General features: G+C 40.1%; 4 protein-coding genes across 6 annotated transcripts; 3 read left to right on the top strand and 1 right to left on the bottom strand.

Annotated features, from left to right (window-relative positions):
• The first annotated feature begins 3,640 nt into the window (after positions 1-3,640).
• DHTKD1 (dehydrogenase E1 and transketolase domain containing 1) lies at positions 3,641-25,313 on the top strand. Its single transcript, XM_074901627.1, has 17 exons — positions 3,641-3,801; positions 5,614-5,769; positions 6,520-6,731; positions 8,523-8,717; positions 9,041-9,310; positions 12,375-12,546; positions 14,983-15,181; positions 16,075-16,387; positions 17,448-17,532; positions 18,188-18,327; positions 18,727-18,877; positions 20,716-20,822; positions 21,886-22,050; positions 22,396-22,478; positions 23,577-23,746; positions 24,269-24,354; positions 24,817-25,313. Exons 1-17 carry the CDS (start codon positions 3,648-3,650, stop codon positions 24,916-24,918), a joined length of 2,760 nt encoding a protein of 919 aa, XP_074757728.1. The 5' UTR covers positions 3,641-3,647; the 3' UTR covers positions 24,919-25,313.
• A 5,170-nt stretch (positions 25,314-30,483) lies between these two features.
• SEC61A2 (SEC61 translocon subunit alpha 2) lies at positions 30,484-46,969 on the top strand. Of its 2 annotated transcripts, XM_074903493.1 has the most exons (12): positions 30,484-30,586; positions 31,820-31,887; positions 35,748-35,813; positions 37,641-37,719; positions 41,760-41,891; positions 42,035-42,144; positions 42,746-42,899; positions 43,880-44,040; positions 45,069-45,266; positions 45,490-45,681; positions 45,832-45,908; positions 46,581-46,969. In XM_074903493.1, exons 1-12 carry the CDS (start codon positions 30,580-30,582, stop codon positions 46,765-46,767), a joined length of 1,431 nt encoding a protein of 476 aa, XP_074759594.1. In that variant the 5' UTR covers positions 30,484-30,579; the 3' UTR covers positions 46,768-46,969. The 2 variants fall into 2 exon arrangements, with proteins under 2 accessions (XP_074759594.1, XP_074759595.1); XM_074903494.1 differs by lacking the exon at positions 35,748-35,813.
• A 134-nt stretch (positions 46,970-47,103) lies between these two features.
• NUDT5 (nudix hydrolase 5) lies at positions 47,104-57,960 on the bottom strand. The gene is made up of 9 exons (XM_074903495.1): positions 57,849-57,960; positions 54,230-54,297; positions 53,109-53,161; positions 52,321-52,428; positions 51,687-51,782; positions 50,600-50,701; positions 50,159-50,167; positions 49,366-49,419; positions 47,104-49,073 (listed from the first exon to the last, which is right to left on the bottom strand). The coding sequence occupies exons 1-9, from the start codon at positions 57,909-57,911 to the stop codon at positions 48,964-48,966; spliced, it is 663 nt and encodes a 220-aa protein (XP_074759596.1). The 5' UTR covers positions 57,912-57,960; the 3' UTR covers positions 47,104-48,963.
• A 4,337-nt stretch (positions 57,961-62,297) lies between these two features.
• On the top strand, positions 62,298-102,065 carry CDC123 (cell division cycle 123). Of its 2 annotated transcripts, XM_074903491.1 has the most exons (13): positions 62,298-62,440; positions 63,495-63,566; positions 66,463-66,517; positions 67,351-67,383; positions 71,007-71,102; positions 71,808-71,914; positions 79,241-79,289; positions 81,660-81,735; positions 84,697-84,819; positions 88,552-88,580; positions 94,649-94,777; positions 96,618-96,755; positions 97,570-102,065. In XM_074903491.1, the coding sequence occupies exons 1-13, from the start codon at positions 62,367-62,369 to the stop codon at positions 97,594-97,596; spliced, it is 1,008 nt and encodes a 335-aa protein (XP_074759592.1). In that variant the 5' UTR covers positions 62,298-62,366; the 3' UTR covers positions 97,597-102,065. The 2 variants fall into 2 exon arrangements, with proteins under 2 accessions (XP_074759592.1, XP_074759593.1); XM_074903492.1 differs by lacking the exon at positions 84,697-84,819.
• The last annotated feature ends 706 nt before the right edge of the window (positions 102,066-102,771 follow it).

Here is a 102,771-nt window from a genome sequence, read left to right as displayed (position 1 = left end):
GAACTGTCTTTTGTAAAGACCGTGCAAGTAAATCTCGTTTTACCTTTGATAGCTCAGAAAGCTTTATCAAGTACATGCTTCGTTTATGTATCTACATACTGATCAAGTTTTCCTACTAACTTACCAAAAAGAAAATCAAGTAGATCTCATTTCCTGAGTCTCCAATATAAAGCATGTGTTTCATTTTTTTTAATTCCCGAGGCTGTTCTTCCCAACTTTTTCAATATGTTTCCTCAATTACTGGCATCAAACATGCACACAGTATTCAGAGAGGAATTACAGTTGTGCCAAATACTAGCCTAATGTAGAAATTGTAGGTGTTCTCAGGATTTCCTTGTAGCCAAACCCAGAAAATTCTCTTTTTTGCCAAGTGAGCTGATATTCACATAACTTTTTTAGACCCATCTGTTTTATTCCCATGATTTTTGGAGATTATATATAGTCACTGTTTCCTAGAAAGGAGCTACATTTTAGTGCCTACACTCTTTCAAGGTGTACAAGCTTGCATCTCATCCTGGTGACATAAATCACATTTGCTTATGTCCAATCCATCTTGGCACTCAGATCCAAGATAACCTCTCTTTACCACATACCTCCAGCTGACAGACTTTGTCAGGACTTAGTCTGTGGGCAGTTTTCTCAGGTTGATATAACTACTGAAGTGGCAAGGACTATATTCCCTTTAGAAATACTCCCAGCTGATAATGATTTTCTATTTAAAATATGGCAAGTTTAGATCTGCTAGGTAGTCAGCCACATACTATTTAGTATATACAACCTCGATTTTGAAGCATATCTAGTTTTATTAGCCAGAACCTCAGGTCGTACTGAATCAGCCTCACACAGGACTCTGACTCTTCCCTAAGGTAGGATCTCTGTGCCAGAAGAGTCAGATCAGAAGAGTCCCCTTGCAGAGCCAGAGCATATGCCCGTAGCAGCAGTGTTTCTGCTGGCACAGGTACCACTTTCTCACATTCAGACATGAACCAAAGTCAACAAAACCTTTTATTGACCTAGATATAGTTACAGCAAGGCTTTTGCCACATGTAATCATGTCCTACACAAGACACTGGCAAAAGTCTGCAAAGGACTTAAAATCATTATTAACTGAATTTCGAATCAGAAAAAAACCCAACAAGTTGAGTTGAGGAGATGTATCTTCCATAAACCCACGCTTATGCTTGATTAAGCCAGTAAGTGAACCTGTATATATAAATATTCCATTACTTCTCCAAGATCCACCTTGTGTGACTGAACCATCTCATTTAGACCTTTTTAAACTTTGGAATATTTTTAATGTTCAAACCTATTCCTCCTATCAGTGTTAACTGGGAAATATTCAACTAGCTCTCTATCTGCTTCAAAGCAAAACCACAGTCATAGCTGCTGTTGGACTGGTATTTGCTTAAGAAGTGTGGAAAAGTATTTCATCATCATGCAATCTGCCTGCAACATTTGTCTTTTTCCCCAAGCACAGAATAGAAATAATTAACTATATCAACCTTTTCTTCCTGTTCACTGTCAACTCCACAAAATCCTGTGATGTTGCAACATTATTTTCAAGGTTCTTTTGTTCTAATATACATTGAAAAAATCGATACTCAAAGCCACATTTCTACTATGCTTTACTCTGTTGGCCACCTGTCAACAGTCCTTCTGTAGCTGTATCCTTTTGCCTTCTTTGCAGCTTTAAATATAATTCGCTTTTATTTTTCTCCCAAATTGGCTGTTATAAATCTGCAGAAAACCAACGATACAGTCCTCAAGGAACACAAATGGCCCATCTCCAAGAACTGTGAATATCATAAAATCCCTGGCCAACTGTGGTGTCATAACTGATTCAGTTGCAAAATCCAGCTCCACCTGTTCCAAAAGCATATAACCACAGTTTGATTTGAAGGAAAATAATACTCTGATTTCCATGTTGTGAAGACAATCTACAAAGTAGATTCATAGGCACAGCCAAGCCTGTGGAAATGTAACTTACCAGTACCCCTCCTGCCTCCCAGGCCTGCATTCACACAAAGTTTACAGAATTACAGAATGGTTGAGGTTGGAAGGGACCTCTGGAGGTCATCTGGTCCACCTCTCCCTGCTCAGCAAGGGCTACCTAGAGTCAGTTGTCCAGACAGTTTTCGAGTATCTCCAAGGATGGAGACTCCACAACCTCCCCGGGTGTCCTGTTCAAGCACTTGTTTACCCTCACAGTAGAAAGATGTTTCCTGATATTCAGACAGAGTTTTCAGTGTTTCTGTTTGTGTTCATTGTCTCTGGTACTACTGTCACTAGGCACCATGGAAAAGAGCCTGGCTCTGTCCTTTTTGCACCCCCTTTCCGTTATTTACACACATTGACAAGATTCCCCTGAGCCTTCTCCAGCTGAACAGCCCCAGCTCTCTCAGACCTTTCTTGTATGTGAGGTGCTCCAGTCCCTTCATCATCTTCATGGCCCTTCGTTGGAGTGTCTCCAGGTATGTCCATGTCTCTCCGGTACTCAGGAGCCCAGAACTGGACACAATACTCCAGATGTGGTCTCACCAGCGCTGAGTAGAGGGGACCTGCTGGCAATACTTTATCTAGTGCAGCGCGGGATACCAATCACCTTCTTTGCTTCAAGTGTACATTGATGGCTCATGTTCAACTTGGTGTCCACCAAGGTCCTTTTCTGCCAAGCTGCTTTCCAGCTGGGCAGCCCCCAGCATATACTGGTATGTGGGGTTGTTCCTTCCCATGCGCGGGACTTTGCACTTCCCCGTGTTGAACTCCATGATATTCCTGTTGGCCCATTTCTCCAGCCTCTTGAGGTCCCTCTGGATGATGGTACAACCCTCTCATGAATCAGGCACTCCTCCCAGTTTCATGTCATCTGCAAACTTGCTGAGAGTACCTCTGCCTCATCATCCAAATCATTAATGAAGATGTTAAACAGGACCAGACCCAGTGTTGACCCCTGGGGCACACTGCTAGTTACTGGCTTCCAACTAGACTTTGCACTGCTGATCACCACCCCTGGACCCGTCCATTCAGGCAGTTTTCAACCCACCTCAGTGTCTGCTCAGCCAGCAGCTTGTCCATGAAGATCTTATGGGAGACAGTGTCAAAGGCCTTAGAAGTCCAAGTAGACAATATCCACTGCTCTCCCCTCATCTACCAGGCCAGTCATGTCATTGTAGAAGTTTAGCAATGTGGTCAAGCATGATTTGATGGTTTGCCCTTGGTGAGTCCATGTTGACTCCTCCTGATGACTTTTTGGGCCTTGATGTGCCAAGTACATAAAACTTCAGGTGAAGCTTTTAGATTTTGTTAAAACTCTGTTTCTCTGTAACTCAACGTCTTTTTATTTGGTAGGTTTTCCAGAGGTGATGAGGTTACTGTGGGTTTTTTGCAGTCTAACCCAGCATAGCGTCTATACAAGATTAAGCTTTGAGACGTTTCAGGGCGGACCGTTTAACTGGCAATTTAGGCACTACCAGGAGCGCACCGCTGAAGTGGCGGAAAGGATCAGAGAACCCGTCCGGCCGTTCCCACGGAGAGGACACCGGCCCCGCCGCCGCCTCAGCCCTGCGGGAGCGGCCCGGCAGCGGCGGCCCCGCCCGCGCGGGGGCGGTGGCGGCGGCGGGGCCGGCGGTTGGCGGTTGGCGGCGGCCATGGCGGCGGCGGGCGCCGTGCGCTGCGCTCTGTGGCGGGGCGGCCTGCGGCGCTGGTACCGCACCGACCGGGGCGTCTACGGCTACAAGCCGCGGAAGGAGGCGAGCGGGCGAGCGGCGGAGCCGCGCGGCGCCGGGGCGAGCGGCAGAGCAGGTCGGCCACCCCACACAGCCCACCTCCCCCCCCCCCCCGGCCCGGGCTCCGCTGGGCTGAGGGGAGGGCGCCGGGGTCTCCCCGGGATGGGGGGGAGCTGGGTCCCCGCCGCGGCGGCGCGGGCTCTGCTCGGTAGCCCCACGCTCGCCTCCGGGAGGCGGCCAGCGCTGAGGGGCCCAGAGTCCGGGGGAACTGAAGCGTCGGTCGGAGGCGGTTTGTGTTCTGGCCTCGCTGCCTTCGCGAGTGCCGCCGCCTCTCCTCGGGCGCCTCGGCGGGCTTTCGCTCGCCGTAGGGCAGGGCTCGGCCTCGCCGCTCGGCGGAGGGCTGGGAGCGGCGCGGAGCCGCCCGCAGAGCCCTTGGCTTTGGTTCCCCGCTCGGGCTGCTGCTGGCTCCCCCGCTCCAGAGGCCGAAGTCCCTTCAGTGATGCGCCCTGGTGGAGTTGCCCTGCGCCCCAAAGTACCTGTGCCAGGCGCCTGTGATCCTCCTTTTTCATACTGTGGTGCTTGAACTAGCTACGTACAGATAACTCTCCTGTAGCGATAATTGTGATGCTTTTAGCTCAGTTTTATAGTGCAGAAAAATAATTTCGAGCAGAAAACTCTCAGGGGTAAGGTAAGAGTGTCATCCCCGCCATAACACCTCGGGAGACAACAGTAGGAATTAAGCCTGTTGCACAGAAGCAGGAGTGAAACCCGTTTGTTTAGCTCCTGGACACCGAGTGCCATCGCTAAGTAGCCCCCTTGTTAAGCAAGGAAAGGGTTGATAGATTTTTACATTACATTTTAAAAATTGCTTTTAAATGGCTTTTATGCTGAGAGAGTTGTGGGAGGTGTTAGGGTTATGTTCATCTGCTGTAGAACCCGTTAGAGGAAAGGACCTGTTTTGAACAGGCTGATTGTGAATGTAATAGCTGGAGCAGAGTGTCAGCAATGGAAGTATGAATGTCAGGGGAATATCTTTGTGAAATGGTCTCAGAAACTGGAAAATTAAAGTTCTCAGACCTGAATACCATCAGTGCTGCATCTTTATCAGGGTGAGACCCCCCCCCACACACACTAGAAATGCATTATAAACTTGTTCACGCCATTCCTTCGTGGCAGATTCTGCTTGCAATATGTTTTATTGGTTTGCAGTTTATCAGCCTGGTCTGTGACACGTGATCGATGACAGTAATGTGGTGTGCCTGACCTTTCAGCTGGTCAAGTCTGGCTTATGTCGATAATTTTTTGATCTAGATGCAAAATGCCTGCAACGGGGTGTTGCTGGTGTCTGTTGTAAAACATGTTCACACGTTTGAATTTCTCGTAAGTCTGGCTCAGCGCATGCACATGCTGTTGGCTAGTGGCTTCTGCAGACACAGACGTTTTTTGAAGTCATAGGACCCGAATTATTGTTAAGACCCTATCTTCCTGTCATTTCAGCAAGGAACAGGGAAGCACAAGTGGTATGATTTTAGTTGGCTGAGAAAATAAGACTTTGCACACTGGTACCATGCTGTTCTTGAGTTGGACATACCTGTAAAGAGATTAAAAGGAAAATAAAACAGCTTTGCTTATGTCAACAGGAGCTTAACTGTGAGGGGAGCGATGGGAGAAATGTAGAGTGTACTTGCTTGAAAATTTGACAGATGAGAAGATTTAGGAGTTTGATGGGAGCTGTTGTGGGGTGATATGGTGAAAATAACTGCTCAGAAAAATTGTCTTTCCAGCCAGAACCTTGATGATTATCGATGGACGGAATACACCTGAGTTGGTGCTATAAATGGATTAAATGCATGTGAGTGATACTGTTCTGCTTTCCTTTTGTTTGTAGTTGACCATGCTCTTGCTCGTTTAAAAACTGCATACGCTGAACATGGCCACAAAGCAGCCAAAATAAACCCCCTGTTTGCTGGCCAAGCTGTTATGAACATGGTACCTGAAATCCAAGAGTTGGCAGAAGTTCTGCAAGGGCCTCTCATTACTACAGGTAAGTCTGCAGCCTTATGACAGCAAACTGTCTTCACGGGTCATGTATTAAGAGGCTGTGTCTGTTGCAGAAGAGCCAAATATTGAGTGACGGTTCAATCAGTAATGAACTGTTGGATGGAAAATTGTTAACTTTAGCCTGCTTTTGTATATGTTTGTGGCAGAAATCATTGTGTAATGAGTGGCTACCTCCTAGCATCTTTGGAAACCATGAACATTTTTACTTGTTCTTACAACTACTGAGGTTATACATTAATTTCTTGTGTTGCTGTAACATTCTGTGATTTAGTGTAATACTTAACACTGTAGCGAAGCAGCCAGAGTGCTGGGCCTGAAGTCAAGACTTGTCTTCTTGGATCTTGTAGATTCTCGCTGTGGCTTTGAGCAAAGGAGGGTTTATATGTTTTATTTTCTTCATCCGCCAAACAGGTGCTTATGCAGCTAGGATTGGAGCCCATCTCTCTGAGCCACGAGATACCTAATACTATACTGTACGAGTCACAGAAACAGTGACTTTGTTTCACTCATGGCGAACTCTTTCACAAAGGCATTTTGAACACCTTACATACAAGCATGAGACTCCTGTATTAATAACACTGAAGTGTGCTTATAAAAAATGGTTTTGAGTTTTGTCTTTAAATGAAGAAAAGAAGACAAGATGTGATTTTGTACTCTCAAAATGTTAATGTAATTGCAAGACAACAGTCCTGTTCCTCCTCCACAGTGGCTAACAACATTTGTTTCCCACCAGGGCTTCTAAATATGGGAAAAGAAGAGGCTTCCCTAGAGGATGTGTTGGCTTACCTTGACCATATATACTGCGGGCATATTTCCATAGAAACAAGCCAGCTTCCAACTTTGGAGGAGAGAGAGTGGTTTGCTAAAAGGTTTGAAGAGCTAAAACAAGAAGCATTTACGCCTGAAGAGAAAAAGCACTTGTGCAAACTGATGTTAGAGTCCCAGGTACCTTGTTCACTATTGTCATAGAGTTGTGGAGTCTGTCATGAACCCTTTACTGCTACAGATGTTATTCATGCAGAAAAAGACCAGTCACTATCTTGAAAGGTCTTGACAGTGTTCAAGAGGAAGAAGTGCAAGGTTTTGCCTCAAAAAGTGCAGTACACAAATGCAGTAGGTTGTTGCTGCATTTACTTAGCAGCCATTATTGAAACAAATAGTGATACCTCTTGGTTTGTATTGATTACTTTGGAAATTTTTTCTAGGACAATATTTCCAGCCAGTTCCAAACTCAAAAGGCTTTTAGAACTAATTAGAACATAGATTGTGTGTAATATATATTCTCGTAGCATACATTCTTTATCATCTGGAGACACAAATAATGACACTACAAATCCATGAGTAATTACTCTTCAAAAGGTAGATTCTCTTAGGCTAATGATCTGACAGCTTATATTAAATTTTACTGATGGAAATGTAAGGTTGGACAGAGCTCTGTGAAACTTTGTGCTCAGGTGGAGCTGTTCTGTGTTTCCCCTTCAACCTCATGCTGATCTGTTTTACTAGCTTTAAGGTATGATATCTCTCAAAGTTTTGGGAGAACAAAACAGAGTTGGACTTAGCCATATAGCACTGGCAAATTTGCTGCTTTTCAGTAAAGGAACCTTTGTTCAATGCATTCTGAAAGGAAGTGAAAGATTTATGTAGCTGCAAAATATGTAGAGAATATTTATTCCGATACTTCTGTACTGTGAAAAAAATTATATTTTTTCCCTTTTTCTCCCCATGTTATCCAGAAGGATAGAAAGGTAGAAGAGCAGGATCTGTGAAGGTGTCCCTGTTTCTAGCTTTCCAAGTGGAAGGAGTGTTAAACGTAATATTTACCAATGACTAAACAGAAGTATATGGCACATTTTGTATTTTTCTTGCCTCTTTGGCAGTTAGAGGAATTCGACAGTGTCACAGGAGGTTGAAATCAGGACCCTGATGTACCCTATTTTGATTTCAGTATGACCAGAACTGTACTTAGAGTGTGGAATTTAACCCTGACAGGAAAAACTGCTTCTATGTGTGATTAGTTTTGTATACATTATTCCTTAGAACTAAATGTTGCTTAACTAGGATGTGTACAGCAGTTGGCTCAGATCTTTGGCTGTGGCTCAGTCTTCCCTTCTCAGTTACAGACCTCATTTATTTTCAGTCTTCTGTTGCAAAACACTACAGACACTTCCAGTGCTTCCAAAACTTTGTCACTTATGAGAGCTGTCTAGGAGTAGATGAAGAGAGTGAAGTGGGAGGAGTGAGAGGGAAATGAAGTAAACAACAATAGTTTGTTTTCCTTCTCTCAAGCATTCTTCTACCTGTGTACTAAGGACTATGTCTAACAGTAGTCAAAATGGAACACTGTGCTTCTCTAGCACTTTGCGTCTTAGGATAGTTGAGGTTTATAGTGTAAAAGAACAGCATTCCTTAATTTTCACCTAAAATATGTAAACTGTCAAGGAATTTGTAAATTGCTCTGATGTTATATTTCTTCATGCATCTCCTTCCATGTTAAATAGAGAGAGTTTGGTCCTCAATCCAACATTTTTCTGCTTAAGAGGAGATAAGAGCTCATTTCTTGCAGTCATTATAGCTTCTGGTCTTGGACTGTGTGGGTGGAGAAGGAGCTGAGACTTTCAAGGGGGTATGCTTAGGTTTGTATGACTTAAAGGTACAAACACAAATTATATTTCAATTTTATGAATAGAAGACAGCTGCTTAAAATAGCTTAATACTGACGTTCTCTTTTAATAGGAATTTGATCACTTCTTAGCCACAAAATTTGCCACAGTGAAGCGGTATGGTGGTGAAGGAGCAGAGAGTATGATGGGTTTCTTCCATGAGTTGTTCAAGATGTGTGCATACAGTGGTGTGACAGATATCATTCTTGGAATGCCTCATCGTGGAAGACTTAATCTTCTCACGGGTTTACTTCAGCTTCCACCTGAGGTAAGAGAGATACATAATCTCATCAGCAGTTGCTCTGTGCCTGGTTTATTTGCAATAAAATAAAACACCAGAAGTTTGTTATATTGCAAATGCTAGAGCAGTAAAAAAGTTACCTGTGTGAGAGTGTTTTCCTCTCATGTCAGCACTTCAGTCAAATGTCCGCAGGAGACTGTTAGAAGAACCCTAATGAAGGGTTTTATGTGCTGTTATCAGAAGCATCCTTGCAGTTTCAGGAGTAGGAGAGCATACAGTTCTGTAAATGTTTGTCTTGCAGTGTGTCAATGGATTGGAAAGGGATTTTAATCAAATTTGTTTCCGTGCAGCTCATGTTCCGTAAGATGCGTGGTTTGAGTGAGTTTCCAGAGAATTCAGCAGCCATTGGGGACGTTCTCTCCCACCTGACATCTTCTGTAGATCTTGACTTCGGTTCCCACAGGCCTGTGCATGTCACCTTGCTACCTAACCCCTCACACTTAGAAGCAATCAATCCAGTGGCAGTGGGCAAGACACGAGGAAGGCAACAGACTCTGCTCGATGGAGATTACTCCCCAGAGACCTCTGCACAGCCTGGAGACAAAGTTATTTGCCTGCAGGTATTTTGCTCACGATTTGTAACTTATCTCTGTAAGACTTCCTGGACTAGCATGGAAATAGAAATGGTGTATATAGAAATATCAGACAAAACTGAATTAATGTAGAATATCAAGAATGGATCCTTCTTATGAAGATAGAAGAGAGCAGGGAATTTTTCCAGGAGACATACATGATGATATTGGCATTTAAACAATTCCACTTCTAAGATTTGTGAATAACTGATTCTGATACCCTCTTTTATTTTAATAATACTCTGCGTGAAGAGCCATGTGTGCCTTCTCTCACAGACCACTTCTGCATTTAAGACACTGTTAGCCTTCTTTAAATTAAATAGGTTTGGAGAAGAGCTATCAAGATTGCAAAACTTACAGGAGAATTTAGAATTTTGTCATTTTACCATGGTACTAGTGAAGAGGCTTGCTGGAATTAGTACTCCTTGAACTGTTTTTATAGCTGTGGAGGAAGTTCTAAATAGTTCCTTGATAAATTTTCTTTTCTTGCATTGTATTTGACTTGGAAATACAAGTGAGCCAATCAAACATTTTTAAAGCTGGAGTAAAAATGAGTTGGGGCAGAACTGTTCTCCTGTGGAGTATAGTAAACATGGGGAAAGTTACAGGTAGAAGTGAAAATGTATTTCAGTTAAATAAATGTTTTACTTCCTTCTGGAAGGATATGGATACTAAGAAAAGGCAGAAAGGAGAATATAAAAAGTGGAGGCAAGTTGGGGGTTTTATTTTTTTTATTTTAAAAAAAGGCTTGATGGCATGCAAGTGCAAGAAGAAAAGTTTGTTGCCCGATGCATCTTCTCATCTTTCGGTGCAGTTATGTCAGTTAGTCTGATATTATGGCTTCTTAGATTTTGTCTGTCTCAAAGTAATTGGTCTTCACTGTGTAGTAATGAAACTGCTATGACTCTTTAAAGAAAGATTCTTCAGGATAAATGGACCCTCCTTGTGCAAGAAAAATGTAACTTTTTGGGTTTGGAAGGGGTAAATGGTAGGGAGGGTTACATAGTAGAGAATAACATTTAACTGCAATCTAGCCACCTTCATGTTAGTAAACTGGTGCAAAGTATTCCCAAACGAAAGAAAATGTTTCATGTAACTTTAATATCAGTATTCATGTTGTGTCTAAGAGATCCAAGAGTTAAAGAGAAAATTTTTTTACAGCTGTGATTGTGAACTTATTCAGCTGATTGAGAAGAAAGAGCAGAAAGCAGACACCTCCTCTTTCAGAATCTTTGTTTGGAAGTTTCTCTCTGGGCTTTCTGTTTTCATAGTGCTTTCTCTCTAGAAATGTAAGTGTAGAAACTCTGAATTGAGGTTTACTCTGGCATTTGTTCTATTTTTCCACTAGCCTGAGTGCCAGACCTTGAGGGTAAAAAGATTAAAGATCAGCTAAGGTGCCAGTGTCAGTAGTGAAGCTAGTTGTCCAAGGTCTGAAGATCTTTTCTGGAACTTCAGTGTGCCTGGAATGTATGAAGACTGTAAAACTCCTCTTGGTTAACTACCATGAAAACTTCTGCAATGTTTAATTGTCCATTTCTGCTGAAGAGTAGCTTACTTTTCACCTCATCACGCACACCACTTCCTGGGCATCAGACAACTATTAGTGTTTATGATTTCAACTGAAATCTGAGAATAAGATTTCCCTGAAATAAATTTCACATTTGACATACCACTCGCAAGGTCACTGATGAATTAAACTTTATGGTGACCTTGCTTTTATGTTCCTTAATAATGCTGCCCAGAAAAAAACCCACATACTAGCTTTCTGCTAGAATGAGTGAAATCCTATTGCACCATAAGAATTGAATCCTCTGGGGTTTGAGATATGTATGAAGAGTCTTGTATAGTTGGGTAGTCATACTGTCTATCGGCTTTAATGCTGTGGGATATGCTGAAGGCCATAACGTTCTTCCAGGTGTTCTAGGGTCTTCACTCAAATAGTATCACCAAGATACATAACCTTCTTAGGCAGCAGAAGAATCCAAAAAGGAAAACTGAAACCCCAACACTTCAGGAACAAGTGTGGCATGATAAGGAATAGAGTGGGGATGCTGTGTTGTCTCTCTTGCAGTAGTTAACTTTTCTGTGATAACCTTTTAAAAAAAGTCTCTATAACTGTACAAAACGCAGTGCTGTCATTTCACTGGCTGATTGCACTTATACTCTCTTCTGGGTGTACTTGCACCTCCAAAAGTCTCTTACGGCTTGAAACCATTATCCTGTAACTAGAAAGTAGAACTGTCATCTGGTTTCAGTAAGAAACTATGTCAATGTGTGTAGCACCTTTGGTCTGCAAAGGATCAAATCTATATTCTGAGGAAGCTGTAATCAATATTCATCAATGCAGAACTATCTCTAGTTTCAAAACACGGACATGCTAGATGATACTCATTCTAGTATCTCTAGCCTTTTTGGGAAACATGGATTGGATATCACAGTAGTCTCCCTTCCCCTTACAAACTTGCTTTTGAACTTGAGGTTTTGATATGTAACTAAGAACTTAGGTTTTATTTCCTTCTGAAAGCTTTTGTTTGCTTTTAAGTGCTTCCATTCAGTTCCTTTTCCACTTTTTTTTCCTGTTGTGTCTGGTTTTGTCTGTGTTTGGGAATGTGGGAGTAGGCATAAGTCCCAGCTCACCAGCATTTAATTTTCAGCAAAGCCTGTAGCGAATGCAGTGGTGACTGGCTGCCTTTTGTTCAGTGGTCAGTGACTTGCTACTGGCTGCTGCAGGTTTGCTATAGCCACAATGCTTGTGGTCACCTATACACTGGTGGGTCAATTTTAAGAGATTACAGGTCAGTTCCAGGTGGGGATTGATCAGGCAATCACGTACAGATGTTGCCTGCTATGACCTTGTGTTAGTGATAAGACTATATAAACTCTTAAATCATGAAAACAGCAGGCTGAAAGGGGTTAAGAAGTGGATCTGGCTGAAACTGTATCTGTTCTACCTAATCAGTGTAAAAGGTCTTGCTTAATGAGTTATGGTTTTGAATTTGCTGTTCCTCCAGTGTTTTCTAATGAGACTTTTCCTTCTTCTTCCCTAATTTAGGTTCATGGCGATGCTGCTTTCTCTGGGCAAGGGATTGTTCCTGAAACACTGACCCTCTCTAATCTACCACATTTCAGAGTTGGTGGGAGCATCCATTTGATAGTTAATAACCAGCTGGGCTATACCACTCCTCCAGAGCGAGGGAGATCATCTCTGTACTGTAGTGATATTGGTATGTATAGTTACATCAGGAGGAAGATTGCCTGTTGGGTCAGAAAGGATTTTTAATTCCAGTGTGAATATATGCTATGCTATGGGCTTTTTATAGCAAGTGCCTGTCAGCTCTAGGGAGTTAGATTAATATATCTCCTGTTGCATTTAAGATAATGAATTAATTTGGTAAGAGATGAATCCCCTTGCGTTCTAGGCGGTCCTCAGAGATTAGAAGGGCTAGGGGCAGCTGGACTTATCTCTTATGGCCGTAACTGTAGCCCTGACACCAGATACACGAACAGCCCATGTGCTGTAGGTCTGGTTGCATTCAAGAGAAGCAGTCTGGTTCACAAATAGTACGGTTTATTCTTATGCAACATCTACAGATTCTTTGAGATTGCCTACAATAAATGCACAAAACTGCAGGTTGGCTCTATAGCACTGCACACAAAAACCAATTGCAGTCACACACATAATTCCCAAGGAATCACTCAGCGTGGCTGAGAGCCCAAATCTCACCAAAAGGTGTTCCTTCTTGGGGTGGGGAGGGGAGGAGCATAGACCCATTGATCTGTCCCTCTGATTTGGTACCGGATATTGTCCCTCTGAGTTCGTATCTAACTCGGGGTAATATTTATCTAAGTATGGATGTGTGAGTGGGTGGGACTGTGGTCAAGCCATTGTTTCCTGAGTAACAATGCAGCACATTCCTTGGTGCAAGGTGTGTGCTGTTTTTTGTGGGGAAAGGATGAATGAAAGATAAGGTCTGCAGAGTATTGCAAAACAGTCCTTGAGAGAAGAGGAAGAGCAAGAGATAACTCTGCATTAGTCATGTCAAATATTCCGTGAGAAAAGTGGGAGAACAGGACCTTGTAGCCTCCACCTCACTTTACGTTCCTCCTTGGTGCCATGGCAACACAAATCACTGGATCTCCATCCTGCCCTGTGTTTGTTCTGGGCACTGTGTGTTAAGGAAATGTGTGTTCTGCATTTTTTTCACTGTTTTGCTTTTCCCACACTTCCAACAATCTCCATTTTCAAGATAGAGTAGAAATCAAAATTATTATTGATTATTACCTCCTACGAGCAAAAATTCAGATGCTAAAAATATGCCCTCCCCCATCTGCTTTGTGGCAAAGACTAAATATCAAGGGGAAATCTTGTCACGTTTTTTTACAGGATGTTATAAAATATTTGCAAGATTAGTGTGAAGTCTTTATAACTCATTTAATTTCTGCCATGTCATTGACAGCTTTTAAAAGTCTAGTGTGATGGAGTCTATAATAGATGTATTTTAAATATATCTTGTTAAATTTAATCAAAATAATTCCAGTGTATTTTCTGAGCAAGTCAGATACTCCTTGATTTTTCTGATTTGTTTGTTGTTGGGTGAGCTTGTTGAGCTTTTAATTGAAAAATGAAGCTCATTTCCAAGCTTAAACTAGAAGTCTTTTGTTTTGGACTGGTCTTTTTCAGCGATAAACGTGTTATAATCATCAAGATTAGAGACACAATAGTTAGTTCCCAAGCATATGTGTCCTATAATTAAAAATATACTGATGTATGTTTTTAAGACTTAACATCAAGTGTTTGTGTTTGTCATATGGTTTCATTAAACTGAACAGGTAGATTCATTAAATCTGATAAAGCAGATAGCATGTTATTATTATATTTTCCCTGGGCTAGTTTTGTGTTGTGGGCTTTTTTTTGTTGTTCTTTTGGGTTTTTTTTCCCCTCCATCCTTAGTTTTCCTTACTTCTTGCCTGGTCAGTGAGGAGCCAGGGGTGTTACCCATTTGAACTGCAGGATTTTGCTAGGGAGTGAAACTTGACGTGGGTCAGGAATGGCTGAAGTATCTTAATTTTCCAGAGTTAGGGCAAATAAAGTACAAGAGGAGCATGCTGTTGCTGGGAAGATTTGCAGCCAGATTGTCATACAGGAGAGTGTATTAAGACATTTGAATTTTACAGTGTCCTCTTTAATGAAGAGATCTTTCTGCCTGGAGGAGCAGTGGATAGAATGACTGCTAACGAGGGAGAAGATAGTGTCTGGCCTGTATGAATGCGTAGTAGTGATAGCTTAGGATAAGAAAGAAACAAAACTCAGTTTTTGTTTGAAAGAGAAGTGATCAAGTAGTTCTCTCCCATTCCCTGCAGACTTCCATCTAGATCAGTAAGATGCAGGAACATAGGAATTCCTCTGGGAATTTAGCGCTGGTAACAAAGTCGTGCGCAAACTGTGACAAATACAACAGGTTGGGCTAATTACACTTTTTCTCAGGAAAGACTCCTACTTCTTACCCCAGCTCTCATCACAAAGTTCATCTTTTGTAGATGTGTTTTGTTAAATACACTTCACATGAGGTATCTAGTTTTCAGCAGAGTAGGTGTGTGTCGGCTGCCTTTGGAAGGGGTTGGGTGTGATTACTGTTGTTGTGTTTTGAATCCCCGGGCAGGTAAAATTGTTGGATGTGCAGTTATCCATGTGAATGGGGATGATCCTGAAGAAGTTGTCCGTGCTACACGACTGGCTGTCGAGTACCAACGCCAGTTCCGCAGGGACGTGATAGTAGACTTGCTGTGCTACAGGCAGTGGGGCCACAATGAACTTGATGAGCCGTTCTTCACCAACCCCTGCATGTACAAAATCATCAGGTAAGGGTAACACCACCTGATGGGAGAACCCAAAATGTACTTGTGTACACCAACTCAGTATTGTCTGCTACTGTAATGGAAGTCTCTGTATAATGAAGATCCTTTGCCATATTGACAAGTCTTTATGTAGGTGTAGCTACGCTGTCAGTAGCCCTTGAGTAAGGTGCGAGTCTGATAACGAGATGAAGGTAATGCAGGTAACCACTAGTGTTGGTTCTTGAATACACAGCTTGATGCCTCTTGGAGGAAAATCTTGTACGTAGCCCTTGGATTTCAAGTTCATGATCGCTAGTAATCAGAAGGCAAAGTTGTTTTCTATGTGCCAGAGGGAAGCGTAGATGATGTGGGAGAATGGGCAGGAAGCCAGGATGACGTTTGTCTCCTCTTTGTCTGGTCCTGCTGGTTCCAATGGGGACTTATCTTTGTGAGCATTTAAATGTATTCAGATTCCATCCTTATCCCCAAAGAAAAATATGCATAAAAATTTACTAGCCAATGAATTCTGGTGTTTTAGGTGAAGCATTTATGGAATGGATGGCTTGGTTATCACTAATACTGAAAACCTACTGCCAATTTGTCTGAAGAAAATATGCATGATAGCACAGAGGCAGTTGTAACTGGAAAGTTTTTTTGACTTGCTTTTACCTGTAACTGCCAACTATATGCAGTTTAAAAAAAAAAAAAAAAGGACTGTAGAGGACATAGCAAAGAGAATTATTATCTTTCTGGAAATGCCAGGAAACCAATCTTGATGGAAAGGAGTATAATGTGCCAGGACATCATTTATTTTAGTTTTCCATGGTGCCTGACAGTAGTAAGGTGGTATTTCCTTGTTCTGCAGTGACACTGTTTTCAGGGTTAATGTCTATGGGGTTTGATTCCCTCCCTGACAGATCTCGTAAGAGTATCCCAGACACGTACGCAGAACACCTAATAGCTGCTGGGCTCATGACTGAGGTGGAAGTATCTGAGATAAAGACAACATACTATTCTAAACTGAATGATCATCTTGCCAACATGACTTTGTATAGTCCACCTCCTACCAACCTGCAGGCTCACTGGAAAGGCTTTGTTGAGCCTTCTGCTAAAATCACCACTTGGGACACAGGGATGCCTATACCGCTTCTGCAGTTCATTGGAGTCAAGTCTGTGGAGGTGCCTGAAGAACTCCAGATGCACAGCCATCTTCTGAAGACCTACGCACAGGTCAGTAGAGCATAATGACACTTCTAGTCCCAGTGCTCAAGGATATGACCTGTTACAGGAAAAACTCTTAAAAACAGCAAGGCTGCCAGTTAGAGAACAGGAAAAATGGCTTGCTCTTCTTTTCAAGGCTGAGATAATGCCATTTTTCCTCCAGTTTTGAAGAAAGACATGTCCTTTCCCCTGAATCTGACCATATAAAATTGCTATTTCAACAATATTTTGTTGCAATGGAGATAAGAGCTTAGAGAAAATACAGTTTATGAATCCTACAAATGATAGAAACTATTATGATTAATTACTATCACATATACTTTATGATTATAATGAGTACTTTGCAGGAGAATTAATCAGGAACTTGGTAATAGTGTACACAGTTTCTAAAGCCAGTACTGAGTGTTTATGTTTTATATGTATAAACATAGACATACACATATGGCCAAATTTGATAGTTTAGTTTTTGATAGCTCATAAGTTTGCATGCAGTAATTGGAATGGTTTGTGTTTGTGAACGTTTCCCTTTGATGAATGATGACCACGTGCAGGTATCTGGTTGTCAGCTATGAGTTGAATATTTCAGAAGACTGGTGTTCTTGTCTTCCCAGCCCGAGGCAGGAACACCACAGCTAGGTCTGATCATTTGTCTGCAGTTCTGCAGGCCAGAAGAGGGGAGAATTCTAGAGACTGAAATACTTACACCTGGTATCTTTCATCCCTGCTAACCAGACAAACCAAAAGTCCGTCAAGCATGTGCTCTGTGCTGTGCTAAGATTTTTAATATTTTTAGGCTAAGATCTAATTTGTCAGTTCATAGGTTGTTGGCTGGTAAGTGAACATGTGGGTCATTCTTGGTTCTGTGGCCCTCAGGGCAACCTTCTTCAGTATGTGCTGAAATAAGACTGTGTGTATTCCAAACCAATCTAAGCTGGCTGCAGGAATACAGAATTTCTCTCTATAGTGTTTTATTTTTTGCCTAGCTTCTAATAATGATCTGTCCCACCAAAAGAGCTACAGGTGGAAAAAAGGCAAAATAGTAACTTTTCCATGTTGTTTTCTTGTTTAGTCAAGAGTTCAGAAAATGGAGGAGGGAAAAAAGCTGGACTGGGCAACAGCTGAAACCTTAGCATTTGGTTCCCTGCTGAGCCAAGGTAAGAGACAAATAGACAGCAGACAATAAAATATTTTTGCTTTGATGTCAATAAAGTATAACATTAGACTTCTTAGGTGTTCCTAAGTTTAAAGATTGATATGATGTATAAATTTGACAATTTGCATTTGCATGGCACTAAGAGAAGGTGAATCTTGTATGTCACTAATATTTGTAGATGGAGTACTAAATGTCTTGAAAGAATTGTTGCTCCTTCCCACTTCCCAAAACCATTTGTGCATAGAGGTAAGCACATGAGCAAAGCAGCTGACATCAGTGTGGCCTTCCCAAATACTTTTGAAGAGTGTTTCATGCTACTATTTCTTTTCCTTCCTCTCTAGCCTGAATTCATATCTCCATTTACAGATGATAGAGAATCCACATTTTCTGCAGTTCGGTTCCATAAATTGAACCATTTACTGCAAAATAATTCTTGGCTGCAGAGAGGAGAAAAGAGAAATGTGTGAGCACCTCTGTGCTTGTGAGATGGAGCTGCTGCTGGTTAAGCATTCCATCTCCGATTTGATGTTGCTGTTGATGAGAAATCCAAGAGACGTAACAAGAGAAGCAGTGTTTTAGAAGTGGGGAGTTGTTGTCCTGCATGTTTTCTTTTTACATGACTTGCTAATCCAGTGTTTTGTTTATTGTTTGGCAAGGGTTCAATATCAGACTAAGTGGACAAGATGTTGGCAGAGGAACCTTTAGCCAACGACACGCGATGTTGGTTTGCCAGGAGACAGATGATACCTACATTCCTCTGAATCATATGTCTCCAGACCAAAAAGGTTTCCTAGAGGTAGGTTCTGTGGTCCACAAGGCAACCTTCAAGTTGTGCTGCAACAGAATTCATATTTTAAAGCTGCTGAGACATATGTAGGTAGCCTGTGTACTCTGGCAACCACTAGATAGAGACGTAAAAACTGTCAGGGCACCCCCATTCTTTGTAGTTACCCTCTTTAGAAACTTTAACAAGGGGTTTTGCTTTTCCTTGAGAGATCAGCTATTATTCTTTTCCCCTCAGTATCTTCATTCAAAAGCAAAAAAAAAAAAAAAAAAAAAAAAGCGGTGACCATCAATTGACTTTAGGAGTGCATGTCCTCAGTGTGCCTAGCACGGATGTGCCTGGTTCCAAAGGTTCTTAACCCTGGGTTGTCTTCTTCCTCACCCACCCCTCCCAACAATTTCCTTTTGTTAGGTGAGTAACAGTCCCTTGTCTGAAGAAGCTGTACTTGGTTTTGAATATGGAATGAGTATTGAGAGCCCTAAGTTACTGCCAATTTGGGAAGCTCAATTTGGAGACTTCTTTAATGGAGCCCAGATAATATTTGACACTTTCATCTCTGGAGGTGAGTGTGCAAGGAGCTAATATATTTAAAAATGAATCATTTCTACTAAGCACATTTTCAGAAAATCCTTCATCTTTAAAGTAAAAGGACAACGTGTTGAGAAAAAACCCCAACTTTTTCCCTTGAGAAGTCTTGTGAGCTTGCCTGTGTCGTTCTGACTTCTATGCAGCTTTTCTCTGAAGACAATCCACCTAAAATGAAAGACACCCTACCCTTGGCAGAAGACAGTCATTCCAGAAGAACAGTTGATTATATTAATGGCCCTTCTTCCCCACCCCATTTATTTTACTGTGTATGTGTATAGTTGATAGCTTTTTAGGCTGTACTTTTCCTGCATGAGGCATCTAAAAAATTCTTGAAGCAATACAGATGGAAAATAGTGATTATATGAAACAAACAAAGAAAAAACCCAACAAAAATGTCTTATAACTAACCTCTAAGTTTGACTCTAGTATGTTTTTGGAGTGCTCAGATAAAAGACCTATCTGAGCTGGAATGTGCTAAGAAGATGCTAAAATGGATTTCTAGAGTGGGCTTCCTTTTATGTAAGTGTCCAGAGTTTTGGCATCTAGCCTCAGTTAGGCCTCTGCACTCCTTTTGTAATGGTAGTTGGAAGTTAAGAGTCCCTCTTAACTCACCTGTCCTCAACATGCATTTGAGGCTGGGATGAATTACCTTCTGGATCTGACTGTAATCCCTTAAATAGCACAGGAGGTTTGACAGAGCTCAGAGAACCAGCCTGTGGCTAGCACTGCTGTGTTAGGGCTGGCTCACAGGATGCTGCCTGGATCATGCCTGCAGAGTACCAAAGGACAAGATATGCAGAAAATATATATTGAATTATGCTTAGGGGTTTTCTTGCTAGAGAGTTAACTTTGAGGACCCCGTTAGTCAGGAGGACAATTCCGTTAAGAGGATTCTCGCGTACTGTGGTGATATCTTAGACTAAGTTTTAAAACCTTCTTCTTAAGTCTTCTGGAAGCCCAAAGTTACATGATAATTTCAGAAACTTAAGGTCATGTTATGGGTCCTGGCTCACTGTTGTGAATCTGAAATGCTGGGGTTTCAACCCCAAGCCCCAAATTAAGGTTGACATCTGGGTGATTCCCACAGCCCTTCCCAAAGGGGGGGTGAGTTTACCTTTAAGCTTCCCTCCAGGGTGCTCCAGCCTTGCAGACAGCCATGAGGTAAAGGAGCCCCAGGTGTCCTGCAGTGAGTAACCCAAGGTCAGGTGTCCACTGAGGGATAAAAGCTGGGACCCCTTGCAGAAGGGGCAGTGTCTGTGTGTGAGGGGGATGCCCTGTGCAGAGTTCCCTGTTGGGGAAGGACCTCCTGCCTCCCTGGGACTGGGCTCCAGTCAGGTCTGGCTTTTGTAACGCGGGCTGTGTAGAGATTCAGTATGTGGCTTCCTTGGTCTGATGTGTTTGGTTTGTTGACCTGGTTGTCTCCTGTCCCTTCTATGGGAGACTGCATTTCACCATTTATCCCACCCATTGTTGGTTGTGTGGTGTTGTTGGGGTCAGTGGGATTGATGTCAGTTATGTATAATCTGACTTGTTTGTACCCCCAGTGTTCGCCCATGTACTGACCCTTTTGTATCAAATACAGTTTGGTTATTGGTTCATCTTTATGCTGGCTGTGTTCTTTATGCTAGGCCTAATAATTGGCAAAACAGAATCTCATGGCAAAATGCCAGCAGCATGTTTCAGGCTTATACTTAATGATCTAGAAATTAGCTATTCTTTTTTCCTGAATAGTTTGTCCAAAGTACTGTGTGTTTTGCAGCTTTATGTTCTGTGGAAATCATTCTTTCCTTCCTTCTCATTATGTGTTTTTAGGTGAGGCTAAATGGCTTCTGCAGAGTGGGATAGTAATTCTTCTTCCCCATGGCTATGATGGTGCAGGTCCTGAGCACTCGTCCTGCCGGATGGAACGGTTCTTACAGGTACCCCATCACACCTCAAATACAATTCACATATCCCCCATCGCAGCACTGGCAATCAGGGTTCTGGGAGTCTTGTTGCAAAATGTCCCATTCCTGGTCTATCTGCTAGTGACATCAGAAGCTGGAGAAGTACCAGGGTCATACCATCATATAGGAGCAGGCTGAGCTGAAAGTGGAGGAAGAAAGGGTACTGTGATGAGAAGGTGTAAGTCTGGAAGGAGTGAGGAAGAAATTTTGGTTTAAATGCTGCCACAGCATCTCTGGAGCAAGACTCTGACTGACCCTTCTAATAAATGCATGCTGTTCCTGTTGCATCTCTGCCCAGGTGGGGGTGTGGTAACAAGAAATTTCCTAACATGAGATTTGCATAGTGCTTGCAGAGACCCACTGCCAACAACCCTAGTGGGACATGCTTCAGTACTGCTGCTGTCTTCATGCTGATTGCTGCTTCTTGGCTGTGTCACTGTACCACAGAATGAGTCCAGTAGCAAGACAGAATTACTGAATTGCAAATAGCAGACCTGTAACGGACACTTCTTAGAGAAGACATTTTGGGGGTTGGCATCAGAAACAGGCAGCCACCCTCTTGTGCAAACCAAACTAGGCATGGAGTGTACAAATAGAATGCTGGACACTATGAAACATGTTAGTAAATCTGTGGCGTATTTTTACCAAAAAAAAAAAAAATCCACTGTTGTGCTCTTGTGACTGTAGTAAGTAAATGAAAGCATTTTTATCTGAGTAACAGCTTAAGGAGGGGTTTGCAGCATGTTTAGAGGGATGCTGCCCCTCCAATGAAGAAGTCATGACCTCTCCACTGTTCCAAAAACTCATGCCCTGGTTAGAATGAGCTAGGTGACAGTTCAGATATAATATTACCAGTTAAATGTTAAAGACACTTCTTCTCTGAAGTTGTTCTTCCCTTGCAATCCATGTCTGAATTGGTATATTCGCTCTTCTATTCTTAAACTAGTCAGTGTGCTTTATGTGGCTCGATTCTCTGTTTCATATTTGGCTCACTGCTTGCTTCTTGACAAGGTATTGCGGTGTTCCCCTTACACAGATGTGTGACAGCTCAGAAGAGGGAGTTGATGGGGACCAGGTCAACATGTCAGTTGTGCATCCCACCACTCCAGCACAGTATTTCCATTTGCTCCGGAGGCAAATGGTCCGAAACTTCAGGAAACCTCTCATTGTTGCATCTCCCAAAGTGTTACTGAGGCTCCCTGTAAGCTGAAAACTTTATTTTCTTTTTTTAATTTCTTTCTTCTCTTCTGTGTTCTCTGATCTCTGTTTTGGGGTCAAATCGATGGGGTTTTGCCTGTCAGGAGCTGAATAGGTTGAGGATTAAAGTTGGGTGGAGGAGTGATAAAAGTAGGGTTGATTCTAGGTCTGGCAGTGTTCTTGGGAATCTTATCATCCCACCTTTCATCAGTGGGAGTGGGAATAGGAGGGAGAGGGAAGATCATATCTTCTGTACTTAACAAAACCCTCTCTCAGTATCCTCTCCCCAACTCTGGACTGAGGGAAAAGGCATTAAGATTTGGTAACTTCCAACTCTTCCCCCATGTAGGCTGCTGTATCGAGTTTTGAAGAAATGGCTCCAAGAACAACATTCAAGCCTGTCATTGGTGACTCCTCCGTAGATCCTAAAAGGTAGCTCTACTTTCTTAGAGGACAAGCTCAGAAAGGATGCTCTGTCCCTTTCTCCTACATAACAGCTCAAGTTTGAGGTGATAGGAAAGATGTGACTTCGGGGGGGAAATGTAATTTTGTGGCAGGTGACTTAGCAAAAGAAAAGGACAGAAACAAGTAAAACTTACTTGTTGGTAGTTACCATATCTGTCTGCATAATAGTAAAGTGTTGAGGCTTTCAGCTCTTGCCCCCACAGGGAGGTTGTGACCATAGTTACTAGTCCGATGGGCGTTATTCTGTGCTGTAACCATTAGCTAACAGTCACTGGGAGCAGCTGTTACCTGAAGAGATGCAGAATTTTTGTTCTGGTGTTGGAACACCTGAGCTGATGAAGTGAAGTTAGGGCAATAATAAATTGTGTGTGTGTGTATCTCCCTCCCTTCAGACATTAGAGAGAATCCTGTTCACTATGGGCAGTTCTGGCCTTCAGTTTTTTTCTCTCCTAAGGTTCTTGCCTCATCCTTGTCCTGGTAGTGTCTGAGTCTGACAGCATCCCTGATGTTTGCATCTTTGCCCACGATCAAAAGGCTGGAAGTATCTTAGCATCTTGGGTTTTTTTAAGTGGTATGGTGAGGCACAAAGGGTGAGGTTTATCTCCTCGCCTTTGTCCAGTAAGGTTAGGCAGCCAAGACCTCTCTGATTGCTGGAGGGCATTGCTATCTCCAGCAGGCAGTTCCTCTTTGGCATGGGAGAGAGAGTTGTCCTTTCGAGGTTCTTTTCTCCCTTTCCGGTTTATCCTCTACAGAAAGCACACAGATGACTAACTTTGACTAGGTGTTTGATTTTTAAATAGTTAAAGCTAAGAGAGATGAATCCCATTGTAAGGTAACTTTCCCAGGATTACTGAAGAATCAGGAACTCTGGGCTCTGGCATACTGTGCCCGTAAGGGAGTGGGATGGATGGGAATGCAAGGAAGAGGAAAGATGGTCTAGGGTAGCATTTCAGCTTCATAAAGTTGTTTTTAAAGTTTGGCTGGTTGTTTTTTGTTGAAAGTGTGGAACTGTTCTGCATATTTCTGTAAAACACTAAACTTGGAAACATTCTTATTTTTCTTTAGTGTCACCCAAGTGGTGCTCTGTTCTGGTAAGCATTACTATGCCTTGGTGAAGCAAAGAGAGACACTAGGAGAGAAACAGCACAACACAGCTATTCTGAGACTTGAAGAACTCTGCCCTTTTCCCCTGGAAGCTCTACAGCAAGAGTTGGGCAAATACAGCCGTGCGAAAGGTCAGCCAGGTTTCTACCTTTTGTGTTTCCGGACTCTTTGAAGTGCTGAACTAAATCTGTTGCCTGCCTTTTAGAAGGAAGAATTGTAGTGGCTTTTTCTTCTTTGCTCTTCCCTCCATCCATCTAGTGTGTCTGAAGTGGGATAATACAAATGTTTACCACTTGCTCTAAAAGAACTTGTCTCTCTGCTATTGTTAGCTTCCATAAAGCATTACTAAAAATTGGAGTGAACCATTTGGGGCATTTTTTGCATTGGTCTTTGCAGTCCAGTCCCTTAAGTAGCTTTCGAAAGCAGCAGTAGAAAAGCAGAATATACTCATGGTGTCCCCTAATGGTGGGCATACTTTTGGTTTGACTTCAGCAAGCTGTGACTTGCGAGGGAATTGAATCTGACAAGCCTTTATTTCAAAGATAGTGCCAAGACAAAATAGGTAGAGGTGCTACAAAACAAAAAACTGTTTTTCTTGAGCTGCTGAAAAGATAAACAAGTGCATTTGTAATGTACTCTTATCCTTCTTTTAGTCTTCATCTGGAGTCAGGAAGAACCACAGAACATGGGTCCATGGTCCTTTGTGTCACCACGGTTTGAAAAGCAGCTGGGGGTTAAGGTAAGATGTCCCCACGATGTTTTAGTCTTTAAAATGAAGTTTGAAGTTCTCCTTGAATGCAAAATTCTGTGGTGCTTACACAAAAAATATTCCTGATGCCTAAACCAAATGTGTGTTCTAATTTAAGCTACTTATGCTCTTTATAGCACCATATAGTGGTGATGAGCAGGACTGGGGCTTTCTTTTACCTGGTGTTTAGTCAAAATAGGAAGGATGATGAAAGATCCCAGGTAAGAAACAACATGCTTGAGATGACTAGGAGAATCCAAAGCTGCTCTTCACCCTGGCAGATTGTGCAGCGTAATGTTCTTGGAGCCATGGTCTTGGTCTTTGGGAGGTGGAGGATAGCTTCCTGCATTGCTTCCAGCTGGGACAGCAGATATCACCATGGCATCAGAGGACCTCAAGATGTGATCATATGTTTGTGCTTCGTTAATCATTTCCTCCTGACTCAAATTTCAGCTCCGTCTTGTGAGCAGACCTCCTTTACCAGCCCCAGCAGTTGGCATTGGAACTCTACACCAGCAGCAGCAGGAGGACATTCTTGCCAACACATTTATCTAAGTTTTCAAGGGATGGACTACTCCTCCTGTAAAGAAGAACAAAAGCCAGACCCTTAAGCCTTAGTTCTCCAAAATGGGAAAAAAGAATGGAACCACGTTCTGTAATGATGAAGCAGTTTTTTCATGTAGAGGATATGTAAAGGGGAGAGGTAATGCCTGTTACTCTAGATACTACTTGTTCTCTTGTAGTATTTTCTACAAAACATCTTTTTTAAAGTTAAAAGTTCAGGCCGGGGGCAGATCAGTGAGATAGCTATAAAATACTTTACATTGTGTTGCTTATCTGCAGTTGACAGTTCCCTGGAATGGTGCATGTGTGGAAACAGTTTCTCTTTCCACAGAAGTGTTAGTGCTGTTTGATTGAATAAATGCTTTCCTGTGCCTGGGAATGAGCCATTTCTATAAGTGTTGTGGATTTTCTCATTTCTTTTCCTATGGACCAGGAAGGAAATCTGTTGCAGCTGTTGGTGTTCTTCAATTCATGAGCTGTTAAAGCAGGATTCCTGGGGGTGGCCTTGCAGGATGGCTCCTGAAGGCTTCAGGCACCACTGTTTCTCTCGCCTGGACAAGCAGTGCTTTCACATCGAGCTTGCAGGGCTGAAGGTGTGCTGCAGGGATGGTGCCATATTTCAAAACTATATTTCGTAGAGGCCAAACCAGTTTCTAGAGACTAGCCTGAAGAGTGACACTACCTCCTACCTTGGAAATTCTTCTTCTCAGTGTCCTTCTGGTTTCTTGGGTTTTTTCTTAACCCCAAGATTGTACTGTTAAATTGGTCTATTGGTTTGGTTGTCTGTCTTGACAAGGAATGTGTAACTTCTCACTGGTAAAGCCAAAGGGAAGTGCATTTAAGAAACCATCTCTTTTGCAGTCCCAGGCTGCTGTGCTGTTTCACCAGTTCTCATGACTGTTTTGGAGGGCTTACTTCTGCTCAGTTTCTTCCTTCAGTAGTCCTTAGTTCCTAAACAAAATCTTCTTCATGCTGGAAGAAGGCTGAAGTTGTGACCAAGTAAGAGAACAAAAAAGAGTCCAAAACTGTGGCAAGCTAAACAAGAATACCGTAAGGCAGACTGCAAAGAGTTTGAGGGACAACTTGCTGAAAGGTGTAATAGTGAGGTCTCGAATTTCAAGTGCACCAGAAACTGGACGGGCAAGATGCAGGAGAATTAGGAGGTCAAAGGGACTTTAAAAAGATCTGCTGTAGCAAAAAACCCAAATATTGTTGCTTGTTGTTGTTGCAGGAGGTCCTCATCTGGAGGCCTCCTGGGAGGTTTCTGAGCAAAAACTCTTTGCAGTGTAGGTATTGCAGACTTTGTCTTGAAAACATGTGTTAATAAAACAGGTTATAGAAGAAATCAGTGAAAGGAACAGCAGCAAATGACAAAACAGGAGGGTAATCAGCCAGGTTTTCTGGAGGAGCTCAAACAGATACAGGTATTCAAGCCATTTGAAGAAGTTCCTAAAATGTACCTTTGCTCCAGCAACAAGACAAGGTGAGCAGGAGAGGACAGTGACTAGAAGGAGTTCAGCTGGAGCCCTCACAAGCGTGGAGTGACACAGGTCTTCCCTTTCTTGCATTCCTGAGGGGGTTTCTCCTGAATCCCATCTCCTTCCACCAGGAACAATTCTTCCCTCCACGGTATGTGGGAGCTCTGTGCCCAGTTAAGAGGACTAATGTAAGTGTCAACTGGAGCTCCACAGGGCATCTTGAAGGGCTCCCAAAAGGCTGTCACACCACTGCTGTTGCCCTTCTGCTTGTGTGACTTTTTCAACTAAACCTGTTTGGAAGAAATGCAAAAAAAAAAAAAGCCCTTTGGCCTCCAATCCAACTGCTAAGAAATTTCTGTGGCTGCACTCTCTGTACATCAGCAGTCAGTGTCCAGTTCCTGGCTGGAAAGCACTGGCGCTTCCTGAGGGAAGGTTTCAGCACAATTGTCATCCGCGGAAAGGAAAGAAATCAGTCTTTATTGGGAAGCAAACCTTGAGGTTAAGCAGGAGAATAATGAAGCCACAGGGCAGAGGGAGGTAAAAGGTGCCCAGGCAGACGCCAGTGTTGACTGCCCTCCTGCTACCCCACTGCAGCTCTCCCAGCACCCCAGGATTTTTCCCATCATCTTTATTTTTCCAGTCTAGCTGTCAGGGTGAAGTTGGCACCTCCCTGCTCCTCTCAAAGTTATCTGGGGGAGCATGCTTGAGTAGACCAAACCCACCACAGGCCAGAGACCTTCTTGAAAAGAAACAAGTGGGGTGGAACCAAATGTAGCACTTGCAGACAGAACATCATGGTAGGTGAGGGAGGGAGCTTACAGGTAGGGTGTGCATTCACCTGGGGAAGCAGCTCCCATAAAGAAGCATTTCTCAAGCCTGCTTTGGTATCTTATCCTAATTAGTTCACACATTCATTCATTAACTCTGACCCAGAAGTGACCTCTCTAATCTCTGTGCTGTAGTGTTTCACATGACTGCTTTAGGATATCCATCACAGCGACATGACATCACGTTTCTTCCACTTTGCTCTAGCAAACTTCACAACTTCTTATGTGTTCTGAACAGCTTTGTCTAATCGAGACATATTCTGGTTTAAATTTCTGAGATTTCCAAGAATTTCTTGCCATGATCCCTGGGCCATAGACTCTTCCAGGTTGGAATCGCCTTTCCTGCGAATGGCTGGAGCTCTGCAGTCCTTTTTTTTTTTTTTTTACCCACAAATATTGTCTAGTAACAGCAGCTGCTCTTTCTCAGAGATACAGTTACATTTTCTTTGGGTATAATACTTGGGATGCATACTTCAGTTTGTTAGACACGTTGCCCAAACAGGCACTTGTCATGTTCGGTACTTTTGGTACTGGAGGCTGAAAGCTGAAATTGCTTTGGCTGCATCTGTAAGCCAAGGAAGTTGTAGAGAACAATCATCAGCCTTGACTCCAAGCTGATGATTACATAAACCCACATTTTTTACACTATTGCTATAAATGCAAGGGAAGAACAAAGTATTTTGAGATTCACGTGGCCTGAAGCTGACCCTGTTACGCACCACTCCCACACAGGCCGTGCAGGTTTGGTTTTCTATCCAAGTAAAGGATGTTCAAGTGTTCAGAGCCTGTTTTATCCTCCCACTGGGAGACGCAGCTATTTCTGTAGTGCTGCTCAGCTAAATGTCTGCAGCCTGGCATTGCTGTGCCATGCAGCCCCCAGGGATGCTGGGGCAAGGACTGGAGAGCTTCAGCACAGCTCTGCTTGATGTCACTGGTGCAGGTTGCCCTCAGAACACTGCTCTTCTGTGACAGCTAACAGCTACCAGCAGCAAGACAAAGCACTCGCTGAGTTTGGAGTTAACGCTGTTTCTCCCACCAGTTTTGGATGCACACAAAGCTGTTTTCAGGCTGCGTGCCACGTGCCACTCTGCACACAGACACGGCACTGTCTGCGTGAGTGCTGGATTGCTTTTGCAAAAAAACGTTTTGGAAAAGAGAAGCAGAAATTGCAGATGCCTCAGATGAGGGTATCGCTTGACAATGGGAGTGAGTTTCCAGTGTGTGCAGGAAACTTAAATCAGGAAAGTGCCAGATAAAATAGTGTACAAGTTGAGTGAGTGGGTAACAGAGCAGGTTCCAGTCCTTGGACAGGAGAATTTTGTGGGTCATTAAGAGAGAAGTGAAGCTTTGTGTGCTTAGACAGCTGAAACACTAGAAAGAGAGGAAGTGTTACTGCACTTGTCCGTTGTGTGTGTTTTCAAGATTCTCAGAGAAGTGCAAAACTAGAATTAAAAAGATAAAGGCATTGAAGGAATGAGATGTTAGGTTGAGCAGTCATTAAAGACAGTAGTAACTGTGGGTGACAAGAAGAAAACACATCAGGGAAACAAATATTTTAAACTAAGTATTTTAGTAACAGTATTGCTATTTTAGATTTTTTTTTTTTAAAAAAAGTAGCCTGAATTTTGAAGACACAAAGTTTTGAACACCACAGTAGCATTAAAGCACACCTGGAGTGGTGCATCTCTGTTAGTACGGATTGAAGGAACCTCCTGGACCTTCTATCAGTCACCAAAACATGAGCCAATGACTTATAGATAGGAAGGTTTGATGTGAACAAGCAAGGTAACAGGACCTGTAATTTAAGGAACTTTTAAGTATGGCTAAAAATTCAAACAAAGGGTAATTACAAGAAACTTCCCAAAGTTTAGCTGTTAACCCAGCTATTAATTTGTAGAGTATAATCTACAAGCAAGGTGTTTGGCCAGTTAATTACAGAATCAACTAGGTTGGAAAGGACCTTGAAGATCATCTAGTCCATCTGTTCACCTAGCACTGACAGATCCCAACTACAGCAGATCCTTAAGTGCTAAATCGACCCAACTCTTAAACCCCTCCAGGGATGGGGACTCCACCACCTCCCTCGGCAGCCTATTCCAACGCCCAACAACCCCTTCTGGAAATAAATGCTTTCTGACATCTAGTCTAAAATTGGGTGTTTGTCAGACTATTCAGGAAACTCTGTGAAAGTAACTGCCACAGGGTAACTCACTAGTATTTGTAAAACTATGACTATGAACTGTTAAAAAAAGCCTTTCTTAGTGATCTCAGATGAGGGAGGCTACTGAACAAAATTCTTTGAAGATATTATAGCAAGGCCTTGGTGAAGAGGATTCGTTTCATGGAATGCAGAATAAAATCCAATATATAGATTCAAGGTTGGGGAGGAGCCATAATCCTCCACATCTCATTCTTTCTTGGTAATTTAGCCTAAAAGAGCAGGAATGCAAGCCTAGGTGTAGGATGAGTTAACTCAGAAAGAATAAATACTATTTAAAATTATCATATATAAATCCTGCAATAAATTCTGGTAACCCTTATTTTACAGACCATTGCCTATTGTAACGGAGAGCTCTGAAAAAGGTTTAATACCCATTTTGGTGGTACCTGTTCTCTGTCCAGGCACTCCGTCAGGTTCACTTCACCCACGGACCTATGGTTTTATCAAGTTACTTGTGAAATTATCGCATCCACCCATCAACATTAGTGGGTTGGGATACTAGCAAAAACACACCGGTACCAACCCGCTCAGTCTGTGCTTTTCAATCGATACTACTGTATCAGCAACGGAGGAAACCTACCCAAACCCCCCGGGAGTAAGAAGATACGAACAAGGCTGCGATTCAGAGTGAGGAGGAGATAGTTTCCTCCTTCAACGCGAGCTAAAACGAAATCGAAGAGTGATCGTTGGCCGCGTGAGTGGGATGCGGCTCCCCAGGGGCAGGCGGGGCTGCGCCGGGCCCCGGCCGGCCACCGCCGCTCCCCTCGCGGCGCGCAGAGCATTGTGGGAGCGCGGCCCGCGGGTCCTTCGGCGCCGTGGCTGTCCGCGTACAGCCTGATCCGGCCCGTGGCGCCCGTTACTCCCCCTCCGCCGCGCGTCCCCTTCCCCTCGCCCCGGAGGAAGGGGCGGGGCGGCGCCCAGCCGTTAGCGGCGGCGGTATCGCTTTTCCCCGCCGCTTCGGTAAGCGCCGGTCGCCTCAGGGCAGGGATAGTCGTCTGGAGCGATGCCTGACGCAAGGAGGAGGGGGGGGGGGGGCCCTGCGGCCGGCGTCACGTGACAGCGCCGGCCGGCGGCGGAGGAGCGGCGGTGACAGCGGCTGAGGCAGGCGGCCGGCCCCGCCGCCGCCATGGGCAGTGAGTACCGCCGGGGCGGGGGGGGCGCCCGGGGAGCCGGCCTGGGCCTGGGCCGGGGCCGGGGAGCAGCGGCGCCGGGGAGCAGCGGCTCCGGGGAGCGGGGTCGCTGCCTGTGTGAGGGCACGACGTGGCCGGTCGCCGGCCCGGCGGGCTGAGGTGGCGGCGTGCCTGAGGGACCCGCCGCAGGCAGGCCGGAGAGGCGGCGGCAGCGGGGCATCCTCCTCCTGAGCAGTTTTCCCTGCAGCCGGGCAGAGGGTGAGACGAGTCCCCGCTTGGTGCCGTTTTTTTTTTTTTTTTTTTTTTTTTTTTCCCCTGGCCGTAGTATTTTAACACGGGAGCTGTGCCGCCTTCTATAGAGCAAGATGCAGCTTCTGATGAGCTGCTTGGAATAAGCAAAGGAGAAATATGTCAGAGCAAAATATAAAAGTAAACATGACATTTCGACCAAAATGTAACTTAACTTGGCTTGCAGTGTAATAAATGCATTTATTTTGAGGAAGTACTGATGGTCGTTTTCTATGGCTCTCTGAATGTGTTGGGGCTGGGAATGATGTACAAGTTTTGGAGGACAAATTGCCCACAAGCACACGTGCTTTGATTTTTAAAAAAATTATTATTCGTTTTTCCATGAAAAGAGATCAAACTGATTCTCTGTTTTAAAGGAGAAACTGTGAACTAGAGATGTATCAAAAATTAAAATAAAATCCCCAAAGTTCTGATCAGAATAAGTGTTGCAGTGATTTATTTTAAGATTTTTAAATGTATTTTAGAGAGTGAATTATTTTTCTCAGTTAAATACTTCTGTAAAACACAAGATGTTCATCTCTACATGGATGCTTTTTGATGTCAGTATGCTTTGCTTCTGTGTTTAACTAGCACACACTGATACTAGGTCATTTATTTTTAGGTGAAATGCAATTCAGTTCACTTCTGGTCATATATACAGTCCTGGTTCTCATCTAAAATTATTCCAGCTGCTGAAAAAGGAATGGACCAAATCTGATTAGAGCAAGAATTCTCCTTAACATCTTTGCCCTGTTCTCAGCTATTTTAAGAAGAGGTCATTAGTTTCCAGACATTGAATTAAAATGTGTGTTGATGAAATAATTCACTTATGAAGTGTTACTTACACTTTATTTCCTTTGTAGAAGTTAAATAAAGCTGTATGAAGTTTTATACATTCATAAAGGTTCATTAATATTTTTTGTGTGTGTGTTTGTTTTTCTGGAACAGTAAAATTTTTAGAAGTTATTAAGCCGTTCTGTGCAGTGTTACCTGAAATCCAGAAACCGGAAAGAAAAGTGAGTGTCACGTTATGGTCTTAATTTTATTGTCTCAAAGATAAGAGAATATTGCATATAATATAAATACAGACAGTGGGCCCTAAAGTAGGAAGTATTCTTTGGAGGAGGGGGAATCCATGTTAAGATAAAAGATTACTATGATGATCAATTCTTAACAGCTTTCTGATAAGATGTTCCACTTTGTAATTGTGTTAACTTTTTTAAAAGTCTCATCTCTAGTTTATTTAGTTTCAGCTCCATATGATTTGGTCTATTTTTATATACTTGAACAGAGTCTTCAAGCTTATTTTTCCCCTGTGGATACCACTGTTGTCTTTGTGGATGCTGGTTTGGCTTTGAGTACTGATCACAAGTCCGGGCTTTGAGCTGGCTTATATATTACTTTGGAAAGGCATGTGTTGTAATTCGGGAACCACAAATTCAGGTCTTCCTTTCCCACAAAATATTTTCCACTCCCATAGCTGTGATTCACCTTGATGAAGTGGGAAAGTGATCTGTGATATAGTTCAGGTAGTTACTCCCTGTTCACCTATTGGATGTGACACTTTCCTTTGTTCTGGAATCAGTGAACTGGGTTCATTTACAGCTGATCTCTCTATTCCCCTAGCCCTAGAAGGTCGTCCCATTTCTCAGCACATTTTCTAGATTAAAATGAGTTAATTTCTGCAGATCAGAAAGAGACCTGCCTTGTCAGAAAAAGCAAGCCCCACCATTCTTTACTTCCGAAACTTAAGCAAGCACGTATCACCTAGGTGACAAAGGTTCTAATTAGAGTAATAAATTTACCTAACATTCATTGTCATGACTGGCATGAAAATTCCTTAAGAGCTAAATGTTGGGTTTTATATTCTTAAAAGGAAATGCATAGCTGGGAACGTGACACCATCCAAGAGAATCCTCTTTTGTTGATGAGAGATTCCTGAAGGTTAGGACTGAATGCAGAGATGTTTGTGCCAATAACCATAGCTGAGCCTGCTGGATTGAATGGAGAAGATACAGTGAAAACTGCTGATTATTCCCCTCTGTAATTGATTTTTTAAAAAATGTATCCCCTGGCTCTTCGCTCCATCTCTCTCTCCTTGTTGTTTTCCTACATCTTTGCCTCTTGGGACAGGTTTTCAAACAAATTATTTAGGTCAGAAAAATGCATCATCAGAGCAGGAATCTCCAGAGCCAGATGGTGCCAAGAGTTGAATGCACTAGGTGTGGGTGGAAGGTAGCAGTCTTTGTTTCTGGAGTAGTGACCCTTAGTGCATTCTCCTGGTGCTGATTTATCGCATATCTGTGATTAGTTGGTTACATCCATCCTATTTTTGTCTAGCGAAGTGGAAGAGGAAGCTAAGATGAATGTACAGATCCTGATGTTTTTGTAAAACTCATGGACAGTTGTGATTTTTCTCTTGTTTGGTTGGTTTTGGTTTTTTTTTTTCCTCCTCTCTTTCTGTTTGCCAGAGAGGAAGAAGGGCTGGATCTGTCCATGTCCTCCATCAGCAGATGAAGGATGCCCAGAGAGGAGCTGAGATTCCTGTCCTCTCTATTTGGGTCACTTTGTCTTTATTACTGTCTAGGTTGCTGTCTAGGCAATGGCTGCCAGTTGCCAGCTTTGTACAAATTTGAAGTGAACATATAACTGGGAACATCTTTCCTAGACTGAAGAGCCCTTTGACCATTTATGTTGTGTTCCTTGCTTGTGAGGTTTATTAGGTGACCTAGGTCATTCTATATAACCATAATTCTTTGTTATTTACTGTTTTCTTGCAAGCTGTCACTGGCAGACATCTTAGTAATGGTTTTAGTGGATTGATTAAGGCTGGGACAAGAAATGAAGATAACAAAATAGAAGCTGTTTTCTTTGAACTTGGTTGTGAAGATGAAGTTTTGATTCAGTTGGGCTCTCACTGAATAATTTTGCCGTTACTGTTGATGAGGGAAGTGGGCTTTTTCTGTCATCGGAGAGTGTTGTTTTTGTGTTTTGGCCAACTTGATCAACAGAAGCAACAGCTACTTCTGTAGTTAGTAGTATCGGTTTGTATTTCCCTTCCTATGCACAGATATTCTTAAGTAGAACACCATGTTCAGAACACCAGGAAGATGATGCTTAAGTCCCTTAATTTTCACGAGTTTTAAGCAAAATGTCAAAGGAATAAAATGTCCAATTGAGTCTGATCAGAAGATGAAATGTACTGTCCCTGTGCTTGTTATCATTTGTGGCTGGAAAGTTTTGGTAGCAGTCTGTATTTTGCTGTTCCTGGCATATGGATTTGGATGTCTTTTATTTTTTTTTGTCTGTTTGAATCACAGAGACCGTTTTCCTTGTGAGTAACTATGATTTGGGTGATGCAGAATTTCTCTAATGTTCATATTCACCACAGCTACAGAGAGAGCCAGAGCTTGGTTGATGCCTCAGAAACTAGGTTTAACTGTTGGGCTGCAGAGATAATTTGATTAAACATTTTTCTTTCTAAATGTTTGTACTTAATCTGAATTACAGAATTCACTTGGTAAAGTGGGTCAGCACTACATAAAGTCTTAAGAGCAGATACTGTTTGGGATTTTCTGTCACTATTTTTCCTGGTTTTTTTTATCTTTGTACTGTAAGTATTTTTAGCATCTGTCCTCTTAGAGTGAGGCGGTATCAGTAAATACATTAAATACTGGGATTATTTTGCTTCTAAGTAAGTGCATGTTTTCACTTACAAAGATACAGACTACTTCTGAGTTTTCTTTTGCTTGAGAAGCTGTGCTGCTGCATCAGTTTGTAGTTTCTTATTTATGGGTATTCAGTACCTATAAAATCAGGCATTAATCCCTTTTCTTGTTACCTCTTTACAGGCAGATTCAGTGATTGGAGGCAGAAAGCTAGTATTTCTGCTGTATCTGTCTTACATGTTAGTTCATGGCATGTTTTAGTAGCCGCTGTACTTGTGCCAACAGTGAACACACTTACCCTAATGTTTACAGTCCATGGAAGAGAGGTGGGAACTTAAACATAGTGCTGCATCTTAGCTCTTTCTGGTCTCTTCAGGTGTATTTCTTTGCCTCATGCTTTACTCATGATTTGAGTAATCATCTGGTTCAAACTTCAGTCTTGTGATTCCTCGCTTCTTGCACCTTGCACTAGTTACAGTTGCCTCAGGTGCTGTAATCCTGAGATTCTCTTCAATGTATTAGTGACTAATGATCATTAATCTGACATCTTTTTAAAGTAATATATAATCTACATCGATAGAAATATTTTGGAGGGAAAAAAAGAATCTTTAAAAATTATTTTGTGGTCTGTGTCCATGATCATAACGGTGAATTTAAGCTTCCGCTAAGACACTTTGAAGAACTTAATTTTAAATATTTTGAATTGCTCATGATTCTGGTTTTTAGCACTTGTATTCACAGCAGTTTAATCTCTTTAAAAATTTTACAGTGCTTTTGTTCAATAACTGCCAGCTTTACAAAACAGTGCCTCAAATCTGTCGAACCCTAGAGCACTAATCACTGAATATAAGGGGTTTTTTTGCATTAATCTTTCACATTTGTTCTGGTATGTCCATGTTTTTACCCATGCTGTTGCACTTTTGTAAATACCCACTGTATTAGAATACTATATATAAAATATATTCTGACTGAATGTCAGCTATACTGTCAGCCAGATCCCATATAAGTTTTCTTCGACTATATAGAAGCCCCTGACAATCTCTTTCTAAAAATCTGAAATCATATTAAAAATTCTAATGAGAGATGATGCCTTCTGCTTCAGTATTTTGCATCTAATTCTGAATGATACAGCATTTAGTATGAATGTGAGAGTACAGTGAAAATTCTACATACAATGAACACATTAATCTCTACAATCTGTTCTGTAGATCCAGTTCAGAGAGAAGGTACTATGGACAGCTATCACGCTCTTCATTTTCTTAGTATGCTGCCAGGTAGGTATTGATGTTTTCTGTGTTGAGAAAACGTGTGTTTTGTACATATAAAATAAATGCTAGAAGCATAAGCAGTTCTTGTTTCATGTTGACCTACCAGTTTGAGTTACATATTTTTATGGTTATTATTTAATATTCAGTTAAAGCAACCTGGTTATCTGAAACAGTCTTTATTATTATTGTATAAGTTTTCAGAAACTAATGCTTTCTACTTAGACTAAAATAAATAATGTTGGGTTTTGTTATATGAAGGGTCCTATCAAATGATGATACTGGCTACAGGGTGAACAGCCGAGCAAATTATTCATTGAGTAATTCACTGAGCAAATTTATGCATTCTTTACCCTCTGTTCATCGTTAAATTTAAATTTTAGCATTGACAAGTTTGAAAGTGAAATAGAAATGACTGTTTTCACCTGATTCTTCTCAAACAAGCTGATGGATTCTAAGATTGCAGGAAAAATGTTTTTCTGAGGTGTTTAAGTTGACATTTAGAATTTGTTTTTTGTGAATATATTGGCAAAGATGTTCACTAAAACTCCTCAAAAATACAGGTCTTTGTAAACACGTGATCTTTATTACTCACTGTTGCAGGAGTTCTTAGAACCTGTACTTGGGTTGTAAACAGAGTGCTTTTTTTTTTTTTTTTTTTTAAGAATACTTAGATACTGCAGAAAATGAGAATCCATGTATTACTTGATATTTTTTTAGAACTTGTAGACCTCTTAAAAGATTTAAAATGAACCATACATATTCAGAATCAGGCTTTTTAGGTTATATTTATTAACTTGCCCGTTCCAGACTCTGGAGCATAGTTTAATAATTTTTGTTTACAACTCTGAAGGACTGTTGAAAGGCTTAAACCCAGCTCTTGTACCGACCTGATTTTTTGGAAGGAGGAGGTGGCAACGATAGAGATAGAAGAACACATAGTTTTCTGTGTTTCCTAGCTGCTGGATGTAGGCATAATACAAAAGATTATAGTAGTTGAAAAGGAAATCAGATGGTGCAGACTATAGTTTTCAGGAATTAATCCATAAAATAGCTTGGATTCCTAGTCTGATGTTTTTGTGATTAAGAAGAATTTTAAAGATGTCAAAATCCCTTGGTATTGACATACAGAATATTGGAGGTGTTTTATAAACTTGGCTGACTTTGACAGTTCCATACGGAATATTTTAAAATATATTCCCAGCTGTAGAATTTGAATATTTAAAATTGCTGAAGGAAGGTATTTATATTGTAGTTTATGCCATATCTTTAATTTGTACTGAAAAGAAATTCAGTTTAGGGCTGTTTTTTAAAAAATAGAAACCTGCTTTCTTCTGTCAAAGATATTTTGCTACAGTTTTCTCTCTTTTTTTAAACTCAGAATTGCTGCAAAAATTTTGTTGAAATAAGTAATGGAATATCACCTAATATTTTTCCCCGTTCTGTTACTGGTTTGTGGTAGCTAACCAACTTATTTTATGCTTTTTCTGTTTTTTTGGGGGGGGTTGTAAGTACTCTAGTCAGGCATTTACATCTTCAGCTTCAGTAGTCTGGCTTATGTGCACTGACTCTTCTTTCCAGGGGTTTCTGCTTTTTTCTGTAGAAGGGTCTTAGTTTACATAGTTTAGTCCTCTGAGTCATGCCACAGTTGGAGGATTAAAATAGATGGTGTCAGTATCTGTTATTATATGCTCTGGTTTAATTTAAAAAAAAAAAAAAAAAGTTGGAATAAATTCTGTTAAACAGTTTAACAGTTGAATCGTTACATGTGAATATTTTTAGATTACTGTAAACTTTTTTTGTATATCTGCTTAATACCATTGTGCACTTTGACAGATACCTTTGTTTGGAATCATGTCATCAGATTCTGCAGATCCGTTCTATTGGATGCGAGTCATCCTTGCGTCAAACAGAGGTTAGCAGATGGTTTCCTTTCTCTCTGTTTTGTAGTGGTATAAACAGATCAGGAGAATAACAGTTGGCTGTTGAATTTCATACAACCCAAATGTCATGTTGAAACACTTTACAAAGTTCTTAACACTGATGCAATTAAAACTGACTAATACTTGAAGTTTACTTCATTTTAGAAATGGGGTTTCCTTTGACATGCAGATGAGACTAATCTTGATTCTCAAGTTTGGGGATGATTTCTGTTTTGAATTGTAGATCAGTCTCTTTCTGATTAATAAATGGGACTGGCGATCTGGTCTGCCACTTACGAACAGCACTAATGTGCAGCATGAGAGTGCTGACTAGAAAATACCTTTTGTGCAGATCAGTTACGCCTCATAACAGTTTGGCAACATTATGGGTGAGTAATTTTACAAGTGGGAAAGCTAAGGGCAGAGATGACTAGGCTTATAGTTTAGCAAACCCAAACTAACTTAGAATAGACAAGTGGATCCCAAACAAATATATAAGGTGGCTTTAATGCTAGAAGTGTAAAACTGAAGATGAGTGACCTGGAATGCATGACTAAATGAGGACAGTGGCCTCATCTGTATCTTGGAAAATTGGCTGGAAGAGGAAAATCATCTGAACCCTCTAATATGAAGGTACAGATTATTTTGGAATGGCAAATTTTGGCACACCAGTGAAGATAATAAAATAAGGTAAACAAGTTATCTGTTTCAAACTCTACTGCAGAATTCACATACACAATTCTGTGTCTCACTAGCAGCGTATGCCACTAAACACACTCTCCACTGCTGTTGTGGTTTAAACCTGGCTGGCAGCCAGACACTGTGCAGCCGCTCACTCACCCTCCCCCTGCCCCAGGGCATGGGGGAGAGAATTGGAGGGGTAAGGGTAAGGAGGCTTGTAGGTAAAGATAAAAACAATTTAATAATTGGAATGAAATAAAATAATAGTGATGCTAATAATGGGATATACAAATGGGTGATGCACGATGCGATTGCTCACCACCCATCAACAGATTCCCAGCCTGTTCCCAGCTGGAGATCCCAGAGGAGGGAAAATGCTGAAACTGCAATCCTGGAAGAGAGAGAGAGGCCAGCTTCCTGGCCAGCCCTCACCTATGTACTGAGCATGCCGCTATATGATACGGAATATTCCATTGGCCACTTCGGGTCCGTTGCTCTGGCTGTGCTCCCCCCAGCTTCTTGTGCACCTGCGCACTAGCAGGACATGGGAAGTTGAAAAGTCCTTCATTTCTTAGCAACAACTATAAACATCAGTACATTATCAACATTATTCTCATACCAAATCCCATACTGAATCCAAAACACAGCACTATTCTAGCTACTAAGAAGGAAAATTAGCTCTGTCTCAGCTGAAACCAGGACAGCTACCCAGACAGAATGGTAACAGAGGCCAAGAAAATACTAGAGAGACGGTGAAGGCAATAAAAAGCAGAAGTGGGAAAGTTAATTTTCACCTAAGTCAACTGACTAGATGTCAGTGGGGGATGTGAGGTAAAGGCTAAATTATTTGACATCCTAATTTTCTTGATGTTGGAGAAGTAGAGATTTGCATGGGAGAGGACATAATATTTAACATGGTACTGAACAGTGTGTAAACTCTAGGATGCAAGTATGAAAGAATCACGTTATAACAATGACTTTAATGCTTTCACACTTTACATTCTGGTAGCAGGAAAAACACTAAAAAAAAGTATGAAAAAATGCCTAAAATTATTAAAAATTAGAACTGAAACAAGGACTGTGGCAGTCAGGCAGAAATGAAAAGAAGATTCCAGACAGTAGGGGAGGTGCTCAAAAACCCTTTGTTAAATTGAGATTACTTATTAAAGGCTCTTCAGGAAATTAAGCTATTGTGGGATAAAAGGGGAGACCTAATGGCTTAAGAGCTGGTTGAAAAGATCAGAAGAAATGTCTGTACAAATCTGTAAGTGGCTACAAATTGAATATTGCATGGAATTCTAATTTACCATGCCACAAAGGATACAGTGAACTAAAAAAACACTCTGGAAAAGGCACCAGAGAGAATCTAAGGTAGATATTAATCTATAGGAAGAGATCCTAAAAAAATAAGGATTCTTTGCCATGAAATGTGCATGTCCCAAATGTCTTTTATATCTTAATCTCTGGAAAAAATGTGGATAGGGAATGGATAGTCTCTCTTTCCTTATACTGTAAGAGGGAAGGGGCAGCCAATGGTATTATTAAGCAGCACATGTAACTCAAAGTTTCTGAATAAATTACTGGCAGAGTTGCCAGAAGCAGTTTCTAAATAAATGACTGATAAATGGGAAAAAAGAAATACAGAATGATACTTCCCACAGAGAAGGGGCCCCTTCCAGAGTTGGGCTGTGAGGATAGATTAACTTCTAGGCTGATCAACTGTGGATTCAGTGTTTGTACTTCTTTTCATCTTTCACGTGACTTTACAGACCCTGCTTCCCCTGCCACTGGTTCTTGTTGAGACTTTACCAATCTGCAGTGACTAAATAGCTTTTTATTAATAATTTTCTTGGTAATTTTATGATGGAATACCACTGTACTACACGTGAGAGCAGAGTTCCACTTAAATGTACAGAATTGAAAAGAATTGTAAGCTGATTCTCTTTTGAATCTCTCTGGTGGGTATTGTGACTTAACAGCAGAAAAAATGTGTATTATTTACATCCCTTGAGTGGCCATGTAAAAGATGGTGATGAAGTAATTTGATCTGTCTTAATTGAATACTAAACTTGTAAAAATGTGTCCTTACCCAAACTTCTTTTCTTTAAGGTTCCAGCTTGGGAGATGTGGAAAAGTTTTATCACTTGGTAGTTCTAGTTTCTTAATTTTCATCCACATTTTCAACATTTTGTTTTTTTGAGCTTTCAACATCTTCAGATAGGAGAAGATGTTCTGATATTACCTGAAGGACAAATTAAATTTCAAAAAGTAATCTCTTTATAATGTTGCTCCAAAAATGTGATGTGGAAGAATGGTTCTGTATTGAGATGGGAGAGTATATTGTACAGGCAAGAGGTGGGCTATTTTTCTGAGTTTAATTGCTGTGTATACAGAATCATCGAGGTTGGAAAAGACCTTGAAGATCACCTAGTCCAACCATTAACCTAACACTGACAGTTCTCAAATACGGTACGTTCAGTTCTGCTCCTGTACTGCACTATAATATAACTCAAGCAGGTATCAGTACTCAAACAAGACCTTGCTGAGAGTATTTCTAAATTAAGAGTATTGGGTGGTAGTTTTGGTTTTGCAGGTGCGTGTCTGAGGATTCAAGCAAAGTGAGTGCCCCAGTTATTAGACCAGATGAAGTGATTGGGAGGGAAAGCCAGGCAGGCTTTCTGGGTTATACACCTGTGTGCTGCAGCAGTAGTGTTTTATGAAGTTAATATCACCCTGTCAGAGTTGTATACAGTTGGAAGTTGATGCTTAAGTGATGTTGTGGCAGTAGGGGAATTATCAGAGTAGAGCATTTTAGTGATGTGTTTGTTTTGTTAACAACTAGTTTAATCCTAAACTTCTGTGGTCTGAACTAGAGTCAGTGATTCTGAGACTGGCATTATCAGCTACTGTGAATCTGTGACATCTTTTCTGTGTCTTTTCTGGTCTTCAAAATTAAATTTTTGGAAAATGTGATAGTTGAAGCACTGACAGAATAAACAGAGACAAGACACTTTCCAGTGAAAGGTTCCTTGATATGATATGCTGAAAAGCTGAGCTTCAGTGTGCATTGATTTTTAGTGTTAGCACGGTTTCACAAAAATATTTGAAGTGAAAAGCTATATAGGTTTTTCATGCTGCCTTCAAGATTACAGATTTTAACACAGCAGCCTTCTTTTGGGAGGAGATAACAGTCTTTGTTTTGATCATACCTGTATGATTGGATATACATTTGAAGAGTTATGAAAAATGTTCCTTAAAGGTCAGAAATCTTTGAACAGACCTAATATCCTCAGAGTATAATTCTTTAGGTGAGATGCTTGAATGACAATTACTAATTTTTCTTCCTGTTTAGGTACTTTGATGGAATTAGGTATCTCACCCATTGTGACATCTGGTTTGATCATGCAGTTGCTAGCTGGAGCGAAGATCATTGAAGTTGGTGATACTCCAAAAGACAGAGCCTTGTTCAATGGAGCTCAGAAATGTAAGCACTGTTCCAATTAAAATTAATAAGCACATTTTTATTCTTGGGAAAGCAGCCTGTCTAAGTGATACTAGATGTGAGATTTCTTTGGTAGGTGATTTCAGCAGATTTTTTTAAAGGATTTGCTTTCTCTCTTGTTTTAGTATTTGGGATGATTATTACCATTGGGCAAGCCATTGTGTATGTTATGACTGGAATGTATGGAGATCCTGCTGAAATGGGTGCTGGAATTTGTCTTCTTATTATAATTCAGGTTTGTAATGAGCTATTTTGTGTGTAACTGAGGCTGGTTAGATATGGTATAGCTGGAAGGAAAAATCTTTTTATGTCTGGTTGCCTTCTATTCATTTATTTTTAATGCGATAAAGCATCATCCCTTGTCTGTCTATATATAAGAAATTCTAAATATTCCATACAGGAGGAGAAAGTTGGGGTAGTTAAAAATGTTTCAGATAGGAGTGGCTGTTTGATTTGAAATACAGGAATTGGTAGACTTTGAAAGCAGTAGCTGCTGTTCAGTACCGTGGAGGACTTCTCACTAAAAGGCACAGGTGCAGTTTTGAGACACTATCCTGTAGAGCAAAGTAGTAAATAAACAGACTTAAACGCTTTCGAAAAATGCGCTTACAGAGTAATCTGTGTGCTAGCATCAGTGTGGAAAAGTCACAGAGATCATTGCCAGGTGAGATGCGCAGGCGTTCGTACGTGAGAGGGTAAAAACATTGCATGAATGATAGATGACAAACTTAATGATCACTCTCCAACGTGATGAAAATACTGAAGCAGGGAATTAATGCGTAATTCTTGACTTGATTTGTTCTTGTTCCTGCTCAGTTTTGTGTTTTTTCCCACAGCTGTTTGTTGCTGGCTTGATTGTACTGCTGTTAGATGAGTTGCTACAGAAAGGTTATGGCTTGGGGTCTGGTATTTCCCTGTTTATTGCAACCAATATCTGTGAAACCATTGTCTGGAAGGCTTTTAGTCCCACTACCATCAACACTGGCAGAGGTACGTGTGCGATTACCGTTAGTTACAACCTGTTTCACTGAAGGTATACTATACATAAACTATCAGGGGTTTATCAGATGGATATTAAAGAAAATGGTTTAATGTGTGATGATTAACTTGTAAAGTCAATCATTGTCTAACACTGAAGATAAAAATGTTGTCTGAGTTACGTGAAGATTAATAACCTACAAGTTTGCCTTTGCTGATTTGAATTGCAGTAGTTAAACTGGGACTTGAAGCCAGTCTGAACTTGAAGCCAGACTGAAGCGGTTTAGATTTCCAAACTGAAATAGTCTTGTTTTATTATCATTTAGTTGATAGAAATAGAGAACATCAGAAATTCTGTCTGTTCACAAGAGTTGTTTATGATCCAACTGTTGTTGGTGGCTATAGGATACTTCTAGAGCTGGTGACTCCAAATTACTTTAAGCTAGTTTGGTTCTTCAGGGACTACCAGCTCTTCATTCCTCAGACAGTCTTTGGCATTTGGTTGTCCTGAGACCCTGGAAATACCAAGTTCAGATACGGGTGTTTGCATCAAGAAGTTAACTAGTTTAATACATACATTTTAAATTCTGAGACAAGTTTTTAGTGTGCTTTCATTTTCATCTGATTTTTAGTAGTTCTGTATATTACATTTTATTACTGCTTTTCTAAAGCTGTTTTTCTCCTCGTTTATTATTTCTTCCTTCCAGTCATCCCTCTGCCCTCAGAAAAGAAAGAAAAAGTATTCTTTCATGTGTGTGACTGGGTGTGTGTGCATTGTTTTTTGTGATGATTTTTTTTTTTGTTTTTTAAACCAGTAATAACACTTGGGTAGATTATTTTACATTCTGTAAGCTAAATCAGAATCCTGTACTGTGATGAATTTGTTGTAACAAGATTTATCTCCTATTGTATCTGGTTTTATATGTGTCATTCTTAAAATTTCCAGAAGAAAGATACTATTTTTAATTTTTTTTTTTTTTTTCTTCATGCAGGAACAGAGTTTGAGGGTGCTGTGATTGCATTGTTTCATCTTCTGGCTACACGAACCGACAAAGTCCGGGCTTTACGGGAGGCTTTTTACCGACAGAATTTGCCCAATCTCATGAATCTGATTGCAACAGTATTTGTATTTGCTGTAGTCATATATTTTCAGGTAAAACAAGAAATTCCTCATAGTAGTTCTGCAACTGCATAGTGTGTGGATCTTAGACACTGCAGTCACTGGGGCAAAATGCAAAAATTAAACTAGAGTAACTGAAGTATCTTAGCTTTGAGTAAGAAATGTTTAATTTCAACCTTGTTATTTCATACCTCTGTGACAGTACAGCTGTTAAATTTTATAGCCAGATGTACTTGTATGGAGACAGTGATGTAATCTCACATTCCATTAAATGCCATACACACTGAGAGTATTTTTACTAAAAATGGATTCTGGAATTGCAGTGGTTGTGTTGCACAAATAATATACTTCGTAGTTATGTTAAAAGAATACCTTTGGACAGAGGTAAAGAGCTTGGCTTCTTTGGGGTGTGCATGATACAGATTTGTTCTAGAAAACAGTCATGTAATTAATGCATAGATTACTGATTTTCTCTGATTTTTTTGAAATACTTAGCTTTAAAAAGAAATACCAGCCAAGTATTTACTAAAATGGACACTAAAGGAGATCCATATGGTGATTTTTTTTTTTTTTTTGTATGTGTGGCTGAACATTTGTTATTGTTGTTTTGTTAAGCTGTTGAGTCAGAGTGCTGGCAGAAAAAATGATTTCACTGTTTTTCAAATCCATGTGGCTTTCTTGGGTCTTCTCAGATAAGAGCCTTCCCCACAAAACAGAAGGCTTATTACACGGAAGTCTGCTGTTAACTGGCTAGATGTTAAAAGCCATTAAAGGCTTTTATCAAACCCTATTCTATAAAGTGCATTTTAGAGGAGTATCACTTAGCAGATGAGAGGTAATGTTTACATAAAAAGAACAGAATACAGCCAAGCAGGAACACTTATCATTCTTTAAAATTTGTAATGCAGACTGCAGCAGAAAGCCTTTGGGTTTGACTGTCTCAGGCCTTGCACTCCTTGTTTATCTAGCAAGAACTCTATCATCAGGAATAGCTTTTATGTGTCCTAGGAATACCTTCTATTTTGGAAATAAACTTGGTGTATTTGTGTTCTTTCCTGTAGGGATTTCGTGTCGATTTACCCATCAAGTCCGCACGATACCGTGGACAGTACAGTAGCTATCCTATCAAGCTCTTCTATACCTCCAACATTCCCATCATTCTGCAGTCTGCCTTAGTTTCAAACCTCTATGTTATTTCCCAGATGTTGTCTGTTCGTTTCAGCGGCAACTTCTTGGTGAACTTATTAGGACAGTGGGCAGTAAGTATTTTACCACCCTCTTAACAGCGTAAAATTGTTTGTATATATTACTTCATTGTGAAACTTTGGTATTTAACCAGCTGAAAACTGGAATACTTACTTTTTAACATTAGTCTATAAAAGCTGTTTTAAACATTGCAGAGGAATTCCTCTATGAGTACAGGATAGAAATGTGGGAGATCGACGAGAAATAACTAGTTCCCTTTTTCTTCCCCTCTCACAGGATGTCAGTGGAGGTGGCCCTGCTCGCTCTTATCCTGTTGGTGGCCTGTGCTACTACTTGTCCCCTCCAGAATCCATGGGTGCAATATTTGAGGATCCTGTCCATGTAATAGTTTATATAATATTTATGTTGGGATCCTGTGCGTTCTTCTCGAAGACTTGGATTGAGGTGTCTGGCTCATCAGCAAAAGATGTAGGTGTTCTGATAGACGTGCCTAAATGTTTTCAAGCACCACCTCTAATTTAGAACTGACTAGCTACTAACTGATCAGTTATTACTCTGACTAAATATCAGGTGACTATGAAACACCATAGCAGTTTCATAAAATTATGGTTTTTGCAGGTTGCCAAGCAACTCAAAGAACAGCAAATGGTGATGAGAGGCCACAGGGATACTTCAATGGTTCACGAGCTTAACAGGTAAGGAAATGTTGGTTTCCAGCTGGATGGTTGAGTGCTGGGGAGGTGTCAACTAGAGCAGATATTCTCGGAACAATTTGAGACCTTTTTCTACTGCAGATGTCAAAGATTCTTCCCGTTCAGCTGTTGCCTTTCCTAGTAATGCAGAAGATGTTTATAGCAGTAGGTAGGAGATTAACCTGTAATGTCTCTTAAACAGCATAATGAGGGAATTTGGATTGAAGCTCTTCTATGTTTGTAAAAGGAAGACACCTTGATTTTTACAGGTGTTTAGTTTGCTGTTACTGAACTAAGATGACACCACAAAGCAGTATTTTATGCAGCATCCAAAGCCTGCAGATCTATGCTGAAGGGTAGATTCATCCCTACATATTTAAGTTATTCTTGGTCCTGTGGAGGTTACATAGCACACATATACCTAAAACTGTTATACTTTTAATTGAAAAGCTTTGTCAGTGTTCGAGTATTCACACAGCTTTCCTATCAGTGAATATTTATTTTAGTTTCTACTTTGTGCAAGTATGGATAGTAAGAGCTACTGGCAGAGGTGTGTTTGCAACGCTACCTTTGTTGCTCAGTATTCTAGTTGGTTGTTTTAGTAGTAGGTGTATTGTTAGAATCCTTGGATGAAAATTGATGATTATGAATACCTTTTTTTTTTTGTTCGTACAGGTATATCCCTACAGCAGCTGCATTTGGTGGGCTGTGCATTGGTGCCCTTTCAGTATTGGCTGACTTTCTAGGAGCCATTGGGTCTGGCACTGGCATTCTCCTTGCAGTCACTATTATTTATCAGTATTTTGAAATATTTGTAAAAGAACAGGCTGAAGTTGGAGGAGTGGGTGCATTATTTTTCTAGATGTCCAAATATTTCATGGTTTGCGTGAAAGAGAAAGTATTTTGACAACATGCGTCATTTAGTCCAATAATGCTATTTTCTTTTTACTTGTTTTAAAGTGCTACGTGTCCCATTACCATAATGGGCATTGAGCAATGCCTGTGTGCAGCATTAGTACCAGCTGCCTTAAGAATAAAGTTTACATTATCTTGTTTAAGTATTATCTAGTGTTGCCTGTAATGCTGGAAACCAATTCATCTACCTTGCTGTTCAAACACTACAGTGAGATGGTAAAATGTATCAGTTTGATATCGGTAAACATTTTTGCACACAGCATTAAACTGTTCAATTTATTTCCCTGTCCTTAAAAGGAAAAAATTAAAATCTGAGTTCAGATTGCCACGTGCCAGTATTCTTGACAAAATTTATTTGTAGCCTGTATTTTGCATTCATTTTTTATACTTTTTTAACTTGCATTTCCCCATTGTTGAATTCAGCACTCCTTATTCCTTTGTGGTGTCTCCACCCAAGCACCTTTCTCTGAGCTGTAAGGGTGGACTAGCAAACATTTTACCGGAGACTGATACTCATCTCACCTGTGAACTGGTTCTGTGGTGGATTTGCTGCATCGCAGGGCCTGGGGCGTTGCGGTTTCTTGCCGGGGGCCTCCTGGGAGACAGCATGGTAGCTGCTGTCATGCTAGCAAGTCAGCCCCGTAGTTTTGTTTAAACATGTACTTGTGAAAACTGTGCCACTGAAACTTCATGTCCACTTTGCTTTTGTGAGTCTAAACGACGAGGCCTGGTTCCTAAAGCAGTGTTCATAGACGGGAAAGGGGGGGAACGAGGAGTTTCTGCTGAAAATTTATTTATGTTGTCGCACTTTACAGCGGCAATGTTAACAACTGTAAACGTTAGACAATAAACTTATTTAATTAAGCTCTCTCCTGTGTCTTCCCTGTGCAAGATGTAATCCGTATGCAGTTCTGATCACTTCTAACAGGCTTTGTTAGTGAGGTAGGACTGGAAGGCTCTCTTTTTTCTCTTTATCCTTTATCCTTCTAGAATATAATTCTGATCAGGTTTTAGCAGCCTTAATTAAGAAACAAAACATAAATCTCAAGATTCCTCCCCTTAAAAACATTGAACTTTTCTGTTTGGCTGTAATCAGTGACTTTTCCCTTTGATTTCACACTTTGATCTCTGCTATTTCCTCTCATGCTTCACTTGAAAGTAACTTTGTGTTGTTTGTGAAGGTAAGAAAAGCTTAAGTTGTCTGCTTCATTTCTAAGCTAGGAGTGTCCTCCTAATTATGTTTATCTCCCAAATTCATTTCAGAGTCAAGACTTTGATGTTAGCATATGTTTATTGCAGCTCTTGGATCCTAACCTTTAAGCAGTGGTGGTAGCTGACATAATTAGCAGCAGTTGACTGGGCGCAGATCCACTGAAAGTTTGTTTGGCAAAAGATTTACCCAGAGGGGAGGAGACTGAACGAAGGTGCAGCCCAGGGAAGGGGATGGGTCCTAGGGAGAGGGCGAACTGCAAGGCTGTGCCATCTCGGGGCATGTAAGAAAGCCCATACCTTAAGCAGAATCCCCTGGTTTGTTCTGCTTTGCACCAGTGGCTGTTTTGTTGATACTGTCATCATCGCTGTCAGAGTCTGTATTTTCTTAGATCAAACCAACCAATTTTCTCTTAGGAGATCTCCGTCACAGAAGGGAATTCCTGAAACTGCTGTTTCATACACTGCAGCCAGAGCATGCACGCTGTGTCCTGGTGCTGCTGTTGCTGCTCTTGTTGCAGAAAATCACCTGTAGTTGTTGAAATGATGGTGCTTGTGCCTGGGGAGGAGAGAAGCGCGCTCGTCCTGCGGTCTTCCTGCTTTTGGACAGGTGGTGTTAGAACACCAACTACAGTTACTTAAGCATCTTCCTTATACTGAAACCTAAGCGCAATGATGAGTACAGTGAGAAATGAGCCATTCTGAAAATTAGACAGCATTTTTATTATGATTATTCTGTCAAGGCTTGATAGACTGAGCAGCTAGAAGGAAAACTTTTTGTCGGTCACATATTTCCAGATCAAAAGATCAGAATCATTCCTACAGATACTTTTGTTTGCTCTGTAAGTAAAGCAACGGACCTTTAGTACAAGAAGTTACATTTCTAAGCCATCTGAATGGGGCAGTTTTCATCTAAATTTCTCATCATCTAGTTTTAGAACTTCATAAAAGGAACTTGGAGCGGTTTTTCTGCTGCACGCTTCAGGGCCAAGGCGTAAGTATAAACCCTGGCATCCACTGCAATATGTTCTTCTGCTACTAGTTCTGGAAAAAAAAAAAAAAAAAAAAAATTGAGATGCTGTTAAAACTTCTCATCTACAGAAATGTAATTAAGTCCCTTACTAAAATGAAGATGTATGGCATTCCAGGCATGAATTCTTAATGCTAACACTTTGTGATATCACTAACTCTGTTACCTGGCCAAGTCTCTCTCAGCTTTTTGATTAAGATACAGTATTCTAGGATAAGAAATGCCATGAGGAGCTATGAGAAGCAAAGCTAAGGGTTTCTTGCTAAAGCACATATTTGTGCCTTTCATGTGTCAGAAAGCTCTTACCGTCAATTCTTTGCAGTAGGTCATTCTTTGGAAGTGAAATAACTTCCACAAATTCTAGGAGAGAAGAAAAAAATTTTACATACCTTTAAATTACTGAACAGTAGAGGAAATTACACCTCAGAGTCCTGTTTCTTAAAATTTAGAAGGGGAAGCAACCTGACCTAATGCTCATCACCATCCAAAAGCTGTGAGCATTCATATCTCACCAAAAGGCTGATTACATGGGGGGAGGCAGTAACTGGGGTCACTAAAATACAGGTTTGGCAGAAAGAAACTGGGAGAGAGTTGGGAAAAACGGTGCAGCTGACAGCTATGGAGGATAAGAATCCTTCTAAAATGAGACCACCTTCATTCGGAGATGGGGAATACACTGCTGAAGGGGACATCTGTTTGGCTTACACTGGTACAATAATGGATCGTAGATGTGTTTGAAGACCAAAACAGCACAAAGAGAAAGGGGTTGTTCTTAATGAATCTGTGTTGGTTTACACCTCCCCTGTCCATCTGAATTACTTGTCTTTGGGGCTTGATCTACAGCTGTTGAGGATTCAGTAATTTGTGTCTCCTGAGATACTGGTGCTGGAGGTGCAATACCTGAATGTAATTGATGTGATAATGCCCCCCAGGAATTTTCATGTCTAGGCCAAAGTCAATCTTGTGTGTTTGATAGGGTCAGGAGAGTAACCAAGCCCAAATAAAAAAGCAGTTTTAACTGCCCTGTTCTAAGGAAAACTTGCCATACGATGATTACACTTGACCTTACTGTCAGTGGGCACACAGCTATGTAACATACCTCCATCATCTGTAAGTAAAAAAAAAAAAAAAAAAAAAAGATAGTGAATTAAGGATTTTGAAATACACTAGAGTTTACAACTAAAAAGCATTTTGATAGCTGACTGATCGTGAGCAACACTGCAGTTACTTCCAGGGTCAAGCCACAGGTAAGCGCTCAAAGTGCTTATGGCCCTAATTGAAGTTTGGCACCGAAATGTCTCACTGGGGGATGTGCCAACACCTGACACTGAACATCTAGGCCGCCCTAGTGAATTCAGCAGAGAAACGTGGCTCTGCTTATCTAGACTGCAGGATATGATTTGAAGGATGTACAGCATTTATATCAGCTGTGGGACAGAAGAAATACAGTGGTAGAGTGTATGGGTAATGAGTGTATGAGTGAATGGGTAAACCCATTCTTCTGTTCTCACAATTTTCAAATAAATAGTATGAAACTCACCAAGTTTTTGCTTGGGTCTTGTATTCTCAGCCTCATCTCCATTAATGGTGACACTCACAATGTGTGTCGTGCTGTTTGACAAACCTGGGTCCAAGCAGAGAGCTGCCAACAAGCACATGTAGAGGTTTTATTTTTCAAAAGCGGAAGTCAGGCACCTTGACATTTTAGCAGAAGTTTTTACAGAAATACATCTGATACAATAGAAGAATGGTGTATGTTCATGCTGCAAGAGTTGTGAAAAGTTTGTTTTCCCATGTTCTTAACAGTAATGTCTCTGTAACTTTCAGCTCTTACACACTTCTTGTAAGACACGTTTTCAGCAGCAAGGTTTACTTGCCATTCCATAGACTGAAGATTAAACTGTAAACTATAATTCCCTTAGAGACTTCCTCAGCCTATTAGTCTAATTTTGCCATCACCTGTCTCCATCCCTCAGTTCCCAGCACACAGCTGTACCCAATAATCAAAAGCCAAGTCTCAACTGTAATGACATTTACTTGAAATCACACCTAAGTTGCCTCACCCTTCTACCTTCTCAAGTTTTATTTACGATCCTCATTTTGCCTTCACTTTGTTTTATGTAGGAAGCACTGGAATGGCAACAATCACATTCCAAAGGTTCCCTGGATTTACTCCAGTTATTCTCCTTCTTTCCGGCCAGAGAGGCTGAGTACCTGTCACCTCCCCACAGCTCACGTGAGAGTGACCTCCACTCACTGCATCATGCAGCTATTTTTTTTACCTAAGTTCACAGATGCTGTTCATGTTAAGTCCAGCATTTTAGACACTTATATTAAAATGCCAAATCACAGCTTTAATAATTGGGTTTTGTGTAAAGCATCTTAATTAATAGCAAAGTTTTCTTCTATAGAAATCAAACTTTTACTTTAGTCCTGTGTGTTTAACAGAAGTTCAGCAACGGACTCGTTAAGGACCCATTGGTACAGCCATAGGATACTGCTCTCTGCTAATCTGATTAAGACTTTTCTGCATGGATTTTTCCTTTGGTTTAGGGTATTTTAGACATTTAGAGTACCCATCAAAGACAGAATTAGCTTTGGGTGGGAAAATAAAAAAAAGCAAAGACCTGGAGTACATTCAATGACTTCCCCCTTGTACCCAGTTTCTTCCTCCAACTCTCGCAATGCAGCGCTTTCTGCAGTCTCATTTTCCTCAATGAGGCCTGTGAGATAAATAATACACAAGAACAACTGAAAAGCTAGTGCTTAACTGCAATACCCATCCCAAGATCTAATCCAGCTTTATGGAAGAGGTCAAACATCCTCCCTACCCTATTTCTGCAGAGGATAAACTGAGGTGTTAGGAAGGATTCTAGTTCCTGGATTGATCATGTTGCTGCCCACACCTTCAACTGACTTCTGCAACTGATTTCACCTCCAGCAGCATGCTATCTTCCCAGGAAGTGCATCAATATTCTCATGAGGAAAGGAAGCCAAATGCTTTGACTCTTAGAGAAGGGAGGCGTGGAGGGAAATACAGTATTCTATTACCAGACTACTGTGCAAAATACCACCCAGTCTGCTCAGATGAACTCATTTTGTATTCATTATCAAATATTCCTACTTCTGAAACAGCACACTCTGCTACAGAGCTCACCGCGGTTTTCCGGTTAGAGCTACTTCATTAAGACTGGCACTCCAAGCACATCTAAACACACTTAACTGTCAGCTTCGTGTGACTCAAATGTTTCAGTCGCTTACCTGCAGGAAATTCCAAGCAATAGCTGTTAATTGGGGGCCTGAACTGTTTCACTAGGACGATGCAGTCGTAGTGGAGAGTTCTCTGTAGTACCGCTATCACTGCTACGCCTACAAATAGCGACAGAAGAAACAAGTACATAAAACTGGAGTATAGAGAGTGTTTAGTGCTAGATCTGGAAAGGAACACAAGCATTGTTACTCTGAGCATTAAATGTTTAAATATCTGCTCCTGAATGATGAATTTAAGCTCCTTGTATTATGTGTGGTGAGAGAGAAAAGTCCAAAATGGGATCTTCAGAAGAGCCCAGCAAACAAGAGGCACATGTACCAAGCAAGACTGACCTAAGCCCACCAGTCTCCAGAGAAGGGCTCTCTCGCCTGCAGAGACTGTTTGGAAGCTATAGTATGGAACCCCCTCCTAAGTCCTTTCATGGCTAAATCACGTCCCTCTTTCACCCAGAGAGAACTGTATCCTTAGCCCCTAAGAGCAGATCCAGTTCACCAGTCTGTGAGCAATGCCATATGAGGGCAACCCATGTTGTCTTTGAAATTTCTCCATTGTTTTAAAGTGAATACAATCATCTTGGGAAAACACTCCTACCAGTAAAGTTCTAATTCTTCAGCACTGAAGTTAGCACTTCATTAGCTCAGGGCTACAGCAAGCTCTCCTGAGCTACCTGGTCTGCATCTTTGTTCATTCAGAAACAGATCGGCTCTAAGTCTGCACTGTCAGTTTATCAGAACTTTCACAGGAAAACACACAAACAAAAAAGTCACCAACGTCTTACCATCAGCTGAAACACCCTTTTTGTTGCCAGTACGCTTTACAGTTTCCCAAGTCCTGTTTAACACAGAGAAAAGAACAAATGAATACATAACTCATCTTTCTACCCTTGCTACTTTCATTTAAAAGCAAAATATGCCATCACACAGTGAGGCCCCCTAAAAAAGCAGCTGGCTGTAGGCAGACCCTGTCATATACTGGCACTAGAAAGTGCCAGTAGTATAATTTTGTTTTGCCTACTTAAAGGAGGGAGAGAGAGAACAGTTAATGAATGATTGTTTAAAATGACTAAAAATAAGGGAAAGACATAAATGATTGTCACCAAACAGGCAAGTCTGATAAAAGTGATCCTGTAAAAGTGCAAAATAAATCAATTTATATATAAAACATATCAAATTTTGAAAGGCAGTTCTGTAACAAGACCACGTGCATTCTTTTATCTTGCTTTTGCATCAGGTTTGTAGTGTAAGTTATTGTGAACTCTAGGCTCAGTTACTTGAGCACACAAGGCACACGCAGGTAAGGAACACCAAAGCTTCTCTCTTTCAAAATAAGCAATGGGGTGAGTAAAAACCAAATCTTTTCACAAAAGCTCCAATCTTTGCTATTTTTTAAAAGGAATCTTTGCTGATGAATTGGGAGGCACTGGAGAAAGCAATCAGTACAGAATCTAACACTTTAAGGGGAAGGAAGTAAAGTCATGTTGTCACAGCAAAACTAAAGCGTACAAAAGAACTGGACAGACATGATAATACACAGACAGTAATTTTTCAGTAGTATGCAAGATCCAGTACCATCAGCAAGAAAAATGAGCCCTTAATGAAGAACATAGCATCTTTAGCATCTTTACGTACACAGCTCATTACAAGGAACTGGAAATGCAAAGTAAACCAGGGTCCAATGTGCCCAAAAGTATTTAGGAGCCAAATTCGATCCCACATGCTAGCACATCTGCTTGAGTGACATTTTTTTCTCTGAGCAATATGAACTATAAAGGAGTTGCACAATGAAGAGATCTCATCTTGCGTTGAGTAATAGGTTTGTAAGCCTCATACTCTCTAGCCTGGGGCTAGTCCATACAAGGAGGAACATTACAGGAATCTGAAATGCCAGAGGGGCAATTACCTCGTTTTACCAAAGGGATCAGTATAAGTTGTTTCTTCAAGCTTCAACCATTTTCTTTCTACAATTACCTAAAATAAACAATTCTTTGTTAAATACATTATATGATTAATCCCAAAGATATTTGGCGGCTAAGGGGAGAAATAACTATTTTGGGATTGTTTTGAAGACAAAATCTCAGCATCAGAATACATTCAGGAACACACAACAACATTCTGTAGCTATTATAGAGAAAAAAAAACATTTAAGTTCTTGAACAGGAATAGAAAATAAGTCTAGTAACTCTTCCGAACATGACTTTTATAACCAAGTTTCAATGAATTCAGTAGGATTTTATGTACTGGAAAGTCCTCACCTTTTTAGAAGGATTTTGCAAAGCTCATGTTTCAGCTGAAAAAGGGTCACTGGTCTGCAGAGTAGCTACGCTGGTGATCATGACTGCCCACTTACCAGAGAGCTAAGCATGCAAGACTGAACACCAAACTATTCTGAAACGTTTCTTGCCTTGATCTCAGACCTGGTCCTTGTGTAGCTGCTGACTTCTGTAACCGCGAGCTGTGACACACACCTGCCCTTTCAGGGCTGCTGACTGAGTGCTTGGCATTAGTATTATTATAAAAATGTTTTTTCTGAGCTAAATGAGTTTATTTGCCCTGTGATGTTTCCTCATCTTTTATGTAATTCCTTTAAAAGGGAAAAATCCCTAAGTGTTAACCCAGCAGTTTACTTTTAATGTAACTTGTATTTTAAGCTTTGCTAAAGGCATAAGGCAGACAAGAAGCTTGTCTCCAGAATTTTGTATCAAGCTGGCCATAGGTCTGACCACAGATATCAGAAGGAATCAATAAGATGAACAAATCACTTCTTATTGTCTAATGAGACACACTGCTGACAGCAAAAGAGCAAGCATAAGCAAGGGAAAAAGGATCTGCGAAAAAAACCCACAACATTGAATTGTAGCAAAGGATGAAGTCTTGAGGTCATTCATGTGGTTGGCACACTGAGATCCTCTAGTGCAGGACAAAGAGCAAACAGGCCCGGTCGGTCATGTAGATTTTGGACTTCAAAGTGAGAAATTAATCAACTCAAAAAAGAATACAGAGAATTGAAATGTAGTATATGATGCAGCTGTAACTAGAGTACAGAAGCACACTACAGCATCAGCTGGAGGCAGAAGGCAAAACAGAAGGGATTTGGGTATCCAGTAAATTATAAGTGAGCTGGACAAACTCACATCTTTCTTAAAATGTGTTCTTCAGAACAATTATTTTGATAGGCAACTGAAATAACAACAGCACTCCTATAGTTGTAAGCAGGGCTATATGTACTTTACATGTAGGAATTTTGGCATTTGGAAAGTATAATGTTTCCACGTAAAAGAAATTGGAAAAGGAGAACTATGTGTTCTCAAAAGGGCTTTCTAATGGCTTTGTGGTCACAAAAACAGCAGGAAATGAGAAGATGAAGTATATTATGATCATTACATGTTCAAGAAGTAATTCCATTTGGAAGCATTCAGGTATATTTTAAATAGCTTTGTATTTACTCCTAAGTCACTGCAGAACTAGAGTACAGGAAGATCCAGAAGCGAAATAGATGAAAACCATGTTCCATTAGTTGTCCAAGGAGAGGAATATATATACTTCAGTTAAGTAAACACAGCCAAATGTTTTGTGTTAAAGATTCTTCTTAAACATTGCAGAGAACACAAAGGCCTAAATTATTGATCGCAGTCCCATTTTGCTGCAGCATTCAACAGAACTGGCAGATCATTACCTCTGTCACCAAGTTATGGTCTGCAAAGCAGGAAGGGGAAAATGGTTCAAATCAGAGCTGTCCCCAGGGATCTTAGAGGAAAGAGAAATCCCTAGTCTGTAAGAAATTTGACCTAGCCAAGCTCCAAAAAGACAAAAGGAAAAAAAAAAAAAGTAGGTTTTATGTGTACAAAACAAACAGTGTCAAACAAAGTGTCTTGTTTTTAATCTGGTATTCTTGAGTACAGCTTTTGGCTTCTACTGTCATGGAACAAATAATTAAAAAGTCCTGTAAGACATGCAGCATATTTACAATGGAATCGGTTCCACAATTCTCTAAAGTTAGGTGAAACCCTTGCTGCTAACAGCCTACAGGGTGAGAAAACTGAAAGCTGCCAGGTTTCCCTGAAAGAATAAGAGCATTTTGTCACTCACCTCGTAGGTGCACAGTTAAAGCCTGTGGAAGCTGGCCCAGAAGAAAATAGCTGATTTAGGACCTACAGGGCACTTTGCAAGATGTGTTGCATGTACCATACTTGGTTTTAGAATGAGTTATTTGTGTTGCTTTACCTATTACTTTGATGGACAAATAACATCTGCTTTTGCTTACAACAGCCTGACTGTGGGTTCCCAGAAACAGGAAGGAGGACTTAAGATCAGACACTACTTTCATGAAAGAAGATATTCCAACATCAGACCACGTAGTTACTGAAGAGTTACAGACCCACTTTTAGCATGAGGGACACTGGCAGAGTCATAGTAAATACTCTCCTGTATTAATGCCACAAAATGACTGAAAAAACTAAATAGCTTAAAATATGTAAGATCTAATTACAAACTTCCAATGACACCAAAGAGTGCAGTGTTCCAAAGGAGAAGGTCTAAGAGGCATTATGAAAAATTAAAAAACAAAAGGTAAAATGAAAATGCTACCTGCAAAAACAGAGGTCTTAATAGAAAACCCAAAAAGCTTACAAAAATTGAACCCTTTATGTTCCAGAAATATTCATATTAAAAAACAACCCAAGAGAAAGATTCATAAATATATCCCAATCATGTCAATGCCTTCTTTCCTGAAAAAGCTTTGTACCTTGAAACCTAAATTACGAGACTGTTCATTCCAAGGAAGGAATGCTGGATAAAAGAAACTACATTCATGTTATAACAACGGTGTGATGCTGTTGCCAAACCTGCCTTTAAGACCAAAGATTAACTTTCAAGAATTCACTTAAAAGAGAAGAGAAACAAATACAGGGAGTTTAAATTAAGGTGAAAGTGCTCCTAATAAGCACCCAGAAGTACTTTCAAATTCCTTCCTCAGGACCTGATATTTTCTGATTCTGTGAAGACATGAGCAGAATATTTTTGAAAAAAATCTTACTATCTTCTTAATATTGTCTAGAACAGCAATTATCTAAATTCAAACCCTTTCAGAAAGCATCAAAGGTACAATCCTAGGCAACTCTTAAGTGGCTCATCATCTTAAAGGAATGGAAAACAAAGCTGAGTTTCATGATCCATGGATTTGTATAGTCTCTCAGAGGCATCAGCATTATTTCTGAACATTGAAAACAGCCTGAACAGATAATACAAGAAACAGCTGCAAAATCTGAAAGAAAGAAGCTTAAAATAATGCAACAGCGTAGACATCTCTCTCCCAACTGATAATTTGTATGATTATTTCAACAGAGAAATGCCACTTTTTTTAAACTCTCATACCATCAGGAAAAAGTATTTTATCTACTGAATAGATTTTTACAAACATACAGCATCCATACCATTTCTTACTCTGCACTCACAAACATTATGATCAGTCTCAAACAATTGTTATTTAACAACAAAACGTGTCAAAACCAAGCATGTTATACCTCTTCTTTAAGAACGGATTGTCTAGCAGTTTTTGGAACTTCTGTGGATGTCTCAGCTGCCATTTTCAGGAATGTCAGGCTTTTCTCCTCCTGTGCAAAGTCCAGATTACTAGGAAACAAAGTCAATATTTGCTTTCAGAGTAAAGTTAAAAGGTTCATTTCTGCATTCTAAATTAACAAATAAGACCTACTGGAGAAAGTTACGGACACATGATGCCAAGGGCCATTCACAATTTCAGCTCCACCTGATGGTTTCAGAGTCAAATAATTCAAAGGAGAAGTGGAAGTTTGGGTCAAATCCCTGATTTACATAGTTGTAATAGTCCTATTAGGTGCTGAGTAGCTATGCTGGCTGAAGACACCCACCTTAACTTTCAAAGGTCAGACATACAGGGACAAAATTGATCCATTTCAGTCAACTTGTTTCATTCTGATCTGGGTGAAGTGCTTTGTCAACACAGCATTGCCACAACAGGACTACGCACTCCACTGTGAAAGTGGGAAAAAACCTTATACCAAGAGGACTTCAGGGGTAAAAACTGTCTGCTATTGAGAAAGAATCAGAACTAGAACCTACCTTCACCTTACACATATCACAAATAAAGATGTAAATCCTTCTCCCAAAAAACCAAGGTCAAAAAGTCATCTGTGTGTTGCAAGTCTAGGTGGCATGTGGAGTTAGTGTGACCAAAGCATGTCAGTCTCTCCTACTGGGAATGATGTGGCTAGCACCGTCCAAAAGGCAGTTGAATATATGCCCAAAGCAAGGCTCTGCACCTGCAGCTCAATGCCTCAGCCTGCATCTGAACGCTCCCTAGGAAGGTAAGATTGTCCACTCACTCACTCAATCCAGTTCTAGCTGAAAGGCACAGCAGGCAGCAGAAAAATACAATGCATTAGAGATTCACCATTAGTCCCCTGTCTCCCTGCAGAGCTACAGGGCACTTCCAGCACAGAAACTCTTATTTCAAGGAAGCTCATCTCTGATATTAAGTTGTAATACTGAAGTCCTGAAAATCAGCACGAATCACAAGCAAAAAGACCATGCAAAGAAGCAAACCAGTTTACGCATCAGGAGAGACAAGACAATCTTAAAAGATCTCTTGTTCTTAGCGTTGATGATTGTAAACTTTCCATAAAGCCAACAGGAATCTTCCCATTGAGTTCAACTAGAGTTTAATAAGGCTCTGTGGAGTCTCCAGCAATCAACAGTACCAGAAACGAGTGATCGCCTTCTCTGTCATACCTAATTTTAGCACTTTAATTTTTTACTTCATCTTTATCTTTTTATGATAACACCTACCGCACATTTGTGAAAAATTTAAGAGCATGCAGAAACAGTCAGCTTTCTTTCATACTAATTTGCATTTTAATTCCACAAAGTAGTTAAAAGGAATAGGTAGCACAAAATATTTCTGGTTATCAGGGGATTAAAACTAATGTACATAAATCCATTTCCTCAGTATGTACAGAGGGCATGCTCTTTCCTAAGTCTTAATACAGTCGTCGGATGAAGTAGGTTATAGTGGTGAAACGTTCAAATTGTTTTTATGTCACTTAAGTCCTGAAAAGGAACCCTGACCTATTAAACCCAATTCTGTTCTTTCAGAAGTATGTGCTATAACCCTTTCTTAAAGCGATGAAGTTCCATCTTAAAATTATTTACCTTACTATTTCTATGAAAAACTGTTCTAGAACCTCACTTATCTTTCAATTTCTATCCCACATTAGTTCAGTTAGCTATTACCCATTTGTTCCTGAGCCAGCAATGTCTCACTCTCTTCAGTTAGGATTTAAGAGCTGTAGCTGGACAATTGCCAGTCTCTTGCCGTGACACTGAAATACAAGATCAAGCTTTCCACCAAACTTATACAAAAGAAGCGTAGCCCAGCATAGCAGTTCCAAGAGGTTTCTGGTCATCCAGAGGACAGTCAAAGGAGGCTCTGTACAATGCCTGAAGCACACACCTTTGAAAATATAAAAACCTCGCACAACATACCTAGCTACAACGAATTCACCTCCTATGTTTGGAAAGAATTATAGCCTTTTTGACTGACAAAAAAAAATTATGAATGAGTGAGCCATATCCTTGTTAAACTTGTTTTTTTTTTTTATCAGGCTGAGTAAGTCTTCCTCTTTAGTCTCCCCTCACAGGAAATCCTGTTCACTTGATCATACTAATCCTTCTATGCTACAAGTATCAGTGTATCTTTCTCAAACGTGGATCACCACAATCGTACCCTAAATCCCACAAGCAGCTTACAGTAATGGTTTGTACAACAGTGTTAATACTTACCTGTATCAGTTACAGAACCTCATCTCATGGCAGAAGCTCTTTTCAACACAGCTTGCTCTCTTCTGCAGTGGACAGATTCAAGGGTGGCTTCCGACTGTAAATAACAAAAAATTATACAGCTTCAGTGGTTTGTGTTATCACTAATATCTGAAACAAATGAAAACGAGAGAGGAAGACTCAGCTTCTGTAGTTTTGATCTCCTCCACAAGTGGGTGCAATGACTCTATATATGAATGACATTTTTAAAAGTTCCAACAAAAAGTAATTTTTTCCGACTTCAGCTGATTTTATAGAAGTGAGAATTTCTGCTGTTAGAAATCTGAAATACCATTCGGTTAAATGAAGGCTGCAATTCTGGTATCTCGTATGAGTCATACTGTCAAGGGTGGCAACACCTTTTGTTCATAAAATTAGCTGCAACTGAAAATTAAACTTAACACTGCGATGTTAGGTTTCTAAAGCCCTATATTAGCTATCAAAATACACCTTGTCTTGCAGCCCTCAGACAGGAATGTTCTTCCAGCTCATAAAATTACCACTGCATCAATTGATTTAAAAATGCAACACAGCTTGTCTAGCAGACTGGGAACCTGACTTATGATTACATCCACTCCATGAATATAAATTTTTAACACTTATCAGTACAACCTTAATACTAGGTCAAAGTGTACGCATTTCTTAGCATGAATCAACAGCACTTGAACTACTAAGTATGGAAAAAAGTTTGGCCTGCTTCTACCTTCTCTGATGATTTTTTAGGCTAGTTTTACAGATTGCTGCTGGCAAATCATGCTACTTGTTCCATTTATTCCATGCAGAGGTCAAACACGGATCTGAAAAAAGTTTATGATTTATAAAAGGGGTAACTTTATTCCTGTTGCTTATTCCCTTCAAGGCAAGGCTTCCTTTCAAGGAAAGGTCTAATCATTCTACAGTTTCCAAATTCTGCTTTCCAGGGCTTAAAATCTTAAACCAACACAGGCCTGCGAATCAGCTTAGAGAGTAGCTAAGCAATAGTGGCTTTACATTAACCTGTCCAAGCCATGATAGATGGATTACTTTTCTAAATCACTTCTAAAGATATTCTCTGATCCAAACTACGTAGCCCAGCTGACAGCAACCAGATTTAATGGGAAGTTCAGCAACAGCATCCTAAGGCAGGATGAAGATAAAACAAAATACAGGGTTTCTTGTAAAGAACATGCAAAGGGACACGAGCAGTGCTTTACGTGTGATTTAACCAACAGCATGCTGAGATACATGTGCTGAAAATAACTACCTCTAGAAAAACTTAAAACTTGTTAGCATCAGTTAGTGCACTTGTATTTCAGCAATATGATTCAAGTAACAAAATAATTAGCAAAAGTTGATGGCAGAGAGGGAAATAGTGGGGAAAAATGTTTCATTTTTGTCGTGGTATTTAGCAGCATGGATGACCCGTGCAGCACGAAATATGAAAAAATAACTGATTCTTGCCCTGCAGAACAGACAACAAATACTATCTTGCATAAGCAGACGAGCGTTAGCAGCATCTCCATATCATTATAAACCTTCCTGACAAGCGATGTGTGAGAGGGCTTTGGGACACGGCCTCGAAGAGCAGATGCAAGAGCGCTGCGGGGAAACGACTCGGCCCTCCATGCAGGGGACACGCGCTGAGACGACGGCGGAACCACGGGGCTTAGAAAGAACCTATTCGGTTATTACTCGGCTCTTCCCAAAATGAAATGAAACGCAGCCCTGCTGGAGCAGAGGAGGCTCTGTCGCTGCAGAGCTCCGTTAGAACGCGGGAGAGATGAAATCTTACACGAGCGCATGCAAAGCAAGGAAGCAAAGCCTGCGAGGCGGGAAAACCACCCGCGGCTTCCCTGAGGCCACCCGTGTTGTCAACGTAACCGCCTGGAAACCCCGCGCCCGGGCCACGCACACGTACGAGGCCGGCAGAGCGGCCCGGCGGCTGAGGGGAGCCGCTCCCTCGGGCGGGGAGAGGCCGCGGGCGGGCCCGGGCCCGGCAGCGAGCAGCGCCGAGGCGGCGGCGGCGGAGGCGAGGCGGCGGGCGGGTGCGCCGCTCAGGCGGGGCCGGGTGGCTCCGCGCCGGGTGCGCCGCCGATGCCGGGCCGGGTGGCGCCCAGAGCTCCGCGGGGAGGTTCCGGGCGGAGGAGCCGGAGCTTCCGGGAGCAGCGGGGCGAAGCGGGCCGGGCCGGGCCGGGTTGAGGGGGAGGATGAAGAAGGAGCAGGTGGTGCACTGCCAGTTCTCCGTGTGGTACCCGCTGTTCCGCGCCGTCACTATCCGCAGGTGAGGGGCGCGGCGTGGGGCTGGGGGCGGCCGGGCCCTGGCGCTGTGGGGCTGGGCTGGGTGTAAGCGTCGGCCTAGGCCGGGCCAAGGGCCGGGAGAAGCGGGTGTGGGGGGCGTAGGGGAGGCGTGTGGGGCTAGGCTGGGTTGGGTTGGAAGCGGGATTGTGTCAGAGCAGGGTTGGGTGAGCTGTAGGGGGACCTGTGTGGGGCAGAGCTGGGGTGGAGGTGGGGAAGGCTTGAACAAGCTGGAGTCCAGGGAGCTGCGGTCTCATCTCTGCACCCTGAGGGGGTGTTTTGGGCAGCCCCGGCACCCCTGTGCTCCTTGCTCTCCTGGTGGGACTCTGCAGAGCTGATACCCAAACCAGTGCTCTTCCCACTTGGCTGCTCGAAGAAACAGGCTGAACACACCCAAACCAACTGGCTAACTTGGTGTTTCGCTGTATTTCTATAAGCGATGTCAAATTCTGCAGTTTCTAAGGTGCTGCCGTAGGTCACGAGATTGTTACAAGAGCTACCAGTAACTCAGGAAAGTCAAGCTCAAGATAGTTGCCCTGTTGGATCAAAAAAGCACTGACATCAGGCTTTTACTAATCAAAGCATTTAATCTTTGATGGGTTTTAGTGTTTAGTACATGCATATTTTTGGTAAGTTTAGTGATAGTCCTGAATTTTTTGGAATATTCGGGAGGTATGGACAAATTTTGGTTTGGATCTCAGAAGGGAAGCCTTTAGTTTGAGCAACATGTTGTCTCCTTCTCACTGGCCACATAAACTCTTTCTCTGAATTTCCAGAGCTTTGAAGGAGTGGGGAATTTTAGTGCATTTCATCTAAAATTTTTGCCTCTTTCTCCTCTGCTTCCTTGGAGGGAAAATGTGCATTACTTTTTGGGAAGGGGTGACGGGAGAAAGAGAAATGTTTTTTTTCATAGCATTAGAGAATAAAGTATACTCTTATTGAGGTTCTATTAAAAACCAAAAACTTTTTATTCAACCCTTCTTATTTTAACAAGTAATATTAATAACAACTTATTAAAGCAATGCTCATGTTTCTTCCAGTGTCATACTTCCCCTACCAGAGAATGTGAAAGAATATTTGCTGGATGATGGAACGCTTGTGGTTTCCGGAAGGTAAAGAGTGTTTTCCCCCCACCCTCCAAGTATTAACACTATTTTATATTCACAGTGCTATTTTATATACACAGATTATATTTTGCATGATGAGTTTTTAAAATTTGACCAGTCTGGCTGCAGTAAACCTCATACTGTATGAGCATGTGAATGGGCTGACTGTTGCTTTTAAAACTTAACTTGATGGTGCCTGATGCAGATCCTAAAATCCATTTAGTACACTTGATTCTAGACCAACTAGGGGCAGTTTTTTCATTTTTTTTCTTCCACCTTTCCTTGCAGAGTCTACCAGTCTCTTGGGTGCATAGCCTGCTGACTTGTGTTTGCTTGCTTTGATATGGTTAGCTCCAGTTCAGAGGCTTGCCCTGTCCCGCACCATTCACTTGCCTGCTGCCTTATCCAGGGGTGAAATGACATTACCTGAGTTTAATTCTCAATAAGATAAGCTATATATAAAATCTTAGTAATTTCTGAGTTTGTATAATGATTTGCATATATGTAATCAATTCATGTGACAAGGCTCAATGTCCTGTATGCCAAAATTTTGGATGAAGAAGAATGAGGTGGATAGATATGAGAAATGGTTGGTAAGAATCCAGGCCTTGTTCTTTGTTTTCTGCTTAGAATTTTACTGTGTAAAATGATTATTGGATGCATACACCTTGTTAGCGATCAGAAATCAGTCCACACTCCATCATTTCCTAACGGGTAGTTTGCCTCTCACAGAGCAGCCAATTAGGCCGTGAGTGTAAGGGAGCTATGTCTGATTTCTCAGGAGTCAATTTATTTATAATTGAAGCTGTTTAAACACCTCATAAAGATGAAAGGTCTCTTAAAATTTAAAAATCTTTTAAAAATAAGTTTAAAATTTAAAATTTAAAAAAAATTTAAATCTTTTTAAATAAATGTATCCAGAAAACTAAAATTGTTTTTTAAACCATTTTGGATAAGAAGTAATGTTATCACCTGCTTCTGCAGGACTGTGCAGTTTATTTAGTGGCAGCCATTTATTTTTTAATAAGCTTTCAGAAAAGCTGAAACTGAGAGTTTGACATTACAGCTGTGTTATAGAAACAATTTCTGTTGTCTTCAATGGAATAATGGAGAGCTGTATAATTGACAAATTATATTTTTTAAGAAGATTTCAATTTAAAATCCCTTTTAGAAACCAGTTGTTCTCTTGAGTTGAACTTTCTTAGCTAGAAGTGAATGTGATCTTGCAGCCAAGGCCAAGAGGGCTTTTAATCTTCAGTGAACTGTTGTCTAATCCCTAGATCTCAAAAACTGAATTGATAGTCTAATCCCTATAGCAGTGCACTAAGGGACTGCAGAGACAGCTTGTTGAAGAGCTGACTTTTGGCAGGGGCATACATTTGCATTTAACTTGTTTGTTATGCTGACCTGATGTGAATAAGTCTTCAAGAGCTTGGTCTTCTCCTTTAAAATCTTCACACTCGGTTATATTGGCTAAAGAACTTTAAACATCACCTAAAACTTCAAGGGAATATTTGCAGTCAAGTGCTTTCTCCCAGATAGCTAGTGTTTACAACAGGATATCTCACCTGTTTAGGAAAAGTAACTTTTCAGGAACACATGTATCCGCTTTCCCTAGGATCTTCTTTTCTGTGTGTGGAGTGTGAGGACATTTTCTTTTCAGAACCAGAAATTCACAGGTCAGCCTATGAAACGCAAGTTTTATAAATTTTTACTTGGAAAAGGAGTATGGAAGCAAAGCATAATTTATGTTGAACTTGTTTTAAAAAATAAGTTTGTTAATTTGTGCTTCTGTCAGTACAGTAAAGTTGGAAAACAGTGATTAATAGGGTGTTGAAAAGCTTCGATTATGGCGTTTTCAGAGCAGAAGATATCTGCTAATTTGAAAGAAGCAAAGTGTTTTGGGTAGGGCCCAAGTTTGAAGACCTAAAACCCTGGCATTAATCTTCTGTACTGGTGAAGTGCTAGGGCTTGGACAATAGGCCCAAGCCAGACTTGACCTATAGCTGAATCCTGTATATTTTGTAACTGATAACCATTGTGCTAGTAGGTATTGTACTAAATTACAACAAGCCACCTATGCTGATGTAAAAAGTGCTAAAGTATTGGAAGTATTGAAGCCTGAACAACAGGGCCCGAGCCAAAGCTGCTCACTTAGTATGTAGTCATTAGCAAAATATGTACACTCATTAATGAAAGATGTAGCTTAGATATCATATACTCATTACTGATGATGAATGTAATGAAAACATTCATGTATCTTTCTTCTTTGTGTAGGGGCAAGTTAACAAGGCCATGAAGCCAGCTGTCTGGCCTTGGGACCAGACGTGTGGCCTTGTTCTAAAAAGAACAAAAATAAATCAGCTAAGCAGGGAAACGCCCTTAGCTTCTCCCTTGAGCCCTGGCCAGGCTCTGCGGGAATCTAATGTGAGAGTCAAACCGGATGTTCCGCTTAAAACAAAGGTGCCAGTTGTTCTGACTTGCTGATTTTTGGTTATATAAGGCTGGACCTGCTTGCAGTGACTTTGGATGTCTCACCTGTGGGTGGATGCACCACTTGCCAGGACAGGTTCTCCAAATCCTCGCTGTAACCGGGGCTCCCCTGCAACTGCGGGTCTGGATGATGGTAACATATGCAAGTGGTGATGTTTTCTGTATTGCTCTGTTGCATTATTTAGTTATCCCCAGTAAAATACACCTACTCTTTCCACTCTGGTGTCCAAGTTTAACTGGTATCCTTAATCAACTGGCTTGCTCTGATTTTTCTCTGCCAGGGGTTTTGAGGCTTAATCATACAAAAACATTTTGAGACCAACAGCTGGTGGGTGCTGTGCAAAGGTTATGTATATGGTCAAGTCAAACTCCAGTGCTTAACTTTTTTTCTGCCAATTTTTTGTTTTAGAGAAGATCCGCCAAGTCATGCTCAGGAGGGGAGTGATGATGCAGAGGAGATACAGGTCAGTATAAGATGCAACTTGATATCAAGTCTCTTGAGGAAAAATATGAATATGTAACCTTTTCTGCATAATTTATAGGTGAGGAGAGTACTTCACAAAGAAAAGTAATCATGTGGTAGTTGCCTTGTAAAACTTAAAACCATCATTATTTATACTTTGATGTCAGGGAAGGTTTAAAATCTTTCTTTGCTCTTTCACAGAAGACTTCTAAATTTTTTTTTATGTCTTGATAATTGCATTTGCAATAATGAGTAGAGAATGTTGAAGGATATTGGAACTGACCGTAATGCTGTTTCATGCCCTGAAAAATTAGGAGGAGGAGTACATTTGGAGGAGTTATTTCAAGAAACAATGGAAGTTTCTGAGACCATAATAGCTCAGAAGGGTATTCTAGAAGAAAAACACTGAAAAATGTTGTTAGCACAAGGTGACAGAAGGTACAAAAAAGAGGTGAAAAAGAAATATAATGGAAACGAATGGATCATGGGTCTAAGGATGGAAGTGCTGGAGCTGGAGACAAGCTTTAGATAGGGAAGACTCTGTTGAGTTCTGAAATGTCCAAGTTTGTGATACAAACCACAATTAAAATGTGTGCGTGTCATCTTTTATCCATACTTTAGAACACTACTTCTGCTGAATATAGAATATTTTTCCTGTCTTAATTTACAGCCATAATAATTGGAGGATGGTGATATTATGCTATAGGACCTTCAGGGCAGTGATTTGATGTACATGTTATAGGAAGCCATGTGAATTCTGGTGTTCTCATAAATTATAATATAAAGGATGTCTCAGGAAACCAGTAACCTTTGATTTGTTCTTACTTTTAACAGTGGTCAGATGATGAGAATACTACAACGCTTAAGGTAAGGTCCTGTAAACGCCCACTGTGGGTTTGTCAGCAGTATCCTTTCTGCAACCTTGTGATATGAACTTGTTGCCAGTTAGAGATACCTGTTGCTGTATTTAACGTTTTTCAGACTATTCTAGATGGATGGCAGTGTAGATGTCTGTAACTTTAAACAAGTTTTGCTGGCTTAATTTTATTTAACTAAAAATAAAATGCTTTTCTTCATCCCCAACAATCACACACTTGTTAGACTATAGGAAATGAACTGAAGTATGGCTCTAAATATAGCTGTCTTTCATTTTCACCACTTTGAATATCTCCCAATTACTTAATCAGACTGGATGCAGAAGAAACGAAGCCCCTGCAGCTCAATTTTCACAGCTCTTCTCTTACACCTGTGCCATTATTTCCTCCTAAGTACATTTCTTTCTATCATATCTTTTTTTTTTTTTTTTTCCTTTTTCTGTCTGTATGCTCTCCTTGCACTCTGTCTGGCTTAGAATCAGGATCATGATGGATATGAATCAGGCTTCCTTGACCTTTTTTTTTTTTTACATATTTTTTGAAACTGCTGTTGCCCTATCGTTGTCAGAGTTGATATGTTTGTGTTATTTGTCTGCTATTGATATCACTTCAGTCATATTAGGTCCCTGTTGTTCAACATAGTGTTGAATTGCTGACATTGCATTAGGTGCAATATAAACACAGCCCTGCTTTGAGTTGCATTTATGCTAGCACAGAATTTATAGCCTAGATTTTAAAACATGCCAAATCTGCACATACTAATAGCTTCAGTTCAGAATTCTAAGCCTTCATAAAGTAGATGCCTCAGATTGTAAATTATTTAAAACAAGCGTTTTGGTATTCATCTTATCTTTTGCGAAGCTCACGTTAATGTTGCTCAAGAAGTAATACCAGACTTCTGAATTGGGTTTCATTATAGTGTACAACACAATAAGGAAATTTATAATCAAGATGTATGATAACCATCCAAAGGGTATAGGCCAAGTGCTTTCAGGTTATCTGGGTAAGCATTGTGTACTGTGTATGGATTCAGCTTTACAGCTAACGTTCTGCTGGGGCTGGCTGGGATGGAGTTAACTTTCAGCTGTTGCTGACCAGTGCTTGCAGAGCATCAAGCCTTTCTCTTTTCCTAGTCTGCCCCACACCCCTCCCAGTGACTAGGCTAGGGATAAGCAAGAGGAGAGAGGACAGAGCCAGGACAGTTGACCCAAGCTGTCTTAAAAGATATTCCATACCATGTAACATCATGGTCAGCAACAAAAGCAGGGGGCGAGGAAGAAGAGGGGTGTTTTGGCTTCCAAGGTGGCTCTTGTTCAGAGACTGGCAGGGCTTTGTCTTTTGCCAAACCTGGAACTTTCAAAATGGTTAATAAAGAACATGGTTTGTGCCTGTGTCTAGTTTCTACAAAAATACACCTACATTCATCTCCGGTCAAAGAAAGAGACTCTTAAAAGTAGAATTTCACAATGTGCTCTTTACCATCTTGTAAATTTGGTAGATGATTGCTCTGAAGACTCCATCCGTGGCAAACGTGCTTTCCCTACCTGAAAACTAGGGGCTGCTCTGAGGTCAGTGAATGAATGGAAATAGTCTTCCGTGATTTTACGTATTTGCCTGTTACCACTTTGCCAGTGATGAAGAGAGTGAAGAAACAGCCTGTGTAGAATACAGAAGGGTGGGGAGCTTCATCTGGAGTTACCACAAGAGATGAGAATGGATCAAGTAGCGATGTGGAAGCTGAACAGGGAAACACAAGGGAACATAGTGTGTAAAGAAGAGTAGAACAGGCTGGAGATTGCTATTCTGCATTTGCTGTCAGCCTAGGGCATTACTGCCTTACTGTCATTAAATCACAGGTTATAATTCCCTATTGGTTTCTTGGCAATCAGGTGAGCTGTGGTTGTGATTTATTCTGGTTTGATGATCTGCCTGAGTTGTCAGGTAGAACTTGTTTCCCTTGCCCCTTCTATATTCTGAAGAAGAATTAGAATATAGGCTTACAGAACATTCTGTGTTTAAAAAAATACGCATTAATATTGATGGTTGCAAAGTCAGGCATTCAGAATTTAGGAAATGTTAGAATCTGCTTTGTTTATGCAGCCTTAGAGATATTCTCCTGGGTATAATTCTTCCCTTGTATTAATCAAATGACACAATGGTAACATTTCCCAAGGGAGACTTAGTGTGTGCTGGTATTACATATATAGTATGACTCCTGACTTCTGTCAAAACAAGAGGACACTGGATCAGATTGCAGTGGATGAAGAGTTTTACTTCTTGCAGGAGCAATTTCTAGAATTGACTGAGGCTCTAAAAATAAAGTAAAATAAGAGAAGTGCTTTTTCAGTTTTTCAAGTGTAGTTTCCAATGGAGACTAGGTAACATACTAAGGAAAGATTCAGAATGTTTGAAGTTCAGTCTGGGTCACTGCGCTAAAATGTGAGAGGGTTTTTTTTAAGTGTTTGCGTTTGAGGGGGCTGCAGAAAGGAGATGCCAAAACGTATGAACCTTTTTTTGATCACTTCTGTGGCTGTGAGGGCTTTGTTGTTTTAGAGACATCAATTAGCTTTAGCCTAGATGTTATCTTTGAGTTGACTTTAAAAATATTCAGGCAGAAATAGTGTTCTTGTATATCTTTTTACTATAAATCATGTTACGTGAAAAATCTTTGACATATGCCTGCAATCCTTTCATGTTATTTTAAAGGTCAGCAATCTGTTTTTTTATTGCGCCACATTCAGGGTGGAATTTATAGCGTCCTGAGGAGTTTTTTTCCCTTATCTTATGTTTACAATTTTGACAATGTTCTTTACAAGACAAGGTTTTCTAGTCCAACCCATACTTCCGCAGTGTATCCTCTATTTTGATGCAATATATTGTTAAGGAATTACATTAAGACCCAATTTAAGAGCTGTTTAGTTAAAGTATTACTAACAACATTTTGTAAAATTAAAGCTTAAATGAGGACCTGTCACTCAAATTGCCTATGAATTGATTTATTTACTTTTGCTCTCTTACTGTGCTCCTAAATGCAACTAGAGAATTATTACAAACCAGAGCTGGTCTCTTTGTACCTTTTAATACTTGGAAAGAATGGTGCAATAGTTGTATTTTAGATTTTTTTTTTAGAGATGCTTCATTCTAAACAAACTATTATTGAAAGTTTGTTTGCTTGTTTGTAAGTCCTCTTAGATCTTACTTGTATACAATAATCTACTACCAGGTATAAAACAAGAGGTTTAATCTATACCAGGTATAAAACAAGAGGTTATGTATTTAAGGTCTGTTTATTTGTCTTGCATGTTTGCCAACTTGCAGTTTTCATGGTGATCATTATGAAGTTTTGGGGTTTTGCAGATTCTTGGAATCTTGTTATCAATGAGGGTGAGAACTGGAAACACATTTTCAATTTTCTCTGATTGAAATAATGTCAGAGTTGATTCTTAAATAATTTATTTCCACAAATACATTATTTTTGTGGGGTTCTTGGTTCCTGATTTTGGACACGTTTATTCCTTCTACAATATGTATTTCTAATGGTATTGAGAAGATGACTACACTTCACTATTAAATGTATTGAAATTAATATTTTTGTTGTTGTTATTCTTTGTTCAGGCACCAGAATTTCCTGAGTTCACAGCTAAAGTTCAAGAAGCAATAAGTTCCTTGGGTGGTAGTGTTTTTCCTAAACTTAACTGGAGTGCTCCAAGGGTAAGAATGCTGACTCCCAAAACTTGTAACAGATGTTATCATAAGGATTTTTTGTTTGTTTGTTTTATCTTAATGCACTGGAAAGTAGAAGAGTCTAGTGGTTCTGATGAAGCAAGAAGTGATAGACAAGATATCAGTGAAGTGTGATACAGCAGACTGTTCTGGTGGATTAGAGCTAGATGCTGCACTGTTTGGTGAGGCTGATGCAAGGCAGCACTGGCTTAGTTACATAAAGTCCTGTATCCTTGTCACAGATAACAGTATGATGGTCAAACTCTTCTCATTTAGGATAGTAGTTGAAAACTTTACCTGGGATAAAGATTATTGCTTTTTTTAAAAAAATGTGGGGATTTAAAACTTCCCTCTAGTCATTTGCAGATACTCTTAACTATACCTTAAGGATGGATGCACCCAAATTTTTTTGTATCGTATTCTCGAGGGAAACCTGTTCAGTCAAGCATTCCAAGAAAATGCCTTGAAGCAGTAAGGCAAAACCTTAGGCTTTTAATGGATTTCCTCTGCTTTCAACAAGAGTATTCATAAAAGAAGCAATAAGTATTGTGTCTCTTGTAATAGCCAATGAAGTTTTCCTCAAAAAAAAAAAATTTTCTGTGTGTATTTCAAATGTTGCATAATATTTATCTCTGCAGCTTGCATTCCTTTCTGCTAATAAAGGTGCATTTTTGGATAATCTTTTTTGTTTAGGATGCCTACTGGATAGCAATGAACAGCTCTCTGAAATGTAAAGCTCTCAGTGACATCTTCCTACTCTTCAAGAGTTCAGACTTTATTACTCGTGACCTCACTCAGCCGTAAGTAGATTTCTAGCAGACAGTGTTATTTATACCCAGTCAAAAAATACCCCAACCCTCTGAGGGTAACTTTTCAGTTCCTTTGAAAGATCTTACTCTTTAGTGTACAGCAACAGTAAATATCTGATACAAAAATACATATTTGTGTTTAAAAGTTGTTCAGGTATGGTAATACAAGTTTCAGGTACAGTAATAAGTTGTTCTTTGAAGCTACCCCCACCCCTTCCCTCCTTCTTTGTCTCCCTCCACCATGCAAAAATAAATGCTGGGTCCAATTTAGTACAGAGAGTTGTGAGGTAAATTATCTTCATTGTTACTTTCCATGAGTGAGCCTTTCCTAATAAACCAGAATTGGTTACCTAGCTTCAGTCAACAGTACAAATTACAAATACAGTGTGCTTGGGGTTTATTTTATCTGCTCACATGAAGAGAGTACTTAATTGTATAGGGACAGTTTCCTCCTGTAGTACCTGCATCTGATTCCTGTCATTCATTTCTAAATATAGACTTTTTCTGAAAGAAAATAAAATTACTGGAATTTAATGTTGTTACTATGGTTACTATTGTGTTTTTTTCAGAAAAGCAGAATTTCAAAGAAAAGGGCAATTTGTGGCTTGATATCTGAGAGATTGTTTTCCAGAAATTATTCAGTGCTTATTTATATTACTGCAATATTGAGGAGACTTGATCAAATGCAGGGCCCTTGTTCTAGGTGCTTTATAGTGGTTCACCAGGTATAACAGTCTTGTGTTAAGTAGCTTATGACCCGATCAGAATTGTCTTGTCTAAAATGTGTAACCAGTTGCATTAATGCTGTGCAACTGGCTTATTTTTTATTCCTGCAAATTTAATAACACTCTTTCCTCCCAGTTTGTTGGTACATTAAAAAAATGATAGGTAGCAACATCCTCACCCTTATCTCTGCATTTATGGAGTGCTAGCAACACTGTCAGTCCAATTCTGATGCTAGGTTTTACATTATGTCTAACCTACAACATTATGAGGTGCAGGAGAAGAGAGTGAGGAGGGGAGATGATGGTGGAGTGAGAAGACAGTTTGAAAAATACGTTGGACTAGGGTAACAGTTGTGAGCACTGGGAATTCATGATTCTGGGATCATAGAGAATGAAAGGGGTGGGGGAGATGAGAAATCTATAGTTTACATTTCCAAGGTGAGTGAGTAGTGATTCTCAGAAGACTGTGGTGCCTTACCAAGGAGCTTTTTTTCATGGTTTCCCCTAATGGGTGGCTAGGTGACTCAGCCAGGTGTCTTGAGGACGGTTTGCTCAGAAGGTTGAGCACTAAAATTTGATGTGTCCTTTGTTGTAACTGCTTTCAGAACTGAGTCTTGTGGGTCTGAGAAGAACTGTACACTTTGTATCATCCCCTTGTGAATATTAAATAATATGGGTTTTGTATTCCTCTATCCTCATGTATAAAGAGGTTCAGCAAAAAGTACCCTGAGCTCCTTGGAGAATTCCTGCTTGGTTAACCACTTCCTCATGAATTCGGGACACAAGTGTTCAGCAAGCACCACTTGATTTAGAAGATGTGGCAACTCTGTGTGTGTGTGTGTTTGTGCTCTTAGTTTATGCCATTTTTATGGTAGAATTAATTGGTTCGACCACCTTCGCTAAGACTTGAAACCAGTGCATTTTCTGTCAGGTTTTATCTCGTATCAGGTAAAGCTAGTGCCTCAGCTATTCATGAACACATTCTAGCTCCTGTGTTGTGAGATTTCACAGCATGGGTGTTAACTTGAACCATCAGTAATTTCACCTCAAGTTCACACCGTATTAAGAACGGTTGTGGCTGAGCAGCCTGTAGCAGGCACGCTCTCTTCTACAGATCCTACTGTAAGAGAATAACCCCTAGCTGAAAGACAAAACCTCAAATGGTGGTAGTCCAGTCCATCTAGACTCCTTTTCCAGTGTGATAAGACCATGCACATTGCCAGATAGCACAGCTCAGCTTGTGGGTGGTAAATAAGCAAACCTTGTGACATGATTGTGGAATCATCACCTGATCGAAAGGCTAAGTTTAATTTGAGAAGTGTTGCATTTATTTCCTTTATAAAGCCTTATCTAATGTTGGTATCAGTTTGGGTTATGATGGTTTTGTTGTTTTGTTGTTTGGTTGGTTGGTTGGGTTTTTTTATCAGAACAGACTTTGCTGTTTCGGTAAGGTTGAGTTAACATGGGCAGTGCAGCCTTGTGGTTTCCGTGAAATGAAAGTTATACTTGCAACTAGGGGAATGTATGTAATTTGTGAAATCATTTTGATCTCTGTGTATCTTATATTTTATGAACATGTTGGTTTTGATTAAAGCACATATTATTGCCCAGTCTGTGCATGGTATTTCTAAATTACGAAGTTATTTGTACAAAATGTCCACACCCAAGCAGTGAAATGATTATTGCTGAACCAGAACAGTGGTCTTCCTTAATTATACTATTGATTAGCTGCCTGTTCCCTAGTCTTTAGCAAGCAGAAATAAAAAATGTAGCTGGTGTAAGAACCTGAAGTGCTGAACAAGTGAAAATTACGATACATAATACATCCAGATCCCTTAGGAGGGCTACTTGGAGGATAAATGCACTATATTTCTACTTCTTTCATTAATACTTAGTATGGTATAAAGTTTCATGCCCTGCATAAGTAACTGCTGAAATATTGTATACCCTTTTTTGTTTTGTGTTGTTTTCTGTTCAATTGTATTAACTTAAAAATCCACTTCGTGGGTCATAATACAGAAAAGGCTTTGCACTGGCAATTTGAAGATCTGTTTCTTAATCCAGCTATGCCAGCGATGTGGAACTTAAGGCAAACCACTTTCTTTGCCTCTTCTTTCCTCCCCTGTTTACTATGTGCTTATCTGGTATCAATCTATACATTGTTCAGGTCAGGGAACTGCCCTTGCTGTAATTCTCAACTGTCTCAAGTTCTGAGAAAACTTCAACTGTGCAGTACTTCAGTAAAAACCATTTAAAAAAATGACCTTAATGCAAATATACTGAGCATGAGTAGATAAGATTTGACTATTTTAAATGTTTGGATTTTCTCATGATGTTGACACTTTGTGTGGCTGAAAAGTTCAGAATAATGAGTTAACTTTCCTCCTTGTTAATTTTGTATAAATCAACAAAGACTTCAGAGTGTTGCACTTATTAATGTAGTCAATGTTTCTGCTTCAAAGTAAGCATTGCATTTTACTTAGCTGAGTTCACAAAAAAACTTCTGGGTGGTGTGATCCTTAACTTTTCAGATTTTAATGTAGGTTTTCAAAAACTTAGTGTTGTGGAAGTATGATTAAAAAAAAATCCCATTTTTAATTGGGATTTATGTTAAGTGATTAAAACTCCTCCTTTGAACAAAAATCCTTTAGAGACCTGTTGAGTGTATTGGTTTAAAACACAGTTTTCATCCTTATTGTTAGTGTGTGTGGACTACATCTTGTTAAGACATGATTGCCCACCTTGAGACTGATATATCATTAGAACTATTGCTAATATTTATTATAATGCCCTTTCACTTATAAGCTGGTTGTTATATTATGCCCATTAATAAACCTTGGAAATTTTGTCAAACTGTGGAGTTTGTTCCTGTTGTATAGGTCCATACTGATGTTTTAAGTCTACAGATGCTACTATTGGGATTTTGAACACTGAAGTATTCTTATTTTTCCAGTTGTTTAATAATCACAACCACAGAGGTGAGATAAGAAGTCCTCTAAGTTCAACCCCATTGAAAAGCAACCTAATGCAGAGAACATCTTCTGCAGGGATTGCCCTTTGCCTTATCATAGAGAGGCAGTATGAGTCACATGCTGGAACAGCAGTTTTCTGATGTGCACTTAAGTGTTGTAAATTGTCACGCGGTATTTTATTGGACCAGCTGATGCTATGGACCTGTTACTTCCAGAAATTCATCCCTCAAAATTCTTTGAGAATTTACTTCACCTGGTTAGACAGGCGAAGTAGAGTCTAAAAGTAGCCACTCAACCCTGTCTAAGCCCAGTAAATGGAGTGAAGGGACCATCTATGCCACATTTAGGTAAGAAATATCTACTAGGTTAACAGAGCAGATGAAACAACTTCCACTGGGCCAAGGAAAAGTTTCCAAATGTATTGTTGTGTAAGATACAAAGGAATGTGAGGGGAGATGCGGGGTTTTGTTTAGGTGTTTTTAAGAGGGCTTTGTTAAAATTTAAGCGCCTGTTTCTGAGAACAATTGAGAAAGTCTGCTCTTGAGTGAGGTTTAGCCCATCAGACTCATAAGCAACTGTACAACTTTAAAACCTAGCAGGTGTTTCAATCCTTTTTGTTTTTAAGCTAGTGTTCTGGATACGTTTTTGTCTTAATGCTTTTAAATATTGAATTACAAATTACGAAGAAATTATAAATATGTTTTTCTGAGATGTGGAGAAAACAGCCTGTGTTCTCCTAACAGAACATAGGAGGCAGTGTTGTTTCACGAAGATGTGACTTGGCACTCGGGATACTTTTTTGCAAGAACGGTAGCTGTTGGTTTAGTCTTTTGTGTAACCTATTCTGAGGTAGACAGTTCCACATGAGAGGATGTGGAAAATGAGGCCTTTGATTATTTTTTTTTTCTTGAGGTTTTACTCACATGCCATTTTTCCTAGCAATTTACATTGTAGTACAAGATCCTCTGTTGAACGGTGCATGAGTTTCCTATTTCTTTTAGTCCTTAAAGTTCCAGCAAGGTTCAGTATTCAAGAAATAAAGATGCAGTTCAAAGGCTGTTAGAAGTTTCCCCTTGATTTTTTTTTAAATTAAGGTTTTAAAATAAATGATGAGGTAATAGCAGGGGAACTGTCAGGTACAGAGTAACTTCTACAATTTTCATTATATTTGTAATAGTTTATTATCCTCAGAATAATCTCAGTGATTTGCAAATGAGTTCATGGCTCTCTTAGCAGGGTTGGTACTGGAGGACTTAGAAACCTTTTAAATTGCTTTTCTCAGTGTTGAAAACTGAACTACATAATGACTTCATGTAGTGGTCCAGTGGTCAAGTATATGCATTTGGAGATTAACACACTACTGCTACATATAAAGAGACCTTGATCCTTATGTTCTTGACATCTAAGTATCAATCTGTAAACAAGCTGTTGACCACAGCACAAGGCCTATAAGCAGTAGAGTTTAATTCCTTCATGCTTAGTAGTATTAAAAATGACAGTTTTCAAAGGCTTCAGAAAACAGAGCCCAGATATCTCTCAATTTTGTGTTCCTGAAGTCTTTCTTACTGTTCTTTCAAGTACTTCCAAACCTGAATGGGATGTGAGTTAAAGAAACCCCACTCAGCCTTCTGCCTCTTTTGATCATAAGGCCCTATGTGATAGAGGAATTCAGCTGGGTCTGAACAATTAATGCTACATTAAGTTGGTGAAAAATATAAAACTGCAACTACCCAAATTTACCCCCCCAAAAAAGGGGTGGTAGTAATGTCCTTTTGTTGACAAAAACTCATGATACTGTTTAGAAGGAGAATAAGACTGCAAAACCCCAAGTTTATTTTGTCTTCTGCTGCGCGCTCCCCTTTTTTCCTCATTTGTACTCAGTCCTGTGCTCAAGAAAAATAATGTTACTGTGTCTTGCAATAGTTTTGTCTATATTCTTTGTTTTTCCTGTTTGCTTGATCTGGCAGCAGTACCTGAGCAATCTGTGTGGCTTAGGATGGCACCCAAGGATTTAATTTTCTGACTTACAAGGAAAGAGGAAATGTCTTTCCCCACATATCTCTCCCCCAAAATATTTGAGGGTTGAGGCAGGGGGTAATTATGATTGATCATAAGGTTTTCTGACTGCTGGAAAAGCCTGCATGTCATTGGAATGAGGCTGATTGCAGGTACCCCTATCTCAGATATGGAAGTCAGTTGAGAAGTAATACAGGTCCTAGTGTGCAGGGACTGTAAAACTCCATGTGCTGGACTTCAGCTGCATTTTTATATATAGCTTATGATTTGGGGGGGGGGGGAAGAGGTAGGTATTTTCTTGAGCATGGTAGGCATAATGCTAGTAAGGGAGGAATTTTGAGTCTATCAAAACTTGCAGGCTCCCATGAGTTTTTCTGTTGCCTTGACAGGTCTTAAATTGTGGGGAATATAAACTGTAGTTGAAGGATGTTATCTGTTTACATAGGCTTACAGATGTATGTGAACTGTTTGATTACGGTACTTTTGGAAAGTATGACTGCTATCGCTCTTCTGTGCATAGTGGATATTAAAGTCTAAACTAAAACGTGTGAAATTTATTTCTGCTGGCAGCATGCTGAATGAACTCTTATGATAGCTCTTCACTTCAAACCAAAGGCTGGGCAGCTGTGTCTTACAAATGCAATGCTTATATTAGAGATGTTAGACTTTTGGATTGCTTAACTAAGCTCAGTGCCAAAGGGAGATAGTCTAAATGCTGCCATTTAAGACTATTGCTCAACAGCGACCCTTTACACAGTTGTGCATCAAAGTAATTTGTTGCCAATAAGGTCAGGGAGTAGTACACTTGGAGGGAAAATGCATGTTCTTTTGCTAATCCCCTTTGAAAGTTACAGGATTTATTGCAAGGTTGCTGTAAAACAACAAAATGGTAGAAGTTGGCTTGGGTGTACCTGCCTCCATTCTTGATACATCCTGAAAGGTGACACACAGAGTCAGCTGCTCACAAGGGATAAAACCTTGACGTCTGCTTGCAGTTATGGAAATAGTTTTGTTTATTCCCGCTCTCAAGAGATTTGTAAGAGTATTTCTTAAGGTTCTTAATTTAGAAAGATACCATGCTGTGGAATCAGAAGTGCCGAGTGGTGCTGTTTTGCATCCCTTATTCATGGAAATGAGCTGCTGTAAGGCATGATGATGTGTCTCTGTTGTGTGGTTTAGGAAGTTAAACATTAAAAGTACTAGGGAAAACATGCTGCAATGAAACTACATTAGATTGCTCAAGTTCATCTGGTTCCTTGAGAATCCAGTTATGCCAACATAACAATAAAGAGGGAAGGAGCAGCGCTGTTGATTCAAACAAAAAAACCTCACCAATGAATAAACACTCACATTTGAGCCACATCCCTGTCCAAATTTGAGTGCTTCCAAATTACAGTAGATAAAAAGAGGAGGGTGATTGGTTCCCCCCGCTGATAACTGTCAAAAGGAGGTTTATTACTGATGCATTTAATTTACTAGGTTTGTATGTCTTGGAGATAATTTAACAGTAGCTTTTGTGATTCACAGTTCAGGGTTATTTTTCTCACTATCGCTAAAATCTCATATGTAAAGCATATTTTGATGCCTGTGCCTTACTTTTCCAGATTTATTCACTGTACTGATGATTCCCCTGACCCTTCCTTGGACTATGAGGTAAGACTCTTTGCATGATTTCTAGGTAATTTAAGTGAATTGCTCACAGGCAGGCAGCTATTTGTGCTTGGGCATTTGCCCACAAAATCTGTTTTATTTATTTTAATTGTGTTGTTTGGGCGGTGTGGGGAAGCCTGGTTAAGCACTGCAGGTCATAAGTTCATTTAATTACAGATCAGAGACGAGCTAAAGTTCAAACTTATGAAGCTTCCTTTTAGTTTCCTCTCATGTCTGTCAGGTTTTGCCAGGAAGGACGAGTTCAATAGCTGAAAGTCAGATATTCCTGACAGCATGCTGCTTGTGTATATCACAACTGAGGTTACTATGCGAGAAGCTAACTGTAGTGGCTGGGGACATCCTGAACTGAAGTATTCTATCATATTGTGTTTCATATGCTTGTTAGCAGTTCAAAATTTTAAGTTAGCAATGTAGACATTAACAATGCTTCAAACTGTTCATGGGGTGCTATCACTTTTGTAATAACATCTAGTCATGTCTCTAATAATAAGTTTTATTTAAATATAGCATTTGTCATCATCCTATGGGCTTAAAGGGCTTTAGAAGAGTGAATGAACTCTGTTTTTTTTAAAGCACTTTCTTAATGTGCTTTAAAAATACAGGACACCTGAAAGTTGGAACGAAGAATTTCACGTTTACTCGGTAGTTAGGAGAGTCACCTTTGATTATTGAGGTTTTTCTACTGTGGTTGATACGTGTTGGGAGTTTCCAGTATCCATGAGCAGTAATGAAGGCCCTCAAAGTAATGGATCCATCTGAATGTGACTTGGATCACAATGACCCCATGCAACACTTGGAGGACAGTGGCTGGAAAGGTGGCACTGGCGGCAAAGGACCTGAGGGTGTTGGTTGACAGTCATCTGAACAGGAGCCAGCAGTGTGTCCAGGTGGCCAAGAAGGCCAATGGCATCCTGGCTTGTATGAGAAAGAGTGTGGCCAGCAGGACTGTGTGTTTGTTCCTTTGTGCTCAGCATTGGTGAGGCTGCATCTCGCATACTGTGTTCAGTTTTGGGCCCCTCGCTACAAGAAAGACAATGAGGTGCTGGAGAGTGTCCAAAGGGCAGTGAAGCTGGTGAAGGGTCTGAAGCACAAGTGTTATGAGTGGCTGAGGGAACTGGGGGTGTTTAGCCTGGAGAAAAGGAGGCTGAGGGGAGACCTTATCGCTCTCTACAACTGCCTGAAAGGAGGTTATAGCGAGGTGGGTGTTGGTCTCTTCTCCTAAGGAACAAGCAACAGGAGAAGAGGAAGTGGCCTCAAGTTGCACTAGGGGAGGTTTCGACTGGTTATTCGGAAAGATGTCCTCACTGAAAGGGTTGTTAGGCATTGGAACAGGCTGCCCAGGGAAGTGGTTGAGTCACCACCCCTGGAGGTATTTAAAAGATGCGTAGATGTAGCACTTAAGGACATGGTTAATGGTTGGACTTGATCTTAAAGGTCTTTTTCAACTTAAATGATTCTATGATTCAATGAATACTTAAGCTTAGGAAATGCAGAAATTTGAGAAAGTGCCAGAGATATATATGCTTTAATTACCAGGCAGTCTGTCCTATTGATTATAATAGTTTGGTTACTATTTCTATCCTGTGTCCTTATTTTAACTGGTTTGCGCCTTCAAAGGCGTCACAGAATTCTGCTTGGGTGTATACCAGAATAGAGGTTGATTTGGTTAAATTTAATTCTGCTCATCAGCTCTTTTGACTAGGAAGCAAGTTTCTGCCAATTCCATGACAGATTTGTTGTGTTGTATAGCAGGTTTTTTTTGTTTTCTCTGCTTTATCATTAATGCAACTTTGAAGTTGTTTCATAAATAATATCACAATTCTAAATACCATACAAAATGGGAGAACATAAGATAATTAAGGTGAGAAGGGGCTTCAGGAGGTCTCTAGTCCATTCTCATGCTCAAATCTGTTTAAGCAATGAGATCAAATCATGTTGTTTGGCATTTTATGAAATCTGGTCTGAAAATCCCGGTGGATGAAGGCTGAGCAGCCTCTGTGAGGGAGTTGTTCCAATGCTTGACAGTCCTCATGGTGGAAAAGCTTATGTCCAGTCTGAACCTTTCTACTTTAAACTAGTTTGGCTAGGTGGTCTTTCTTTAAAGGTGCCTTCCAATGAAAAGCATTCTGTGATTCTATGAAATTAGTATTAAGTCTAATTGCTTTGAAGTATTTGCTAAGATAGTTATGTGAATTGCAGGTTAAGACTGGTTTGTTTTCTTGTATTGGGAATAACTTCAGAGGTCATCTTGTCATTACAGCAAAACTGTAGCTCTAGAAGGTGTACCTGTTGACGAAAAGTTGCGTGTTACCTTTCTGAAACAGTACTTTAACATTTGTTTTTCCTCTATAGCTTGTTCTTCGCAAATGGTGTGAACTGATCCCTGGTGCAGAATTCAGATGCTTTGTCAAGGAAAACAAGCTTATAGGTGAGGATTTTTGTAAAGATAAAATTACTAGGTGAAGTTCTGAGGAGTTTCTCCGATTCCTTGAATCGGCACTAAATATGAAGACAGTTCTTTAACACGCATCATTTCTGGAATTACGCTTTCTTCTTCTTTCTGTAATTTAAAATGTGGCATGCCTCATTTCTCTTTCCACTGTCATTGAAAGCCTGATGGCAGCGTGCTCAATATTACAGTGGGAATATTCTTAATTGTAATTGCTAATTCAGAAACTTCACCCAAAGGCTTTTTCATAAGTGATTCTTTTATATTCAGGAGCAAATTGCGTCATCTTCAACTTGCAGAATGAATACAGAGGTACTTGAGTATTATGCTGATAAAACATAACCACATGTGGATATTGTACACAGAAAGTTGGGGAGGTCAGAACATGGCCACGGGTGTATGAGATGTCTGAGCTCATATTATATTCGGTGTAGCTTAGTCAGAGAACGTGTTGATCTGTTACTTTGGTTCAAAATCCTAAGTGTAAAACGTTTCAAGTGGCACTGAACAGCTAGGGTATCCACAGTATGCAACGGGCTGGTGGGTGCATCAGGAGAGCTGTGACAGCTGGAGGACAGGCAGATTGTGCTAGAGCATATATTTTAGGCAGCTCTGGGGTAAATTTAGCTGAATTATGCTCCTCTGGAGGTATTGACTGTTCTCTGCTGACTATAACAGGAGCTTAGACATCTAGTGCACATACAGGTGCTTGAACTGAGGGGTTTGATTTCAGACTGAGTGCTGTTCTGGAGTTTGAATTTGTTTTTGGTGTGGTCTACTGTGGAATCTTAAAGATGAACAGAAATATGAATAGCACAGGACTGGTGCACATTTGTCCTTAACAAGATTGAATCATTCTGCCTAAACTCCTCTAACAAGGAAATGTTATAACAATGATGTAGCAAAGCTCTAATCCAGATTTTATAGGAAGGAAGATGATTTTTTGCTTTAAAATGAAACCAAGCTTGCTCATCTTGCCTGTCTCATACCTACATATTCACAAGCACCAAGATGCATATATACAAGTGGTCTGTGATGGTATGGAAGGGAAGGGATATTGGCTATCTAGTCTTCATTGTTTCTCCTGGTTTCTTCTCAGCATGGTGACTGTGTGCTTGTTTTGGATGTGCCTCTTCGTAGCTGTTAGGAGCTGTCAGCAATTTGTCACTCCATCCTGTCCCACCTCTGTGAATCACTACGAACATACCCTCTGTTCTTTGTTTTCTGATCTGGGTGTCCTGTGGAGCTGCACATAGATGTTTTGGGATGTGCTAATCTAGGTACTGACCCACATACTGTTCTCATAGCCCCTTTATTTGGCTGTTCCTTCTGGTGCTTGTATGTTCATCTTTCCATCCGCTCCCCATTCATGCCAGTTGCAGGGTTTATTACGGTTCTCTGTAACAGAGTTTATGTTGCTAATAGCAGAGATTCTTCATTAAGCTGGTATTGTTTAATGGCTACTCACATAGCTTTTTGAAGAGGGAAGAGCTGAATCCTGTCCTGTTATGTTCTGCTGGAACACCACAACTGCCAGAGATATGCATCACTAAGAACATCTAAAACATTTGCATATAGATTTATTAGAGAATATATATAGCGATACTGACTTTCAAATACCTCAAAGCATTTGTACGCTGGCTAATTAAACACTCTGTACGTTTCATTACTAGGTTTTGAAACCTAGTAGATCTACCAATGTGGGTTTTTTTTTAGCTAGCACTCCAGCTGCATTTCTGAAGACAGTTCCAAGATTTTTCACAGTATGTTCCCATGCTCTTAAAATTAATAAGCCTGTCAGTCAAACTAAGGAGTGATACTTGCAGTGTAGTGAATGAATTTCCAGTTACACATCTGCATCCCCTGAGATGCCACCATCTCTTGGTTGTTGTTTTTAGACCTGAGTTAAGCTTTGTGGTGATATTAATAATTCAAAGTTCCACTGACATCATAAACTTTATATGAATTTTTTTAAACTTTGGAGGTAGTCAGCATTGTCTTACAGTAAAACTTAATCTCTGTGTTTTGTATATGGTTAAACCAGCAAGCTGCCATCATTGATACATCCTTCTTGGGGGATTCTGGCTTTTTCTTACCCTAAATGGCATAAGTTGCTCATTCTGCAGTGATGGGGCAGGTCTTGGTTCAACATTTGTCCAGCAGGGTATTGCGGTGGCTTGTGTTGACACATCCTGTATGAGAACTTCTGTAGCCTAAGATGCATGCAAGTGTATAATCCTGTTGATGTCAACTTAAACTGTTGTCTTGTAGACAAACAAATGTCAGAAATTAAGAGCTTGGGATGTTGCTGGGATAGTTGATCTAATGTCAGATATGCAAGAAAGCCCTTAAGGGGGCAAAGGAGAGAATTAAGGTACTAGACTGCATGCAATCTCATTGATTTTAGGATTTAAGGTTTCACCTTTGGTTCCTTACCAAACAAGTATGTGTTATTCCACACTTAAAAGATTGATTAAATGAGAATCTGCATGATGTGCTAGGATCTATCATCTTTGCTAATGTGCAGGCTACCCCTTTCATTTGATGGTTCCAAATTCTGGTTCCTACATCTGACATGCAGAACAGAAAAGGTATTTGACCGGAGTAACCAGAGTGGGTAAAACTGGAAGGAAAAACAGGAACTGGAAACATAAACACAGGCAAAGTTTCCTCCTGAAATTAAAATAGTCAAAGCATGTACATATAAAATGAGGCTTACAAAATGTAGGACAGAACTGCTCAAGGAAAAGATTCATAATGGAAATGCTTTAGGTATAGGAGAATAAAGCCAAACAGTAAGTCATTGGTAATGGTTGAAACTTGGGAGAACCCTGTGTTCCGAAATGTAAGTTATAGCATGCATGTCTAATAACTACATTTTGTCTGGTTCTGTTTTTTGCATGCCTAAAGCTCTTTATAATCAACTAAAACCATTGACAGGTATATCACAGAGGGACTACACTCAATACTACGATCATATCTCTAAGCAACATGAGGAGATCTGTAGATCAATACAGGAGTTTTTCAAGAAACACATACAGTATAAATTCTTGGATGAAGACTGTAAGTATCTTCAATTAGCAAGGGGATCATGGGGGAGGGAAAGAGGATGTTTATGAAGGTTTTTAAATACTGATTGCACGCATAGTTACAAAGACTTAAAAACAGAAATGAAGGGTCTACCTCTTTGAAGTTCTTTTGCAGCGTACTGGGAGGTTTGAAATTGAAAGGACTTGCAGGGCAAACTCTATAGAAATGAGACCTGTCCTCCTGCCCCCTTGCTGTTGCTGAGCCAGCTGTGTTTCCTCCACAGTGCACCGAGCTGCAGTGCGCTAAATTCCAATTTGCTGCTGGAGATCAGTGTTAAAACAGGTTCATCTCAATAAATAATGGCCTCCCTAATATCTTAAGTCTGTGGATATGCACCACTGTCTTCATAGCTATTGCTTTCACAGGGCTTGGTTCTTTTTAACTTGGAAGAGTCTTATAGCTCTTGTGGCTAGAGCATGCAGAGCAATGTAGCTTTTGAATGACTGTAAAATTGACAACAAAAAACCCCTGAAGAAATAGGCTGGAGCTTTTCAGCAAAACACAATGAATGAGTGAAAGATCCCTTCAGAAGGAGTAATGAATTACTTTTTTTTTTTTTTTTTGAAGGCTTTTTCCCCTTATACTTGTTTTTAATTAAGAAGAATTCTAAACCTGAGAAGTGAGGTAGGAAATGCATAACAAAAAGCATTCAGCTGTAAGAAGAATAGTTATTTATAAAGATGTTGTCAGATGTTCACTGCTGAATTATTGATGTATTCCTTGAAGAAAGCATTTGTGAGTTTCTCTTCAAGAAGTTACAATAATTTCTCCATGAATATCAATGCATAGCAGTTTTGCTGCTGAAACTTTTGACTAAAGGCCATGGTATCTGATACACCTAAGCAGCCCAAGTAAATTGTCTTGTTCTTTAAATGTGAAGCCCTTTGCAAATTTTATTGGAAACAGTTTCCTGACATGGTTTAGTGAGAATTTAATAGTGTTCCATTGTGATGGGTGATCAGTAATTGTGAAAAATATGATGAAGAAGTTTAAATTGGGTCTGGCATGGACCAAACCTCAGTTTAATAAAATACATAAACATAAGAATTGTCTGGTGGATGGATTGTCTTCTATAAAGCTTTGAAAACTCTACCTTTAGGTAAGTTTTGATCATGCCTAATTATTTTGCTGAGCCACCAGAGCAATCAAATAGATCTGTCCTGTCTGACTTCTGAAAAAGTTACTTTCTAATGCCAGTCTCTATTACATTAAAATTCTTAATAATTTGACTCTGGACAGTTCCTTTTATTTCAGTCCAGAGTTCTCAAGGACCACTGCTTAGAGAAGACTAGTAGTCTGGAAATCAGTATGCTGATTTAATAGGTCCATAGCCCTAATGTTTTGAACTGAGATCAGTCATATAGATCTGACATTCTGATTACTGTCTTAATTTTCCTCTGTGTGCCAATGTAATTTTAGCTGATATGTAATCAACTGATAGATAAGAATTCAGGGCACTATTTTTGGAAATTCATGCCTAGATTTAGGTTCTGAAACTGCTGTCTGGTGAACTGAAATGTCTGAAGTGTCATCTTACGTAAAGGACATAGAACTGTGCCATCTGGGTTACCTTCTGGAAAGAGGAGTTTTCAGGGTGACCTTCTAGGATGAAGGTTTGTGAACCTTTTGTCCTTAGGCACTAAATGCCAGTGACTTGTCCATCTGTAGAGGAATGCCATGAAGAAAATATTTTTACCACCTTTCATGCATTCCCCCATCATATCACTGACATACACTGACATCATATCACATCACATACACTGTCAGGTAGCCCGTACGTTGTTAACAATAAAAATCTGGGTTTGCTTGTTTGTTTGCTTTTAGAAAGAAAGGTATTATAGCTTTTTTCCTGACTTCTTATTTCTTTGGGGATTTTGATGATGTTTGTTCTGCTTTTTCCAGTTGGTCTGGTAGCATTTCCAGATGGAAGAGTTGAGTCAGAGCAGCTGAAGCATTGCAGAGTCAGAGCAGTAGGATAACAGATGGGTTGAATGATTTATAAATACTTCTAAATGTTGTTAGAACCTTCTAAATACCTTTTATAAGAGCCCAGTAAGAACAGTGTTTTGGAGGTGTTGATTCTTACTGTAGAGTTGAGCCTTGGCTTACCTTTCATTTAGAGCAATTGCTGGTAAAGTTTTACTAGTCTCACTGGCACAGACACTCCAGCTCCGAGGTGGTCCCTAAGAAGAGGGAACAGTTCAGGTTTTCTTCTGTATTCAGTGTTTGTGATTGTCCCAAACTAGCCACTAATGTGCAATCAGTCTTAATAGGGATGTAAATCCCACTAACTGCTGTTAGCCTCAATGATTGCCATAGGGTTGCTTTAAGCTGACAGGCTTTATTTTATATTAAAGCTCAGATGCAAATTTTCCATTAATGGAGTATGAGTGATTTGAGTACATGTTATAGGCAACAAGTTCATTTGAACAGCTGAAGAAGAAATCTAGGGTTGCTGTACTCCTCTTTACACTGATGACTTATTTAGACACTGAGGACTTGTCTTGAGAAAATACAGCACTTAATTCCAGAGTGACATTTTAAATTGACGTAACTGAGCTTGTGCAAAAAGCTGTGTGGATTTTTAAGCTATATGGTCAAAAGCAGTTATGTGACTGGCTTTGGTGTTGTTGAATTGTGGTTTGCCCTTAGTGCAGCCAACTTCACATGAAATGTTAGATTAAGCTGCTGAGTAGCTTTACGTACATGGATGTGATCAATCAACATCCCTGTTACTGACGGGCAGCTTCCTGAGTAGTCGCTGAGGCTCAAGTGTTCTTCAGTCATATCCTGAGTTTAGTTTATCCTGCACGTATTGGGAAATCTCTTAGCTGAAATATTCCCTTCCTTATTAGTGAAGGAAGTGACAATACATCATTTGTCTGAGGCTTTTCTTAATCTGTCTTCTTTTTTTTTCTTCCTCGCTTTCTTTCTGCTAAACTGGTACAACTTCTGCGTGTAGTCATGCCTGAATGCTTATCTGTCGATTTCCCTAGCTGAATAGAAAGACAAAGATTTGTTTAACCATACAGAACAGAAGCTAATAGAAAGATGCATGTACAAAGATTCATGCTTAATTAAGTCACGGGGAACGACAACAATGGAGCAAGGCAGCTTTGCGTCAATCACCGGGTATCAAAGGGTCTGTTTGAAAAAGCTGTTGATAATCAGTAGGTGGGCTGTATCTGCTCTGGGTTACATTAAACATAGCCATTTCACTGCCACCTCCTCCTCAGCACACCCACCGACCCCTTTGTTCCTGCAACCTGTTTGTCTTGTTATCAGCTGCAGTCCTAATCTCCTTCAAGCAGGAACTTTCTCTTATTAAATGTTTGTGCAGTGTCTAGCACAGTGGAGTCATGATCCTTCCCTGAAACTTCTCCGTTTGCTGTAAACCAAACAGCAGTAATGTGGAAGATAAGCTTTTCTCTGTGCTAAGAGTTTATCAAATGTTCTGTGTTGGGGGTGAAAATTAACAGAAGAAACCAACATTAAATGGAAAAAGCCAGAGCTGATCTCTCAGTACATTAACAGTAGTTCTTGAAATGTTTCGATTCCCTCTTGGAAATGAACCTGATTCTGGCTTGCAGTTCTTTAGGCATATTGACTTTGCAGATTGTGCTGTGTACACTATTTATTCAAATTTAGATGTGTTCTGTGAAATTGTATATCTTTAAGATTAACATTTTTTTTTCTCCTTTTCAGTTGTTTTTGATGTGTACAGAGACAGCAGGGTAAGTGAACAACAGGTTGTATATAATTGTTTATTCTGTGGAAACTTCCTGAAATGCTACAGAGGTGAAGCAAATAGTAGCTTCATCTTCCTAGAAGTGGTCCTGGCAAAAAGCAAACAAACAAATCCTACTTCATGTTATCATTCTGTTCCCCTGGTCTTTTTCTATGTTAGACACTGTCCACAGTATGAGAATAATAGGATTAGGGGTGTAAATATGTCTGCGTCAGTGATGTAATTATTTAGTAAATACCTTCCAGAGAAGTAATCTGTCACGTAACTTTGGCTTCAGCTGCAATTCTGCCAGGTCTGTGGATCTACTGAAGGCTATTTAGCTTTCTTTTAAGATGGGGTCTTAATCAATATGCAACATTACTAAATTGTTTTAGCAAAGCACTACCTGTTGCTAAGGTTTCCTCTGCATAGTGGTTACTCTGGGTGCTTTTGACTGAAATGTATCTGCACATTCAGCCAGAATGGCTGGGATATTTAAAAAAATAGGGCAGATGTGATGTTTTGCTCGCTAAAAATAAATTGGGGGATTCTTACCACCTTTTCTTCAAAAGAAATCATTCCTTGAGCTGCTGCTTTTTTTTTTTTTTCCCTGTGATATTTTTCCCTTATAGCATCTGAACTCATCAAATCTAACAATTTCTTTAGATTATCCTTGTGAGGCTGGAAAATTATAACTTGTACTTCATATATGAAAGTCTAGGCTTTGAAGGGGTAATTGTCAAGAGAGTATATGAATGTGGTGTGCTCAGTTTGAGACTGATAGAGGCTAATTTTTTCTTTTCAAACTGCTGCAGCTGTGGTTCAGAGTGCTCAGCAAATCAAAACCCTGAACATTCAGATAGTGATGGAGAGAAACGTCCCATCCAAACTTTAGTTGCCAATATCTGAGTTAGTCACCTTGAACTCTCCTAGTGTCAGTGGAGAGAAATAGGTTAGATGAATTGTGCTTGAAAGGCACACACACGTTATAATCAGACAAAGCCAATTTTTATAAAAATATATATATTTTTATTTTGGTTCAATCTACTTAGGGTGGGAAGCAATAGGCAAAGCAGCGCTGGTGCATGGAGAGCCGCAACTCTGCCACATGCACACCGAGTTCAAAAAAACAGAGGTTTTTTATACTTCTGTGCCACCGTCTTTAACCAATCCTCTCTCATCAGATGATTGTCCTGCTTTTTCTCCATTGGGTCCTTTGAGATGCTTGAGTCTTTGTCCTCCTCCTATGGGGTCTTTTGGAAGTCTCGAAGCCTTGGTCTCTTGGCGTGCTTTTCTCCTATTGGATCTTTTAAAAGCCTCATGATTCCATCTTTTGGCGGGCTTTTCTTCAAGCAGCAGTTACAGGTTATCTCTAGGTGGGGGGGGGTGTTCTGAGAAGCAGTTACATATCAGCTCTAGGTGATGGGGTTTCCAAGAAGCGGTTTACCTATCAGCTCTAGGTGATGAGGTTTCCGAGAAGTAGTTACATTTTTCCAACCGAATGGCATACTTTATATTTTATCCATATATATTCAAACATTCATTGTAATATAGGTTATAGTAACTGCAAATCATTTCAAAACCCACACAGGGTACCATATTCTATTTTTACAATACTTTAGACAGCAGGATAGTGTGGTTTAACATTTACAGATCATTCAAACCTATCATACCCGCCTTGCTTAACTTAGCAAATTAGTTACAATAGTTTATTACACACACACACACACATGTATTGTTTCAAAATGCAACCACAATCAAAAATGCATTATGTAGCCTTAAATCACAGTCTGATTTTGGGAATCACAGTCTGATTTTGGGAATCGTATTAGTGCATGAGAAGTAAGTCTTTGTTTTAGCTTAAATTTCGTTCCAAATCCTAAATCAGAAATAATAAAAAAAAAAAGCTATATACTTTTGCTATATAGATGTATGAGTCTCACTGTTAGACTTGTTTACACTTATGGGTTTGGAGAGGGTCTTTATTTGAGTTGAGTTGTATTTGTAGTAAGTCCTGAGTCTAACTTTGAATGTTGATAAAGTATTTTGTAATTATGTAATAGGAAATCGTGGCATAGTTTGCAAATCAGAAACTAAACAGGAATATGTGTCATGTGGAAAACAACTCTTGTACTGTTACTCAGCACAACTTCTAATGTAGGTACCTAAAATTAGGCTATGGGCTAAAACCAGCCGTGCTGAATGGTAATGGAAATTACCTGTCCAGGCTCAGATTGTCATGCTTGAGGATGCTGTCAGGCAAAACAAGGAGCAACACTACAGTATTGAACCAGGTTCTGCTGTTGGGTACTCTGCCTCACAGCTGAGGCATGAAGACGGATTGTTTAAGTGAAAGGTTTCAGCCTGTGTGATCTCAAAGGAGCAGTGTTTCTTCATCCGTCAAGATAAAATGTATCTGTTTGTAGATATCTCTCTGTGCCTTCTGCCCTCAGGTCTTGCAAACTGCCAGATAGCCCTTTGTGTGTCAGATCCTCCTCCTTTCACACATACTTTTGTGGTTTGCAACTGTATTATTCATCGTTCCCTTTGTATGTGGGTTACAGGCAGCAAAAGAATATTGAGTGTTGCCGAGTGTGATTAATTTTCAGAGCCCGTGCTCCTCATCAGACTGGTTGCACGGCAACCTCACCTACAGAATGAGAGAAATGTCCAGTGTCTGCTTATTTTAAATTCTTTCAACTTTTTAAATATTCAGCATGGAGAAGCTTGGGTTTTGATGTGGTTGTGAATAAGAGCAACCCCCTCTCTGCGCTTGCTTTAGTTACTTGACAGACTGTATGGAGTAGGCTGCCCAGGTCCTGATCATTGAGTTGCAGGCTGCATAGAAGCAGTGGTGGCCTGGTTGAGAACAAGCTTTTATGTGTCTGCCTTTCCTGTTACACTCTCTTTGCCGAGTTAATCTGAGCTAGTGCCTGACTTTGCAGACAAGTCATCTTTTAAGGAAAAAACACTGCCATCCAAGCTGGATGGCCTGGAGACCTAAACCTGAAGAGGTTATGTTGCAGGACTGGTAGCCTGTTTTCATTTGGATCCACTTCTTTAATATTTTATTTTCTGCTAGCAGTCCACAACTGCTGTGCAGGCAGCTGAGAAGCCTGAGAATCAGCTCTGCTGTTGCTCTTTGTGTATCTCCCAGATGTTGAAAGCTTTTAACCATGTTCAAGACAAGTCACTGTGGTAAGACAAGGAAGTGCAGTGAGTGACTTGAGACCACTGCTAGCTCACAGCTGCTCTTGTTAATGTTCAAACCAGTGCTTGTGTATCTGCCTTGTGAGCGTTGGCACTGTACATGAAGGTGCAGCTGGAGTTAGGGAAATGTAACAGTTCGGTTTGCATTTTATCTATCTCTTAACTTCCCTTAAACAGTCTTTGTCATAGGCACTTTCTTTCAGCAGCATGTTGCTTAATGCTTTAGTAAAACAGTGTGAAGCTGACGTGGTATGGTAAATCGATTGGTTCCTGTTTTCTTATTACATAAGAAAAAAATCTTATGTAATGCAGGTTGGGGTTTTTTTCCCTCCCTCCAGATATGCACAACTTTGCTCTCCTGTATTGTGCTTTTCTGTGCTCTCAAATGACAAAGGTTACTAACACTGGAAGATGACAGATGAATAGCTTTACTACTGCTCTTTAGATACACAGTGCAAGTCATCTGAAACTACATTTAAATCATGACATTGCGTATAAAACTTGAAAGAGAGTTTTAGCTTAAGAAAAGACAGTTTGGTTACTGACCCAGAATTATACACACTCCTTCTAATGAGCCCTGAAAAGGGATATTTCGTTTTGCCACTTCTCATCAATTTGCAGCTACCAAAGTTCCGTGCAGATTTAAGACCGTCTCAAGGAAACAGTTGGTGGTGTCGATGATACACTGATGTCTGCAGGGAGGGAGAAATACTGCTGGGTGCTCACAAAAAACAGGTGTTGCTTTCAGTTGTCTCAAAACCAATTTTCATTTTTTTCCAGGGTGCATTTCTTTTGTAGAGAAACAATCTTGAGTTCCTATGAAAAAGCTGAGTTCGGTGTATATGGGGTGAGGAGGAGTCTCTGTGAAAGCTTTTCATAGGGAAGTCCTTTAATAAGTATATACATTTCTGATGCAAGGAAAGATTCTCTGAACTGCTGGACGAACTTTGCCAGCCATTGCTTTTGTCTGTGATTAAACTGGTTCATTAGCTTGTTTTTCTAGTGTGATAGAATGAATCTAAAATTACAGATTCCTCCTCCTGCTGCCTTGGAGCTAAGAAGATGTCCCCATTAGCAAAAGTAAAACATCACTTATAATGAGAATTTGCGACTGCCTTTTGAAGAGGAACAGAGATGGAAAATGATAGCAGAGCTTGCCCCTCTTCGCTCTCTGCACCGGTGGTGTCAGTTATTAGTGCAGAGGTGTTGCAACTTAGCCATGCAGATTTGTGCTTCTTCACCCTTCCAAAACAAGTAAGAAACCAACCAGATCTGTGTCCCCACATTTCACAGTTCCTTTCGTAGCTGTCTGGTTTCAGTCCTGCTGTTGCAGTGCATTGCCTTCTTAAAATTTGCCCTGCAAGAGCTGTGCCCCGTGGTTCTGCCCTGAGAAAGAGAGATTTGTGAAAGCCTCTGTGCAATCACACACTCTCCAGGCGGGTGCTGGCTCAGTTCCAGTTTACAAGTAATATCAGTGGTTTCTCCTGTGCTGGGGCTGCCCCCACCTGCACAAGTAACTCGCTGGGGATGACAACAGACCAGCCAGAGTGTTTCTGCTCTCTATTGTAGGGGTTTCCATAATGCGTTAGTGCCTGTGGGGGTGGCTTAGGTCGTGTGGGTAGGGGAGGAAGTCTCCAGTTACTCTGTGACTGAAGGCTTCAAAAGCGTCTTTGCAAGTTAGAGACCGAATTGCTGTAGTGTAAATCGTTGAAGATACTTGCTGTTTGTACCAAGATAGGGAAAATCTTTTAAAGAAGGAAGATCCTTCAGGAATGAGGGAAAGAAAGAGAAAGCAAAATAAGTTTTTAGTCACTACAGTTTTCAGGTTTGGTTTCCATTTCCAGTTGATCTTTAGAAAACACAACAAAACCCGTCAGTCCTGCTTATGTTACAACCTTTTTCTTTATATCTGATTTCTTCCAGATGTAATGCTTGTTTTGTAAATTCTTACTAGCAGTTGTAGTCATGTTTCATTATAATTTATTATGTTGTACTTTATTAGAGTAGCTAACACTTTCTTTGGTAAGAAAAAATGGCCCTATGTTGGGGGTTGTATCTTGAGATGACTCAAGGAACGCAAACTATTTCTTGCTCCCCTGCAGACACCTCTGTTACCTTTTAATTAATGTTTTGTTAGTCTCTCTGCTTTAATTTTTCAGTTAGAAAAACAGACATAGTGTTGAGCATACTACCAAATCTGTTTGGAACACAAATGTATTAAAGATGAGGCAGAAGTAAAACTATTCTGGACTACTAGTAATGGCTATATTAAAAATGTCTTTAAGTTATTCTTTATTTATCTTTATCTGTGCACAACCTTTTATCTTTCATGATCTCCACTAGCATTTTGCAGATGCTGCTCTATATTTTTAGGGTCCGTTCTGAGGCCAAGAACAGCAATTCTTCTAGGTTGCTGAACATACAGCAGTACTAAGGTGGCTTTTGATGGAAAGCAAAATCTCTTTTTGGGTGGGTTTGTTTTGGATTTTTTTTTTTCTCTCTTTTTCTCCGTTCCTTGTTCATGCTGTCTGGGGATCTTGGAGGACTGTGGGGATTAGACAAAACTTCTGTGGTCTCAATCTGACAGCACCTTGCAGAGAACTGAATTGAGGTTGTTTGAGCTCTGTCTGATCTTCTGTTTAAAAAAAATAAAATCAGTAAATCATAGCTTGCTGTGTTTTAAAACTGTGTATAATGTGAAGGATGTTAGAATATTTTAAGTGCTTAAAACCAGGTGATTTCAATTCTGACATCTTTTTATCTAAAGGCAAAACATACTACAGTAATATAAGTATATGTGGGGTTTGTGTTTTGTTTCGGTTTAATTCTGTGGCTTGTTTTAATTCTTCTATTGTTCCATTGCAGGGGAGGACTTGGTTAATAGATTTTAACCCATTTGGGGAAGTAACAGACTCCCTGCTGTTTACGTGGGAAGAACTGACCTCTGGGAAAAACTTGAAGGGAGACCATGATGAAGGGGAAACAACTGAACAGGTACAGCTGTGTGATGAGGGAGGCTGGCTAATATATCCAACTGACCTTATAGTGGGTTTTGTCTTTCCCTCTTCTTTGCCTTCCCTCTTCTCTTCTTTGCTTTCTTCCCTCTTCTAGTAAATCCAATTGAAGTAAATGGATGTCCTTAACTCATGAAATGTAAAGTCTTTGTAAGTAGAATCTACCTTATTAGACAGTAGTTAATCTCAACAAGTATCCTTGCTACTTTTAGATGAAGGCAAGGGAATTTTTAGTTCAAACAGTACAAGCTCATATTACAGCTTTGACCACATTGTGAAGATGCCCTGAAACTTGCGTATGCAGTTTCGTGCTCCTTTCAATTTCTCTTAAAATCTGTTACTTTTCTATTTAATCATTTAAAGTTCTGCTTTGTTCCTGATAATCTGTCATACAGTTTCCCAGATCTCCAGATTTATGTTTGGGGGGAGGCAAAAAGCAACTTAACTTCTGTCTCTTCCTCATATCGAATACCCTCAGGGAAACCTTGTCCTCTGGTTGAACTCCCTGGACTTGCAGAGCAGGGCTTTTCTATCCCTCTTCCAAGCTGCATTGCCTCTGTAAAAACAAGTAACTTCCTGTTAATACAGAGAGGAATAGTCTTCATTTATTTGTACTCCAGCTTTTTTCTGACTACATGCTTGAGACAGAGTCCTTACATGTTAAGTAGTCCTTGGACAGCTGCTTAGAAGATACGAAGTAGCATGTTACTGGATCTTGGGAAACACTTGGTAGTTGTCTGAGGAGAGAAGGCTAGTCAGATAGCATGGGCTTTTCTTCATTTTCTAGCTGTTAAACTGCATTAGAGGTAACTGAAATGACATGCTTTATTGAGCTGATTTTAACATTTGAACTTTGCTTTAGTTCTGTCACCATTTTCATAACCCATTGAAAGGGAAATACACCACTCTACAGGCTGTCATTCATCCTATTTTCTCTTAGTCTCACCGTGTGGCTGTTGCTTTATGAAAACCCATTCAATAAACCTTTCTGCTAAAAGCTGTGTCTCCTTTATTAAAACACACTCCCAATTCTTGAGCTGTCCATGGGACACCTGAATTTTGTTTTGAGGATTTCTTTTCTCAGTGCCAGTTTTCTCTGGTGTAAGCCTGGATGAAAAGTCGAATGATTTCTCTTCATCAGCTTACATCCAATCACAGAATCTGGTGTGAAGTTACTGATCTTCTGTCTTTAAAATGAAGCTGCTTACTGCCATACAGTGGGTATTAATCTTGCATGTCAGTGTGTAGAACTGAAAATTATATCGTTACCCAAAACCTGTTGCTACAATTGAGTGTTTAGAGATATTTTGGGGGTATTTTTTTTTTTCCACAAGTGAATTGGTTGGAAAGCTTAGAGCATCATTTCAGTAAGGTTATATTTGCAAACATGGGTTTAAGCAAGGAACCTGTGAAGGCAAGTTTAGGGATTCTGTTGTAAAGATTTTCTTTATCCACATATTTATGGAGGTACTATTGCCCAGAGTTCCTTATAGCTCCGTTATTACAGCTGTACAGTTATTGCGTTACTGTTATAAGTGTATCTATATTAAATGCATTAATAATGAATACATTGCAGAAACTTTAAAGTGAAGGAATGAATTTCTTTATTCGATTGTTATTAACATTTTAACTTTTGCTCTTAAGTGGGCAGAGTTTTTAATATGAAAACTACAATATTTAGAAAGTGCAGGTTTAGTTGTATGAATACCAAGCAAACTTATTGGCAAAGTGACTCAGACAATCTCACGGAGGAGTTTGAGAAGCATCGCTAGCTTTATTCACATACACTGTTCTTGTCTTATCCAATATCTTTTCTAAAGGACTGTCCAGTTTTCCGTTGTACGAACAGTAAAGTTACTGTCCAGCCTAGTCCGTACTTGAGTTACCGACTGCCGAAAGATTTTGTGGACCTTTCTACAGGAGAGGATGTTCACAAATTAATTGACTTTCTTAAACTGGTAAGAAGCAATGAAAACAATTTCTGACCTTCCATCTTTATGAAATGGCAACATCAAAGTGCCTGGAATTGTGCCTTTGTGATTAACGTAGGTTGCATAATTACAGAAAAAGTAATGTATGAAGCCATCATACAATGTATTGTTGGGTTGATTTTTTTCTTTTTTTAAGTGATGAAGAGCAAGCTTTCATACTGATCTCACTTCAGTTAATTAATTCTATCTTTATAGAAGCAATGAATGTAGTTTCACAAATCTTCCAGAAGGACCTAGCTGCTTTCTTTCTTATTTAAATGTAAATACAAAAGTAGTAAAAATGGAAATGTATTTTTTGAATGCCTGTAGCTCATGCTTTTAAGAATTTCTTTAAAAGTTAGAAGATAAGTATATTAGGAAAAAACCCTTAAACACTTGTTTCTTTTTCAATACAATTTATTTGTTCCTTTGATGAACAGTGACATGAAAACGTGGCATCTTTGTAAGCTAGGGAAGGGAGGGCAGGTTGCCTTCATCTAGACCACTGACTTCTGCTACCACCATCATGTTTTCTGGTTCTTGTGTAGTCTGTCGGTTAATGTACAGGACAAGTCTTGTTCTTTACTGGAAATAAAATCCTATAGTTTGGGATGGAGGAGAGGGTTGATACTGCTCTGCTCCATTTACTGGAAACTTTATCTCTTACCATTCAAAAAAAATCTTAGAAATGCAATCATTGTCTAATATCCATTGTATCTGGAAACACTTGTCATGATTTATTAGTGATCTTACTTCAGATAACCATTTTCTAACATTATAAACTCTCTTGTTCCATTGACAGAAAAGAAATCAGCAAGATGATGACTGAGGTATCAACAAGCATTACACTGAATTACAAGCAAGAAATGTGGCAAAAGCTATATTTAACATAACTATTAAGCTATCAATTTAAAGAAAACCTGCTTTTTATAGTCAATGAAAGAGCTGAAGAGGTGTTCATCCTGTGTGTCTGTTGGTTTATATAAAAGTACTGAAAAGCTTTTTCAGGAAAACATGAAAGGTCAGGGTGAGTTCTCACTGGATTCCAGGATAAATGCATTTATACCATGGTGCAAGCAAGCAACAATCTGAGTGCGACTGAATGACTGCTTTCCCATCTCATAATGTGAAGATTGATGCCACTGAGGTATGCCGTTGGACTCTTCAGTGATAAATGTGACAACATTTAATGCTTGTGCAGTTAAAACATTCTCTGAATTTAGGCAGCCTTGCTTAAAATATAGTCACAAGGAAAGAAAGGAATGTATGTTTTTTGCTGTAGTAACCTTTTAAAATTGTAAATCGTTTTGGGAGCACTTCTCATCCTTCCTTTATGTAAAAAAAGACCAAAAAAGGGGGGGGGGAATATTTTTTTTTCTTTGTTATGAGGGCTAATACCTCATTTCAGAGAACAGCTATAGCTATAAGTAGACCTGAGGTTTGAAAATGTTGCATTTCAGGAATTTGAAATTCTGAATGCTTTTCAAGTAATGTAATAATATTTTCACAGTAGCTAAAGCTATGAAATTTGTTAAACTTCACCAAATTTCAATTAATTTTCATAGTAAAGCTTTCTTTAAACCTATTGTTTAACATAATTACATACCAGACATCATCTGTGGCTTTAATATAAATAGTTAAACGGAACATCAACCTGTAATTTTATATATGGACTCAGACTTGTTTCTTTCATATCACATCTCTAGTTTCTTAAGAGAACTCTTTCAGCTCTTTAAATTCTGTACTCATTTGGTCACTTTTTTGTGTGTGTGTGTAGAAGGAAGCTTGGCTAAATTTTGGGAAACAGAGGCTCTTGTTAACAGAAGCTGTTATTTGGGAGGTGGGGGGAGTTTCAGATGAAGAACCAGCTAAATTTTGGATATAGGTGGTTGCATGGCATTGATAATTTGTTAACAGTATACACAATTCCTGATGAAACGAAAGGACATTTGGAGGTGCTCATAGTACCTGGAAACTGGTTCCTATTTCAAACCAGTTATGTGATACTTTGTGTGTGTGTATAAAGCTGTTCATGTTTCTTTGCCTTGCTTTTGCTGTCAAATTGATATGGTGCTTAGTTACAATCTGTTCTTAGATGTTAAATTATTACTTACTGTCTTTATTTAGCTTCAGTTTTGAATGAATACTTATTCTAGTTAAAGATTATGTGGATTAAGAATCCAGTTCTACCAAATACATTGATGAAACGTCATAGATTAAAGCTTGTGGAGTCTGAGAATACAACATCTAACCTACCCTTGAAGCGATTGAATCTCCTTCTCAATAGCTTTTTGTACACAGATTTTATGATCGTTAACTCAGGGCTGGGCTATACCTAATTCTGCGATACTGTGGGATTTTGGATGAGTTTTTCTCACCTTTATCAGAGAGATTATTTGAGTACAGATATCTCTAAATAAGGTAGGAACTTCAAAACATAGAAGATCGACAAAGCTTTCTTTTTTCTTTTAAAGTTTCTAGCCATAACCTAAGCTATTGTGATGATCTAACCACATTTCCATTACACAGACAAGGCTCTGGAATTTCCAGCAGATTCGTAAATGCTTTTGAACTACAGAGTGTTGTCTTTAAAAAATACCAAATCTTGGTTTAAAGCTGTAAGATAGTTTTCCTGCATCTTTTTTTGTGGGCTCCACTAATTAATTTACCACTATCACAGCTTTCTGTGCTGGATATTCATGAGAACATATATGGTGTCAGGACCAGTTTCGTGTGACCCTGTGCTCTCTAGAGTGTCCCATTAGGTGAGTAGGCTGGAGCAGGAGCCTTTTAACAGTCCTTTGCTTCTTGATGTTATTATTTATCCTGAAAGTGGCATCACCAAGTGAACTGACCACAGTCAGTGCAGAGCTCTTAGACGTGCTGGCAGCCTTCCTACATTTGCAAGAACTGCAGTCTTCTGCGGGTGCTCTGTGTTTATAGTTGAGCTCTTCTAGGACAAACTGCAGTGGAATCAAACAGTGGCCCAGCACCTGGCTCCCTAAATGGCTTTGCTGCTTGCTAGCCTGGGCTGGTCCTCTAGTTAAAGGACCACCATAATAACATGCTTGGCCACTCCTATCTCCTACCCAGTGCCCTGTGGCACAGCTTGCCCCTCCATCCCTCATCAGTTTCAACAGCTGTTTAACATACTTGAAGACTTCTCTTTATAGTCATATGATAGTGATAAGTGAATTCAAAGCTTATTTTTCTCCCGTATGATTTACTAACAGATGACCGATCTGAATTAATGGACTGTTCAGCCAAGCAATCAAACACTGATAACTAACTTCATTTCCAAGTTGCAGGAACTTATGCCATTTCCTCTGGGCTTAGTTTTAATGAAGAAGCATAAAAGGTAGCAGAGCAAAAGTCCCATGTTCAGGTCCTAATACAGAAAGAGTCCCCACTATAAAAACGTGTTCTACGTAATCAGATTCCCCAAAATATCATATCCTTACAATTTAAATACATACTTTATATTTGCTTCTTTTTCCAACTTCATGTAACCAGATGTTGAGAGTTTTTGTCTGCTAGATTAAAGATTCCTCTTGTAAATGAATTTTCATCTCATACGACCTTTTGATCTGCAGGATAATTAACAAACATTCCTCTTGGGGAGGTGAGGTGGCTGATATTGATACATTAAAAATGCTTCAGTTTCATATATGACACTGTTTTAATTCTATTTCAGGTCATCATAAAATCAATTTCTGTCCCTAACCAACATACATAAACTTGAAAATACAAAATACCAATTGTTAGGTCCTTGTTTGTGTGATTCAATGATATGATCACCATTTGCTGAGTTAAGAGCTAACTATATATTCTTAGTTATATGCTTAAAGCTTATATAAAGGTACTTGTAATCTCACCTAGAGACAAACATGAGCAGTTTTAGAGGTAGCATGAAGTCATTTTATACAGACCATATGCTTGTCAGACTCTTAAGAAGTCTGGCTATGTCTAATGGCTCAAGTGTAGTGAGTCTCAGTTCTTGGACTGCAGCTCTGCCAGGAGCACCAAAGAAAAGTCTTTGTTGTTTCACAGCCAATGCTTGCGATATTTAATCTTCCAGATGGATAGTGGGGATCACAATTCCGATAACCCCATAAGCAGTAGCTACTGACATGTACTGGCTTAGTTCAGGATTTGGAATCATGCTTCTGTACTTCTGGGCTGCAGACTGTCCATTCTGTTTATACTCCTTTGGCTCCTTTTTGCAGTGTTGTCCACATCTTTCCTGGCCCACCAATCTAATACTTGGGTGAATGTTAAGATTAGAATAAGCAGCAACAAGGATTGTACTGATCTGAATTTTAAAACCTCTCTCTGTCCACTTTTTCCTCCCTCGGATGATTTTTAGTGGTGCTCTGTAATATCTGAATAAAACCCCTAAAAGTAGGGGAATAATAGCCAGCTCCAAGTCTCAGTAAGATGAATACCACTTGTTGGATTCTGGTCACAGTGTATGACTTGTAAAAATTCCAACTGAATAGAAATTTCCTGTAACTCCCTATGCACTCACCTGTTGCTGATGTCCAGGATGCGGTGCTGGCCAGAAAGAAGTACCCAGTGAGATACAGTTCAGGTGCCCATTTAAGGGCATCATAGACTGTTAGACTAAACCAGCTAGGTTTCAGGCTTTCAAGAGAGTGTTGCCGGATGAAAGGATTCCAAAATAGATAGCATGGAGGTGGGTAGCAGCGTGACACAAACCTGCGTAAAAATACTTCTGGTACCTTTGTGCACCACTGAGTGAGTTTAGCTTTCACAAACGGTCCCAAATCCAAAGTGTTGAATAGCTGGAGAAGAGCACACAGTATCTGTCAGCGAGTATAAACAGGCACTTGGCAACTGGTAAATAATTTCAACCTTAGAGGCCAAGAGTATACAATTCAGGTTGTGTTTGGGTATCGCTTCAAGAAATAATACTGAACTGAAAGACCTATCTTTGACTAAAAGAAGATGGGCCTTAAGGTATAATACAGAAACAGACCATAGTGCTTTTGATTCCTGATGGATACTTGGTAATGCTGATATTTAAAAGCTTAATAAATCTGTCTTAACATAAGTTTGCCTGGGTGTTGAATTAACAGTGTCTTTATGTCTGTTTGAATTTGGCCTCTGTAAAGAGAAAATCTCCAGCTTGTGGTCATCCTGTAATTACATAGAATTCAAATGAGACTTGTTACCATAACTGGGGTATTTTGTGCAGACCTGAAACTTTCTGAAAGGTACGGAGTCCTTAAGCAGAAATGTGTGATTACAGATTTTTATAGTAATAAAGACATTGGCACTGCAGTACAAGTGTTGGGTTTTTTTGCAGGGGAGGGTGGGCAAGGGCAGGGTGAACCTTCTCTGTTTCTGTCTGCGAACTGTTGTAACAATGTACTTCCTGCGTGCTGAGAGGTTCCACTGCTCTAAGGTCCTCTTAATACCTGACCACGTTTCTTCCAATTATGTGTTTTGGCGGGTTGGAGGGAAAGGTTGATTGGCTGGTCGGTCAGAAATGCTGACTTCTCAGAACCTTTCTTCACGAAAGCTAGTTACAAATAAACTGTCAGGAGAGATCTGTGACTCCTAAACAGCATTTCTAGCCAAGAGAAAGAAAACAAATCAATGCTTGTTATATCTAGTCTTTAGGGCTCAAATCTATATTGTGGAGGGGCTTGAAAACGGTTTCTGTCTTAGCTTCTGCCATGAAACTCTATGTCCTGACAGACTGCTGCCCTTCATTTCTGTAGATGAATTATTCATTGGAGCTGGGACTGGCAGAGGCAGGAAAGTGGATGAAGAAACATGTTAAGCTAAAACATCTGTACACTGGAACACTTAAGAGGAACTTGATGTCAATATATGTCAGAAATGGTTGATGGACATTGCAGAGACTTTGGGAGATAAACTGCAGCACTGGAACAGACACACTTGTGGTTCAGGAAAGGCTGGAGGCCTGATGCTGAACATCAACAGTGTCTGTGCTTCCAAAGCTTGGGAATCATAG

The sequence above is a fragment of the Athene noctua genome, chromosome 3, assembly GCF_965140245.1.
Source record: "Athene noctua chromosome 3, bAthNoc1.hap1.1, whole genome shotgun sequence".
Taxonomy (NCBI): Eukaryota; Metazoa; Chordata; class Aves; order Strigiformes; family Strigidae; genus Athene; species Athene noctua.
Note: the sequence above shows the minus strand (reverse complement) of the source record. Positions and strands in the feature narration are given on the sequence as shown.

Bases quoted from the DNA above. Each gene is read 5' to 3' on its own strand.
- DHTKD1 (XM_074901627.1), top strand. From the start codon at position 3,648: ATGGCGGCGGCGGGCGCCGTGCGCTGCGCTCTGTGGCGGGGCGGCCTG. The intron at 3,802-5,613 runs GTCGGCCACCCC...TTTTGTTTGTAG, and splicing joins CGGGGCGAGCGGCAGAGCAG to TTGACCATGCTCTTGCTCGT. The intron at 15,182-16,074 runs GTAAGGGTAACA...CCTCCCTGACAG, and splicing joins TGCATGTACAAAATCATCAG to ATCTCGTAAGAGTATCCCAG.
- SEC61A2 (XM_074903493.1), top strand. The intron at 37,720-41,759 runs GTTAGCAGATGG...CTTCCTGTTTAG, and splicing joins CATCCTTGCGTCAAACAGAG to GTACTTTGATGGAATTAGGT. The intron at 42,900-43,879 runs GTACGTGTGCGA...TTCTTCATGCAG, and splicing joins TACCATCAACACTGGCAGAG to GAACAGAGTTTGAGGGTGCT.
- NUDT5 (XM_074903495.1), bottom strand. From the start codon at position 57,911: ATGGCAGCTGAGACATCCACAGAAGTTCCAAAAACTGCTAGACAATCC. The intron at 53,162-54,229 runs GTAATTGCCCCT...TGTGTTAAACAG, and splicing joins GATCCCTTTGGTAAAACGAG to GACTTGGGAAACTGTAAAGC. The intron at 52,429-53,108 runs GTAAGACGTTGG...CGCTATTTGTAG, and splicing joins AAAGGGTGTTTCAGCTGATG to GCGTAGCAGTGATAGCGGTA.
- CDC123 (XM_074903491.1), top strand. From the start codon at position 62,367: ATGAAGAAGGAGCAGGTGGTGCACTGCCAGTTCTCCGTGTGGTACCCG. The intron at 79,290-81,659 runs GTAAGACTCTTT...TTTCCTCTATAG, and splicing joins ACCCTTCCTTGGACTATGAG to CTTGTTCTTCGCAAATGGTG. The intron at 88,581-94,648 runs GTAAGTGAACAA...GTTCCATTGCAG, and splicing joins ATGTGTACAGAGACAGCAGG to GGGAGGACTTGGTTAATAGA.